The 144179-nt window shown below is 39.6% G+C and overlaps 1 protein-coding gene across 2 annotated transcripts; it reads left to right on the top strand.

Annotated features, from left to right (window-relative positions):
- Positions 1-72778: 72778 nt before the first annotated feature.
- USP25 (ubiquitin specific peptidase 25) lies at positions 72779-142072 on the top strand. Of its 2 annotated transcripts, XM_025895574.2 has the most exons (25): positions 72779-72856; positions 73925-74069; positions 82897-83020; positions 88995-89157; positions 102131-102217; positions 106822-106959; positions 107821-107897; positions 108620-108693; positions 110128-110276; positions 114391-114518; positions 115265-115360; positions 115680-115841; positions 118447-118655; positions 118858-118928; positions 122306-122534; positions 123906-124103; positions 125437-125576; positions 128400-128513; positions 130355-130450; positions 133746-133924; positions 134709-134787; positions 136578-136657; positions 139184-139307; positions 140018-140213; positions 140667-142072. In XM_025895574.2, exons 6-25 carry the CDS (start codon positions 106843-106845, stop codon positions 140837-140839), a joined length of 2691 nt encoding a protein of 896 aa, XP_025751359.1. In that variant the 5' UTR covers positions 72779-72856; positions 73925-74069; positions 82897-83020; positions 88995-89157; positions 102131-102217; positions 106822-106842; the 3' UTR covers positions 140840-142072. The 2 variants fall into 2 exon arrangements, with proteins under 2 accessions (XP_025751359.1, XP_025751360.1); XM_025895575.2 differs by lacking the exons at positions 128400-128513; positions 130355-130450.
- Positions 142073-144179: the final 2107 nt, after the last annotated feature.

The raw sequence follows: 144179 nt of genomic DNA, 5'->3' as shown, positions 1-144179 counted from the left end.
CACTTTGTCTTTTTGTCTTCACTTAACTTTACTAGCTCTGCATGCCTGTTATAGAAATCTCTAACCCCAAGTTGTTCATGGGAAGAGAAAGCAACTGCTTTAACTGAAAGTGAACTTTCTCTGATCACATACAAGGTTATCTACCTGTAAGTTAAGCCAAGAACTGCAGTTATCAATACAGTTAGTGACAACTGATTACACTGCCCATTTGGTTTGGTTGCTTTGTTACAGGAGTCAGCAAAGAGCTAAATTAATCCAGCTACCATTGCTTGTACTTTTAATCTAATGCAAAAGCTGAATTTCAGACTTTTAAAAGTGAAAGGCTAGCATCTACCTATCAGTGATACTACCTAACTGCTCATACTGGGAAACTGTGGAAATAACAGCACAAGATACATTTAATTTCTAAGGCTGAACAATCAGGGACCATTACAGGAATATGGAAGACACGAGTAAAGCAATTAAGATAAGTGAAATGTCTTTCATTACTTGTATCAAACAAGCAAACTATTCAGAAAGATGGGCCAAGTTGCTGAACTTGCTCAAAATAAATGACCGGTGCAACTTTCCACGTGTGCTGACTGTAACTCAGACACTGTGTTAGCTGGGTCGGCTCTTTGTCGGCGTCCTCCTGGGGAACACTCTCAGCTCCTGTTTAAATAAGAGCATTACTGGTTTTGAGTGAAATGAGAGATAAACTGACAGCCACAAATGAAAAGTAATTGACTAAGTAAGTTTTGTTTGTAGACAAAGTCGAGTATTTACGTGCCCCTGAGTTTGCAAACATATAAGGAAGAAGTGACTTCTTTACAGTGGGACTGCTCCAGTGTGGGCAGTTACTCATTTGCTGAAATGTTCACAAGATCAGAATACAACATCCAGAAACTCAGCTGCTACACCCAAACATTTTTCCCACAGCACCCGGTTCTTAGTCACTGCTCTCCAGGGAGAGCAGACAATGTAGAGCAGACAGCGTAGGTCAGAAGTCATTGTGGTCAGTGTGTGGCCTATTTAGTAAAAGAACTTATCTTGCTCATTTTCCATGATTCATATTTCAAGACTGCATTATTAATTTCTGTCAGACATAGGCACTAGATTTATACTAAATGAAGAGCTGCAGAAAGGCTTGTCATTTGTTCTACAGCCTAGTGTGAGAGCACCGACTTCACTTATATACAGGCTAACACTTATTTTTTGATCAATAGTGTTAAGTTTATTAATGGTTAGTATTTTCAAAAGTAACAAATTATTTGGGGTAGCTCCATCACAGAGATTCCTTCAGGCAGAGTGATATTCAAAAGCAGGTCCTCCATCCTTCTGAAAAGCCCACGGCTCCTTGAGACCTCTCAAGAGGGTCTCCTGAGACCCTGTGCCACTTTGGAGCATCTTTGCTGGTCATTTTAGTTACCCTGCAAAGAAAAGGACCTGCTTGACATGCTGCTGTTTGCTACCACCCCTATGGAGCCTGTAGTGCTGTATCCTTTTGTAGATGTGTAAATAATTATATTATTTGCTGTCATAATATTTACTTAACCAATACTAACCTACTGGTAGTGGGTAGTCTTAAGATCAATGTTCAGTGAATTCATGAGCCTGAAGGAGAAGTAAAAGGTAGCTCTGAAACCCCTGTGTAACCATTCCCAGAAGATGACTGCAGAGAGAGAGTGGCCTTTCTGCCTGCTCACCACTGTCCAGAGAACCTTCCTGACCTCCCGGGCTCCCAGTAACAACTGAGGGAAGAAGCAGTGCCAGCAGCTTACAGAAGCTTTGCAGAAAGTGATAACTTCATTAAACAGTGCAAAATTTACACCACAAAACACCCCAGGGGAGCTGTGGAAAAAATGCAGTAACGTCTTTTAGATACCTCGGTCTATTAATTCAAAAAATATACATTGGCAGGAGGAGGGGAAGTCGTTTAATAATTTTAATGGCCAACACTTAAGAAAAGATTAAAGGTCTAATATATTAAAAAGGAAACTCTGCTGATGGTAATCAGTTTTGCTGCTTTTATGCATCATTTTGTTCTGTGTTTGTGTATGAAATGAGGTGGGGAGGGGGGGTTGGGGGAAATTTGAAGATTTAGGGAGATTACTGCCTTCATGAGAGTGTTTTATTGCACTTCGGCAGTTCTGGATTTAACCAGAAAATCCAATTGTGGAAAAAGGGTGAAACAATCTGTTTTTCCTCTAATCAATCACAAGGTTGCAGGACACATTAAAATAAATTTGCGACTGCCATTTTTCTTCCTTCCCACTGCTGTCGTAGCAAATGGTGATCCAAAAGCTGACTGACACCTCACGTATCAGCTCGGATGCCTGCTGCCCTCCTCCTTTTACAATTCTTATGATTACAAACAACTTCAGAGCTGTTATGAGAACATGGAGAGTAGCCTTATGGCAGATGAGGCATTTTAATAGGGACTAACCCTGAAATATCAGCAAAATTACAATCAGTCACTTGAAGTAGTATGAATAGAGTAACAAATAATGTAAAGTATTCCTCCTCACTTTTGCCTATAGATGCCTGTTATTCCTAAGCTAGTTGTTACCTCAGATATAGCAACTAGCAACAAAAATCAAAAGCAATGTGTTCAAATCAATACAGAGTGCAGAATCATTCCCTGCCATTGCAACAAACAGCAGGAGTTTAAGCACAATACTTCCGTGCAAAGTTTCAAATCCAAGGTAAATAGAATTTTACACCTCTAAATGTTCAAATTCAGGACACCAGAAATGCACATCACTCGCAGACCACTGGCAGACTGCTCATGGTACCCATGCTAGCTGGTTTCTGTGACTGCCATGTAAATATACACCAGTGCTGAGGTACAACTCACCTTATCACCTTAAACACAGGAATCTAGCTTACATGCACCTAGGCTGTAAGAGAGTGCTACAGGAACTATGGTCAATCATTGCTGAGGAAACCTTCTTTTATGTTGAGCCTGGGTATAGAATAGACAGTTGATTTTTAGACAGTTAAATTTAGATTAATTCCATCCAACATTGACTTTTAGGAGATGCAGTTATTTAGTTACTACTGTGTCAGTGATCCAAGATGACACCTTTGCAGGTATGGAAGATTACAGACTCAGTTTTAGTTGAGTGAGCTAATTAACACCATTTTTGAACAGTAATTTATCTTATCTTCCTAATTCCTATGAATGGTTTCCCCCTGTCCACCACAGGCAAATCCCTCAACCTGTTCACAAGAGGAAGGTACTCCCACACATATTTTTTTTCTTCAACTTTTTCTTCAACTTCTTTCTCTGCTTCTGTCAAAGACTGTGCACTTGAATTGCAGCATCAGAGCCCAAATAACAACATCTGCATCTGGGCTGAACAGCTGTGACAGGAACGAAACAAAATCCCTTGGAAGATTCCAGTAACAAGGGAGCCCATCTAGGCATACAAACACTAGCCATACACAAAGGCTCCATCCTACAGCCTTTTACTGTGCAAGATGGTATTAAGATTTGTAAGGGTTGGTATCCGTGCCTGTGAGCATGGACATTAGATGGTACTGAGTAATTTGAGTAATTATTTTTTGCTGATGTTGTCCAGATAACAATTAACTGGGACAGTGGTGAGCAAAGTGAAACCACTACTAGGTATGGAAAAAAGTGCTGTGTTAGGTTCTATGGGGTGTTTGTTTTACTCCATATTTTCTGGAGGTGTTTCTCATTTCTCTTTTCTCTAGTGTCTTTTGTGAGCACAATGTGAAAGTGGTGTACAAAGGTTAAATATTAATATAGATTCTCTCATGCTTCATTGACAATGTTCAGATGTAACACTGAAAAAAAAGAGTGGTTGAAATAAATCTTTGCTTTCCAGCATGAAAATAAAATGCTGAAGTACAAGAAGATAGTTAAGCAAAATACTATGGCCTGCCACTCCTCAGAACAAAAGCAGCAACGGTCAGGAAGGTTTTGCTGAGTAACGTTGTAGTGAAACTGAAAGAGAAGCAGCAGAAAATACAGAGAGAGCTTAAAGAAGCACTGGGAACGTGGCCTTGAGAAAAGTCTTCAGACGGAATTCTGGGCTGAGAGCTGAGCAGCAAAGGGCTGAGAACATAAAGAAGCATCACCTGTTTGCATTTTCCCCTGTGGAAATGTATGACTGTGTGCATTTTTTTTTGTGCAAAATACACAAATAATAAATTATCAGTAAAGATATCAACTCTGCTGATCATCTGTATTTCTAATTAAATAAAGTCACAGCCTTGAAAATTAACGTAACTTTCAGATAGAAGGGGTAAGAGCATACTGTTAACTTCTCATAAACATAACTTTATATGGGACAAAATTTTTCTATTGTTCATTCACAACAATTTTATGTTTGTTTGTATCCTGCATAAAAATAACAAAGATATGCCAAGTTTCAATCATATGGATATGTGGTGAATATATGTCACCACATAAATATTTATCAGACATATTTTCTTCTGTGCAAGAACTGCATTTAACTTCATCAATTCAATTTCATTTAAAAAAGACTAAGCCAGCATATTGAACTGATTTCTGGCACAATGATAAGATTTTTTTTTCTTTACTGTCATTTTAATTCATTATATTACTGTGCTATTTTTAAAAGGTCCCATTTATATTGTACATTGCAGTTCCATAGATTAACAGTTGGAAACTAAAGATTAATTTACAGGAAATGCAAGGAGGGTAGCAAAGTGTAGTGATAGGAGTTATCTTGAGTTATTTCAGATAATATACCACAAGATCTTCACCATGGCATATTCTACGCAGTTCAGATTTTAAACTTTTAAAGGCAGGGGTTAACTATTTTTGTTGCTTCCGTGAAACAACTTAAGTATACCGTGTCTTATACTAAATTAGATCTTCATTTCATTTTATCTAATACATAGCATGGTAAATTCTGCCTACAATTTAAAAAGGGGAAATTAATTGCTATAAAGAACCAATAATACAGCTCAGAGCAGAACATTACAATATTTCAGTTGCAATTACAAAAGTGAAGCCAGTGCAGGTGAACAGCAGCTGAAATTTATCACCACCTGATGGCTGTTCAGTGGACCATGGGAAGGGAATTAACTTGTCTGTCCAGTCTGGAGCTGAAAACTCTCTGTGTTTTAGAAACTGCCACCAAACCTGGCACCTTCATTGGCAGAGATCAAGGGTTAGGTGGGAGTTGGAGAAACAAGTATTGCTGTGCTTTTAACTGCTGACAGACTAAGTGCAGAACTTCATTTGTCAGAGATGATGGCAAAAGCATTCAGAAGTTTTAAAAAAGCCCAGAAAAGAAAAAAAAATCCTCCAGTAGACAGTTACAGTCTTAGCACAAATTTGCCAAGTTCTTGTTTATTTGCAGTCATGGGACTGGACACTGAAAAAAAGTCTATCTACAAAAGAATTACATTCACACAAGCAGGAGTTATGGTCTTGGGGCAGAAATTAATGGGTGAGGTTCTCTGGCCTGTGTGATACAAGAGGTCAGACTAACTGATCATGATGGTCCCTCTGGCCTTTTAAATCTATGATTCTGTGATCACTAGACGGAAATCAAACTGTTTGCAAAGTCAGGCAATGTCTCTTTTCTTTTAGTCTACATAGTGACATTTGCTTTGGACACTTTATGCTGTAAAATATACAGACGTGAATATGATATTCTGCACATGTTTGGGCATTATCCATTCCCACAGAAAGCTTTTTGCATCACAGGCTGGATCACACAAGCCATTTTAGGTCCTCTTCTGCTGTCAGTATGGCAGACAGCACTTTATCACTTGAGCAATGCAAGTGCTAGAGGAAGCAAAATAGATCCGTCAGTGCTCTGTGGATTTTAGGCTTGCACTTGAGGAGTACATGAGTAAAGGCAAAGTTATTCTCTGTCCCTGTCTCTTCTTATTCTCTCCTTTCTCACTCTGATGCATAAGCAGGCTCCTTGCATCACTGAAAGAAATGATAAACAATTTCACCATCAGGACTAGGGAAGGTTGGATGGAGTTCTGAGCAACCTGGTTTGGTGGGAAGTGTCCCTGTCTATGGCTGGGGGGATTTGAACTAGAAGATCTTTAGGTCCCTTCCAACCCAAACCATTCCATGGTTCTATGACTACACATGTGTACAGAACTAAGAAGTTTCCAACCATCATCAACAAAGTTAAGTTTAGCAGCCCTCCTGACTGTTCTGCTGGTCCTGATGGAGAGGCATCAAAAACTGAGAGATTTAGTTTGGGAAGGCTAGATTTTCTTTTATAAAGGCTTTAATTTTTTCAAATAAGTAAATTCCATAAAAAAAAAAGAGAAGCCATAATACTGTCAGTTGGATAGAAGATGGCACTGCAAATACAAAGTGATAGACTGGCTATCCAAGTGAAGCATACAATTAGTTCTGAATACCTTTCTTTCAAAATTATACCGATAATTGGCAATCTTATTCACCTGAGTTTGCATTTGGCTAAATGACAGAGAATTCTATTACCTGATGCATTTTTTTTTAAAGTTCATTTGCAAATAGCAGGATTTACTATTTGCGAGAGGCCAGTTTTCTTTCTATTTAAAAAAAAGAGAAAATTATTAAAGCAGTTCTAAAGGCATGATTCCCATTCTTAGCACATGCTATTTATCACCAGATTTAGGATTGTGGAATAGGCTTAGGAGTCACTACACAAGCTATATAACAGCAATACCTCCCTGTATTTCCTTAACCACCATTTTTTTCTCTTAGTTCCTGCTTATTTCTTTTCTTCCTCCTTTTGTGCTGGCACCACTGTGCATCTGGTCACATTGTGAAGCAGCCACAAGAACAAGAACTGACTGAGCACAAAAAAACAGACCAAAATGAACAAACAATAAAACCCAAATGGTATTAAAAAAGAAAAAAAGGGGAAGGGGAAGAGTTCTTTTCAAAACTTGCTCCCCAGAACCAGGGTGCTTGTGGGACAATAGATGGAGCTACTCTGGCAGAGCAGAGGAAGGTGGCACATGGGGCAGGGTGGGCAGGACTCCTGTGATTTGCTCTGAGCATCACCTCTGCCTGGAAACAGGGTGTCTGGACTGTCTGCAGCCTTAATGAGCGGCATATGTAAGGAGATATTTCCAGCCTCTCTAGTTTTGCATGACAGGTATTCACCCTTTCCACATCTCAGTAGCTGTGCCATTTTCCATTCACCCTCGCTGTCCCGTGACAGTTTGTCACAAGTTCAGAAATTGACTGTCAAGTTATTATTTGTAATGTACTTTATTGCCACAAATGAATACTGTATTGACTTTGCTCCAAAACAGGAGGAAAGATCTGTACTCTGTGCTAGATGCTACCTGCAGTGAAGTAGAGAATAAACCCCCCAGCACAGGGAAGGACTGACTATTATCTCTCCAACCTCTGCTCAATGTCTTCTGTTAGTCTGGAAGGAAACAGGATAATGGAAAATTTTGATTTCAGCAAAATAACACCTCTAAGGAACAGTTTCTTATGTCAGAAGCTTGGTTTCTTTTTCCCCTCCGAGAACACATTGCCACATGATGACCTATGCCAGGTACTTTCTGGGAACGTGTGGGGGGGAAAGTTTTAAAGCCTATTTTAATCCTTCCCCTCGTTGACACCTCATTGTTTTAGACTTGTAATGATAAATGTGATAATGAGTAATGACATCTATTCATGGAACGTGTGAAAGCAGGTCTGAAATGTCAGGATTTAGCGTGAGGAAAATGTGTCTCCAGCAAGGTCAGCTGCATTGACTTACTTTAGCCCATCCCTCATTAAAATACAGGCTGGATTTCTCATAAGTCTGGGCAGAGCACATTCTCCGTCTCTCTGTCTCCGTCCCCCTGCGCCTGCAGTTTTTTTAGATGGTGCTCAAAGGCCAAATTATGTGAATTTTCAAACTCATTGTTCCCCATTAAAATGCTAATTCTGCCTGTGATTCCTATTGTTTAATCCCTTGAGTGCTCTAGGACACGCAAGACAGAGTACACATTCTGTGAAAGAGCTCTCACCCTGCATGTTTCTCCGTCCCACTGCCAACAGCCGGCCAGGACAAATGGTGCGGCTTGGCGAGGGGACAAGAGGCTTCAGCAAGGTGCAGCAAAAGAGCTGTACCCAGTTGTCACACCGATGCTACCTACGATGCACCTCTTCTCTGCTCTTTCACGCAGACTTAAAATGCTTATCGCCGTATTGCCTGAGTGCTTTCTAACAGCGCAGCAACCACAGCAGCCAACATCTTTCTCCTCTCCCCCCGTCCCCAGGGAGAGGGCCTGTGTAGAGAAAAACCTTTGGCAGAGGGAATTTCTATTATTTTTTTTTTTAATGAGCGCAAGATAGGAAAGGAGGATTGCTTTTAAACTGTTTATTAGTGTATATGTTATTTGAACTTTATATGGGACAGGGGGAGTGGTCAAAAAATGTACTTGGAGCAGATGATGATGAAGGGATATGATGGTTTACAGACTCAGGGGAATTTGACTCTACAGGGTGGATGTGCTCTTCTGGAAAGCTTTGCTCTGATCACCATTGTGCCAGAGACTTGAAGGTGCCAACCACAGTCCTGGTATATTGGAGTGTTGTTTAGATACCACAAAGCCAGGCCTGGGATGGCTATCAACAAGAAAGACCAGGATTCTGAATTTGACACCCACAATTTTACCAGTGGTAAGCACGAACGGCACCAAGCTGACCCTGTGTGGGTTGCTACTGTTAGATGACATAATTGTGCTTTTCCATTGTTTTTGGTTTAGCTTTTGTAGACCTTTAGGCAGGTGAGACTAGACACTGACCTTTGCTTCCAAAGGAAAATGAAGATTTGACATTTTCACCTAGAAAATGGGACCTTTCCACTTACCATAACTAGGAAAGGATCTCGTTTGACACCCTATGCATGTGCCTGGCAGAAAGAAGGGTGCCTTCATTGCAAGAACAGGAAAGAAGTCACAGATAATGAATTAAAATCTCCATGACTGAAAGATTTTCTGCAGGGCTGCATATTGTCATTTTCATTCTGATACCTATCACTGTAGAAGACATCTTTGTTCTACTTTGTAATATTTTACCAAAGTGTTGTTTACAACCACAATCTTAGGATACAAGTGAGGAAAGGGAGAGGATGTAACATTTATTAAGTCAGCTAGTGTACTGGGAAAAACATTATGGTTTTGGATTTGGCATTAAGGGATAAGCTTTATCCAACTTTATCAGTTTGCCTAAGAAAATATCTTTCTTCCAAAATACTCCCATTAAGCTCTACATTAAGCTCTACTTATATTTTTGTGACTATATCTAGTTTTTGAGGTTTCTGTTAAACCACCCTGCTCTTCTAACTCCAGTCATTTCTTTATACTTGCTGAGCCATTTCTACTCCATAATAAAGTTATCATCCATACTTGGCAGACATTGCCTGAGAAGACCCTGCAATGCTGAGTATATGCTCACTAGTTAGTTTCAAACTGTATTTCAACAATACCAAATGTCTTGTTGTGTCTTTATAGTTTGCTTTATACTAATTCATTCTGATTATTGCTGCCTTAAATTAACGCTCAGGAATTTTGGCTGTAACCATCAGTAGAGTCCACCTAAAATTATGACCAGAATTGTTTTGGTTGGTTTGGGTTTTTTTTTCTGAACTTTTCATCATGGATGGAATAGACATTACCTAAGATTACCATGACCAGGTATCAAATCTAGGTAAAGGGCAGTAGGTAAAAAAATTATTAATTAAACTGTGCCTTGAGTAGCAAGGATTGGTTCAGACACAGCCCTGTGGAGGGCCTGTATTAGCAGTACACCATGGTGCCTTCTCTCCTTGTATTAGCTGTGCCAGCCAGCAAATGGAATTTTACAGCACAGACTTCCCCCTCTCCTTTTCTTCCTCATCCAGCACCGTGCAGCAGACAAACAGGCAAACAGGCCAGATGAAAGTTCATGAGAGCCATCCCAAGTACAAATAAAAGAGTTTCCACTTCCTTGCACAGGAATGTGGCCCGTGTCATTGTCCCCGTGTCCTGGGGACATTGGTCAGGAAAAGAAATGGAGAAAGTTACATTTAGATAATACAACTACCTGTTCCTATGTAAGTAGGTAGACAACAGAATTGTAGTTCTAAGGTTTGAACCTAACTCCAAGAATCTTGCAATTGCATTGTTCTCTGGAAGTGTGCACTCTTCTATTCTGTGACTTCATTTAACTTCTCCATAGGAGCATCCCTTTCTAAGCTGTGCCTACAAACCATCTATGTCATCCAGCATCAAGTAATTAACACTCAGGTGATGAGCCTGCCTTTTTACAATGAAACATACCCTCTTTTTAAGTTAATCTAGAAGAAAGTCAAGATGCTCGATTAGTTTTATAAGGTCTACACTCTAGTTTGCTTTCTCTAGACTTAGGTCTGCCTTCTGAAAGTCTGTTTGCTTTTTATCAGCATTTTTCAATACAAAATCATGTTTAGCAGTAAATATTTTACACAATTTATTGTGCTACTGAAGGTATAAACATCTGTAAAATTGCTGTACACTAATATAAAATGTCACCCTTGAAAGAAAAAAATACACAGATTTTTTTGTTGTTGTTATTTCATATGTTCTATTTTAATAATTATCATTAATTTCTTATTCATTCCAGTTAGGGCATGGTAACAAATCTGTTAGACACAGGAAAAACATCATATTGTCACACTGTGTTTGTGAATTTAACCCATCTTCTTAGTGAGAGAGGATCTGGCTTTTAAAATAAATGTACCAGAGGTGTATGTAAGAATGTTTTATAACTTGAATTCATACAGTAGATATTGTTCAAGCAGGTCTCTATTCCATTCAGTAAATGCTTAGAGACTACTTTCACAAACCTACGGATTCACAGTATACTGTCTTCATAATTTTCAGTGTTTGCATCCTTTGTGTACCATAGTTTGTAGTGTCATAGGAAACAGCCATGTGACTATAATGCTCATGAGGAGGAATAAAAAAAAAAAAGCAGCAAACACAAGTATACTGACACATCTTTTATTGGTCTAATTCTCTCAGGCCACCTGTTCTGCAGCCGCGTAAAACCAAACAGCTGTGAACCCAGCGAACTCCAGGAAAGTGCATGAATCCAGCATTACAGACCAGGAGCCTGGATGTGACCCAACTTCAGTTTCAGAAACAAAAGGGGCAAAACCAAAACAGAGTGGTGTTTGCACGACATTTTTAGTGGCCTGAAAATCTGCCGTATCACGTTGCACCGAACCTGGCGCAACTGCAAACTGCTGCTGACAGCACGTCCTGCTCCTGCCCTTCCCTCCCCACCTGCCCCCTGCCAGCGCTGTGGTACCCTCAGCTCCCTGGCAGAGAACCCAGTGCTCTGCCTACCTGGCTGTTTGGGTGGGTTTGGCTCCGGTGAGCCAGGTGATTAATCCAGCTCACCTTGCAGCCGCACAGTCATTAGGTCTGCCGGAGGGGAAAGGCAGAGGGAGCACACAGCCAGGTACAGGCAGATTGATGGGGGACATTAGCCCTTTCATTAGCATTCCCCCATTAAATGGGACAGGTTTAACATGAAAATGGATGCTAAGAAAAAGCAACACTCCATTTGCCCAGTGTTTCAATAGTCTATATAAAGCATTAACAAATTCCCACACTCAACTAACGTCAAAATAAAACAATGTGATCACGGGTGAGAATCGTGTTTGATGAATTTTTGAGTTTTAATGTGTCAAAACCAGGACAGAATGATAGAAAAAGGTGAAGATATTTTCGGGAGTGCAACAGTATATATGAAATATTATGCATGTGTCAAAACAGAGTGATATTTTCCATGCTCTTTGGTTCAATCTCACAGCTTGGTTAATTGATTTGGATGCCGCTTTAAAAATCTTTTTTCCATTTTAAGCTAAAGACGGAACATTTGAGACTTCACAGGAGTCCCTCAGCACTGACCTCATTCACACATTTTATAAACTATCCCCTCCGATAGCGAGGACCGAAGGACATGGTCCCGTAGTCCTTAAAGGAGAGCTGAGCTTCTCATTTAAAAGAAGAGGGAGTCCTCTAGCGGAGAATTCTGAGTTCTACTCTCCATGTAGCATTTGAGGGATTTGACTTTTAACTGGTTTTATTATGCAAAAAACACCGCAGCTTTTGAGCCCGTACTGAAAGTACAGTCAACATTTTAAATCCTCCAAGTTCGTGCTCATTGTCAGCTTCTTTGACAAAGTTTATGGCTCTCTTCGCTCCCTCTCTTTCTTTTTTTTTTGTTTTGTTTTTTTGGGGTTTTTTTTTTTGGTTTTTTGTTTTGGTTTAAAGGAGATTGCAGCTATTCAGGAGTCAAAAAATATATACATACTTCACTAATCTTATTTTTCTGCTATTAAAAAAAAGTGCCATCTGATCAAGAAGGGGAAGGAAGGAAGGAATCACTTGTTTTATGTGACTCTCCCAACAACATGAACGATCAAATGGAGCGTCCGCAAATTGCTGAAACACTCTTGCAAATAACAAATGTGCTTCCAGGAACAAGTATTGGTTCACAAGTAATGTACCAGTAGCAGAAAGTTAAATTAGCAATGAATATCAATCACAATGAAGCACTCGACCAGCTCTTGATGTGACACAACTTGAAGGGACACAATGTACTTTGAAAGGGCACTGATGTAATAGGATGAGACACGGTGACCTTTGTATGGTTGCCTTATTTGCTACACAGGCAGCAATCAAGCAACTATAAACAGCTCTGAGATTTCTTTCCTGACCTCCCTTGAACATTTTTCATTTAATAACGTGTCAGTGGCTTTTACATTGTCCCTTCCTGTTTGGACTGCACAGAGATGGGGGAAAGAGAGACCAAGACAGATGGCAAAAGCCTGATCCGGTGGAGGAAGGCTTGCCCTCTGTGAAAGCCCTCTGTGAGTTACAGGGTTCAGGAGACAGAACTTGTGCTCATGTCAATAAAAGGAGCTGAAGCAGTTCAGTTCATCTACTCTCTTATTTTTCTCTGACATATATCATCTCGATCTGATATTCCTGTTACCAGTCTTCTATCTATCTTGCACCTGATAGGGAATTTCCTATGCAGGACGCAGCCTTTATTGGGCTAGATGTATTGACAACTCTTGCAACTTTATTCCAAGCCTTGCAATTTCTGGAAGTATTCACAGAGATCAGCTTCTAAAATTTCAAAAGAATGTCAGCTTTTATTTAAGGAAAAATAAGAAAGAAAAAAAATAAGGAAGGAAAAACAAGTAGTCTCCAAATCTAGAGCATAAATGCAAAAATGCAGAAAGTATTACTCCAAGTATGCTTCCTACTTTTTAAAGCCCTATGGCACTGCTTTGAGGCTTGAGTTGTGATTTCCGAATGTCTAGAGCTGGCAGTTCTGTGCCAGTGATAATTTCTCATGTGGAGACTTTATTCTCCACCACACAGCTCTGGCCACTTCTGAGTTACAGGGCACAAAGTGAATTTGGCAGACAGCAAGATCTGTCTGTGTGCGTCAATCACACTTACTAAAATGTCTCTCCTTATTCATTACATTCAAATGCTTTGTGAGTAAACTAAGAGTGAATTGCAGCGTGGAGGATGTTCTAGTGGTTGGAGGGCACAATTTTGTTTGAAAAATGGAGCAGGAACACATAATCTTCACAGCACTCTCTTCCTCCTTGCCTCAAATGCTGCAGTACTAGGAAACATAATCTTCAACAGTATTCCCACACATTTGCTTTCTAGTATTGTATCTGTGCTATCTCCCCTTCTATTTCTTTCCAGGGTAGCTATTTGTAATTGCTCATCTGTGCAGAAAAACTGAAGATACAAAGACAAAATAAGCATAAAACAGTATTTTTCTTCTAAAGATGAAGATCATTCAATAATGTCAAAAATAAAACATTATAAATACAGTCTTCACAGGATTTTCCTTCCACTGTATTCCTAATATTTTATATCTTTTTTTTTTAAAATTACATTCTAGTAGATGGCATCTCTGAGTGGATGTGCAGAGACACAGGCCTCTGCCAGTAGCCTGTGTTCAGTCTCATTTGTTGTCATGAAAATTCTCATAAGGGTTACATCCATCCAACAAAAAAATTGAAACCTACCTTAATTTACATAAGACTCCTCAAATAAATTTTAGTTGGCAACAAAGTACACCGCCATCCCCATGGTTTCTCACTTTCCACTCATGATTTTTTTGTCTCTCAAGCATTTCCAGAAATACTATCTTTACTTTGGAAGGCCTCATCTCCCCATTCAAACTAGGAATAACAGAAATTCTTCATTGCCCAATCATTAGCTTAACACACTAAGCTTATGCCCAGCTTAATACTTCATTAGGAATGGAAGGCACACCTAACCTATGTAGGCAGAGAAGAAAAAAAAGAACCTCAAATGCATCAAATAAATTCTAGAAAATGTACCTTGAATTTTCTGAAGCTTAGTGAAGAATAACTGTGCTGTGCTTCTAGAAGACTTTGAGGGCCTTTCCCATGGATCCTCTGAAGACCTGATAACTAAAAAGAAGGTAAATTAGATTACAGTGTAAAGTGAAGCCTGCATTTGGTGCTTTGGGACTCCTGGTTACCCAGTGCCAGAGGTTTCAATAAGAGTGAATTCAGCATCATCACAGAAAGCAACAGGGGCACAGCAGAGTCATTCAGAGCCAGTAAAGCTGATTTCAGGTCTCTTTTTCAGTTTCTTAGTAAGGTTTCTGCCAGGTGAAAGATAACCACTATCCCAGCTTTGACAGCTGGTGCCCCAGGAACACAGAGGTAACCAAGCCAGAAACCACTCCCTTTCACTCTGTTTTAAACCACTGGATTGCTCTCACCATTATCTCCTGGAATGATGTTTTTTCTGCAAGCACTTCTAGATTGAGCCCAGAAAGGGAAAAATCAATTTTCAATATGAAGGATAAGTGGTTGTAGGACTAATCTTCAGTGGTAGACTGCTAATGATGACACCTCTGTGCCTCTCGTCATTCCTATTGCAGTCCACTCTCTCCTCAAAAAACAGGACAGGCTCCTGTTGACATGATCATCTTCACTTCAACTTTTGCAGACCCTTTGGGTACTTGATCTAGTATGCAAGAGTAAGAAAAAGTCTTTTTTATCCCAACAGATCCATAAATTCAGAAAAAAATATGTAAAGCACACAAAACTTCACACATACTAATGTATTTCTTAAAACTATGTGGTGCTTTATATCAGCACATTTGACAAAATTATACAGTGATACAGGTTAGTTTATTAGAAATGCAGAATCCCTGAGGAACATGTATCACCTTTTTATTCAGACTGCCTCTTTGACCACCTTAAATACTGTCTTTCCTTGATGCTTGCAGCCTATAATTACATCTGTACACAAGTCATTTTTTGGTCAGTCATGTATTATTTAGTTGCTTTTAATCTTTCTTCATAAGACAGTTCTAGGTCAGTTGCTCAGAGGAAGTGCAGAAAATACTGAATGGTTTGAACTCCTGCTTCCATACTTTGTGCTGGTAGGACTTGCTTCCTGGGGTGCCCCATCCAGTCTTTCATGAGCTTCTAAAGCAGAGTTGGATTATTCCAAGCTATTATAGGTAGTATTGGGAGAAACATGGAAGATTCTCCCACATTGGGTCTTATGCTCTTGATTTGAAGCCCCTGCTGAGAAGACCTATCAAGGTTATGCTTACAGGAAATTTTCCTCTAGTTTTTTAGAGGAAGAAGTGTGAGTTTTGTGCAATGTAGACAGTCAAATCTGTTTGGGCTGAATCATCAGACCCCTGGTAATCATACTGACCAGCTTTGTGTTCACTCTTTGCTCTTGTTAGTCTGACAGTCCATAAACATTCATATTTTTTAATTATTTTGGTTTTTTTACTGAGACCAGGAAAGGAAATGCTCTTTTTTTGGTTTGTTTTTTTTTTTATTAATTAAATTGCATGCCAGTCTTCATATATTACAGGCTCCTGACATAGTAGAGTAGTATTATTAAAAAAATAATGCAGTTTGTCCGAGATGAAGTATATACAATGAGAAAAAATTTAATGCATCAGACAATTCTGACAGATTATCAGTTCATAATGTACATTAAGCGCTTGCAAAATGTAAAGAAAATGAGTGCCTTATGAACATTTTTCTGAAGATGCATCATCAATAGTCTGATTACTCAAATATTTTATAAAGAAACCATAATCATAATGTTCTACGATCATTTGCTGACAAATGAAGCAAACCCAAAGTTCAGTCTCTGGCAACAAACAAGGAAACATGTCCTGTCCCATCCATCCATCCATCCATCCATCCATTCCCTTCCTACCCCACTCAGCTGATGAAAATCAAACTCCTGCAGCAGACAAAGTGAATTTAATCACCTTCCTTTCTGTTTTCTTATTTCCCTTAGTTACAGGGATGCGGAAAACTTCTATGGTATGAGAGTGCTCTGGGTAAAATATAACTGCTGTGTATTTAAAAACACTTGAAGAAACATATAGGTAAGGAATTTGGGCTGGAAAAGTGCCACTGGAAAATGTCATCACTTTTAGAGGTTATAAAATAGAAACTACAGGAGGTGAGTTCACAAAAGAAATAATCTCAGATGATCCCTTATGCAGACAGTGTATGGGGGGACTTTTAATCAGTCCAAAGGTGGCCCAGTATTTTTATATAAACAACTTGTTTTCATTTCCAGCTGGCTGAGTGCTCCTGCTGCTGGGCACTGAAGGAAGCTCAGCAAGGGCACAGATATTGAGAACCGTGGTAAGGTAACTTCAAATGATTTAATGTCTGTACTGTAAGAGAAGTTAATTTATCATATGAGAATGAATTCAGAAAAGAACTTCTTATTTCTGCTAATAAAATATCCTCTTGCTAGAAACCTAGTTTAGGTTTTTTATGCAGGTAGCAATTTTTATTAATCTCCACCATTTGACTGACACATATTTCAATTTTCAGATGATTTTTCTACAGTGCTGGAACAGTGTATTAGCTGAAAAATACACTCTGGAATGTGAGTGTAAAGTATGCATCCATTATGCAGCAGCATCAAGGCAGAATTAGACTGCACTTTGAGACAAGATATAGTATCTGTCGCTCCTGTGAATGAGCCTTGATTAAATTAAATTCCCTACAGGGACAAAGGTTCAAAAGTTCCTGGTTTAATAAAACATACGGCAGAAAATGTGGGAAATAGTCAAGTATGTGAAGCGTTAGCACTGCAAATGGATCTGCTTCCCAAGTATGTGTATTTTCTCTGTACACAGCTATTCCTTGTCAAAATACTTTGTTCTTAAATAACTCAGTGTTTGCACTACTCACAGAATGTGTGTGAAACATCCCACAGTGGGCATAGGTACAGCTTTGTGTACACTTTGAACAAGGAAACACACTGCAAACTAGAAACTCTGGCGTCTTTTATTTAATTAAAATATATTACAAAATATAAAACCTATATATTATTCATTTTGCTATTCAGTTCAACGCGCTATAAATGTACCCTCATTTTCAGCTTTTAGAGAGCCTTTTTATTCTCTCCTAAATCATTCATAGATAACGTCTGGAAGAAAAGCTGAACTATTTGTAGCTTGGGAAGACGATGGAAGGCAATTACCAGAGTTCAGCCTACGGTTTTCACATGAGCATTTAATAGTGTTGAGCAAATATAAAACAGTCAGTCCTGGAATATATGGAAAACATGGAGGATAACCTACTGCTCAGAGACAATACTGACAATTCTCGTGCTACAACAGTTGGATGCATAAACTGATGGAGATGACAGAGGTCTGCATTTTTAGCCATCTTACCTGAAACTGCAGCCAGTTGTAGTGCATGTTGTTGCACTTTTCCTGATTTTCCCATAATAAGGATTCAAATTGTTTGGTAATGCCTTCTGGGAAAAAGTTATTTGTTTTGATAAAAGAAATAACACTGCAACCTATTCACAGTTCTCATGGACTGCTTTTTGAACTTGTTCATATACCTGAATTTTGAGTAGAGTGGTTCAAGGGAAAGAAAAAAAAAAGAGTTTATTTCTCATTCTTGCCAAGAGGCAAAAAATTCCCACCCAGAACAACAACTACCACGAAGAAAAAAAAATCCTTCCACAGGCTTGTATTGCGATATACCACCACCTGACACATCCACTGTGTGGATGATTTTATACACCTTTTTAAGCAACATTTTCACAATTCTTTTTCCTTTCAATGAGTATAAGAGTGCAACTTCAAAGGGAAGGATAAAACCAGCAGATGCAGCTTCCACGGAAGAGCATAGCTGATTGCCACATCCACTGTGCATACTTTCAGGACACTGTCAGCACTAACAGGTCTTAGTTGTCCTGGCTTCCCAGGTGCATCTCAGGTTCATGCTGTCACCTCATCTCCGATCACGTTTTCAGCCTTGGTCCCTGTCCCATTTCTGTTGCCCCTGGATAGCCTTGGCTCATGCCCTCTCCTGTGTCTGGGGCTGCTGATAGATGCTGTAACAAGCCCCTGGATCTGCTGACTGTGGCTGGTGAGGGCATTGCCTGTTCTGGAGTTACCCTTGGCCCCTGCTCACCCTCCCATGGGAGCAGCCCCACCGTCACTGTTCCCTGACAAACAGGACAAAAGTTTATTGAACTTGCAGTAAGATAAGTTTTGGATAACCATTTAGAAAACTTCCCAACTGTGACCTGCTTTTAAGGTCCTTTCCAGTCCTAATCTCCATGAACCTGTGAGATGGTTGCAACAGCCAATAATTGAAATCAAATTCATTGGTTATAAAGCTAAGGGGGTTTTTTTTGTTTTTCCTCCTGAGTGGCTCCAGGGTATATTTGCATGGTTCTTCCAAATTACAGTTGACACCTCCTTTTTAAAACTTTGTGGAATTGCTGCTCTGTGACATACCTGTAACTAATCTTACAGTAACTTTCAGGTGGATGTCAACCTTGGCACCTGTGGCAGTTCCACTAACCCAGCAGTGTCCCTTTAGCTTTCCTCACACAGAGGGACAAGTGCATCTGAAGACAATCTGCTTTTGAAACCAGTAAGTGCATCCTGAGACTCTTCTATCTGCCACTAAGGTATATTCTGACCATCTTCAGAAAAAAGCCCATATGGGATTCTTAAAATACCCATAACGTTCCAGAGTAACAGATTTTGCTATTTTGCAAAATACCACGGCAAGCTTTCCTGTACAATACATTTTGTATGAGGCATGAATAAATTCTCCTGATATTGAGATGCCCAGCTGGGGTGTCTCAGGCCAAGGCTTCTGTGACACAGCACCATGGCATCAACATGACGGCTGCCTCCGGACAAACATGTTAAATTAAAATAATCATGAGCACAAACTGGCAAATAAATGAGTTAGCTTTGTATTTGCAATGGAAATCAACCAGGGTACACGAGAGCTTTCACTTTGATGTTCTCACAGATTTGTATAATAGCTGTTTTGATGTTTGCCTGAGACGTGCCTCCAGATTCTTCCAGTCATGTATCAGGAAGGAGAATGCAAAGTGTAACAGCTGATTCTTTCTCTCTCCTCCTTCACTTGACTGTTAAGTCTTTCATCACGTATTAAACACAAGGAAAGTGACCCAAAAGATATATTACTTCAATTAAAGAAGTCATGTACAGGCAATATGATGGAATAGGAGATAAGCACTACGGGTACGGTCAGAGGAACTATTCTGGCTAGAGCCGAGCTGAATCAATATTTTATTGACACCACCCTACCACACACACCCCCTCACCTCCCCAGAGCTGCTTGTTCTCACCTTCAGCTGCTGCCTCAGCCAGAGATCCCTGCCATTGGGTTTGGGTTTCGTTTGTTTGTTTTCATTTTGAATAGGTTGGGTTATGTAGGCTCTAAATCAGTTCTGAGAAACGACCCAACTGAAAAAGTCTCTTCATAGGAAAATTATTGTTTCAAGCTGGCTCAGGCTACAGGTTAGAGATCAACCAAGCAACACTTAAATAAATAGCGCTGAGAGACCTTGTGGTGTGGGTGGAGGAAGAGGTCTGGGAGATGAAACATTGCCCTGAATCTGCTGCCTGCAGCACAGTTCATGTGACCACTGTGTGGTAAAAAGCACTAGCTAAAATACAGAAATGAGAGAGAGATTACCTTTATGGCACACTCATTAGATGTCTTGTTCTCGAATGACTGAGAGGACTCATTAAATCAGTTTTAGGGCACTGTAAAAATAAGTCAGCTTTACTGGTGGGTCAGGTCTATCAGTGTGGGGTTTTTCTGCAACCAAGAAGTTGAATCCCACTGTTGCTAAATGAAGATTTTTATGAAGTTGGTTTAGATTATGTTTATATCTCCCAGTTTAGCCTCTCCACTGTGTAGTGAAATGCTTTTATACTTGTCAAGAAAAATCCTTCTCATTTAAAAAAAAAATCTGTAAAGAACTAACCCATCTGTAATTATTAGAGTTCTATGCTCTTCATCCTATGGCCTGCTTTCCATGTTTTGTTTGATGGGGTTTTCTGTAGCATTCATAAATAATTGAAACTGTTGATGATTTTTCTTAAAGTACGACATCTATCAAAGACCTTAAGAGAATGACAAAGATAAAATAGCACAGCATAGTTTCTTATCCAGAGGAGAAATAAAAAATTCCAATTCCTGAAGATGAATGCCCACCAGGATAGATTTTTCATTATTATTACTTTCCTCTTTTGTCTGTCTTCCCTTCTGTGGTTTTTTGTTTGGTTTTTTTTGTTTCGTTTTTTTTTAAATGGTACTCAGGTTCGATCATTCCTGCTTATAAGCAAGGCAACACTTGGATCCTCCAACACATTTTGTGTTTTGGCATTTGTAGAAATATGAATTAAATTTTTCTTAGGAAGAATTTCTTCTTGAAAAGGGTTCTTAAACATTGGAACTGGTTGCCTAGTGGTAGAGTCACCATCCCTGGCAGTGTTCAAGAAATGACTGGATGTGGCACTTAGTGCCACTGTGTAGTTGACAGGGTCGAGATAGGTCAAAGGTTGGACTCAATGATCTTGGTAGTCTTTCCCAAACTAAACGATCCTGTGATTCTGTGTGGAAGGCCTTTGTGCTAATCTCCTTTTGCCACTAAATTGAAAGGAAGAAAGACCTGGTCTCCTAGCCTATTTTCCTGTCAAAGCAGAAAACTCACTCATGTAAGGTATGACTTTGGGCTGCATAAAAATGGGCCTGATTGTTTTCCCCAGGTGGACACTTTCTTCCCACTGGCCAGGTACACACAAGTCCATAGGCTCACTTTCCATTGCACAGTGTGAATACCCTGATATTGCCCACTAGCTTGGGTACGAGGGTTTTTTCAGAACAATGTATAAATATTCCTAGCCTGGCCTTTGAAGACAGTTTAGGTACTAAGCTGTGTTGCTTCTTTCCTTCACTATGATTATACTGAACTAGATCCTTTTTCATGACTAACCCCATGTCTGAAAATGAGGAGCTGACCTGTGTTAGTCCCAACGAGAGTTACTCTGGCTGGAAAGTTTCATCACACAATTCCAAGCACTGCCCACTAAGGAAAGAGGATGAGAGCTACAAGTGTCATACACTCATCAAACTCACTGTAGTCTTAGATTAGCTGTGAAAATTTAACCTGATCAGCAAAACAACATATAACTTGAGAAAATCACTGGCTTAGTTGGAAAAGGAAATGCTTATAAAATGGTCCCTTGCAAGGTGTTCATTTCAGACCTACACTTGGGTTTAACTTTCAAAAAATAGGATTGAATGGGGGTAGTCTCTGGTAGTTGCCACCACCGCAGGAGAGAAAAGGATTGAGAGGCTATTGAAGAAGGCTGGGCATGCCTGCAAGCTGTCTGTAATACTGCAAATCAGGGATAAAAACCTGAATTCAGGTAGAAAGCAGTATATGTAGGTCAATGTCAGAAAAAGGACCCAGATTTTGCATGCCAAGACTGTGGGTAAGGTGTTAGAAGAAAGGGCCCTCTTCTGGAGCTAGATAGGTCTAGCATTGTGAAAGGCAACCTCTTTTTTTTCTGGTCAGAAAGTGCTATATTGACAGACAGAATAATTGTCCCATGATCAGGCAGACAGCCTTACTCCACTGTCCTAAGAATGAGAGATTACTTAGGAGGCATGTAGGATTTTCATTTGGTTGGTTTGTTTTGTCTCCTCTGCACCAATGGCGAGATCCCTGTCGAACGCTGTGTCCAATTCTGACATGAATACCTCAGAAAAGATGCTGAAAAATCTGGAATGGCCTCAGAGGAGAGCCCTGAGAATGACGGTGCATCTGGAAATATCCAAGAAGAAAAAACTGAGCTTGCACAGAGAAAACTTTGCTCTATCTTGCATACACATAAATGAAACCAAAGGTTTGTTTTGCTTGTCCTGACAGGAAAAAAAGCAACTTACTCAAGATTTCCTATACCAAGCAAAAATTCAGTCTTTTGCAGTCCCTGATGTTACCTCAAATGGCAAATGTGGTTTTGTTAAGAAATAACTGGGGTGAGACCCAGAGGATCAAAGGCCAGGGCTACACAGTGTAAATGAGAGGCTCGGGGCACCTCATGCAGGTCACTGACCGGGTATGGGAGGACACCCCGGGCCTGACTGTGTGCTGCAGCAATGCTGAACACGGGACAACTGTTCCTACACGTGGTGTAGGGCCACACCTGGCCACCAGTGTAGTGGGTGACTGCTCCAGCCATGAGAAAAGGGTTCAGCTCTGTCTTTGTTGCCTTGTTCTTCACCCTTCCTTGCCCAGCTACTGCCAGGGCCTGTCCCCAGCTGTTGAGCCAGGAAGAAGCAGTGTCACCATGGAGGGCTGTTTGTGATGGCAGCCCCACGTCGGAGTGGCAGGGCATGTGCTGGGCCATGGCTCTCTTCTTACCTTCCCATTCAGGCTGCTGTCACCCAAAACAAGCTGATCCATGGCCGTGTTCACCCTTACGACCTGCCAGGCCGGCTGAAAATCTGCGAATCTGATCTGACTTACGAAAAAGCCCTAAATCTGCAGAAGGAAAGTATTTCCTTCACCCCTGGCACAGGTGGGTTGACTTCATGTAACTAACTACAAGCACACCTGCCTCTCGAGAGCCCCAGCGATTTCCTGAAAAACACTGCACTGGGTGACGGGAGGGTGAACGCTTCCCAAAAATCCCCAGCCTGAATTCCTCGGTGGAATCAGCAGGGACACACACACCCCCCCCCCTTCTCCGCACGTGCGAGTCCCGAACTGTGCTGTCCCGGGAGCGCAGAGGTGCCAGCGCAGCCAGACACGGAACGCAGCTGCCTCCCTGCTCCGCAGCACACGGCGTCACACGGCTGCCCTGGGTGGTCCCTTGGTGTGCCTTCCCAAGAGCGGCCCCTTCCCGCGCCCGGGGGAGGATCCACCACGAAGTGGCGGCGCGGGCCGGGGCCGCCCTTCCCCGCCCGGGGCTGGAGCTGTATGCCTATGCATGTCCGTGCCCGTCCCTATCCGTGTCCGTGCCCATCCTTATCCATGTCCGTGCCCGTCCGTATCCATGTCCGTGCCCGTCCGTATCCGTGTCCGTCCTTGGCCCGTCCGTATGTGCCATGTCCGTGCCCGTCCGTATCCATGTCGCGTGCGTGCCCTATATCCATGTCCGTGCCCCGTTACCATGTCCGTGCCCATCGCTTACGCATGTCCGTGCCCGTCGTATCCGTGTCCGTGCCGTCCGCCCGTGCCCGCCCACGGAACCGCGCGTGGGAAGGGACACCGGACACGTCGTGCCCCAGCCCCGCGGGGAGATGCTGAGCAGCTCCGTAGCCGAGCGGGGCGTGCATTTCGAACCACAGAATCACAGAACAGTTCGGGCTGGAAGAGACCTCTGGAGATCATCCTGTCGTTCCCGGGGCAGGTGACACAGGAATAGTCCAGGTGGGCTTGGAACGTCTCCAGGGAGGGAGAATTTACGACCCCCTCGGGAAGCCTGTTCCAGTGCTCTGCCACCCTCAACGTAAAGAAGTTCTTCCTCATGTTGAGGAGGAACTTCTTGTGTTTTAGTTTAAGGACATTACTCCTTGTCCTGTCACTCAGGATATTCTGTGATTCTGTGACACCACGGAGGGTGAGGCATCCCTCTGGCTGGGCACCCCTGCGGCCCTGCCTGGGAGAAGCAGAGTTACCAGGGTTAGATTGTCCATGGAGTCATTCAGGTTGGAAAAGAGCCAAGTCCAGCCTTTGGCTGAATACCACCATGCCCACTAAACCATGAAACCATTTGTATCACTGGGGAAAGGTTGGGATCACAAACACTTTCATACTCTGCAGAAAAGAGAAGTGGACTTCTGACCTGCTGGTGAAGGGATTTGGATGGAAACTTGACTGTAAGAAATAACAAGGAAAATGGACCTTCTAGCATTTCGGTAGTCAGAGATGATGGAGCACTGTTCTGGACAGATCATTATCTTTTTTTTTTTTACATATTTAAGCTATAGAAATAAAAGCCACAAAAATGCAGATGACAATTGTTGTTCCAAGTTAAGCTTTAGTCAGATGGTTACTGACCTATAATTACTTTTTTACTGACCTATAATTACTTTTTTTTAAACCATTCAAAGGATTGAAGATGTCAGATTTGTGAGGCAGTAATACTCTTACACTATGGTGCCATTAGAATACTGCCTCGGGGAGAAGCAAATGTAGAATGTAGAGAGCTAGTTTGTGTAAATTCCTCCTGCTAGTGATTTAGATGGATTAGTTCCTTTAAACAAAACTCCTCAGGCTTAAGTTTTAAATTGAGATACTGAGCAGTTCCCCTGAAGTTGTGGAAATTGAAAATTTGGTATGGAAATTTATTGAATCACGACTAGCCTATATATTCAGCCTTTTTGGAGCATTTGCTCTTTGAAATGTAAGGCGGAAAACACCTATACCTGTTTTACCTTTGGGTTTTCCCAGTGTTCCTATAAGCACAGCACGACTGGTCAGCCTGCCAAAATGCGTGAAGAAAATAGTGAAGCTGCTGCCATGAGACACAGTCCTCCTTCACTGTCACCTTAGACATCTGTTGGCTTCAGCAAAGTTCTGCTCAATACAAATGAAGGGCTGAAAGGGACAGAGATTGTAACAATTTATTTTAAATCTGTTATTGATTGCAAGAAAAGCAAAGTCTCTAAAAATAAAGTTAAGCCATGATGCTTGTCTCAAGTATTTTATTACTCAAGCTGAGATAGCAACAAAGCACTTTGAAGGTTAATTATGGACCATAAGATGGCAGCAACAGGTGAGATGCACTGATTGTGTCATCACCATAGATGCTTTACAGACTTACATTTTCTAAGATCTGTATTTAAAAGATGAAGGGAAATAATGCAAAAGCTATAAAGTGATGAGAGAGAAAGCATGAAGAAAAACTCACCTAGCGAGCAGTTAGAAGTGACCCTTGAGTTGGTGAAATACCATTCTGCTTGTGTAGCATGGGACATTTCATAATATAAAGGAATTGAGCTCTCAGAACCAGATTACAGAAAACAGATTAAACAACTAAATTAATTCACTCTTTCTGTTAAGTAGAATATACTCTGATTTGTAGTGATCATTAAAATTATCATATGATTTTGATGGCTTATATATGATTCCAGTCTTTTATTGCTGACCACAAATGTGAATCTGTAAGATAATTTTGAAGTCAGTTCCCTATGATAACAAAGATGTGGAAAAGTCTTGTCAGATGTTAGGTGGAGCCTGACTAATTAAGAAAGTGCTTTCAAGCTCTGCTAGAAGATCAGAGATTGTTCTTGATTTGCATCTTAATAAGAAATCATTGATGGTGTAAAGAGTTCCTTTGGTTGTTAAAATATGATGTGAATATTGAAACCTTTTACAGGTAAGGACATGTTAATATGAAAGTGTCTCAGAGAGGAAAAAGTCGTTACAGTTTTCTATTAGTGTTTCCAGTTCATACTGTCTCTGCAAATCAAATCAAGGGACTTCAGCATTCTTATTAAATTTACTGGTCAGGAGCTGAGGAACATTATTAAGTGCTTGCATTTACTGCTTGAAATATGGCAAGAAGCTAAGATGTGTAAGACACAAGTGAAGAGGAATTTTAAGCCTGATGCTTTCAAGTTCACCTCTTTAGAGACTATTACATGTCATTCCTAGTCCCTCTTCGTGTTCTTGTTGTCACTTGCAGAAGAGGAGACAGATACAGCACAGGCAGAGGGGAATAAATAATAAAAGGGATGAAACTCAAATGTAGGAGGAGGCAGAGTAATAATGTGATTTTATATAATGCTCTTTATCCTGAGTACTTCTTAAGGCTGAAGTTAACAGTAACTGTAAACTAGCAGCTGTTTCCTTCCCTAGCTTAGAAATCACTAAACTGTAGCACTATTAGTTGACAGTCAGGCTGTGGCATGAACCCCACAATCTGTCACTAAGGCCCCATGCATGCGTTACGTACTGCGGGTAATGTTACTAAGAGGTTACTCATACCCCTCTCTCACATGATGTAATTAATACAGAGTAAGTGACTCCAAAATTTAACAGTGGCCAGCATGTAGTAATTGTGGAATTGTCCCAGATCTCAAAGAACATATGAGTGGATGGTGTTAATAGCCTGGTTATGTAGCAACAGGGGTTTCAACACAGATTATGATGTATATAACTTTATTCCTTAAGGGGCAACTAATTTGGCAGCCTGCACCTTGTGGGGGAAGCTGGCTTCCTGGAAGGGCTGTGGGGCTGGCCAGCTCTTATTTCAGGGAGCACGAGTCCTGTTGGATGCTGCAAGTATTCATGTCTGATCTGTAGTACTCTGGAAGCATTTCCAGGCCTCCTGATTCACCAGGATATCTCCTGCTCTTGATTTTTTTAGAGTTTAGTGTTTTAGGAAAGATTTCTACCTTGTTTATACCACTACTGCATCTGTAGCCTGTAGCAAGATTTGTATCAGATGTCCCAGGCTCGCTCCTTAGAAATCTCACACATCAGAAGTTTAGGTTTCAGAGGAATGGCACTTGCAAAAATCATCCCCCAAAACATCAGTGACCTTACTTGAGTTATGTTAAATGACCTATGTTAGAGCAGAAAAACAGCCAGCAGTAGTTGTGTGCTCAGTTTTAGCTGCAGATGATAAACTGCAATTATACTGATACACAGAAGGAATCAGAGAAGACTATTCCTAGAAAGTTTTGTGTTTCTTAAAATTTTCTTTTCCGGTTATTGATGATGTCTCCTTTGGAAGGTTGTAATTTTTTATAACATAATTTGTGTTCAATAGCACTGCTTCAGTTCTCTCACTGCCAGAGATTCTTAAAGCACAGTTGTGCTTAATGCTATAGAAGCACAACTATGTGACAACTACACGTTCAGAGAAAGTTCAGATTTATTTGGGCTGGACAGCTGGAAAAAATTTTAGATACTCCCTGATTTGCAAGTGGTTTTGAGTTCTCCTAGAGGTTTTTTTTTTAGAAATTAATCTGATAATTGCACAATAAACTAAATTATTATAACACCAGGAATCAATCAGAAATAATTTTTACATATAAGGAGACTGTATATATGCAAATATCATACAAGACATTTCATAACAATCCCTTCGAAAATGTAATTTGCAACTTGAAAGACTGAATAATCTGATTTTCTTAGAAGTGCATTTCTTAGAAGTGCATTTCTTGATTTGGAGCAACTGATACCTCCTAATTTGAGGGACCTTTTCAAGTGTGGACTAATCCCCATCTCCTTTTTAAAAAGAGAGAGAGAATGTGTAGGAGTTGTCGCTGTGAAGATGCATTACCATCTCAAAAGCTACTGTTAAAAAATATTTAGAAATAATAAACTGGAGTTATCAATACTTGAACTAACTTTAATTTAGTCATTGAAGTACCAGAAGTGGAAACAGAAGAGTCTGATAGGAGTAATTGGCTCTCAGCAGGTAGGCTGGCTAGCACTCCATTCCTTGCTGCCGTGAGGGCCTTCTAATATAAACTTCTCATACTTGGCCAGCCAGCTTAAAATTACCTTGGCTATCTACAGGGCTGCACTAGCCATGTTGTCTTTGTGTGATAACTGCTGTGAGTTGCTGAACTGAAATGGTTTCTGAATCCACTTTTTTCCTTTCTCCCACATTCCAAAGTAATAGTAATACATGCCCATCCATAGAACAAGACATATTTTTCTTTTAGGAACGTAGAATTTAATTTCTGTAGTCCAAGCCTGTCTTGTATAAAAGTGCAATTCCCATAAGTAAAAGCCCCACTTTCAGCTGACTGGAAATGACATTCAGATTTCATCCTCGAGGTCACCACTTTGAGCCTCAACATTGGAGATATCTAAAAACAGCAGAAGGATTTCTTAATGTACCAGATGAAGCAGAATGAGTTCAATACGGTGCCAAGGTAGGTAACATGTTTTAAGACATTTTTTTTATGTCAAATGACCCCTAACATCATAGTTAAGTAACAGTCATTCCTCAATTACTGCCATTAAGAGTGTTTACCATACTGCAGTATGCAGTGGTTTCTATTCCATATGCTTAGACAATAGGTTCAAAGACAGACATTAACATCAAAAACGTCCAGATTTTTATTGCTGTGCTGTCTGTGCTGAATAATTCTGTAGTTTCTGGTTTACATCAATGGTATCATTAAAACTGATGACAAAGAAGGGAGAAATAATAGCAGTTTATTCAAAATTATTCTTGCAATAGCTGAAATCTGTAGATTTGTCAGATAATATGTATTTCCTTGGCTCAAGGAAAGTTAACATTTTGAGAAATGGAGGGGCAGGCTATAGATGTGGCTGAGAAGTGAGTGGACCCAGCTTTACTGTGCTATTAAGGTAGTGTGGTACCTATCCTATTCCCTCGGAGCTTGTCCCTGCTGTGTTTAAATTCTTCAAACATCATTTTCCTTTTCTTTTCTGCAGGAGTGAAATAAAAAACTGTACATATGTATATTGTATGTGTGTCTAGAACAGCTTAGTAGAAACGTTAATCAAAGAACTGAGATTTTGGTGAGAAATTTCTCCTGTCTTTTGTATGGGATGACATTTATAGGCATCCACTTTTGCAGAAAAGGCTTCCAAAGTACAAATTCAGTTCTTGAAAAAGTTTTCTCGTGTCATGATCCTTCCCCTAAGAAGGATGCCATAATATATTTGTAGCTTTCTCTGGATTCAGGAAAAAATTTACAGATACAGAATTGCAGTTATTTACAAAGACCTGAAATATTGTTGCATGGGTTTGGGAAGGGACGAGTAGATCTCAAACAGTTTTTTATATACCATCATTACTTTTAGTTTCAGCAAGGTGGAAATAAGGAGTTCTGTAAGCCTTAATCATACTTATTAATTTAATTTCTCAAAGTAATTAAATAACAAAATTGAATAACTGTTTTAGACAGTCCTGTGGATGATTGAAATGTTTGAAATGTCTTTTAAAACATAAGATTTACTGGGAAATTCGTATTGTATTCTTTCAGCATGTTTATTGAAGTGCATAGGTCTGTGTTCTGTTTGTTGAAGGTGTTAGTTTAGGTCTCTAACCTGCTCCTCAGTCTTTGATGTGGAAGGTGCTGCCTGCACTAACTATAAACCTGTGATCTATAAACCCAGTTGTGATCCTGGCGAGCAGCGTCCATCAGCACAACTCCTTGGAAATACGCTGCTAAGCCTCTTCCTAGGGCTGTGTGCCAGGTGGGCTCTAGCAGGAGCCACGCTTGATGCCCCTCCAAATACTGGAGGTGTAGACGTGTATGGGATCAGTGCTGTGTAACCAACGGTGGTGCAGAGGAGAGTCTCCCAGAGGGGCTACCTGATGTTGTTTAACAACCTGGATGATAATATCTTGCTGCTTCTGGGTCTTCTGAACTCAGAGCTGGGAATCTGGATTTTTAGGTTGTTAATAATTATGCTAATTATACAAAGAAAATACTTAATGGTTAGAATCATAGCTTTCAGAGGGTTTTGATTTTTTCTTTTTTTTTCCGTAAATTCTTAATGGCTATGGTGTTATGTTGCTGAAAAAGCTCAGAGTATTTGGGCCATAAATTACTGTCGATTCACTGCTCTAAACAGGAACCTGAACTACAGGCTTGGGGCAGAGTGAGTGAAAAGCTGTCCAGTCCTCTGCCAACACCACCAGCATCATCAAGGATCTGGGCTTGTTCTCAGAGCAGAGTTCTGGCAATGTCACCTGAGAATTTAACACGGTCTTTCAAATCCTTGCAGGGGCCTGAGTGCAATGCAAGTGTCTCCACAGGTGCCACGAGACTGGGACAGGTGCTGGGACAAGGAGTCTGCTTGGGAAAAAAAATTCCCTCTGCCACTAAATCAGAACAATCCCAGAAAGCCTAAGTGTTGCTGTTTACCTTTGGGAACTCCAAAAACTTACCAGCGTGGAAGCAGAATGCCCCACTTTAGGTGACATGCTCCAGGTTTTTCAAAGGGGAATTTTTAATCAAGGTGGAGGCATTTCTCTTTCAAACTGTACCTTGGATCTAGTTCCATTTTCAAAGGCCTCGGACTGTGCTCCACCTTAGAGATGTGTGCCTGCTGCTTGAGGTGAACCTGTGCCCCTGTGTTTTGGCAAGTCACTGATCTGCTCTCTTGATGTTTTACAGCTCCCACAGGTTATCTGGCACAGATGCAGGGAGAAATAATGGAAGCAGTACAGTCTGGAAAACTCAAAAGCGGCACGGTGCTGAACCTCAAACCCAAGGACACTTGGCTGGGAGACCATGGATCCATAACGTTTGCAGTTTCTCAGAAACAGGGCAGCACCAAGGATGCTCTTAGCAGCCAGGAGGATTCCACAGCAGACTCATATTCCTCTCACCACCTTTCCAGCCAGGAAAGCAAAACCATCGATGAGCTGCTGGTGAGGCTGCACAACATTCAGAATACAGGCTGAACCAGAGACATGGAGAGGAAACTATTTTCTAGCAGAGCAACAGGCAGTTGAGCTCAAGAACAAGCAGCCTGATGCTCAAAGCACCCTGGCTGTGGAAAACATTGACCCACACCAGCCACCACCTACCAGGTAGAACGTGCAAAAATTCCCAGTAGTGGAGGAAAAGACAACCACAGGCTGGGAGCAAGACCAGCTCGACTGAGGGTTGAACTGGCCAATATTAAGCCACTGGGAAGTAGATGGTGGGTTAAATCCCACAGACAACAACACTGCCTTCAGACATCACAGTGCAAAGGAAGCAGCAGCTCAAAGAAAGAGCTATGTTCGGATTCACCAGCTCAGGCAGAGGAACTCCAGGCACCAGGTTGGACACAATCCCCTTTTCTCTGAGGTGTTTAGCAATGTGAGGGCAGAGGACGAGCCCACACCAAGAGAAACCAAAGGGGAACGCAGTCTAATCAAAAAACCAGGAGTCTTTCTTGGACCTGTGGGTTAAGAGCTGCCCTGCTGCAAGCACCACAGGAGAGGACAGTGCTGAAGAAAAGTATTCCTCTGGGATGATACTAGAAGTGACCAGAGGAAATAGATTGTGTGCAATCGACAGAGTTTTAATGTCTGGTGATTCCTTCAAGGCACTGTAGAGTTTCTTTTGCAACCAACAAATAGGCAATTGATGCCCAGATAGACCATGTCTGTGCAGAGCACAAACCCCATGGAAGGAGTTGTTCACTCCACGTTGCTACTCTGTGCACATGAAGTCACTTCCAAAATGGGGATCCAGGAGAGCTGCACATAGAGGCACGCTCAATATTCAATCTGTGTGCTGTTTGGAGGTGTTTGAATTGGATTGTTGTGTTGTAAACTTGAAACACCATGCCAAGAGCAGGTTCTCCACAAAGGTGTATGTCAGCTGAAACACTGCTTTGTTTTTTGTATGTTTGTGAGATTCCTGTGGACCGGTACTTGGTTGTAACCGTGGTAATTTTTTATCTATTTCTATAATAAATATTTATGAAAGCAAATTTTTCTACAAGTACATTTGTATGGGGTTAGAGGATGGTAAACACGCAAATAGTGTTTTGAAGCCTTCCTCCAGAATACGGGAAATGGTTGTAGTTCTTCCCAACTCTTTGCTCTGTTTTGTTCATAAATGGAGGGCATCACCTGTGGCCTGGTTTACGGGCAACGGTCACAGCAGCAGGAAACCTTTCTATTTTCAAAAGCATGTTTATTACATGGGGATGCTGTTGCATTTTCTTCCAGGAGGACGGCATGCAAAGAGTCCTGCCTGAGCAGGGAACTGAGGTTCTGTTGCCTAATGCTTTGCATTTGCCCTGTTCTGAAAATCCAGGCATTGGGAAACGCATAAATAGCCAGGAGACTAAAAAAACCCACAAAACAAACAAACAAACAACAACAACAACAAAAAAAACAAACAAACAAAAAACCACAAAACCCCACAAACTTTTATTTGAAAAAAAAGGGAGAGTTCACTTAACAAACCTCAGTGAGATCTCTCAACTCAGTGGAGGTCACAGCCTTTTTTATTCCCTTTGCCCCGGGGTGCTGGTCCCTCCCCCACTGATTTCTCCAGTGGCTGAGATGCTCTGGGGTTACAGGCTCCCCGGCACGCCTAGTATGTGTCCCCCATTATGTGCCTGTTAAGTGGTTGTGAAGGTCACCGACGTTTTTCAATAGGGAGGCCACAGCACACTTCAAACTGGAGGACATCGCCACACGATACACTCACTGTCTGCTGCTGGTTGTCCCCCTTGTGCCTGGGCGAACTGCACCTCTCAGCGACCGACAGCTGAACAACCAGTGACTTGTGGCTTCTCACTGCCGGCTGTGACTACAACACGTACAGACTTTGCAAGAACGCCTACTTATTCCTAATAGCCCCTTCAGCGAAACGAGAGACTTTGCTATTAAAAATAAAAAAAAATAAATTTGTAAAGAGAAAACGCTTTAAAGTTGTGGCATTCAGGAGGTCGAAGGATATAGGACTGTTGAATCTGCAGAGATCTGGGACTGGTGGAGTGGATTTGTGTCTGAGGAGAGGTGGATTTGGAGCTGGGCGGGCAGATTTGGGGGTGGTGAGGGTGGATTTGGGGCTTGGGGGGGTCAGCTGGAGGTGCCTTTCTCTCACATCCATGGCCAGGCTCTCCCCGAGGCGGGAGCAGGGTGGGATCAGGGCAGGAGCGGGGCCGGGGCCGGGACTCTAAAAACGCGGCTGCTGACACAGATTTGCACAGAACGGGGTGGGTGGGAGGAAGAACCTTTTAGCCTTCCTTGTTTTGCAGAGAAAGACAAGAGAACTCTGATGGTTACAAGTCAGTCTCCTCCTGGCAGCTCCGGTGCAGCTGCAGATTGAGTTGCTGCAGATTGAGCTCTGGGGCGCAGGAGCCAGAGGCAAGAGGCTGTATGAGCTGCTGACCCTTTGCACAACAAAAGGGCACAACCAGGTAAATGGACTCTGGGAGACGCTGCAGGAGCTCAGGACTCAGCTGGAAGAGTCCAGACTTTCTTAGACTGTAAGGGCATGAAAGCCCAGGGTTTCTTTTGTTGGGGATTCCTCCTCACTTCTGGAGGCACCCACGTCGAGAAGCCTTTTTTTTGTTGTTGCCTGATTAAATTACTTGAAGGATGCAGAGGTCTGAGACTGTGCTGTGGGAAACCTGGGGTGGAGCAGGTGAGGAAACCTGGTCTGACTGTGGGAGTGTGGAGGTGCCGAGGGGCCTCGCTCCCAGCTCAGGTGGGACGAGTGTGACTGCTGGAGCGGCTCCAGGGAAGTTTCCTCAGCAGTTTGGTGGGCACTGGTGAGGCCACACCTCGAATCCCATGTCCATTTTGGGCCCCTCACTACGGTAAACACATTGAAGGCCTGGAGCATATCCAGAGAAGGACGATGAAGCTGGGGAAGGGTCTGGAGCATAAGTCCTATGAGAGAGCTGGAGACGTTCTACCTGGAGAAAAAGAGGCTCCGGGGAGAGCTCATCACTCTGTGCAACTGTCTGAAAGGAGGTCGTAGCCAGGTGGGGGTCGGGCTCTTCTCCCAAGTAAGAAGCAATAGGACAAGAGGAAATAGCCTCAAGTTGCACCAGGAGATGTTTTGTTTGGATATTAGGAAATATTTCTTCACTGATTTTAGAAGTCTTTACCATCCTTAACGATTCTATGACAGAATCTGCAGAATTTCCTAGGTTGAAGTATGGGAAACCAGAACTACAATATAAGTTTTCATCCTGAAAACTTACTGAAGGCATGTGTTTACTCCAGACATTCTAAGCACCTAGTTTCAGTGCTGAAAACTAGATGGCTAATCTTTCACATTTCCTAATAAAGAGCTCAGTGCTCTGGACTAAAATGACTAGTGCTCCTGCAGAAGTCTTGCTCTTGTCATTCTAGCAATATCTAGCTGACTAGATACCATTTATTGAGCATGAGTGAGGTACACCTTTCTTAAGAAACCTGGAAATAACTCCACAATTTAAAAAACTAAGGAGAATGTGTTTATAAAAAATGTCTGAAGTATTGTATTTGATATAATATTCTATGCTAAGCTGTATTTTTAAACAAAAAAAAAATAAATTTACAAAGGTAAACACTAACTGTCTCAATTTTAACACCATGGTTACTGAGGAACCTATCAATTGATGTTTTCAGTCTTCTCTCCCTTTCTGAGTTTGCAAATGCATTCATTTTGTAAGAGGGAGGGGACAGAGGCAATAATAAGAAAAGAGAGAAGATGTGTCTGCAATGTCTGACTGTTGGGAAACAAATATATCCCATTTATTTCTCTATATGCCATATTTCAACAAGGTGACTACCTTTTTTGCTGTGTCAGTGTTAATTAAAAAGTTGTTATATAGGCAAGGAAGGCCCAGCCTTGCCATTGCCATTCACTCCCAGGGGGTTTATACAGAGGGCAGGATTAGACATGGCTAATCTCACATCTTGTCCTGCCATGGCTTTGAATTATAAAGGCACCACCAGCTTCAGAGGACAATGTGCAGGACCAGTGAGTGCAACTGGCTGACTTTGAGGAACTTGAAGATATCAGCGTGTCCAGTTCCATTCTTCCTTGTTTCGTTTGTGTTGGCTTTCTCCACAGTCTTCTGCGATAACCTTGAATCTTGCCATAGTATTTCAGAAAGCTGTTTGATATGAAAATGGCTCATCTTCTTCTAATTACAATAGCTCCTTGTTCTGCTGCCAAGAAAATAGCATCATCAGCTACTTGGATGATACAGAATATTACAGAATAAAGACAACAACAGAAATACACTGTTATTTTTCCTTCCTTATATCCTGCCTTGTGACAGGAATCCCTCCCCCTGCTAAGTTCATTGGTTAACAATAAACAAAGGTGCTTTCAACAGCTGTCTCACTATAGCCTCTGTCCTCTGTGGAGTGTAATACACTAGAGCCATGATAGTGTTTAAAAACTGGCTTACTATGATAGTTTTGATGTTTTAGTAAACTTTATTTGACTTATAACCTCTCCTAAATAGAGATGATACCCTTTTCTTGCATCCACATAGAACAGGGCATTTGCAATCCAAATATTAAAGAATAGCATAAATAATTTGCAATCCCAATATTAAAGAATAGCAGAAATAATTTTCTTTAACTAAGTGTTTTATTAACATCAGCAGAGATAAATGTTCACTGCAAGAGACACAGTGTCACCACAAAGACTCCAGAAGTTGTAATTTAGCTTGGGGATTCTGGCTTGCTTGTGTCTTTCATTCCTATTAATAGATTTTGTTGCTCGATGTTTTTGGCAATTATGTAAAGGTATTTGTCAGAATTTCAAACACTGATTTATCAGAAACCTTTTTTTAAAAACCTTAAAAATGTCTCTACTTTGCCCAAGGGAAATGCCTTGAGGAAAGGATAAGGACTTCACTTTCTCTAGCTTTAGCTCACTAATTTTGGTCAACAAAATTAAGAATTTAATTTCCAAGGACTCCCTCTTTTGTCAGCAGAGAGAAAGAGGATCTTTCAGGGAATTCCTGACCTGAAGTCTAACTCAGATATTCTGTGCTACCCTTCAAGGGAGGCTTGTGAGAGGGAAGACGGCCTCAGGTACCCTTTGCTGTATGTGAGGGGCAGATGTGCATTGGTGGTCCCAGTTTTTCTGTGTTGGAGGCTGGTTGCCAGGTCTGGGGCTCTCCTGGCAGGCTGCCATACACAGATGCACAGGGAGGTGCCAGTTTTCACCTGCTGTTTTACCCTATCTCCTCCAGAGTTACTGCAGAAAAGATGAACATCTTGCCTGGCCAGTACCTGAACTGTGGGCCAGCCATCTCTTCTTAGCAATATCAGTACATCCTTTCTCTTCCCTTACAGTTTCTCTGTTATACCTGGCTTTTGTTTTTCAAGAATATTGTAGATGATGTGTCTGACATTTTGGGGCAAGGTCTTCTTGCTCACGCTTATGCCAGGCAAATTATATGACATTACATTCTGACTAATGCTTTGTTCCAGTTGTGGTTGTCAGCTGTGGGTGGAAAGGTTTGTATTCAGGAGGCACTGGCTGTGCCTTTGCACATGAAGAGTGGTCTCAGGAACATGCCCCAGTAGCCCTGACCCTCTGAGCTGCCACATGGTGTCCCCACAGCTGTCTCGGCCTGCCCATGAGGAGCCTGGTCAGCCTTGTCTGTGAGGCTGGAGCTGCTCAGGTGTAGGAGGTCATGGCTGCATCTTCACCCTTATCTGGGATTCAGATATTCAAAACTTCACAGTTTTGCATCTACCCAAAACTGAACTTGAGAAGGATCAACAACAGACTTAAAGATAACACATGCACTGAGTGAATTAGACAATTCTCTAGGTGGGCACTGACCTTCTGCATCTTTGTGTTGGACAGTCTGTGTTAAGCCCTGTAACTTGCTGTCCTCTTTTGCACTGAACCACTATATCCTCTTACTAGTATTAAACTTTTACTCAAACAGAGTGCTTGAAATTAATTGCCAGATTCTTTAGTATTTCATCCTTCACATCCAATAAAACTGCTCAGCTCTTCTACAGCAATTAAGACACAAAAAACTTCCCCGAATCTGAAACTTTGGTGGGTACAGAAGCCTGAAGGTTAGTGGCTTTTCTGACTGTCATGGCTGTGCTGCTGTGTTTGTTGTTAATCAGTGGGGTTTTTTTATTAATAGGTACTGTGAGGGTTTTTTTCTCATTTAGCCTGGCAGCCTAATGTTTAAAGTAGCTGAGAATCGGATTTTACTTATGGAACATTTCATTTATTGAAGGCTATTTGAAATGACTTGTTTAATGAATGTATTGCCACTTAGCCAATAACCTCATCCTCTTTCTGTGCAATTCTAGTTCTGCATAACAAAGAAAGGGCCATATGTATCCACGGGAAACCAAATCACTTAAGCAGAAAATAAAGTCTGTCAAAACACTACATAAATGCTGTATGTGCATCTTTTTTAACTGAGCCTAGTAAACTGAGAGATTTCCAGTGTATTCTGAATGTTTAATCTCTGGACCAAGTCAAAGAATGATTTGCTACTCCTTGAGGTAAAATACAACACAAAAGGTCAAAAAAAAAGTCCTTTTAAGGAACAGTGACTGTATGTATACTGTGATCATTTTAGAGCTCCTTGGTTCAAGTCATCTCATGAAATTAGCTTATCAGTTAAGAAATTTGCTTCATCAAGAACTTCAGAGATGGGTGAGGATGTGCTAAAGTACAGGCTGACATGAAAAGGATTTAAAGTTTACAGAGCTAATCAGAGGTGTGACTATCCAAGAGTGGGTCTTACAGAACATTTGGCTTAGCACATGCAAAAGACCTTCAGTATTCCCATTTTGTAATGAGGACTTTAAAAACCTCCTCTCGCAAGGAAGACAATGGGAGGGGAAGAAGCTTCTTACTTAGTGATTCCTTTCAGTGGGTCACTGCTCTGCAGTGGCTCTCTAAGCTGCTATGCATTTTAACATTTTCTCAAGCACAGCTGGGCTTTCTTTTTTCCCTGGCATTTTTCATTCAGATATAAATAGCTACTAGAGCAATATTACCAAGAATATCTTTAAAGAAATAACTACTGAAGCCATAAAAAAGTCTTGAACTAAGGCCTTCCAGAAAGACTGCTATCATTTTTATGCTTCTGTTCTGAGTTCACATGAGGCTGTCTAGGAACCGTAAATTTAGGGAAAGAAATAGAAAGGTGTATGATGAATACAGTGCTTGAGATATTTAGTGCAGCTTTTTCAGAGGTTCTTTTTGTTAATGCAGCATTAGTTCTGTCAAAATTGAAATGCTTTGAAAAATACCCTAAGTTGATGAAAATATATTCCAAGGAGAACTGATAAAGCACAAAAAAAAAAAAGTCTGGGAAAGAATGTCTTGACCACTTTTAATAATTTTTTTTAAAATGTGATTTGTTTTATATAAAATAGTTCACAGAAATTTGAACTCTGTATGAAATGTATTGCATCAACAGAACACAGAAATTTGAACTCTGTATGAAATGTATTGCATCAACAGAACAACAGAATATGTTGGGTTGAAATGGGGAAAAAATGAAATGGGGAAGAAATTTTCTGTGCAACAGAAAATCCAGTTCTTGACCAGGTCTGTTTAGTGATAATTTCTTAAATCTGCAAATACGTTTGATTCATAGAATCATGAGTCACGATTCTGTAAATACTTTTTGATTGACGGTTTTAAAGAGAGGAAAAAAAATCTTGAATGTCAACTCACAAATGCAAGTGGATTGAAATCTCCCGAGCCACCTGCTCACTTCAGTGGTGATGGCTTGAACATTGTGTGGAAACTCCATTCCACATGTTCCCCAGGAAGGTGCCTTGGTACTGAATCCAGTACAGCAGCTGAAAGCTGGCTGAAGATATTTTCCCAACCTCTAGATATTAATGGTCTCAGACTAATTATGCAAAGGATAAGGCTCTCAATTACCTGAAGTGCAGGTTGCTGTTGCGTAGGAGGAAGGAGGGGATGTTTGGAGTGATGGTGTTCGTCTTCCCAAGTCAGCCTTACATGTGATGGAACTTGGCTTTCCTGGGGATGGCTGAACACCTGCCTGCCCATGGGAAGTGGTGAATGAATACCTTGTTTTGCTCTGCTTGTGTGTGCTGCTTTTGCTTTCCTCATTAAACTGTCTTTATCTAAACCCACGGGTTTTCTCACTTTTATCCTTCTGATTCTCTCCCCCATCCCCCTGAGGGGGAGTGAACGGCTGTGCAGGACTTAGTTTCTGGATGGGGTTATAAACCATGACACCTCAGTATATTTTAAATTTGGTATTACCTTTAAAACTTAAAGATCATGTCAGATGAGCTGTTACCACATCTCATACATCACCATGATGTGCCGCGAGATAGATCTCACTGGGAGCTGGCCAGTGATGGCAGAAGAAATCTGGAAAATTGTTATTACAAAGAACATCTTCATAAGTGGAAAAAGTGTTGGCGGAGACAGGAGCTTTTAGTGTGAAGAAGCAGAGCCCATTCATTAGCTCTTCTAACTGTGGGAAATTAAAACACAAAATAAAAAGGACTATTTGTACTGTGCAACTAATCTCTGTGCAATGAGCGTTGCACCATGTTTTAACTGTAACTACCAAATGTAACAACCATCTATCTAATGGCCAGATTATTTTTTTCCTCTGTGGATTTTGACCTATTTCCTGTAGAAGCAGATTTTTTTTTTTTTGTGCATCCATGCATTTCCCATCACTTTGTAAGCTGAAGAAGAAATATAGTCTGACAAATTAATTAGCTAGAATTCTCCTATGCAGGAGACCACGTAGGAGTGTGCAGACCTTAGAGGAGTATTTGTCACCAAATGAACGTGTCTGTGCTAGTTCAAAATGCCCTTCAAGCTATGTCTGAAATATTTCTCTGTTCAAATGAGTTACTCCTCGTCGTGGGTGGAATCAAGAATCTTGTCCTTCATCTTAATTTGTATACACTAGATTCATGGCAGAGTAACTTAGTCATATAAAGGAATGAAGATAACACCTCCCCTCTACACCATGCAAAGCTGTTGTAAGCCAAGGAGTTGTGTGCTAACAGACTAGTAAAAACCAGGCCTGGGATGTCTACCAAAACAATCAGGTTGCAAACTCTGCATAGTCAAGTTAAAAATCTAATTTAGGTATTTGTATGGGTTCTTAATCATACAGGTAATGTGTACAAGTTCACATTGAAGTTGTAATTAATTACGTCTCTCAACTCATCCATCTAAATGAACAATGCTTTGCTGAATGCAGCTTTGTTTTTATAAATATCCTCCCATTATGCAGCACCTGAATATTCCTGTTTTACCTTGGCTTTTGTGCGTGGGAGAGGGGCTCTGAAAACTAAATATATCCAGTACTAATTAAACTGTGTATCTAGGAAGGACAGCAGGATAATTCTTCTTTATAGTTTTATGATGAGATTTGTCTGTACGTGAAAAAACCTCAGCCATTCAACATTTTTACTTCAATTTTAGATCTATCTTCACATCTGTGAGAGTGAGCAAAAATTGGCTCCTGTATTTTACAGCCTGGTACTTATGAAAAATGAGCTTTTGTGAAATGGTGTTTTATGAATACTCAGAAAATGGGAAGAAACAATGCACAGAGAAAAGGGGAACAAAACACATTCAGAATGATAAAGACTTACGGTTTCTAAAGAAATGGAAGAGAGAAAAATGCCTATGAAATATGAATCTGAACACAAAAGCCTTGCTGAATCCTAAGAATAACTTGCAGTGAGTCTGTTAGATCATAATTTTCCTTCTCTCTTATGTCTCTTACCCTATTAATCCCCCTACATATACCACATTTGATCGTTCTTTGTGCTTAGTTTCCTTCCTCATGCCCTATATGAACTAACAAACTTACTGTGGCTCCCCTTGAAGCCCACAAAGCTGGGATGCCCATGTTTCCTGCCATGAGCAGTTTGCAGAGAGTTTCCATCACTCTAGCTACAGCAGTGGGGCACAGCCACATGGTGCAGGTTTCACTTCTACCTTGGATTCAACAGAAGGCCACCGAACCTGGAGTTGTTGTGAACGAAATGCTCTGAACTGAACGAACTAGAATTTTCCCACTGAGTTATTCTGCCTGGAAATGGGAGAAGTCCCCAGTTTACTTCACCCATCACACAAGTACCCTCTTATTCATAACACTTGTGTTTATTCCTTGAACAAAGCAGTCTGCCCACTCTTTCCACCCAGGGACGAGGGCAGAGACAGCCTTGCAAACTGTGTTGAGGTTGTTGGAGGCAGAGCCCTTCCAGCTGTCCAGTCTGTCCTGTCCCTGCTGCAGCTGGCCTGGAGGAGTGGAGCACCTGCACGTGCCTCAGCGCCAAGTCTGCTGTCTTAGCACAAACCAGCTTTTGTCAGCGCTTTAAAGAAAATTGCTGGACTTTGCATCTGAGTCATGTACACACGGCCCCAAGCCTTTTCTGCAGGGATGTTTTTCCCTGGCAAACAAGTGGTAGCAAATTGTGGAGGGCCTAGAAACAGGAGAAGGAAATAATTCATGAGTATGCAAAGACTTCCAGACTTTTTTCCATGGTATTGCGGAAATCAATCCTTAGCCCCGTATAAGTAACTACAACAGAGGGCTATTAACAAACATTCTCAACCAAATGAAAAAAAATGTGGTATGCAGGCACCAAAGATTACAAATATATATTTTGCAAAACTGCCTGTAATTATGCAAAGTAAATTTTATGCAAAAAGCGGCGCCACCTAAATGGCAACATAACATATGCACATGTTCAAAAAAGACAGTCTTTTCAATCCAGCTATTGCCACAACCATGGAATAGCTTGAGTCTTCAATTACAAGTTAGTCTATCCTAGTAATATGAATTCTTTAATGTTGGGATCAGTTTCCTTGTTTATCACTAGTTAAGAGTTTCTGTTCTCCCATGTTGAAACAATCAAGTGACATTATAGGAGAAGGCAGAACTACCTCCATGTGTGGGAACATGACAGTAGTTCTGCTGCAGCTTTCCATGTGGCGAGGTAAGAAATCCAGTGTTAGATGTCTCAGATGTTACCAAAGCAGGTTTATAGCTAGAATTTGTTCATTTCTCACATTAAACTCAGACATGAACAGTAACTTTGGTACTAGCAACAGTCCTGGTACTAATGATTTTCTCCATATTACTCTCTTTGCTGTGTGTCCTGATAAGCAGAACTGTTCTTGTGGCATTGGGCTGCAGAGCTTTGCTGCACACCCTGAGAAAACAGGGCTGCTCCAGTTGTGGCAATTTCTATCTGCTGCCTGCTCTCGTGCCATGATGCATGGTCTTCACACAGCCTCCTGCAGAGCTGGTTACAGCACTGTGGTTGAGAGTGAAACTGCCTCTAAGAAGAGAACACAAGTTTATATAAGTTGCAAACCCAAAGGTCCCTCACTTAGTTGGTGCAATGAGCTGGCTCTGTACTGCTTGTGTTTTGAAAGGTTCCAGAAAACTCCATGAGAGGAGTTTCAGATGTGTTGGTGCTGCTGCAGTGACAGCTGTGTCAGAAACAGAAGGTGTTGCAACTTCCTAAGCAGTAATAATAGATGGGTTGATACCATCTACTTCCTTAGTTTGTCTTTTCCTGTCTTGTCATAAGGCTGTCTGTCTGGCAGGGCTAAAAAATGCAAGACACTTCAGTTTTGAAAGATTTGCAGTTGTAAGCAGCTGAGAAGGAAACGAGTACCACCTCTTGACAGAGGCAGACTACTACCCTGCAGTCTGAGTGACAAGCTGGGGGTCCATGCTCCTCTGCAGAGGCAGAGGAGTACAGAGTTTGAAAGGTAAGAGTCTCAGTTGGCCTTTAGTAGTTCTCCTGGTCATCTGTGAAAGTCTTAGGGATATGTATGTCAGCAGAGCCACATCATTCATGAACCTAAGTTTAAATCACTTCAAAAAGCACAGCAGGCTTGAAGAAGAAAATCTGAGTGGATCAGAAGAAGCAAAATTGATTCTGAGAAAATAGATGCCTTCATCTAGGGCCTTTCTGGATGAGTCCTCAAATCCATGACTGCTTGTGCCATATTTGACCCTACTGCCCATACAACCTGGTCTGTAAGTATGAACCCCAGAGCTAAAGTTTTCCTTCCACTGAATTCCTCTAGTGAAGATCCAAATCCATGTCATTGTGTGAATTATTATATACACCCTTTGAAACACAGAACCTTACACAAAATCATATGAGGAGCAGCTGAGGGAGATGGGGTTGTTTTACCTGGAGAAAAGGAGATTCAAGGGAGGCCTTATCACTCTCTACTACCTGAAAGGAGGCTGTAGCCAGGTTGGGGGTTGGCTTCCTCTCTCAGACTACCGACAGGACAAGAGGACATAGTCCCAAAAGCTGTGCCATGGGAAGTTCAGGTTAGACATCAGGAAGAATTTCTTCATGCAAAGGGTTGTCAAGCATTGGAATGGGCTGCCCAGGGAGGTGGTAGAGTCGCCATCCCTGGAAGTGTTCAAGAGATGACTGGATGTGTCAGTCAGTTCTCTGGTTTATTTGACAAGGTAGTGATCGGTCAAAGGTTGGACTCGATGATCTTGGAGGTCTTTTCCAACCTTAATGACTCTACGATTCTATGAAAGATATTTGTGTATTACTTTGATCAGTGTGTCTTTTCTGTGGTGACCAGAGTCTGCAGCAACAGAAAGCAGTCTGAATTCTTTTATCATATATCCAAAAGAAAGCAAACAAAAAACAACAAAAAAACTCCCATACCGTATAAGATGTTTTTACCTGAACTTCTCACCTTACTACAGACACACAGTTTTTGGGATGGGGAATTCTTTGTCCTTTGTCCTGTTTCTCTTGCTCTGTCACCATGTGTGTGGAACTCGTATTTCCAGTACAGCATTTTCACATCTTTTTGACAGGCCATGAAGGCGTGTGTTTGCAAAGGCTCTGAGAGCAGTGGGCACACTGTGACATGGCCACCTCCCAGGCTGCATAATGCAGTGCTTCCATGCCAGCCACCTAACCTGGTGCAGAGGGCTGCTTGCCTCATACTGTGGGGTTTTCTTCCTTGCCATTGAGTACATCCTTCTACAGCTCACCTTTTGTCACCCCTTAGCCCTGTTTAGCCTGCAGTTAACAAAAATAGAGCAAGCTCTCAGAATAAATAGCTTTGCCCCCGTTTTCTACATGGACAACTAAACTAAGTGTATGCGACTTCACCTCACTGTAATGATGTTAATAAACCTTCTCTGGCTCTGCCTTCATGCTTAGATAATCAGTCCCCATCCTGTTCATGTGATGAATTATTTTATTGTCTCAATTTTGTCCATTTTTATAGCAAATGCTTCCCTAGATTTTTGGAGCTTTTCTTGTTTCATTGATTCTCTGGAATATTATGTTGATCTTGTTCTAAATTGCAAAGGATATGCACATGTATTGTGCCTCAATGAAACACACATGATCTGCTGTTCAGAGCAGCTCTCGTAAATCAGTACTCAGTTCCTGAGGAGGCTGCTGCACCCAGGTTCCCCAAAAGCACTGCCTAATGTCACCACCTCAGTCCTGTCTCCATTTTAAGTCCCAGAGTCTCCCTCCCCAAAGTTAACCCTTGCTTTAACTGTGCAGCTCAGAGTCCCAGCTAGTGTAGAACTTCCCCCTTCCTGCATGTTAAGTTCCATGCCAACCCTAAAGAGGGTTTTCCTTGAAAACGTGTACCAAATGTGCAGTAGTGTAAGAAGCTGAATAGAGTTTTACCAGTGAACACTAAAGATCATCAATGAAAGTCCCCACCGAGAAGCAAGTGCCACTGGAGATCATTTCTCAAACAGTGTGACTAATGCAATTTATGACCCTGTCTCATCTCCTCAGGCTCCTGTTTAGCTAGTGTGTCACCCTTTAAATCTTATGTTTCACCCCAGCTGTCCATGTTTTTGCATTTAAAGGCTTTGCATGTGCTGTGACTGATACTGTAGTAGTAAAGGTCACTAAGCTGACTTTACTATTAGGTGGGTTTCATTTTTATATACCGAACGTGATGAGGAAGAGTCACAGTGAAGTCTGTTGACAAGATCAGTTTTAAATGCTGAACATATTAAATGACTCCACTTTCAGTTGGTCTTCTCAGCACAAACTGGACTGGAAGTCTCATTAGAATATATAAAGTGACAGATTTTGCAGTGCCAACTGTACTCTTGAAGCCCAATATTGTCCCTCATGTGAATACACAGAGAGAAAGTCGTATATTTATTTGGAGGTTGTCCTACAGTTGTGTCTAGAGCAGCCACTGACAACAGCCACAACCACCTCAGAACTCCTCTAAGTGGGTTAATAGCAATAAGAGGTTCTTAAAAGTGCCATTATATATTGATTAAAAACTTCCTTTTTCTTTCTTTCTCGTAGGTAACCTCCCCCGTAGTAATTATTAAAATGATAATTTTTTAATCACCCAAATGAACACTGTGCTCAGATAAAACAAGTCAAATACGGCAGGCGAAATGGTCTGCAACTGTCAGCACTCTTCTGTACCATTTAGGTGAAGCAGGCTTGTTGCTTAAAACAATGACAAGAAAACAAAACAAATACATTCTTGTTTTCTCAGATGCCTTTTTGACTTACAAAGCCGCTATTGTTGCAGTCAGTAAATGTGGTCTTACACCATGGGTCATTGAAATAACATAGAGAATGCATTCTTTTCTGCTAAAAATATATTTTAGAAAGCATTTATTTTCTACATACACTTAAAAAATACAATATGGCCTGAGCCTGACTGTGCATATATATCAGTAATGTTTTGCATCTACTTGATTTTTTACATATAATGTCTTACAGTCAGCAATAAGATACAAACCAAACTGACACCTATTCAAAAAAATGAAGGACATGTTGTCCCATAACTGGATATAAAAGAGAGAAGACCACTAAGGGAATATAAAAAAAAGTAAAGCATGCAGTTCCTTTTGAGGAAATTTCTATACCTTCTACTCAGTGGTTTTGTGTGATCCAGACTGAGAGCTATTAAGTTTAAAAAACATACTTAAATAGGCTGAGGGCATGAAAACTGTATGCTATAAAAATCGTACAAGACCCTATTAAAATACTCTCTTGGAAGAAAAAAAAAAAAAAAAGCTGTCATCAAGTCCTGCCACGGAGGCCACAGTCATTTGAGAGGGACTGCCCGATCTTCCCTTAATGTTTTAAAGGGATGAATACCAAGAAACTTGTGCTAATGCCCACCACGTTCTACAGAAACCTGCCGGTCTTCAGCTGGGTTGAGTGAAAATACAGATCTAAAAGAAAAGAAAAAAAGAAAAGCAAACTCCCACCTAAATTTTTAGACAAACAAGTTGTCATCAGTAAAGTTTCCCAGGTGCTGAGGACGCTCTTTCTGTGTGTGTGTGTGTGTGTGTGTGTGAGTGCACTTCAGCCCTGCCAGGGTTGAATGCCTGGGAACGTTCCCTAAAAGGGAAACGGTGGTATTCCCCAGTTCATCTTCCCTGAGCCCACTTGATAGCTATGCTCTGAGCATGCTGACGGGGATGAATCAACATGGCATGCAGCAGCCCTGGGTGCTTCCATTTAAAAATACAGCCCAGGAGGGAGGTGGTAATGATGTTTGTTCTCTATTTAAGCTCCTTGTATTTAGAGTACTCTCCCAGGAGATGGAAGATTTGGGTGCAGTTCCCTCCTACACTGTCAGAGGCTGGGTGTCAACATTCCCCTCATTCCAAAGGAGTGGCCAGAGAAGGAGGCTGCAGACCATGCTTCGATAAGGATATGGGGTGGTTGGACCTGAGCAAGAATCATTAAGCTTTAGTTGTGAAACATTCTGAATCCTTATCTAAAGCATCTTCCCAGCCATTCAGAAGTATCTTCCCTGTCCATAGCAGGGGTAGGATATTAGGCCTGTGCCTCTCTCAGCAATTTAGCAGGTCGTAGGTTGCTGGATGTTGCAGATCCCAGCTCGCAGCATCCCAGTCCCTTCCACACCTAGGGCTGGGAGCTTCGTTAAGTAGCTGAGGGGGTTTGATATCACCCTAAGAACTCAATACCTAAAACCTACACGAAATTATGCACTGCAGCCTCGGTCCTTTCATTTCCTATCTTTGAGTGGCAGACCATGGATGACTAGAAAGAAGGGCATAGAAAATGACATAAAAGGCATAAAAAAGCAAAAAGATGTGAATTTTGTACAAGTCCCATCAGCTTTGACTTATAGTTTTATCTGTGGATTACAGGACCCTGATGGAGAGCAACCTTGTTTGCCCACACAGACCATCAGATGGAAGGTCATTGCCTAACGAAGCAATTGTCTGTCATTATTTAATTAAGGAGGAGTCCTGCATGCACATGACTGTGCGTGTATGGGAAACTTGTCCAGGAGTTGTGGTAGGCACTATCATCATGTGGGCATTTGCTTGAACAGAAAGCAAGAAATGACTGAGAAGATGAATAGAAGACAAGAACAAGAGTTCTGCCATTTGAAAAAAAATATATGCAAAGTAAAAATGGAAAAAAATCGAATTTTCTGTAGAACTGGCTTAATTACTTTGTAATCCAAAATAACTTGTTTGAACCTTGAATACGAGTGTTGCACACTTATGATGCTAAAAGTTATGTTTGAGCTGAAATAGTTTCAAAATAAACATTAGAAGTAATCATTAGGTGAAGTCTAAACCACAGGGAATGTTAATTATTATTTTACTTAAAAGTAAATTCAGTGGAGATAGTGATTTTTGTGAAACATGCTCATTTAAGTGGGCAATGACAGAAAGAAGTATTTTGGGAAAAATTCTGTAACTTTCTACTACTTGCAAAATGTTGGGTAGCGTCTGTTGGAAGGACTAGTAGTCATTGCTGAGCTCTAAATTACTTTCAGCCACATAGGAAAAAACCTTATGGCCTCTCAGGAAAGCTGTGTGAAATAAAATGATCAATGTGCAAGTGTGGTCAAGAAAGTAAATAAGATGTGAAGATGGCTAAGGTAAAAAGGGCACTTTAACCAGGTTCTCATAAAATCCAAATTTCTGTGGAATTCAGCTGCAGTTACATGAACTCAGTAATCTAAATCTCAGAATTTTTATTTTGAACATAGCACCTGACTTTTAGAAGACATAATAATAGACATCTGCTGTCAGGAAGCAACTGGAAGGTCAGGGACCTTCAGTTTAAGATCCATAAACAAGGGAATATGAAATTGTGTTTTGTACCCCAACAAAAACTACATTCACAACATGTTAGTTTTACTTTTTGATTTTCAGAAGGCTTTCAGATGATGATACCTCTTTCCTGAGCTACAACTTCGGTTAGTTTTTGGTTTGGTTCCCTTGGGGAATAACCAGCAGGAGATTTTGCAGGTGCCAAAGCAATGTTCGAATAGTTACCAGTGACACAGAGAGTAATTGCCAAATGATGATTTAAAAGCTGTTATGCTTTACAAGCTTCTTGAGTGGCCGTGGTTTTGTGTCAGGTGGCTGAACTATTTACTGCAGAGCCAAAAGGCCCAAGTGAAAGCGCTCCAAGATGGGTTTTATAAGTGTGAATCCAGGGCAGCTCTAGAGTTAACTACAGAAACTGTGCGTTTGTAGCATTTATTGCCCCTTTTAAAGCAGAGCTTTCTCACACCCAAGATAGCAGGTTACACATTTGGGGAAAAAAAAACCCAAGAAGTCCTGACTTGTACTTCCCCAGCTGTAACAAATGCAGCCAGAGTCTAATTAAAGCCCTAAATAAATGTTGTATTTAATTAAAGACAAAACCAAGCCCATTGAAAACGGAGGGAAATAATGAGCTACTTCTTGTTATACATGATCCTTGTATACAATAAAACATGTGCTAAAGTGTTTTGTGGTTGGCTGATGTTTTGGTTGTTCTTTGAAAAAATGGGAAGACAAGAAGCCCTGCGAGCAGGCACAGGGTTTGCCTCCAAAAGGCAGGCTGCCAGTCAGGAAGGCATGATCACTCACTGATATATGAAATAGGTGAAATGAAACTTGACTGGTACCATTGCTGAGCCTGTGTCACCCTCTCTTTTGGCCAGCACAGCTGTTCCTGCAGCCAGTCAGTGAACCATTTTGGGGAACTGATCTAGCAGAACAAAACAACCAGTTTAAGGGGGAGGGGAGGCTGTGCTTGTATTTCAGGTGAATCACATCTCCAGCACTGCTGGTGACGAGAATGTGCAAACAGGGGGAGCCTTGCAGCTGAAGGTAGAGGTTGTGCAACATGTCACCAAATGTTTAACAATCAAACCCTGTAATATTGTTAAAAGGTGAGGAGCAACTAAGTGGAATTACCATAAACTTCCAGGGAAAAATATATATACACATGTCTTACACTATTTAAGATATTAGAGGCACATTAAGGTACATTGCCCAAACAACAATATAAGCAACAGGAAGGGATAAAAAAAGAGAAATAAATTTCAGCTCTTGAGACCCATAAGCAAATGTGATGATGCAGCCTCTGATCACTTTGCTTTCTGTGCACTAGTACCATCAATAAAACTAGCAGGAAAATGGTTGCAGCTCTGTAAGCATGACAGCTAAACGATCACTGCAGACTGGCAACAGGAGCTCAGAAATCTAAGACTGTGGGCTTTTGTTAAGGTAGCATATCTCAGAAACAATACAGATACTGCTCTGTAGGAGCTTAATGCAATATTACATAAGTGAAAAAAACCCAAGTTGCTTGTATGGTTCTGTCTGCGCTGTGCCAGCGCAGGTGTGACAGCTTTTGGACCTTGAGTTACTGAGTTCTCTGCTGGGTTCGCACAAAATTCACCTGGGCTCCACTCAACAGAATTTGAAAAGGAAGGGAGGGTGAAACCAAGCAATCTGCTTTTCAAATTCCTTCTGAAACAACAGTTCCTTAATTTATTATAGGCACCAAGGAATACTAATACCATCAAGTCAAGAGCTCTTTCCAGACTGTGGCCCTGACAAAACCATTAGTGTTTTCCGATGCGGTACAAATTCCAGCCTTGTGCTCAGTGTACTTCATCTAGAGCTTGTGCTGCAAACAGAACATGAAACTCTGCTCCGTCTGGTTTCCAGCAACACCATATGTATGACAGAACCCTAATTTCCATGACTGTGGTTCAGATTATGTATTTCAATAGAAAATCCCTGTCTCAGGAGTAGATTGCTCAGCCTTTTTTTTTATTTTAAAGAAAGTGAGGAAGTGGGGAGCCCTTAAAAGTGATAATTTTGTTGGAGGAGGGGAATTAAATGGAAGCTGATATTTTGTCATCCTATACTAAATTGAAGAGAATTGAACAAAATGTATAATTTCTTTCCAGCACTTTCTTTTTGGACACATTTTACCTGTCAGGGAAGCTATTAAATTAAATAGTGAAAACATTTGAAAAAATATTGCAAGACAAATGTACTTCATTTAAAAGCTGCATTGTTTATATTATTTTCAAATAATATAAATAATGAATAGCTTTGATGAAAATTATCTGCACATACCACATGTCAAAAACAGAGTGTATGAGAAAATGCATGATTATATATTGGAAGAGGACAGAGGAATTGGACCAGCACTCCTGCACAACAGTGCTACAGAGAAAACTTTTTTTAATGAAACCCCCAAACTACTATGGTTGTCTTTCTTACACATAGCCATCAGTCTGAGCAGAGAGAATTTCTGCTCTTATCTACAGAAAAGTAATTCACAAGCTATTTCTGATTTCATTGTATTATCTGCATAGTTTCTTGTCTTTTGCACAGTAAATTATTTGGGAACATTAATTTTAAAAATCGCCTCTCATATTGCAGCATAAAAGGCCAAACCATTAAAACTGATACAATCTATGAGCAACAAACCTGAGAAGAGCAAATATTGATCAAATTGCAATATCTCCTGCACAGAAGCTACAGTGAAATAAGGCAGCAGTTGTAGGTTGTCACGAGCTGTGCTCGTGTTTTACTTAAAGTCCAAGATCTTGCAGTGATGTTATTACCTGATAGTCTCAGTTTTAAAAAGATTCATATTTTACTGTGGGGAGAGGAGGGAATTGAATTATAGAGGTGTAAACGCTGAGGCTCTCTGCGACAGAGGAGCAGTAGCCACAATTCATTTTGTTGCATTAGGCTACCAGCTCGTGCTTTTTAGGTACTTTTTAGGTACTCAGAACCGTGCTGCTCTCCTCAGCTTTTCCTACAGACCAAGCTTCACTGGCCTTAGAAATGTAACTGGGACACAGGTACCATACAGTGAACAGGCACTCAAAACGTGGGGTGGGCTCCTCTGCTGCCCTTCACCTGCTTCTGGTCAAATGCATTTCAGCCGGCCCAGGACCTCGTGGGCTTTCCTCTGCTTGAGTTGATGCCCAAAGCTGAGTCCTTTCCTGCCCTTTCCTTGACCCTCCAGGGCAGGGTGACAGAGGGACAATCTTTTGCCCAATACCATTTATCTGTGGTGCCAAAATTCATTGTGGGCTGCTGCAACCTGCTACCCTACCCATACTTTAGTCAGCAATAAAACAGTTAAGGACATTCCTGTTCAATTTGAACGCTGAATACCATTCCCTCACGGCTCACCCAGTCAAACCCAGCCAAACCGCAGCAGGGAGAGGGAAAACCTGCAGCTTTTAAGCTGCAGCATTACTGTGTTCAGTTTTGGGCTCCTCAGTAAAAGACAGAAAAGGAGCTACTGGAGAGGGTCCAGTGGAGGCCACAAAGATGATGAGGGGCCTGGAACATCTCTCTTATGAGCAGAGACTGCAGGAGCTGGGCCTGTTTAGTCTCGAGAAGACTAAGAGGGGATCTCATTAATGCATATAAGTATCTCAAAGGTGGGTGCCAGGGGAGTGGTTCCAGACTCTTTTCAGCAGTGCCCAGAGACAGGATGAGGAGCAATGTCCATAAACTAAAAGACAAGAAGTTCTCATCAATGAGGATATCTAAAACACGATGAAGAGCTTCTTTACACGGAGGGTGGCAGAGCCCTGGAACTGCCCAGGGAGGGCATGGAGTCTCCCCCCCGGAGACATTCCAAAACCACCTGGATGTGTTCCTGTGTCACCTGCTCCAGGTGATCCTCCCTTTCAGAGGGGTCGGACTGCTTGATCTCCAGAGGTCCCTTCCAACCCCAACAATCCTGTGATTTCCGTGATTCATTTGGTGCTGCGGTTTGTCGTCGCTACGAGCGGCGACAGCGCTGGAACCGCTCAGAAATTCCCCGCCTATCCCACGGAAAGCCGCGGGTTCCCGCAGCCGGAACGCCGCTCGGCGCTGCCCTCGGCCCCCCCCGGAGCAGGGCAAACTTGGCCCTCTCCGGGGCCGGCCCTGCGCCGGGCGGGTGGGGCGGAGCCCGGCCGGGGGTGGAGCGGGGCGGCCCGGGCACTCCGCGGGAGCTCCCAAGATGGAGCGCGGCGGTGCGGCCGGGCGGGACGGGGCGCGGGGGCTGCGCCCGGCAGGTGCGCGGGCGGCGCCGCTGCCGGGCCGGGGGCGGCGCTCGGCGCTCCGGGAGTGACAGCGGCCGGAGCGGGCCGCGCTGCGCCCGCCGGGCGGTGACTAGGCTCCCCCTCCCGCCCCGCCTCCCGCTCCGCTCGCCCAGCCGGGCCGGCCCAGCTGCCGCCGCACGCGCCGCGCCGCCCCGCCGAGCCCGGGCGCCGCCGGGAGCGCGGGGCCATGACGTGGAGCAGAACGTGCTGCAGCCCCCGGGCGCCGCCAAGGTGGAACCCGCCGGGCCGGCGGGGCCCGCCGAGCGGCGCCGCTCCGCGCCGCGCCCGCCTGCCGGCCCGCCCCGCCCGCCGCTCCCCCCGCGCCCGGGGCGCAGCCGCCCCTGCCGAGCCGCTCCCGGCTTTCCCCGCGCGCGGCCTCTCCCGGGCCCCGCCGCTCCAGCGCGCGCGGAGCCGCGGCGGGGCGCCGCTGCCAGCGCGGCGCGGCTCGGCGCTGCCCGGGGGGACACCCCGGCGCTCCGCGGGCCGAGCGGCCTGTTGCGCTCGCAGGGAGCCGGGCGGGGCGGCAGCGCCGGGGGCGAGCGGGACGTGTCCCGGAGCACCGCGGGGTCCCGGGCGAGCTCCCCGCGGGGAGATGCTGCTCGTGCCCGGCGTGACCCTGCAGCGCCGGCATCCGCGCCCGCCAAAGGTGAACGCTATTTCCAGCCGGTGACGCTCTCCCGCTGGAGTGAAAAAGTGCCGCGTTTAGGGACCCGTGTTAACGCGCATCGCGGAACGGGGTTAAGGGAATGACGGCGCTTACGGGTCTCTTCCTGCAGACCGGGACTTGGCGGGGAATGTTTCTCTGTCACAGAAAAAAAAAAAAAAAAAGGATGCCTTCTAAAGCTCTTCGTCCCTTTAAGTGAACTGAACCGCGTTGAGAAATATCTAAAATTAAATTTCAGTGCTTGTTAAGCAATAATTTTTATGCTTTAAAGGTAACTCGCTGGTTAACACAACTCTGCAGTTCAGTGATATGACTGCTGCCCTGTTCCCTGACTTTTATTTATTTTTTTAATAATGGCATGTGCAGCTTTCATAAGAGGATAAAGGTGTTTGTGCTTTGGTGTAGTCAGTGTGGAAGTTAAATGGCTGCAGTCGTGAGAGTGGACAGTGGGAATGTGCTGATTAAGGTGTAATTGGTTAAAGTGGTACAACTCGCATTCAAGAAGCTCGTTTGGAGGGAAAGGCGTGTCTGGCAAAGACAGCTATCGTAGTTGGAGGTAGTTAGCACTGATTTTTGGCTGCTTCAGCAGGAAGGCAAGGGCTTCACGGACAGATTTTCTTTCCTCAGTCAAGTGTTTTCAGTTGAGGTGTGCTCGCCGATTAATGTAGCAGATTTACTGCTACATGTGCTTTCTATGTTTGAAAACTTACTTGCTGCTGTGCATCTGACAACTTTTGTGAACAAGTTTACCTTTTATAAAACCTGTTTCTGATGGCTTACTGAATGTCCCTCAATTATCTCATCCGATACTCAGTTACATAGTACCTCCTGCACGGTGATCAGAACTGCCTGTTTGAACCTTCTGTCAATAATCCTGAAGGAGAAATGTTAATTTTCAGCTAAATTAGAAGAAACGTGGTTTTCAGCTGAACTGCTTGTAGGTCAGTAGTTCAGGGTTACTTTAGCTTCAAATCAAGGATAAGCTTAAAGGTGGTTGAAGATGGGTTGTGGGAGGTGCTGGGTAACACATCCTGCAGTAAAAAATAAAGTTAGCAATAATTCTAAAGTTGTAGTCAGCATCTGTGGCTAGTGGTCACTTCTCTAAGTATCTAGAGCAACTGTGTAAAATAAGTTTTTTTTCATGGCAGAGATTTTCTGTTTTAACCCTGATTCCATGCTGGAGTGAGGAAAAGGTAAATCTTGAGGGTACTTTTCAAAAAAGCATTATCTGATTCCAGAGTAAGTATCTCATTGCTTATTGAGACTAACGAGTAGCTACTTGGGTTACGATTTTTTACATCGTTCAGGTTATTTGCATGTAAGAAGAAAAATTTTGAAGGTTCAGGGAGCTGACGGATGGAGGAAAAGTGGAGAAGCTACCATACCACTAACCCACCATCTTCCCTCAAAAGAGGAAGATCCCAAGCTCCACAAATAATGAGAGTTTGTTCTGGAGACCTCAAAGTTTGTCATGATTATTTTATGTTAGCGTGAAGAAACCACATACAAATAGAAATATATTGGGTTTACAAGAGATGCCTGAGTCATCAGCATACTTTATTCAGAACTGTGGTTCCCAACATTGTTCATCAGATGTTTTCTTACTGTCATACAGGAAGTGTGTGTCAAACTTCAGCAGCACTTGGACACGTAGGTTTGTATTAATAAATGCTCTAACTACAAACAGCCTGTTTCCCACTGAAGCTATCTTTAGTTTATCGTGTAGTAAAAGCAGCTGCATCGCGTCCAGAGAAGTTTTTTCTTTCATCTCTACTGGTCATCTTGACTCCTAATTAAAACTTGTAATTTATTTCCTGAAGCAAATATTTAATCATGCTATTCTCCTTGCTCACATCTCTTGCGTGCTTCTCTGACATTGTTAGGTGTCTGGAGGTTATAGATAATGGTCATATGAGGACTAAAGCATGTGAATAAAGGTAAACGGCCTGGGAGGTTAAGAGAAAGGACTTTCTTGTTTTGTCCCATCTGTATTTTTGTCCAGTCAAGTCCTTTTTTTAACAGGCAGTTTGCTGCTGAAGAACTAAGGCACGTGTGTTGCGGGACTCCCTGTACTCCAGGCAGTCCTACAGTGCTGGTGAACGCAGGCACGGATTGTCCTCCTGAAGGAAAACCTTCCCAGGCAGCCCTGGTGCTGCCAGACCCTTCACTTGGCCAGTGTCCCTTACACAGGGTTGAGCAACAGGGGCTGGGGGAAATGGTGATTTTTTTCTTTGAGTAATTGAAAGTAACCATGCAGGGAGGTCAAACATGTTTCAGTGTTGTCTCAGCTCTGATAATTATTGTGATGGCCATCTCGGAACAGCAGGTTGAAGAAGCTGGGTTTTATGGGGTGACACTTAGCTGGCCTCTCAGCAATGTGTGTTATCAAGTTCTACTGCTTCTGGAGAGGGCCCGAGTGTTGGTTGATAGATGGGTTTAAAGACTGTTTTATCTGTCCTTTGGTTTCCCACACCCACTGTTATTTCAGACCTGTGATTCAGCAGTGCATTGGCAGCGTAATCTCAGGACAGTAGAATAAAGTTAGGTGTGTCAGCTCAGCTCAATTTTTTTTACTTTTTTTTAAAGAAGCACAAACTTTTAAGGGTATTTACCACTTGAAATAATGCTTGGCTTAAAGCAAGGTCTGATACTACTTACTTCCTCTCCTGTACTCTTTTTCTGGGGTAATAAGGAGAAAATTATGCTAGCTCATGTGTGTGCTTCTGCTCTGCTTGTCCCATGGTTTTGATGTACTTATTATTGAAGGATTTAGCTGATAATATGGCACTGACTGCTTTTCTTTCCTGAAAGCAAAAGCCACTTCATGCAGGAGATGATGCAGTTATCTGTCTCCAACAATTGGAGTAGAGATGTTGATGCAGTCCTGAATGGCAGGAAGTAATTGCAAAGCATATATACCAAGTGCTTGGTACACAAGGAAGGTATCTTGGGATATATTGTGTGCTCTTTTTCTCCATCTCAGTAGGTGGCAACCTTCCAAGGATTTAAAATCCAAGCCTTTAAAATCTCTGTGTTTTAATAGTTGACTTCAGGGTCTCCTGATGGTGGGTGCTTGTTGGATCCCAGAGGCTGCAGGATGCTGCTCTCATCAGGTGGCTGGAGCTGCTCTTTCCTGTGACCAACATCTGGGTATCCTCCTGCATCTGAGAAATGTATCCTGGGTCAGGGAATGAAGATAGTTTACATATCTCTGTGTTTGGACTGTGTGTCAGATGGGTTTGAATATGGGGGGTTATACTTCTTTTGGCCAAGATGAGAAGAATAACCACACTGGTTTACTGAAAGTGTTTGCAGCAACTACTGAGTAATTAAAAAATCATTTGAATTGCTCTGGAGTTATGCTTTTAAATGTATGCATCTTGTTCTGTATTTTAAAAAATTTAATTACACCTTTGACACAGATTCCCCTTGGTATTTTCTGAAAGCTAGAGCAAGGTGCAAAGGTCAGTGATTCAAAGTGATTTTGAAAGCCCTTGTCAGACTGGTCTGCTGAATGCCTTCTGGTTTTGTGACTACTTTCATGGATTTTAGTGTGAGGTGGGTGTGTGTGTGGTAAGGTTTGGGTTTTTTTGTATCTATGTAAGCCTATTGAATTTTGAAGGGTTTTTTTTATTGGTATAATATAATATGAATCAGCATGTTTCTGAAACCTTTAATAGCAGTCTAAAACCTGTTGCATTCAGAAAACCTTTCACAGAAGTTCAGTAATGGTAGCAGGAGTTTACAACTATAGTACTATCATATAGAATTTGTCTGAAATAGTGTCTTTAAATGTATTTTGGTCCATGCCTTGAAAGAAAAATACTGTTTCAGGATATGAAAATGTAAGGGTTATGTATTTTTATGGTAACCTTTTGTAATATTATTTTAAAATATCTTCAGTAATTCCTTAAAAAACCCCAACAACAATATATTTTTAGGATAACCCTATAAAGACAACTGCTAGGAGCAGCATCTACAAAAGATGACAAAACCCATCCGCTTCTATGGAAAGGTCAAAAAAATAAATTACCATGTCTTAAAATATAAAAATATTTCTCATTTTTAAAAGTGCTTTGTAAAGATAAGTGGGAGGATAATTGAACAGTTGCTTTTCTTGCACTCTTGTGCCTGAGATGATATGTTTGGTCTGGAAGTAGCATCTCTCTAATTCTGTGAATTCAGTTGATGTTCATGGACTTTTGTAACTGAAGAGTAATAAAAAGAAGAATGAAAGATAGAAATTCTATTCCATTTCTGGCTAAATCTTTTCTTGTTCCTCAAACTTGCCCGAGTGTCGACAGCCTGATTATTCAGTCCATGAGAAGCTGATCCATAATTTCAGTGGTGTGAATTGTGAGGGATGTCCTGGATGCTGGGGACTGGTGCAGTGGCTGAGTTGTTAAACTTGACTTGGAGGCTGCCTATTCAGGCTGGGCCCAGATCTTTGCAGAACCAGCTGAGAGGTGTCTGACCCTCACACATGACCTGTGCCAGGAGTTGTTTGGGGAGCTGCATCAGTCACCCCCTTACAGCCACTGGCTGGCAGTACCAGTTATGGGGGGATTATTGAGGTGCCCAGAGGTGCTTCCAGGGTTCCTTAATGTTTTACTGCCCTTTACTTTCTGTAGTGAAGGTACTGATTTGCAGTTTCCAGCTGGTCATCTGGCAAAAGCTGAGAGTCCAACACGACATTCCTGATGTTCCTTTAAAGCATAAAAAGTAAACAAAAAGCTTGAGAGCTGTGCCTTCACTTAAGCCTTTTCATGTAGGAATAAATTCCTTTAAAGGCCTGACTTTTTGGTTTTGTTTGTTTGGGGTCTTTTTTATTATGAACTTCCTGTACTTATTGTGGAATAGAGTTCTTAAAAATCTGAGGGGTGTGTGTGTGTTACTGGGACCTGGACTGAGAGAGGAAAGTCTTTTCTACTTTCTCTGGGTAGGAAAGCCACAGATGTGGGAACAGCTTTTCTGGGAAACGAAAGTATCCTGAGTGCTTTCACTTTCTAGTTCTCTTGTGATAACCAGTGTGATTATTTTAAAGTGGGGAAAGGTTGCACTGAGTCACAATGAAGGTTTGTGCTTGTGTCTGTTGCTTTTATTTTGTGTAGTTGTTTTTTGTTTGTTTGTTTGGGTTTTTTTTAGATGGCTTTGTTAAAGTTCTCCATCAAACCCCAGTGACTAAGTTACCAGTGTGATGGTCTTTAGTCACTGGCTCAACACCTGTAATTCGAGAGAATTCAGCTTCTCACCAGAGGCAGGTGCTTGCTTCTCACCAGGACTTGTGCCTTGGGGGAGCAGTGCAGCATCCTGATGCAAATCACAGGCTACAGAACTGGGTGAGTGATGTAGGGGAGGCTGTTGTGATATTGTATTTCAAAAGGATTTTATGATTTTTAGAGTAGTGTTCAACCTTTTCTTCCTGTTAGGAAATAGAGAGGGCTTCTGTTAGCTGGTGATTATACTTTATCAGCTGGGGTGCTGTTAGAGGAGTCAGTATTTGCCAAGAGTAGAAAATACTTGACTGGAGTGAATGTGGGTTCAGTTTCAGTAGTTCAATGAAACTAATGTGACTTGTGTGTGACTTCTGCCAGAGAGCTGAATGTGTGACAGGTGGGGTGGAAATTCCTTCCATTTGCTTCGAGACTGTGATATGTCCAAAGTTCTGGTTAGTGGGTGGTCAAGCGTAATTAATAGGAAAACTGTGAATCGCAGTAGTAAGTTGCATGTAAAGCTATGTCAATTGAAAGTTTTCTATAAACTCTTTATCTTTTTTATTATTAAAAAAGGGAGAAAATACTGTGACAAAGCTGACAGGCTGTAAGGCCGAAGTCAAGATGAGGTGGTGAGATGCTTTTCCTGCAGAGCAGGATAGCAAGAGCATACCTTGCATGATGGTACAAACTCAGGCTTTCTGCCAAGTAAAATGAAGTACTTCTTCCTGTTTCCTGCATCAGGTTGGCAAATGGCATCTCTTGCTGTTTTTTGTAAACACTTGTAAGTCTTAATTTGACAACACAGTGTGTTCTGAACAGCACATCAGATTTTTCCATATTACCGTACATTAATACTGTGCTGGATATATAAGCTGTATTCTACCAGCACACCTCAGCCAAACTTGCAGGTAGAATGGAGAGCAGCTGTAGTGTATGCTGTGGTTGAGTACAGTCACAATATAAAATTTTAATTTATTACAGCATTAAAATTTGCACTCTATAATTGTATTGCAGGGTTTAAATCTCTGTCTCGATTTCTGTAGTAATTTAAAACTCACAATCAACTGAGGGCTCTACAGACCATTAGTGGGAGATTTTCATGAAACTTCTCCTTGAGTGATCCTGTCCACCTTTGTGCTCTGTTACCACTCCACTTTCCAGAAATGAATAAAGGGAATATAAGTCTGTCTCTGATGCAGAGGGTTACAGCTCCCTGCCTCAATATTTGAGGCGAGTACCCTGGTCTGTGTTCTGGAATGGCTGTGGGGGTGTGTTGCCTTCTGCTGACAACCAGGCTGTGTCTTCTGGTACAGGGGTGGTTATAACATAGAGAACTACACAGTCATTTTCCTGGTGAGTGTGGTGCAGAATCTGTGGGTTTAGGTTTTAACATGAATGAAATGTTGAGCAACATTTTGAGTCAATGTTGAGGTTCCCGTGAAATGCTACGAAGGAAGAACTGGATCTTAAAATGGTGCAAAGGACAGATTGACACAAAATGTCGTGAGCTGGATATTGTGGTGACTTCAGTCATCTGTGGCAGGCTTTGTAAGTTCTTGTCTTTGTAATGATGGGATTTTTTCCTCACTTATTTAATAACATCATTCATTCCAAGCATTTAAAAATCACAATGAAAATACTTAATCTATTTAGACTCCTGCAATTTAAGAACCCGCTGATTTTGTTTCAGTTAGGTTTCTTAGTTTTCATTCTTTTGTAAATGTCATTAGCTTTTCTATGCCATAAAAGATGAAATTCAGGAGTGTGTTGAAAGCCACCAGCGTGAGAGTTTCCCTGAAATCTGTTGTTACCTGATGATGGGACTTTAGCACTGTTGTGAGTGGTAGCACCACTGAGTGTCCACAGTTTTAATGTAGCTCTCTGAAGAAAGACTATTGGAGGTGGAAAAACACCAAACATGTGATGTGGAACAGCTTGAAGGCTGGAGTGCAAGCAGGTTAACTTTGAAAGCATCGCCTGCCACAGAGTTGTGTATGTAAAACAGCAGAAATACTGGTATGCAAATTCCAATAGATTTTGTTCTGAGATGCGCAGCTTTGACATGATGCTTTTGTTTATAGCTAGTTTATGAATTATTTTAGCTGGTGGATTCTTGCTGAAAAAAATTATACGATGAACAGCATTTCTTTTAAAATGTTTCTGGTGTCAACTAATTGGCAACAGTCAAGCTTATCAAAGTTTAGGTGCCAAGCAAATACAGATTGTACTTAAAATATTCTTGACAAAAGCTTTTTAGCCATCAGGTGTAAGCATATTTTTAAGCTTTACAATAAGCACATGTAGACAGAATAATGTATTTAATAAAAGCTTGTCAGAGAGGCTTTAGTGTTTTCAAGGCATTATCCATAGCTATTTAAATTTAATTGACCCTTTTACCGTATAGTGGTCTAGGCAGAATTTGTGGAAATGAATTCATGTGATATAATGGCATTATATCCCTCTGTGGCTTCTTTCTACTAATTGTCATATCATCATTTCATGGGTATTGTACCCCAAAATCCAAAGGGCTCCGTTGAAAACAGGATGTTCACTTGCCCTTAGAGTCTGAGCCTGAGATGTAAAACTTTTGAATTGTGAATTGTGTAGCTGTATTTCATGCTGATTATTATTTTTGGTGAACAGTAAATGCCAGGCTTGAGTTCCCATGTGGTATTATATGTGATAGCTGTGTGACTCCAAGGAAAGTCAGATACCTGTGCTGAAATGTCTATTCTTATTATCAAACCAAAACTTAGTCTTGTGAATTTCAATAAAATTTCAATTAAAACAAAAAATAATTTCAAGAAGTTGAATTTAGCTGTGTTATTACTAGGATAAGCCAGGAAAAAAAAAGTGCCACATGGAAATAACCATTGAAAAATTTACATTCAGGTGTTTACTTTGAGAGTTCTTTGAAGTAAGAAGCTGGAAAAGGCTGGGTATGCGCAGGCACATGGCATTCTTCATTTTTTGAAAAGAGGAGGAGATGGCAGGAAAAGATTCCTACTCCACTTTTGTCTTTGGTTTCATTTTATTCCTCTGAAAGTTAGTTACTTGAAAAAGAAATTTCTCCTGGGACTACAGCTGTTGGAAAAGTACTTTTTTTTTTTTTTTTTTTTAACACTTTCCAAAAGTGCATGGGTAGAAAAAAAAAAACTTTGATAAAGTGCATAGGTATAAATAGCCTGGTTAGAGGACTGAATACTGTGTATTTTATCAGATCCCAGAAGTCTTATGTTGTGATGGAGAAAGCATTCCTATATTTTTTAGATTTTAACTTTTGCTTTGTTTTTGATATAAAATCATGGGAAAACATACAAGAGAAAGCTTTTAAGCTTGTAAATATGATTTTTTTTTTAAGCTAAATAGCTTTATAGACAGCTTGTGGTTTCCCTTCTCAGTATTACCTATTTTCCCATTTGTCAACTTATTTTCTTCAAATTCTGCTGATGCCTCTTATGTAATTTCTCATCTGTTTGAGAACCATGTTCTTTTCATTTAGAGACTTTCCCGCTACTCTTTTCTTATGTTAGAAACTTCTAATTATTTGGCGCTCGTAACAGGAAGGTTTTCTTTAATTAGAACATCTAAGCTTATAACTTTTTTTTTTTTTAATGGGGTACTAGAATTAAGTCTTCTCTGTCTGTAGGCCGTTACTTGTATGGAAATTAAAAAATAACTAACTGCTTACTGGCAACTTTTAAAAGTTCCCTCTGGTCTTGCATGTGTGTTATGGGACTTGGTCTTGAAAGCCACGAAGTGTCTCTTGTGACAACTCTGGCTGGACCACAATTGTCCCCCTGCCTGAAGCTGACTGGGCAGCTTTTTTGGGTGCAGTCTGCTGGCCTACTCTGTAACCTCTGGATTTATTAATGGTAAAGACAGATTTCCCCATCATCGCCAGTTCCAGCTCTTGCTAACTTGGTGTGTTGCCTTGAAGATTTTTCTGGGACTGATTTAAGGCTGACTGGTAAAGGTGCTACCTCCTGCTAGTGCTTGTGTGGGGGGGTGTGTGCAGTGCACAGACTGTGCTGTGTTGTCAGAGGCCCGGGAAGGTGCCAAGGGCTTTGTGACCTTACTGAGTAGGAAAGGGTTGAAGATTTTTCTATCAGAGCTTATTATCTCTGTTGTTTGATGTGGAATGTGTTGGCATAATGCTTCTGCTAGAAAGGCAGCGCAGAATTAATTTTTTTTTAGGAAGGAAGCACGGAATTTAGGTTTTTTTTTTTTTTTGTTTCAGATTGTTTTCCAAAAATGTGAACTGTTTTTTTAAAAGAGTACTTCATACCCCTTTTACTCAAGTAGGCCTGTGAAATTTCAGCTAGGTATGTGGTGATGACAGAAGATCACTCTTGGTGATACTGCTACAATACCACCAAGACAGGGAAGACTGAGAGGTCTAAATGATGGCAAATAGTGGTTATAAACCAAAGTTGTCATAGGATTCTCAAGACCATGTCCGAATGTATTAGAATATAACACGTTCAGCTTTCTGTGGGAGCTGAGGCAAATGTGTGTTTCAATATAAGGTAATTCAAAGTCCATTAAAAACCCCCAAAGATTCTAAACCTTGCGGTTTTTTTTTTCTTTCTCCTTGAAAGAAGCCAGCTTAGAAAATTTCATTTGCCCTCTGTGGAGCGCTAATGCTGAATTTACTATTTCCTTAATTGCGAGGTAGTAAAATTATATGCTGATCCCTGGTACAAATCTCACCACATCTTTAAATACACTAGTCTCTGTTGTGTTTGAGGTTCATTTCAATTCTAATGCCATCTGAGTCCGTGGAGGTTGTTACCTAATGAAAGCGAGAGCTGCTCGCTGACCTTCACAGGCTGGCAGTCCGCGGTGTGGCAGTGGCCTTTCCACAGGGACGCAGCACGTGCCAGCACCTTCCTGGTGCCTGACCCAGGAAAAGCTGTCTCGCCTGAGAAGCTGGAACTGCTGTTGGAAGCCTGACACCTTGCAGGCAACCTGTTAAACACTACCCCGGATTTTAGGTGACTTAGTGTTATCTGTAGTCTTATTCTTCCGCAGGGTTGTGTCCTGCGTCCCTTCCTGCCCACCTCCCTCCCTGCTCCCCAAGATAAATGCCTGTGTCTCTTCACATGATTTCTGTTTAAATGATTAGCGGGGGGCAGGATAAGCTATCAAATAATTTTACTGAATGCTGCAAATAGCAGTGCATGACTTTTCTGATGGAATTTCATCTTGTAGTCTTGCACTGTGGATTAACAGTTGGAGCGAGGTGATCAGTTGAGTCAATTCACCTCTGAAAGACCTCACTGCAGTGGAGTGGAGGTGCTCCTCCTCTGTTCTTCCCAAGCTCCCTGTGTTGTCTCATCTAACTTCTTTTGACCCCAAGGAGTGGGCACCAGCAGGCTGTGGATGCCTGAGCTGCAGGAGAAGCCCAGGGTGCTGCTGAGGGTTTTGGGGATCCCTCTGGTCAGGCCAAGGTGCTTGAGGTGGCCTTGGGCTGTCGGGGTTGTTGCTTTCAAGAGACAGGAGGGCAGACGTGCCTGGGTATGTGCACGGTCTGTGATCACAGGGTCTGTTTCTTTAGGAAATCATGTTACTAATTTTTTTAATTGGACTAAACGGAAAAGCCTTTATTGAAAGGCTTTCTATTAAGTTGGGGATTTTTTCCTTCCTATTCAAAACAGACAGCTGAGCTCTTTGCCCAAATGTTTCCCTTCTATTGAATACAGTGGACTCTTTGTAATACAGACCTGTCTATAAAAAGTGCAATTTAACTTTTATTTAAGATTTCCCATGCTGTACTATTCTGAATTTTGTGTGGAAAAATCGATTGTGAAATCGTTCTGGTATCACTTACCTAGAGCACGTAGCGGAGTTGTTTGAGGTGAAGTGGGATCTTTGATCTCCGTGCCATTAACAGCTGCAGTAAATGAAATCCTTCTGGATGTGAGCACTTAAACCAGGGAGTGGTCCATGCAGGAGCAGGCCTGAGTGTGCTCATTCATTTGTGTGGAGTGTAACCATGAGGCACACCAGGAGCACCGGATTCCTCTCACTGTGGGAATTTTCAATTCATCTCCTAGTGGAGTAAGTTTTCTGCAATAGTGCCTGAGTAGGAAGAGACCTGTGGGAGGATTTTCTCCTGCTTGGTTTCTCTCACTGGATAGAAGTAGGATTAAAATAATGGCAGAGAAACAACTCATTCTCATAAGGCTGCTCCACAGCAGTTTAATCCAGAGGAAATAGGTGCAGCCTTTGTCTTGTTCTCTCCCTTGTCTCACTCCTGGCTCTCCCTAAGGCAACAGAAAATTAATGAATGCAGAGAGTGACTCTCTGTGGTTTATTGAGAGCCTGGGCTGGATTACTGGAGGTTCAGGCTGTGGTGCTGGCTCCAGGGGAGGAGTGGCTTGTGGCCAGGGCGGGTGGCATCTGGCAACACCAGCCTGGGCTGGCCAGCCTTGGCAGGAGCTACAGCCTGGGAAGAGCAGCTGACTCATCAGAAGCAGCTTGTGGTTTTACAGCCCCTTTAAATGTTATTGTTTGTAAGTATTGCAGATACTTGGTTCCCACTGGTCTGAGGACACTTGGAATTCCCAGAGTGGGTTTGTTTGCTCCTAGAGTTGTTGTCTTTGTTATAATGGCAGAGTGAGGAGAAGTTTGGGGCTAGCTTGGTGTTGTTTCCTTGAGAGATCTTCTGTATTGTGCAGAGCAGGGTGAGGCTATCATAATGGCTTTTTGGAGAAAAACAACCTCATAAATATGCTAAATATTTGAATTGGCTAGTGGAACTGTTCTCTTGAATTGAGAGATAGGCCTTAGCCTCACAGAGACATTATAAATGGGTGATGAAAGGACAGTGAAGAGCTTCAAAGTGAGCCAGAAGAGCTTGTGTTTGGCCTGATGGGTTAAACTGTGATTGGGATGCAAAGGAAAACATCTCAAAGCATGGAGTTAGTCTGGCTCTTATAGCAGCATGGTTTTAGACCTCAGAAAGACAAGACTGGGCACTTTTAATAGTGGCCACAGTAAAATTGTACCCTGGTCAATAGCCTTTCCTGTGAGGAGAATGCTTGTGTCTTGGTGGTGCCACCTGGGCAGACACTCTAAATTTTAAACGTTTAGGCATAGTGGTAAATGTCTATGAACAGAAGAAAAAAAAATTAAGAAGGGAAGTTTTACAACAGAAAGTGGCCAGGAGTGATTGGAAAGATGTGTATGTATCCTTCTTTAACAGGGGGCTTGGATTAGATAATCTTCAGAGCTCCCTTTCAACCCCAACCATTCTGTAATTCTGTATGTGTATATTTATATACAAAATGTACGTGTGAGCAGAGACTGGAGCACCACTGGTATCATGGTACTGCCCAGCTGTTGTCCGTGGGAAGGCTTTTGGAGGAACCCTTCTGAATGTTATATGTAGTTTTCAGATAACGTGTGCTGGTCCTTTGAAAGGCCCCTCCTGCTGCCACCAGTAAATAATCCCCCAGCAGATTTGAGTCGGAGCTGAGATATTTTTGCTAATTACTGTCACAGTTACTGAAATATGTAAGAATCAAAAGGAATTTTTGTGAAGCAAATTTTCCCATGGTGGCTCCAGTGAATACAACCCAAGTTTAACTTGCATCTAGTTAAGCGAAACTCAAGATCTCATCGGCTTTACTGTAGTTAATTAATTTTAGAGCTGCTGTCATTACTATTGGGAAGCTGAGTAGGGTGTGAGAGATGATGGTGGTTTAAAACATACAAACCTTAAAATTCTCTGTAATTTTGTATTTCTGACGCCTTTTATGTTTTCAGTAAGTACTAAGGCTACTATCCTTTCTTGATTATCATCTTGTTGCTGTCTTTTTGGAGAAGCTATCAGTCAGAGCTAGAAATGTGGAACTAAGCAATTTTTCGCTCAAGCAACACTGTTCATAAGTCAGTTCACAGACTAATTTTAATGTTTCCCTGTGAACTGACAGGTTTTCATGCTCGTTGCAAGAGTATTCCCCATGCAGGTGATGGTTTGGCTCACGTTTAACTTCTGGGTGTTATTTTGTAAATGCGTATAACTGTCTGAGGTGGATTTGCCTTATATTTAGTGTGAGAGAATACAAACCAAACTCCTCAAGCCTCTCTTTAAAATTTCATTTCAAAAAGTTTAAATATTAACTTGAATAAAAAGATAAATTTGAGCATTATATGTTGAGAGTAAATGAGAATTTTTTGGCTACTTATGAGGCTCAGAATAGTGAGTGTTTTCATGAATGCATGATCTTGTGTTGTGTAGAATCCTTAATATCAAATACTGAAATTAATTGAAAAATCACTCGTTAAAGCATTTTCAGTTGAAGTTGTACAGCTTTGTTATTTCTCATGGTAAGCATAGAGATGTGGTGAGAGTATTCTGAGTGTTTTCTTAGGATGAATATAGGTTTTGTAAAGCTATGATTAAATAGAGTCCTTCACTTAATTTTTGAGGAAGGCCTGTGTGCACCTAAGTAATACATTCAAGCCTTTTCCCTGTTAAACTTTTATTTGGGTTAGGCTGTGGTTGGCTGAAAGTTCCTGCCATGCAGTGTGTCCTTTTGCCTCCTTGAAGTAAGTTTTTGCTCTCAGTCCAGTTGCACTTTGTACAAGCTGCTGCTGTAATTGGCAGGTTTTGGCAGCCTGTGCAGAGCAGTCCCAGACTGAAAATCTGCTGTCTCTGTGCATGTCCTTTGCTCTCCACAGGTGATTTTTGTCTGAGCCAAAGCTAAGGTGCATTTTGCATTTGTGTGTGTATAAAAATATACCTTTACCTACTTTCTTAGAGGATACAATGTCATGTAAGAGGTTTCTCTTTTCAGACCTTAAAAAAAGGAAACCCAGTTAGCAGATGCTGGGCAAGGGAACCTAGTTCCGTTGTGCTTTAGGAGGTACTGGAAAAATGAACACCCTAAAGCCACTGCAGAGATTTAACTTGGTCTTTGCACTTGCAAAACACTGCTTTAAAAAATATATGTATACATATACCTACTTTTTAATGTATATATTTTATATATGTTTATTCTACACATACACAGAGAAAAATCTTGAGGACAGAGCTGGTAAGAGCAAGATATGCAACAAAGCCTTCTGGAACTGACAGAGTGTTTTCCCTGTGTTTCAAGTTAATATCTTCATGGAAGGAGTTAGTTTTTATTTGCCTATTTGGAACTTGACCAACAGCTTATTTAGAAGCTGGTTAATGTATCTGTGTTGCTGGAAGCCATAATGCTCTGCAGTGTTTGTGGACCTTTTAACTATTCCTGGGAGACATGATTAATGTGGCAGAAAATGACATTCTCAGTGGTAATTGAGGGTCTTTAGTGTGCTTGTCCTTTGTATGCTAAATATTTTTGTTTATTTGTTTGTAGCAGAAACTTAAAGCCTTTCTATAGAGGATTACATTCCTCTAAGCTTTGTGTTGTTCTCATTGCAGCAGCATCATACCAAGAGACTGGTTTATTAGCTACTTGTCTGCAAGTGGTGTCATTAGCAGGTCCTTTGCAGCTCAGGATACATTAGAATTGTCTTCAATATGAAATATTTTGTGCAATGTCACTTGAGTTTTCCTCCAACAAATAACTCTTATAAATTGGAGTTGCACCAGAAAGTAAAGCTGGGTTTGTGTGGAGAGACTGCGTAAAGATGCTCTTCACAGCACTTGCATTTTCTCAGTTCTCTCTTTTTGTCTCTAATACAAGTATTCATCCCTTGAGAATCACAGAATCATAGAATGTCCTGGGTTTGGAAGGGACCTTAAAGATATCTCATTCCAGCCCCCCTGCCATGGGCAGGGACACCTTCTGGTAGATCAGGTTGCTCCAAGTCCCATCCAACCTGGCCTTAAGCACTTCCAGGGATGGGGCAGCCACAGCTTCTCTGGGCAACCTGTGACAGGGCCTCACCACCCTCATAGTGAAAAATTTTTTCTTAACGTCTAATCTAAACCTGCCCTCTTTCAGTTTGAAGCCATTCCACCTTGTCCTGTCACTCCAGGCCCTTGTAAACAGTCTCCTTCCTTCTTTCCTGCAGTCTCCCTTCAGGTACTGGAAGGCTGCAATTAGGTCACCCCAAAGCCACCTCTTCTCCAGGCTGAACAGCCCCAGTTCTCTCAGTCTTTGCTCATAGGAGAGGAGCTCCATCCCTCTAATCAACTTGGTGGCCCCAGTACATTTTCATTATGTTCTATTGAAATGTGAACTGCATAGTGAGGCCGTAGGTCCTGTTTTCTCCTGGTAATGGTTGGGCTATCTCATTCATTATTAAACATACAACTTTTTTTGTGCTTGTAAACTGAAGAGGATTGTTTTATCTTTTAAGTTTGTAAGTGCTTGTGTTGCAAATACAAGTACTTGGATGTTGATATAAATAAAGCCAAAGCTTACATGCTCTTTTTCAGAAGCTGGAGAGATGAGAAAATAGACAGATCAAAAGGTAGCTAATTTTCCCCCAAAATTTATCTGCAGTATAATTCAGAATTAGTCAATTTATGAGATTTGCCTTGTCCAAAAAAAGCATTCGTGTAATTTAGCTTTTTGCTCTGATTTTGGGAAGTTATCTGAGTTTACAGTACTGTCGTGGAACTAATTTGGGCACAGTATCTCCCTAAGCAGATAGCAGTGTAGATCCTTTTCTGCTTCACTAACACTGGCACAGCTACTGAATATGCTATTGTGTGAGGTTATAAACCAGATAATCTTAATTGGGCATTTCCTGAGAGCAAGGGAGGGATGGCTGAAAAAGGAGAGAATTGGAAATAAGGGCATGCATTCCTAGTACACAAATCTGGCTTCCATCCAGGAAAATGGGAGAATTTCCTGTTAGTTAAAATCTTCCAAGAGCTGAAAGCCTGAAGATACATACTGCATACCTCGGGGAGCCAGAGGAAGGGGAAAGGCTGGGAATAGCTCGTGCATGAAGTCCTCAGGGAACTGACTGCTGCCGTGATGTGGTGGGACTGAGGGATGTGAGCAGCTGGATCTCAGGGCAGCCATAGCATCAGTGAACCATCTCCTTTGTCTGACCAAGGATTTGGGTTACCCTGTAGCAGCTGTACCAGCACAGTCTGGTGATGTAGATCGAGTCCTGGAGGCTTTTTAGGATTGAGTCAAATACTATTCAAGCTACATGGAGTATGTGTGTATGTGTGTGTGCATGTATATCATAGCACTGCAGATACACCTGAAGTCTTGACTCACTAAACTGGAGGATCTCTGCTGTAGGAAAAACTATGGGATCTGTCATGTACATTTAAGGGTAAGATGGCAAACAGAAGTGGCTACAGGAAAATTTGAAAGAATTGATGTAGATTTCTTAGCACTAGCAGTTGTACCTGGTTCTGTTGGAATGAACTTTTTGGATCTGCATTTGAAGAGAAAAATTGCTTATTAAACTGAATTAAAGTACAGTGAGTTATAATTCATAATTTGAACCTCTACTGATGCAAGGTCGAAAAAAATAGGGAATCGTGAAAGAGCTGCCTTAAAAAAAATACAGCAGCTTATTTGTGTTAGAACTTCTAGTTGTGATCTGAATCTTCTCTCACTGGCCTGATTTAATTAGCATACATTAGTGTAGGTACTTCAAACACTTGTAAATACTTGTCTGCTGCCTTCTTCATTTTTTATCTTTGTTTTAGTGTAGGATGAGCTATTTTGGGTATTTTTTATAAACTTTTGAGTGAATTAAGATCGTAATTGTTTAGAGTATCTAAGTAAATGGTTTTGGACATTTGAGGGTCTATATGCTTCAGTTGTGGATAATAGTAAAATAAATTTCATATATGCCACAATAAGCTGTGTTAAAGGAATATTATTCAAAACAAATAAACTTTAACCATTTTGACTTTTGTGGAGTCCAGATGCACTAAATTAAAGTCACATCAAGAATTAAGTAATATAAGCTCTCTGAATATGGGTGCAGTTGTGTTTCATAAACTTCTTAAATGAAAAGCAAAAAGAAAACTGAATCTCATCTCCTGATAGTGAATGAGGAAAGGGTTTTTGATAGTTACCTGTTCTGTCATTTGTAATGAAAAAAATAGAGCTTCATGTGTGACAACATATTGTCAATATAACAGGGAAGGAGAATAATGGCAAGTTAAACATCCAGTTGCAAGAAAGGTCTGTACGCAGTAAAGGTGATGTAGTTATGTCAAATTTGAAAGGATGAGGGGAGATGGTGAGTTTGTAGGAGAGAAGGCCACCATTCAGAAGGTGTGTGAAGGAAGTTTTAGCTGCCTTCTGCAGTTTCACAATTGTTTCTGAAGCCCTGTTAGTCTGTTAGCAGGTGTTAAGAGAACATGTTGGTTAGGTAGAAATAATTTAAATTATACTCTTTCTAGAAAGGGAAGTCTATTGTCATTCTTCAACTTCCGTGTCCTTTAAAATAAATCAATTAGAGATTAATAGCAACTCGTCCACATTTACCTGAAAAAACAATGATGTCTAAACCAGACAAATGCCTCAAAGCTGTTAATCTTCACTTGAGATACTCAGGATAACTGTTAATTTTTCTCTTAATTTTTGTCACTTTTAACTAGGGTGCTTGTGGATTCTCCATGTTATTCACTTAATTACCAGTTAGAAATTTTGGAGCTGATTGCCTTGAACTCTTGGCCTCTAAAGAAGTGTGATTGGGTGCTTAAATCATCTCTTGATAAGAAAAGAGCATCTCTGGGCCTGGTTCTGATCTGTTAAATGTGTATGTCCTTGGGAAGGGGGCCTTGAACCACAGCTTGACACTGGAATACTGAAACGTGGATATAAACTACAGATGTCTAGGTTTATAAGTCACAACTGTGCTCATAAATTAACAGCCAATATTTTGAACTGCTAAGAGATGGTTTGTTGGTAAACTGTTTCTTCTGTCTTTTCCCAGTGTCTATGAACAATGAATATCCCCCAGCCAGCCTTTCCAAGCGTTGTATATATTGCGGAAGATACAGAAATCTGTTATAACTTGTTGTTGTAATAATTTATAGTGAAACTATCTTCTGTTTTGTTAACCATCACATTGGTGGCAAATAAAAAAAAGAAATCCACTTTACTGCCATGCCCTTGAATTGCTCCTGCCAATTTTAATGCTGTTGTAATTATTTTTCCCAAATACTCAATTTTTTTTTTTCTTTGCTTCTTGCCAAACCCAGGGGCAGGAAAGCAACTTCATAGGGGAAACAAGTCATGGCTTTGTACAGTGCAGTGAAATGCACAGAGTAAACAAACGAGGGGGGTGAGGGTTGGGGATAGAGTGGGAGTTTGTTTTCCTGCATCACTTCACTTTTCTTGTGCCAACAGTAGGGGTTTTAAAAGGAAAAGAGGAAAAAAAAAGGCAAATTGGACTGTTAGCAGTGTCCCTTAGGATCATAAATGAAGGGAAGATTGTGTATGTAATTCATAAACATCCTGAACTATACGCCTTCTATTTCAACTTATTAGGGCATGAAGTAGTGCCTGCCAGGTTCATTTCACACAAGGGAATTCAGCATTCAGGCAGCTCTTAATTTCCTTCTCTATACAAAGCTGTGATAAGGAGAGAATAAGGGTATTTGAATATTTGATTCCAGATAATTCGTTTTAAAGATAAGTATTTTAGAAGTAGCCTCAAGACAATTATAGTTGTTATTTTAAATTGAATTTGGAGAGTAGCAGGAGAATGTTTATTTGTCCCGATAGGAAATACTCTTTTTGTCTTACAAACAAAACCCTGTACTTTACAAAAACCTTCTCTTTAATAGATGAAATTATTGTTTTGAGTTCAGGATGTGGTGGGCAAAGAATAAAAAAGAAAAACCACTTGCAAATACCACCAAGCTTTTCTCCTCTTCCCATCTGCCAAAGGAACAATTGAATTTTTTAGTATGGAACAATGGTCAGTCTCCTCTGTGTTTTCATGGTTTTAATGGTTAAGATGGTTATAATGTTTAACAGGAGTTCAAGGATTGTTCCAGCCTAGTCCTTGCTTTTTGCTTCTGTGATGTGATACCCAGAGCATGAGCAGAGTGAATCATCTCTTGGCTCTAAACAGGGGTGGGACCAGATTTTTATTTAAATAAGCAAAAAAAACCAAGCCTCAAAATTCTTATGGAGTGAATATTTTAAGAGAACCAGAACCTCTTATTCTTTTCCAATTCCAAATGTTACTTTGAACTCATTCATGGATGCTGACTGATGATGTAATTTGGGAGAGCTGGATTCAACTGGCCCAGGAAAGCGGTTAAGATGGATTCGTAAAGTTGTGCTTCAGCCTCGAGAAACTCTGTATGGACATTTTTGTAGTATTCCTCTTAGGAACACCTCAGTGATCAGTAAAGATTAATTTCTTGGCTCTGTGGTTGGAATGGCTGGGAGTTCTATATGTTAAGGAAATAATGGGGTTGAGAGTAAATGGGAGTTGAAGAAATTGGTTTTGGTTGGAGTTCAGTCATCTACTCTCCCTGTTGCCTTCGAAGGCCAAGCTTTGGAGTTTTATTTGTTTTGGAGGGCCAACTGTGGCTTTATATGGGCTTATTAAACCTGTGCTGCATAAGCTCACCCATCATCCGTTTTTCTGTTTAAGAAAACACCCACTGAATCTCAAAACCAACCGACCAAAACCCTTACATTTGGGAATCGAAAGTGCCCAAGTTGCAGAAACTAAGACAAGCTTGCGCAACAAAGGTTCTACCCCTTTTTAGTGCATAAACCTCATATGGAGATACTTTCAATGTTATTTTTCATGTTATTTGGCTCTTAACTTATTATGATGATCTGTTTTTGTTTTAGCACCAGCAAACCTTTTTAAATCAGCTGAGGGAGATCACTGGTATCAATGACATCCAGGTACTGCAGCAGGCACTGAAGGTAAGATGACTGTGTCTGACTTGTAGCTGAATGTATCTTAATTCTTAACTGCCTATGAAAGCCATAAATCCCACCCTTTCTTGCTCTTATCTCTTATTCCTTCATTTCCATTCCCAGCTTGAATTTATTCCGGGGAGGGAAAAATTAGCTAATAATGATGGCTTGTTCACTTTAGAAGGAACCTTGATCTCTTTTGGTACTGACATAATAATTAGTCAGGTGACCAAAGATGAAAAGATAGAAATGTTATGACTTGCCTCTAACCTTTATCTGAAGTGTTTTGAGATATTGGTGCTACTACAGCTGGTCACCTCCTGAAGAATTAAGTGTTTTCTTGTCAAAGTGTAGTTATTTTCTGTCATTCACAGGCCCAGCTCAGTATGTAGAGTGAAGAACTCTGCTTGAAATTACCACCCTTTGCTAATTTGGTGTTGTTTCACTATTTTTTCAACCATGGTTATTTCTTTTACAGCACAGAAGAGTTCTTTTGATGCAAGTAAAGAATGGCAGGTCTCTCTGTTCTGTTTTCCTATATTTATATATCTATCTAAAATTTAAAAAATGCCTGGTCTCCCTAAAGCAGAACTTTTTAGTCATTTATACGTGGTAAATGAGGATTTAGTAATTTAAATCACATATATATATAAAGAAAGAGAGAGAATTGTTGCTTCAGACTGAGTGTAAGTTGTGTGAACAACTGCTCTTCAAAAGCAGTTTAAAAAGGAAATGGTAGGTTTTCAGAAGAACTCACCTGGTTCGTGTTGGTTTGTCAATGTTCTGGTTATGTTTGTTGAGAGGTTGACCTACCTTACAAGACCTTTAATTTTTGTTCTGAAATAGGTAGAACTCTAACAAAGTAAATTTTTGTATGATGTTTTATCTTTATTTTGGTTAAAACCAGTGAAATATGCGGAATATGTCAAGTTTGGAAACTTTCTTTTCTAGTCAGTATTTTCCCTGACAGTACAGTGTGTCATTGTTTTGAAGTTTCTTATGATGTCCTTTGCTTAAAGAAAAATTTAAAAAGGTCGAGGGGACTCTCACTTCTTGCTTTCTTGATGCTTAAAGGACAGCAATGGTAATCTGGAGTTGGCTGTGGCTTTCCTCACTGCGAAGAATGCCAAAGTTCCCCAGCTAGAGGAGGCAACTTACTACCAAACAGCCCTTCCTGGAAATGACAGATACATCAGTGTGGGCAGCCAGGCAGACACCAGTAGGTATTTTTTCTTTTCATAAATCTAGTTTTAAATGCAAGGAAACTAAAACCTTGCCTGTGAAATGACTGTTAATCTGCTGATAATTCTTATTTATCGGTTTTTAGGTTATTATGTATTTCTTTCCTTATTTTATTATTTCCTTATTTTATTTTTTCCTTATTTATGGTACTGATCAGTGGGTGAATAACTGGGTTTTCCATATTTTTTTTCCTTTTTTTTCCCATATACAGAATTTATTTTGGGATCATACAGTAAATAATTTAGGGCAAAGCTGGGTACTCTTCCGTTAAAATAAAATAGTAGAAGAGTCTATCAATGTCAGTCTTAATATGCTAAAGCTTAATATGCTTAAGAGTAGCTTCTCCCTGATAGGGATGACTTTCCAAAAGGGAGAAGTGAGAGGTTAAGTGTGAATTTTGTAAATAAAGGAGTAGGTATTTTATATGTGAAATAAACATTAAATATACCTATTTTTAAACAGTTTTGTTTAGTTGATACGGGAGGCCCCATAACCTGCATTTTTTTGAGCCTTGCAGGTCCTATTTCTTTGCTTTAGTGCACAGTTATTTTTATGGGGAGAAAAATTGTTAAATGTGTTCTGCAAATAAATATGGTAAATAACATGAAAGAAAAAGCCAAAGGATGTTTTGTAGTGGGATTGATTTCTGTAAAATCTAAGTTTCCTAATACTATAGTTAAATTTCACAATTCTAAATGTGGATGTAGAATATTTTAATTCTGTACTGATCCTTTGACCATGTATTTAGTACATCTATGTAGATTTTATTAAGTACAATTATTTAGAACAGTACGATTTTTTTACATCTTTGTTTCCCTAATATTGGTCTGGCTATGGTAGCACCATCATAAAGAAGTTTAGTGAGATCTCCTTATCAATTGTACAATTGTCTTTCTGTCTCTAGAACCTTGACATTAACAGTTTTTTAACTTTTTTTTTTTTTTAATTAGAGATGAATTTATTCTCAGCATCTCAGATCTGAAAACTGCATTGTAATCCTTGGTATTACTAGCAACCCCTGAGTATGTTATAGGTAGTTGTATTATCCCTGCACTAAGTTGTGGGGGGCAGTTTGGCGTTTTTTATATGATTTTTCTTTTTCTTTTCATTTCTTTGGAAAGAAAACCCACACAAGCCCTGTGCCATATATTTAATTTTCAGTATCAGAAAATTGCCATTGAGGAAATGGAGACTATTTTCTACAAACTTACCACTGCTTCATAGTCTGTAGTACTCAAGACCTACTGTGGCAGTGGGACAGTAAGCTGGATTCTCTTGGAGTCTGTGTTTAATTAGATTTAATAGCAATCCCATTAATAGAATTGTTTAGTTTTGCTGTCACTTACTGTGCTGAGCAACCTTACTGAAGATATGAGGTGACAAGGGATATGAATCAAGCCTGCAGAGTCTACATTACCCATGACTGATGGTCAAACTGGGAAGAGTAGGTCTTGAGCTGTATATTGCAAAATGCATTTCAGGATTCTCTCTTTTCTAGAGGGCTGAAGGCAGACCCAGATTCCTTACAGTTACACACCACTACAAGTCAGTAGTCAAGAAGCTGTAACTGTTGTAGGAAAGTAGATTTTTTTTTTTCTTTTTTTTTAAACATCTTTAATGTCTGGTCAGGTCCTCACTGACAACACAGATGAGAACCCTTTGCCAGCCTTTGCCATTTTAGAGTGAAAACATATTATGAGATAAAGGCACCTTAGATGACTTTTCTTCATGTTGGAGAACTTACAGAGCAAGAAGTAAACACTTACAGCAGAACAAAAGCCTTAACCAGTGTGATCATAGAGCTCCCCCAGGCCCCTGTAGAGATCTGATGAAAGCTTCTGGAGGAAGCTTACAGTTCTTTTGTTGTAATCTCTTGGCCTGTAATTATTTGGATTATGGATTTAAAAAATGCATACACTTAAAATGAACCAGTTTCAGGGCCGTGTTAGACAGTACTGTCATGTAAGGGAGTATCTTGAAAGAGAGCAGATGACTTGTGAGAAGAGAATGGAAGGGTGGACATGGATGGAAAACACATCAACCATCAACACTCACTTCTGCAAAGAACACTTATTAGCAGTTCTCAGTGACTGTGCTGAGTTGCTGACAGTATCTTGTCTTTCAAATTTGACTCCCTTTATTATCCCACATAGGTATAATTACATGAATTAATTATAACTCAACCCTTACTGTTCCTTACTGCTTAAATACCTCTGTGCTTTTGGAACTTACGATGCCATGAGTCACTGAGCTTTGCTGTCCGGCCAAGGTAAAGCATCCAAACTGGGAATGAGTCACAGATAAATATCAGAGCTGTCTTTTATGCCAGTCACTTACAAAGCCTGTTGAATGTATTCCTCACATAAAGGTATATCAGATGTGTTCTGCAAGCTTGACTGACTGCATTTCTTTGAAATGGTTTCTTAGTTAAGGGGTAAAATAAAAATGCTTACGTATAGCTTAGCAGCCAGCAATTAGCCTGGATTGCGTGCTGGCTCTTACAAAAGTGACAGTGGTCATAAACTGTTTGAGAATTCCATCTTGTATGGTAGGAAATATAAGAAAATCTGATTTCTCTTATTAGCAAATGCAACATTTCAACAGCTGTAAAAATATTAATGAGTTTGAATAAAATCTACTCTGCCTTTAAAGCAAAGACTGACTTGCACAATCAATGTGGCTCATGGTGCTTGCCTTTCAAAATGGCATGTGCAAGCGCCTGCAAGTGCCATTATTTCACATCAAGAGTGATGCATACTTTATCTGATCCTTTGCAAAGGTGGTTTCAATATTTTGGATTTTTTTTCCCTTCCTGCAATCTGTTAGTGAGCAGAAGGTGCTTAAGCATTAGTCTCGCAATGTAGAGATGCATTCCTTTTAATCTAAGACCATTTGAAGGTTCCATTTAGTAGAGTAAATCCTAGGCATTGCAGTTAAAGCAAATCAGCAGAAGTTTAGTAGTACTTTCCAATATTTTTACTGTATTGATTTCTCTAGGAACTTTTTTTTTTGGTGTATTTCATCTATGGCTGCACAACAGAACTGTTGCATTGCTAAGCATGTGTCTGTTTTCTTCCTGTTGGAGGAACTTAGAGAACTCAGGGTTAAAGGAAGCAGCAGAACGAAGAGAAGACATGTATTTTAGAAGTTGTATTGTCTTCAAATGAAACAGCTGTCAAGACAAATTCTCTTCTTCTCTTGTTTTGAAAACTCCCAGTTATTTTTCACTAAAACTGAATTATTAGTCTTTGTAATTGCACATTCCATAGCCAAAACAAAAGATTTCAAGCCCTTTTATAAGGTCATAGTCCAATATAACTATTAAATGCCACACACAGCAATTTTGAGGATCGTAGACTTCATTGCCTCTGGCTTTTTGTATCTTCCTGTTCTTGGAGTTTAAGCCTTTGCATGGATTTCAAAAGTCATTCTGTCAGCCCTTCGCAATGAGGTAGACTTTTGACCTAACTGCACCTAAAATCTCCCAAAGTGATGTTTATATTACATTTCTTACAAGCCATTCCATTCTAGAGACTTTGAAAAGTTTATGGAGTAGTTTGTTTTGGTGCTTACTTCCTTACTTTTAGACTCCTAATGTCTTTCCTAAATCCTTCTTGCTTCAGGTTAGGTCCTTTACTCCTTGTGCTGTCCCTGGTGGAAATTACAGTACACTTCATTCCTTTTATCTCAGATGAAGTGTTGCATGCTTGAAGATAGTGTTTTTCTCAGACCTAAACTAAACAAATTCTTTCTGAGTATTTGGATGCATTTCCTATCTCTATTGTCATTTTTTTTCCTTCTCTTCTAGGCCTTCTTTGATAGTTCTGCCTTTTTTCTGAACTATGGCTCTGAAAACACTCAGCTTGGTTTTTAAGAAAAATGGGTGAATCTCTAAATATCCATGTAGTACTCTGACAAAAGTGAAACACATCATATTTTCTTCTGTGCTGTGATGTGAATTGCAGATTGAACACGAATTGGCTCTAGGTCCTAGGTCCTTCTTGGCACAAGTCCCAGTCAGTCCTCATTCTACAGCTGTACGTTCATTTTTTCTGTGATTAGAATTTGACACTGCCTTCTTCTGTCACCTTACCTAACTCAGCCATTGCTCTGTGTCTTCATGACATTTCCTTCTATTTCAGGGATTATTTTTGTCATCTCCATCCAGGTTCCTGGGAGTGTTTCTAGCTTGGTATGGCAGGGTCCCTGCTTCGAAACGTCAGGAGTCTTGTACCTTGAGGTCCTCCTTTAATCTTACAGAATCACTCGTTCCCTTGTGCAATGATTACTTATCTCTTTCCCATCCCTGTCCATGTGAGAGTCATCAGTTTAAGGTGTTATCGTTGTAGGACATTGTAAATGCAGCTGAGCAGAGGAAAGTCTAAGACAGTGGTGGCAAACATTACTGCATTAGTAAAGCTGTTTGACTTGACTGAGTAGGTGCTGCAATGCTGTGTATTCTCTCCTCATCCAGTTTTAACCAAAATGGGCATATACAGCCACCTAAATTCCTTTAAATCTTCACGTAGAAGCCCAAGACCATCTTGAGTTTAACATCTCAGAATGGATAGTAGAACTTAACTCTGCTTAACTTTGCTCCTAATAAATAAAATGGGTGTAGTCTTAACTTCCTTTTAATTCTTTTTATCTTGTTGATGTGTTGAAATTGGAATCTTGCTTGGTTTTCATACTTGACACCTATCCATTGGGCTGCCCCTTCATTTTTCTCTCCCTGTTCCAATTGTTGCATCACTGTGGATGTTTATTGCCTGTCCCTGGGTCCAGTTGCTACTTCAGATCTGTCCCTCATGCTGAGTTTCCCAGACTCCTTAAAAGGAGTCTGAAGCTCCTACTCTCTGCCTCTTCCTTATATAAATAACAAGTCAATAACACAGTAATTATTTTAATAACCTAGGCAATAACCAAATAAGAACCATTTATTTAAATGATGATAGAAACTTCCTAAGTAAACAGATTAATAAGAAGTTATTTTAGAGAAGAAGGAAGAAATATTATATAGTGAGTGCATTTATTATATATACATTTGTATATTTGTCACAAATTTCAATATACAACTTAAATTGCTTTGTAGAATTACAAACAATGTCAAACTCTCTGAATCTTACGCACCAGAAGCACACATTGTTATACAATAATGCTGTAAACCAAGAATACATTTCTTAGTAAAACAGATGATTAATTATGCATGTTAATTGTAGTTGAATAAACATGAATGCACTAAGCCAGACTGTTTTGATGAGCAGTTTCTTCGTTCATAGAGAATTTCTTCATAAGCAAACTTTTTTGTTTATTTAATAGTCATGGCCTGGTTGAGAAGGTTTGCATTTTCTAAGGCTATGTGACATATGGTGAGAAGTACCTTTATGAGGATGAGACAGGGAGAATTAAAGTGTTCTGTGGCCTAAATGAGAGGAGTATTACAAAATCAGCATGTGTAAACTAAAGCCAGGTAACTATACATTTGGACAAGTGGCATTATTCTTATATCTTTATGAAATGCATCCTTCAGCCTATCACAGAAGACTCGTGTGTCTGATAAATACTTTGGGTGAAAGTCATCTTTTTTTCTTCAAACTCATACCTGGAACACAGAAATCTGTAGGTCAGATAGGAAACTCCAGTAGCTCAGTTTCATGAATGAATTCTACTACTAATTGCTGTAAAATAAACATTCCAGTGTAAGAATTTACAAAATGTGAAGGTATTTTAAAACAAAAGCAAGAAAAAAACCCCTGCATGAATTTCATGCAGTATATGTACACTTGTATAATCCATAACCATCTGACAGGAATGGAAACTATTCAGACAAGGTAATATATATATTTATTTTTGGTTTTTTAGAAAGAGGAGTTTAGTGTCAGACTGGTGCCCTTCTGTGATGACTTCTATTGAGATCTCTTCTTTATAATCTATGATTTGGGATTCAAGTCATACATGAGCTGTTTCAGCTTAATGAGTTACTGTGTCAACTGAGATGCTGAAAAAGACCTTGAACCTACTCCAACTACAGCAAACATGAGCTAAAATACATTAGCTTAAATCTCCCAAACATTTTGTTTTTACACGTGCTATGAACTAAAAGCTTGCATGGAGTAGGTTACTATGGATTAGCTGATATTAGAAATATATTTTTCCAACATAAATTATGCTGGATAAACTTTCCGTGGCATAAATCGATTGCACCACTTGCACGTGGTGGTAATATCTGGCAGCAGGTCTTCACTGTATTGTCTTTTTTTCATGCAAATCAGGGGCAAGGTATATGTGAAAAGAACATTTCTAAGGAGAATCCTGTATTGCCTGCTCCAAAACCCTTGCATGCCAAAACAAACCGTTGTGTTCATCTGCTTTCTGAAAACAAGCGGAAGTCAAGAATTTGAGGTTTTAATATTAAAATGATATAATCACTGGTAATGTGAATGGCAATAAACTTCTGAGCACATAGAGTGGTGGTATAGATTAATAAAGATTAGGAGCTAAGGAGGTGCAAAGAAGTTGAATATTTCAATGGAAGTCTGAGTTGGAGTTGATCTGAATAGATTTTTGTATAAAAGTGGGAGGTTTTGTTAAACACATAAGTTTCAGCTAAGTTACGAGTTCTTTTCTAGAAAATACTCCCCATATAAAAGATCTTACTTCTTAATCTGTCTTTTATTGTTGTATAAAAATTTCATCACTCTCACCTGAATAGAGACTAGCTAAAGGAATATTTCTCTGTAAGGAAGTAATGGGAGTAATCCATACTTCTCCATCAGCACGCGTGGCTGCTGGGTTGAGACTTTACCCCATCTTCAGTTGTGCCTACTATTACTACTTTCAGAAAAACAGATGTCTTCAAGGGACATGAGGTGCTGTGTGTGGCTCCTTGCAAACGTGTAGAAAACACAACGCAAACACCACATTTCAGAGCATAATAGGTAGTGTACGTGGTGAGGGGATCCTCTCATTGCTGTCAACCTTTCTAGCCTTTCTCCTGCTCTCGGCTGTGGAACAGAGCCATGCTTGTATGTTACCCAGGTTGAGCTGTTATTTTAGCCCAAATTACATTGTTCTCAACATGGCAGCTCATATATTAAAACCTCTCTGGGTGAGATTTCTGGTGGTGGTTCTAATTGCTTTAGTACTTCTGAAGGAGAATTTCGGGCATCTCAGTTAAGTATCCTTTTGTTATGCTGGAAGATCTGAGCTGACTGTAGAAGACATAAGAATAAAATTAGGAAGTGCTGCTTTTATGATCATAGTGTTTTTCCATGCTAGGTTTTGAAGATGCTGGTGTTAACAGAGAAGCTTCTTTTACAACTTCTTTTTGGTTTCAGCTTCCTGCAAGGACAGGTCATCCCATTTTGAGTTCATAAACAACGGTGGCAATGATTTTTGTATATGAAGTTCAGTGTTTTGTTTTGATCCACTGGTCACAAAAAAAGAAATCCCAGGGAAATAGGGGAAGCTGCAGTCTCTACAGCAAGTCAGCCCATCCAGGAGGAAAGTCAGAAGCTAGGCTGAGAACGTCTTAGAGTACGATTGAGTTGGCCTGTGGAAAGAGAAATGCAGACAAGCCTCTCATCCCTCTTCGTGAACAACTGGTAGTTTTGAAGCTGTATCTCTTTCTCCCAGAGTCTTTCAGCTTCTAAAGGCCAAACCTCAAGCTGGAGGCAAGTCCCTTTCATAACTCTTTGGGTAAACTTTGGCCTTGGAGGAGGGAGACTGAAATCAGCCAATGCTCTGTTTGTGTGCCTGTCTAATATTGCACTTAAAAGTCTCTTTTGCACTTCCCCTCTCTTTCTGTTTGGCTGACTTGCAAAATGAGACTTTTGCCCCTTGAAATCATGATAACCAATGACCTTGGCTTTTCTGAAGGTCTTGTGCAGTTGATGGACATCGCTGTTGGCTGTGCCTGATGGGGGGATGACTTATGCTGTTGTGTGTCGTGGAATCCCACCTTACTTGGGAGTGGGGGTGCTGTGGTTGCCCTCAGGAAACAAGGAGATTTATGCAGGACATTAGTATTTAATTCCTTAGATAATAGGAACCGGAGAAGAAGGCAGAAATAAGGTGGTTTTCATCTTCATTACCCAGTCAGTAGCCCATCCAGCATTCTGCAGGTATCCAAGTTTGGATCCTCATTTTGTCTTCAGTATTTGTTTTCTTAGTTCTCGTGTTGAGATGGGAGAATTCCAGGAGACAGGAATTGGATTTAAATATGTTCAGAAAAGGAATGCACAGACAGGATAGAAAATAATTAGGTTGAATAATGCACTCTCCCACATGTTACGAAACCATGTGAAAGTATTTGGCTCACCAGGGCACAGAAATACTTGTAGAATTTGGGGCTGTGTTGGGAAAACTTTATATGTGTTCCTTCATGAGGAGGGAAAAACAACTATGCCCAGTTACAGTATTCTTTTTAAGGAAGGTTCTCTTCTTCATGTGTTCCCTGAAACAACTGATTACAGTGGCTGAAGTAATGTATTTAAGTGTATTGCTGCAAGAGGTCTTTCACAAACCATGGATTCCTAAATTTGTCCCAGAGCTTTGTGAAACTTAAAAACGTTAGGAGAAAGGGAGACTTCATATCTTAGCAAGAGCAGGCTGGTGAGGCTTTCATCTGGCTTGAAGGCAGAAGGGAGCTGTTAGCAGGGTTAGTGGTTGGAAGAGTGTAGGGCCAGGAGGGATGGACTGGAATGGTGCTCAGCAATCCATGTGGGCTCTCTCTCCTCTACAGTAAGACTTACCTTTCATTCTGTTTCACTTTTAATTTTGAGAAAGATAGTTTTGCTTTTCAGATGTGATTGATCTCACTGGAGATGATAAAGATGATCTTCAGAGGGCAATTGCCTTGAGTTTGGAGGAATCAAACAGGGCATTCAGGGAGACTGGAATAACAGATGAGGAACAAGCCATTAGCAGGTAAACAACCAACTTATATAAAGCAGAAATTAAATTAAAGAGTTGGAGATTGGCCTGTATTGCTTTTTTTAACTTTTAATTTAACAAAGAATAACTTGTTTACTTTCACTTGTGCTACTGATATGCCTGGCTTCAGGATGTTGCTTTAATGTATTGTATGTTCTACACTTGAAAATAGTCTATTATGTGTGGACTAGAATTTAATAGTATGTTTCATATGAATGTATATTTTTAAATATTGAGGAAGTGGATGGAGATAGAGAATATATGGTCATATTTAAATAGGACCTAAACCCAGAAGTTTCTCTTGTGTATCAGGTAAAAAGCAATGAAAACAAAATTTAATTAAGAAGCTAATAAATACTTTGTCCTGTTTTTTGCAGTGTTTATTTTACAATAACATTTACTTACCTCTGTGCTAAGGCTGAGGTTGAGGGAGGGGGTGTTAATACTATGACTTGAGTATACTAAGAGCAGCTGCTCTATTTTAGCTGATTAAGTATGTTATTAACCTATTTAACAAATAAGATTTATAAGTTTTGAGTGAAGTTAACTTCTTGATTTAAAGTTTTATAAACTTTCTCAATTTGGGTGTGATAAGTGAACTTTGGATCAGATTTTATAACTTTTTGTACAGTGTATATTTTTGGTAATTTTTATATAATTATGAAATATTTGGGACTTGAACTAAGCCTGGGTGTAGGGTTATGTGGGAGGGATGTTGGTTTTTTGTCTTTTTTCCATCCGTGACTGGCTTTGGGAGGGATGTTGAGTTTTTCATTTGTGGCTAGACTTGTTGTAGGGGAAGCAGGCAATGATTTGACCCTTGTTAGGAGGTAAAGTACTGTCTCCTTGTAAAAGACCAGTTTTATAAAAAAATAATTTAGATGGGGCGATTAACCACAATAATTCTTTTTCTCAGTTCACTCTATCTGAAAATTCCAACTCTGAGAATATGGATATTTTATTACTTTATTTAACATTACTTTACCCATAGTAATTTTCTTTTTCCATTTGAAAAATATACTAATTGTGAGAGTAAACATATCCTTCCTCCCCCCCTCTGTGATAAAAGCCATCTTGTTATATAAATTTAAGATAACACATTTTAGCAGGGAAAGGTAGGGTGAGAGGGATTTATATTCTCATTAATAATTGGGAGAAGCTTCGGAGGATGGGTGTTTTTTTTCTAAGACCTCAATATTTGTGTATATATGAGTGCTGTGGAAGTTCTGTCCAGCTCTGTTTCAGAGTTCAGCTTGTGCCATTTCCTTTTTGAAGGACAGAATTGTCATAATTACAGAGTTATGATTTAGGCAGACACTCAGAAAGATGGACCTATTTCTGTATATGGACAATTTTCTCCCTTTTTTCTTTCCCCAAGCTTTGACTGCTTCTGCTGTGCTCACTTCTTGGGAGCCTTGAAGATTTAGGTTTTTTTCCCCTGAAGAATTTGATTTTCACTTCTCAAACTGAAAGTGTCTTTTGTGGTTTTTGGTCCTATCTGCTTAGGCCATAACTTAGTATTATGAATACTTTCCACTTAAATTACAGTGTATATTTTTCTGACTGCAGAAAATAACAAAGTATGCCATTTTTTCTGTATGTAAAACGGCATGTAGACAATCTGTTCAGCTATATGCAGAGAAAATGTTGGTCTTTTGATGAAATAGAGTTGTGTATTTAAGGGCAAAATTGCACACAATAACATTTGCCAAATCAAGAGCTTGTTGCAGGCCATATCCCCCCCTTGGTACACTGTACCACATTTTCTATGCTTGCTGTAGTATTCTTTGGACCTGTTGCACAAATTCATTTCCCAAAGCCATACAAAAATAATCACTCAGAGACCCAGAGTATATCATGACATAAGAAAGGGATTGGGACTTTTCTTGTGAATGGAGGCAGAGAAGAGTGAGAATCTTGGCGGTTTTGGCAACCTTGAGATCAACTCAATAATATGGCAAGAAGCACCCTGACTTGATGGCAAATTATGTCAGTGTTGAACAAATACAGGAAGTTCAGAATTCTTGAATTCTTGATCTGAACTGTTCAATCAGTTTCCTTAAGGACAGAACTTCAGTCTGTTTTCATAAATAAAATTTAAAAAAATTACTTTGTAGTTAACACCCTACAGAAGAATGTTGGCATTCCAGTAGAAAGCACAGTATCTTCGCAGGACTTCTCAAAACAAAAAGTAGAACACTGTGGTTGTAAACAAGTCAAGCTGCAGCCATTTACTTTTGATTTTCTAGATTAAAAAAGAAGCAGAAATCAAATAGGAAGTCAATAATAAGCGAATTAAACTATGGAATTCTTTCATTTTTAAAAATGTAGGTTGTGTGCAAAATTAAATAGCCTTTGGTGTGGAGGATATTTTTTTTTTCCAAAGGTATTCATAGTGGTTTGTAACCTAACTTGCACAGATTTTGTTAGGGTTTTCAAGGGAGAATTAATGGAATTTCTTGACTTGTGTAATTAATGTTGTAATGCACGTAGAATTTGTGTTCCTGAATGTAATTGCTTTGTGCTACTTAATGAGGACAGATTTGATTACTATGTAGGTAGGAGAGGAGTGCAGCTGAAATGTCCAGCTGAACATTTTGTACATGGCACTTTTAAAGTCTTTTACTCTTCCCTCTTTAAATCTCCCATGGAAATGAGCATGATCAGTGTATTTCCTAATACGAAAAAGTTTCTCCTGTTTGTATTACTTTTTGTGGCTTGAAGGAGTCTGAGGCCAGCCAGATAGGGCTTCACTGGGGAAGCCAGGGAGATATGGCTGAAAGGAGAAATTAGCTGGCCTGTGTTGAGCCTGGGGTAGTACCCACATAAAAATGAGAGCCCATGCTGTCAGTGCACAAGGATGGAATGTGCACAACCCGTAGGCTTTTTTTTTTTTTATTTATTTTTAATCGCGGTCACTGAAACTGCTGAGGACTCTGCACTGTGGTTTTTGTGTATAGATCCAAGATGAGCCTAGGAGGGTTGTAGAGTCAGGGGTATTCCTGCATGTCCAGCTGTAGGACAGTCACAGTACAAAGACCTTTCCTTGTTCTTTTAGCTGAGTAACCCAACAGAGTGGGGTTTCCTGCAGCATGTTGAGTGGGATTCCTCAGAGTGGTCTGACTGAACCTTTGTGCCGTGGACTCGCTTTGCCTGAGGGTTGTTGCTTTGTCTGGTGAGCCCTGTGCAGCTCTCCAAAGCTGCTTGGCTGTGCCCAGCTTGTTACAGAGAGAAATAAAACACTGCTTTCGAGTCGAATGCCAAGCCTGGCATTAACTAAGCCCTCGCTACAGCATTTCCCTCCAAACACGATTCCAGCGCTGGGAGGTTGGGGAGCCCTGGGTCCCGTGAGGCCGGAGAGATGCCAAACCCGGCACGTCGCTTATGGCTGCGGGCTGGCAGCTGCTGCTGTCGTCCCCAAGGGTCCCAAAGTCGGGGTTCAGCTCTGTCATCAGAATTGCTAAATCCTTGTGCTAACGCTCCAGAAGGATGCTCATTTTGTTCAGAGCTGTGTGTGATTAAGATTCCTTATCCAGGTAGCCTCCCTGTTTGAATGTAATACAGTGAACATTATAGTATAAGAGATACTCACTATGGTAAATACATTGATTTATGTAACTTCTGAGCTGATCATTAGGTTCCTATTTACTATGCTCGCTACACTTTATTTCACTTTTTACTTTTTATTTCATTGCATCACAGCTTTAATGAAAATGAATTTGACACGTAGAATGTGCAGCTATTCCATGTACTCTCTGAGGATAGATAATCTTAAAAGTAAAATTAAGGAAAAAATATCAGGAAGCTTTGAGAATCAAATGCTTTATTTGATACATGGAAACAGATTTGAGGTGGAGCTAGAGATGAGGAAATCCCTTACCTGCTAAAGAACCACAAAATCAAGGAAGAAATTTTAGTAGGTAATTAAGCTGATGAATGGTAATACTCTTGGGATCAGTGAACTGTTTCAGTTTTAGAATACTTATTTTTCTGACAATCTTGAAATATCTTGAAATACTCTTGAGGTTGGGGATGGGGGGAAGAAAGTTTGTTTCCCTGAAACACAAGTAGTGTGGAGTAGGTATGGTAGTCCTGTTACATCATTCTAAATTTATTCCAGTCTGTCAATCTTCCTGTCAGTTTTAAAGTTCCCTTCAATTTATTTTAAATAAGATTTTTAGTAGTTCTACCTGCATGGGAAATTATTTTAACTATGTATGACTTTTTTTTGATTGATTACTTTGATGTCCCCATTGAGTAACTTTTACTCTCAAAGCAGATATACACTGGTCATCTAAAACTTTTAAAGAATTGTATTGGTGAGAAGAGATATAAATTTGACTGGTTTTTTTTTACATTTTGAGGTTTGCTTGTGAGATAACATTATTGTAAATGACTTTGAGAATCATCAACTATTGAGGAGTTCCATCCCTGTGCATTGTTTGAAGAGGTGTCAGAGCAGAAGGTCTTAGAGGATTATAAGCCTGTCCTTTCAGTGCTGTTAACAAAGTTATGTGTCAAAAAATAAATGTTAGAAATTGATTAATCCTTAGGAAATTACCAGTTTTAGGTTTTTCCTGAGATACATTAGTACAAAAGTGGTATTTGCACTAAACAGTCTCTCAAATTCAGAATACTTCTTTTATTCTATTTTATTTCAAAATAAGTAGCAATAAGAATTAGTATGTCCCCCAGAGCAGTTACCTGCAGTAAATTTGTATGGTGCTTTGTAGTTCTTGCTAACATACCTTTTCTTTCTTTGACAGGAACGTAGCTTGAAACAGAAATGTAGATAGGAAACTGAGAGATTACACTGTGTGTGTGTCCCTGTTTCTTTTTTTTTTTCCCCTACACTGTTCAAATATTGTCCTTAAGGAACTCCATTTACAAAGCAGACTAAACCTGCTTTTCTTTGGTGTTTACTGAGTCTAGAACTGAAGGGGTGCAATCCTTCACACTGCTCAGACTGCTTAGATGCTTGTCATGCAGCTCCTGGAATTCTGTGCCTGGCAAATGCAGCAGCTGGAGAGCAGCTCAGCCTTTTTTATGACAGTTGGACTGGATGGCTGGGGACAGTGACCACTGTGTCAGTAGTGCACATGCCAGGCAACTCTACTTATGAGTTAGAGCCACTGTTACATGACCTGAATATATCCATGTCCATCTTTCTATTTAGAATATGCCTACCACAAATTACCCTTAAGGTGTGCTTTGTCACCACGCTAAGCATATGTGCTGATCCAGAAATATTGTGTTGAGTGAAGCTTAAGAGCTTCACACCCATCAGATCTTACTGCCATGTGAAATATGGATATTCAGCATAAATCACTTAGGAACAGTTTCCTGCAAAGAGTGTGGTCATTGAAGCATACAGTTAACTTGTTGGGTGGCATTTTGAAAAATGGGGGGGAGATGTCTTTCCATGGCTCATAAAGTAATTGCTTGCTATGTAAAGTGATTAACACAGTTGCATAAGTTGCAAAAATGGAAACTAAGAAACTGCTTTCATTTTTGAAAGTTGCCTAGCCAGCTTTGGCTTCCTGTCAGTAAAAGAAAGATTGGTGACTTTGTGCTTTGCATAGTGATAAAAGCGTTTGTAGATGAAAGCACTACACTATTAGTGCTGCCTAAAATTTGTCCATCCTGTTGGAATCTGGTTCTTAAATAATTGATGACTTGCAGACATGGCACTTGTATCTTGAGCTCTCACAGGAGATTCATGAACTCACTGATACCATTTTGCAAAAGGTAATGGAATTACTGTAACATAGATAAAAGTAAAATAGCATCTTTTAAAGACATATTATTGTATATAAGTTTAAAACCAGGCTCAGCAACAATAAGTGAATGATGTTATTAACATGTCTGTGTTAGTTGTTGAAGGTATTTTAGTACATGGTAGGTTTTTTGGGGTTTGTGCTGGTTTTTGCTTTTTTCTCACATTTTTCCCTCCCTTCTGTTCCCAAAGAGTTCTAGAAGCCAGTATTGCAGAAAATAAAGCAAGTTTAAAGAGGACGCATCCAGAGGTATGGAGTGACTCTCCAAACCCTTATGATCGGAAGCGGCAAGACAACTGTCCAGTAGGATTAAAGAATGTTGGCAACACGTGCTGGTTTAGTGCTGTCATTCAGGTAAGCACCCCCCTCAAATAGCTGTGTGTACCCTTCATTGTATCTGTTGTGAGGTGAGTTAGCTTATTTTATGTGAATAACTTAAAATATCTGTTTTTCCTGGGAAGTTTAGGCCGCTGCATGAGATGTTTTTGAGCATTACTTATTTATTGCATCTCTTAACGTGTTCATCCATAAGTCTGATTGAAGTGTAGAAAGTACTGGTAGCATAACTAAGTGAAGCTTCAAAATGTTTCTCATTAAGAAGTTGTGGAAGACAAGGAGTTGAGTCTCTGAAGATCCTGGGCGTCTGCAGCTCATACTGACATCAGTGACAATTGTGGATGCCTAAAAACATGTGAAAATTGGATTACAGATGAGGATCCGACTTTTTATATTAAAAGGAGCGCATGCAAATGTCTGAAAGGGGGTGGCTGACAATGGAGGTAGGTGGAGGAAATGAGACACCCTCAATCATGGAGTGCTTACTAGAATGGCTGCAAGGGGATGGATAGCTGGGTAGGGTAAAAGAAGGAACAACTGATAAAGAAGGAAACCTGAAAAAGAGGGAAGAGAAGGTCTGATACAGCTGCAGGTGTTTGGTTTGGGTTGTTTTACCTAATACAACCAATGTGTGTGTCTGTTTTTGTGTATATGTAGCTTAATTGAAAGTTAGCTTTTTTGTTTTTTAAGATAGGGTAAATAGGGAAATAAGTACAGATGCTGCAACTTGTCTAGTGAAAGCTAATGTTCTTATATCAATAGTTCATGTACGTAAACTTTATGAATCTATCTTTTAGGAGATTTTCTTTTAGAAGTGATTGCTAAATCTATATATGTTTTGGTAAATAATCTGTAGATCTACTGAAAAGTACTCCAATGCACAGAAAACTGTATATGAATACAATAGGGGGAAATTTATTTTTAGTGTACAAGAAGTGAGTTTGGCATATTGTAACTTTTCGTAGTCTGACATTTTGAGAGGAAGCAAATAAAATATTTAATACCCATTTTTAACAAATTACTGTCAGGCTGATGCACTTTTAGATAAACTAATGCTGTTACTTTCATACTGATGGCTGTTGTACTTCAGGCTGAGTCCATTTAGATCAATGTTCTGCTTAGCAATTTCCACAAATGGATATGTACAGAGGAGCACAGTTTGCATGATACTGCTCTGCTAAAACACTCCTGAGCCTCCAACTAATTTCACCTTGGAGGAGTTTCTTAACCCTTTGCAATTTGTTTAGTAAAATCCCAGTGGGCCTCTCTTGTATGTACTTGTTTTCCTTGAACCTTGCCAACTTCTTGCACCCACAGGGTCCTTTGAGTAGGATTTCCATAGTTGTGCTCCTTATTGTATGAAGAACTGCCATGGTTTTGTTTGTTTTTTGAACCTGGTTCCCACTAACTTTGTCTGGTGGCCTCCATGTCTCCTAGTGGAGAGTTTAGAAGTTGATTGCTGTTACAGTTCTGTGGGCTGCTGTCCTGCTCTCTTTTAACACCTTTATTTCCAGGCTGGCTGCTGAATTGCAGCCTGTAGAGAATCTGTTCTAACCTCTCATCCAGTTTGTTGCTGTTCTCTGGATCTTTCCTGTTCTAGTAGCATTTTAGCTGGGGAACCAGGAAAGTTCTTAAGGTGTGAGTGGACTATGAATTTGAGGTGGTATGATGGACAGATAAAGGCTCTTCAGGAAAGACAAGTAGGGACAACAAGGAAAAGTGTTTCTTTCCTCGTGAAGGAGTAGCTCAAATGTGTGTGATACTTGTGTGGGACAAAGATGACAGTTTAATATAAGAGTTTGTGGATCAGGTTCAGAGGAGGGGCTGGTAAAGGTGCCACCTTGATTAGTCTATTACAGACTACCCTCCTCAGGATGAGGATGTGGACAAAGCCGTCTTTAGAGGCAAAGAAGTCTGGATTATTGTAGTTCCCCTGGGAAGCTTTAATAAGCATCCTGAGTCTTGCTGGGTCCACCATAACAGCACACAATTAAACCAGATTTCTGGAGAGTATCAGGGCCAACTTCTTGACATGAGCACCGATGGGCCAACTAGGGGTGATGCACAGCTGAATCTGCTGTGGGAAAAGTGGAGATGTAGTAATGTGGATACTCTTGACTGCAATGACCATGAAATAGTAGAGTTCAAGATCCTGATGGGAGCAAGGAAGGAGTAGCAGACCCTGGATTTCAGGAGAGCAGACTTTGTCTTCTTCAGGAAGTTAGTATCTGGGATTCCATAGCAGGCACCTCAGAAGGGCAGATTTGCTCAGGAAGGCTGAGAGCATCCCCTGATTGCCAGAAGGGTCCATTCTGCTCTCAGGGAGCTCATGGCCAAGCCCCAGTGCAAGCAGGCTGTGTGCTGGATCTGGAAGCAGAAATGGGCTACTGAGGAGGAGATTGGAAATGCTGTCCAGGCATGCAGGGATTGGTGTTAGGAAAGTGGAAGTTATCTTAGAGTTGATGCCTCAGAGGATGTCTAGGGTAACAAGAAAAGGTTCTTGATGGTATGCTGATCATAGAAAGCCAAGCAAGGAGAACGTGGTTCTGCTGCTGAATAGAGCAGGTGAAGTACTCAGTGCCTTGCTTGGCCTTAGTCTTCACCAGTGAAGTCTCCAAGACCATTGTGCATAGTTGGGAGAACTCTGATCAAGGGTTAAGGATTTGAGTCCAAGATTACTTGAGGAAACTTCACCCGTAATAAGTCCAGGACCCACTGAGCTACATCCAATGGTGCTGAGAGAAAGTGGGGAAAAGTCTTAGGAGAGCAACTCTCTCTCTCATGTTTGAGAGGTCATGGAGAATCAAAGAGGTTTCTGATTAACTGGAGCCAGGCTTTTTACAGCAGTGCATATTGTGTGGATGAGAGGGAACACAAGTGACTGAGATAAGAAAGATTCAACCTGGATATAAGGCATGTTTTTCCATGAGGACTGACAGGCAGTGGTGGTTGCCTAGAGAGGCTGTTGCAGGGTCTGTCAAACCTTGAAGGCTTTTAAGATGCCTGAAAAAGAGCCCTGAATAGCCTGGTCTGATCTCCCAGGTGACCTCCTGTGAGGTCAGGCAGGAGGCTTGACAAGAGGCTTCCATCATTCTCTTTTGACCTGAGTTACCTTATGATTATATAGTCATGTTTTCTGTTCCATTCTGTCTTCTTAATTATTTTATTCTGCTTTTAACTGTTATTCTGCTTCATGTGTGGAACTGATACTTTCATGGAACGATCTGCCATAAATTCCAAGTTTTGAATAATGCTAGTTAGCACATCATTTTCTGTAAATTTTAGGGTTACTTTGCACCACCTACCTCACTGTACTCTTATCAGTGTTGAATTTGGCTTTCTTGTTATATAGATACTCAGTCTTATACGACCTGTCTGTCAGTTCATCTTTGCCAACTCTTGTTTTTACAACATTGTATATTTCTGTACTGAGCAAACGTGGTCAAAACTTGCTCTCCTTTCTAGATCACTTCTGAATTTTGCTTACCAGTGCAGTCTTGGTGAATGTGCACTAACCTCCCCTCAGGCTGGAACAGATGCCCTCTTTTTCTTTTGGAAGGCATATAAGTTGGATTAGTATTATCTGTGTACTGTTTGACTTCTTTGAGGTTTTTGGTTTTGTTTGTGGTGGCTCTTTTTGTTTGGTTTGTTTGTTTTGGTTTCTTAATGGGAAGGATTTACTTACTTGCAGGTTACCTGTATTTAATGCTGTAGATAATGAAATGGAAAGACTTCTTTATTTGTTCTATGACTTCCCCTCCCACTGAGGTTTTTCTGTTCTTAGGCCTCTTTCCTTTCAGCATCTAGTAATCTAACTGGTGTTTGAATTTTCTGTTTTCCTAGAGATCTTTTTGTGTTTCCCTTGATCATCTCTCTTTCTTTCTTTATTCCGTCACATGCATAGCTCTTTTTGCAATAGCAGAAACATTGTCTTAGTGTTAATAAAAAGAAACATATTATTTCCATAAAGATCTCCATGGACCTAATACGACTTGATGTTTTACTTTCTCTGTTGTGCAGTCAGATTTTACATTCCATAGTAGTCCCAAATCTCAAGATGACTGATTTTATGTGTATGTGCGTTTCTGTGAAAGACATTTATACACAGGAAACTGCAAATGTTTAAATAAATGTTTTCATGGAAACCTGAATTTTTAAGTCATGAACCACAGAGATAAGAACAGAGGCCAGAGAATGTAAAAACCTATGCTAGACCTATGATCTCATGTTATTTATACCCAGCCTGCAACTTTATACCTTGAAAACAGATTATAAAGAGCTAGTGCTTATGGTCACGAGCCATACTGTGTGAAAGTATGTGGTGTCTGGAATTATGATGGTTTGATCCTAAAAGATAGTGAAATGTCTGGATTTACATCTATGGGATATAATTGAAGTAAACCATTGAAAGATTTATAACTTCAGTTGGTTGAAAAATTAGGTTATTAATATTGTCTATCAGCCAGGAAGATTTATGTTTCAAACAACCATCCCAGGAAATTTAATGCATGTTAATTTAGAACATTAGCTAATACCATATTTATTTATCCACAGGGCAGATTGATTACTTGGGTTTCATTGACTATGTAGGAGTACTTTCTTGCTTTCATTGGGAGTCTTTTGAAACCTGACACATCACATAGGTCAACAATATCTAAATGTTAACTACTGTCAGTCACAATGATATATTGTGTAATATAACCTAAAACTAAATTGCAAAGAAAGAAAAATCTTCCTTCTATTTAAGGGGTGCTTGTTAAGGGGAAAAAAAAGATTTTGACATTTTGACAGTTTCCTTATACAGTGAAGGTTGTTTTTTATAGTCACCAATTAACTGACTTAGTCAAATTCAGTCATAAATGGTTTGTTGCATTTGCTTTACGAGCATGAAATTCCTTAATAGACGTTTGCAGTGAGTGACAGCAAACCCTAACAAGATTCAAACATTGCTGGAAATACTGCTTTTTAACCTGTATTTATTTGTGCCATAGAGTAATTTACATATGTGGAAGTCATCCTCTTCTGCAGAGGAACCAGAGAGTCTCTCTTCAGAGAGCTCCAAAACAAAGTTTTGCTTTCGACAGTTATGTTCACTGTTACTAGAATGAACAGGAATATTTTTTCCACAGTGTAACTTCTAAAAATCTGCCCTACTCTTGAAGACTATTGGCTTGATAATAACTTGTATTTAAAATTGAGTCCCCAAGACAATATGTCAAAACAAAACTGTATTAAAGGGTGCTTGTTTCTTCCTTACCAACCAAGAAATGAATCAAGTTCCTCAATGAGTTTTCTTCCTCCTCTTGAACTTGTAATAAACCTATGTTTTTGACAGGAGTTCACCCGTGCATGCTTTTGCTATAAAAGTTAATCTAACTAAACAGTAGAAGGGCCCAAAGGACCCCTAAATCTTAAGGTTTTAGAATATTTCTAGAAGGTTGTTTGTGTGTTGTTTGTTGTTTTTTTTTTTTTTAATTTTAATTTTGATTATTGTAACTGCATATGTCTGCTCTTGAAATAGAACTTCAGATATCAAGTTCTTTAAAGAAACAAACCACAAATGTAGCTCTGTTTTTACTTTTTCTGCAGTAGATTTTAGTGGCTCCCTTGTGAAAAGGTAACTTCACGGTTTTTCTTGGCTATAAGAGTTTATAGTCTGAAAATGGCTTATAAATAATATATGTATGGAGCCTGTGAAGCAGCTCCTTTATGTCATGCTGAGCACGAGTTAAGTGTTTGCAGGACACGGGATGTAGAAGGTGGGTAAGTCACAGGACACGGATGTGCTGTTGGAATCATGTCTTAGGCTTGCTGCCTGTACAAGTTGTCTCCCAGATGTTTTGCTTTAAGACATTGCACAATACTAACTTTCTCTTTTGGAGTCCCAAACCAGGGTTTTGGTTGTGTGTGAGAAATAATGCAGGGCTTGCTCCTTGATAAAGGTGTCACGGGAAATGCCGAGTAGTTGGTTGTTTAGTGAATGTTATCCACTCAGTGTGCCAAGACAGATTTTTGATGGAAGGAAGAAAGTGTGTGGGGAATCAATGAAAATTGTACTGTTACTGTTACTCCCCCAGTCCCATGCCTAAAGCACTAAGTGCAGTATTTTCCTGGGTCTCATGACTTCCAGAGGGCCTATCTGGACTGTAACCATTCCCTTTACCAAATGAGGTATCCCAACAGGACAGCTGGGGTTTGGCATCTCCACACTCTTTTCTCTGGGATTCTGTCAGGGTCTGGTTAGTCATCCAAAAATGAGACTTTTTTTTCTTCCACAAAAGTACATAGCTTGCAGAACAAAGAATTAACAAACTAGTGTCTTACAAATCTCCATGGTTGCTCTTTGACTTTCATTTTCAGGGTCCCTATCACTGCTTCCAGCATTTTAGTCTGTTGCATTGTGTTTGGGAACAGCCTTCTTGCTTTCCTGATGTCAATATATGTGGGGTTAGGATCTCCTTCTAGTTCTGGGAAGAAGTAAGGCAGCTTGATGGGTGAGAATCAAGCAAGTATTTTCTTCCCAGCGGGTGGCTCAGCTATTGTTCTTACCATCTTTGAAGCAGCCTCCCACAAGTATCTAACTTTTACATTAGTTTATGTTTCTTATTTGTCATGATGAATGGAAAGGATTGTGATGGATGATGTGGGAATGCATTAATACCAAAAATCCTAGGATTACATAATAAAATTTGCATATATACATATATATATACACACACATACACACTGTACATGACTCCCTTGCTTCCCTGGGCATAAACAGGAAGGTTGCATATTGAAAACATCCAGTGCTCAACCTCTGGGTTTAAATGGTCATTGATGGAATATTTTCTTTCCACTGTTTTCACTGTGGAATAGCCTGGGGCAGGTGTTGGTGGGAGATACATGATATAAACTGTTCTGTAGAGTGTCATGGGCAGAGGAATAATAATGTTGGAAATCTAGTTTCTTGCTTCCTATCCCTCTGTCACTCCCTCTGTTTCCCTGTAAAGATTGACTTGTCGCTTCCAAGTTCAGTCATCCTATAATATTTACCTACAGGATATTCCTTTTACTGCTTTTTTTTCTTCTGTGGTCCTCAGTTCCCTCAGGTTGCTTGTGTGATTTTCAAACATTTACCTTATATTTAGTGATACCTAATGTTGCAGAATTTTCTGTTGTGAGGGTTTGGAAAGCTTTAGTGGATGATGGCTTTAGCTTTGGCTCATAAATAGGTGCTCATTTAAGTAAAATAAAGGATACAGGATAAGTATTTGGTTGCAGTCCCATGTGCAGTTCCTAGATGTAGAAGGGCATTGCATTATTTAGGTGTATTGTTGAAGTTTATATCACATATTTCATCTATGCAAGAAGTTAAAAATTGTAACCATGTAGGGAAATGTTGGCTGTTATTTTATGTCCTAACAGATTTGGGTTTTTTTGCTTTGACCCGTATAATAGAGGAGTGGTTGAATGGCATTTTTTAGTATGTGCCAAGACACAAGCATAAAGTGAATTCTTCTGGACACATATCATACTTAGCTGTCTTCTGAATTGCAGTAATGTTCTGAGTTAGTTGCTATAAACAAGTAAATGTTCTCTAAATGCAGGCTGGTAATACCATGGTGAGATGTTTGTTTAAAGTGTTGACTTAACCCAAGTCTGCTAGCAGTCTTAAGTTAGTTTGACTTTCTAGATCAAACAGTATGCAAGCTGTTTTCCATCTTCTTCCATGTTGCACCTCAGCCTTTTGGAAATGCAAAACACGACCGCTTAAAACTGCTTTTTATACCTTGGTTATCAACAGTTTGGAATGCTGATTGGTTGTCTGTTTATAAATAAAACTGTCCTTTTAGGGGTACTTTCCAAAGCTTTTGAGATATGGGATGGAATCTCTCTGACTTTGAAACAGCTGAATGTTTCACTGATTGCTTCCACTGTACGTGTGGGGTTGTTCTGCTGAAGTTCAGCCATGAGACTGTTGTATCTGTCTGTAGGAGTTTTTGTTTCAGAGAGGCAGAGGAAAAAAAAACCGTCTTCCTATGCTTTTGCAGTGAAGTTTGAACAGGAACCTGCTCAAATCCCAGCTTCAAAGCTGCTTTCCTCACTTCCCTTCTGTCTTCCTTATATGCAGTTTTCTAAAAAATACCAGAAAGGCTTTGGACTGTGCCAAAACCTCAGTATATGTAAAGAAGCACTATCATGAATATGTTTTGGGTTGCTTCCTAATTTTCTTAATGCCTGTCATTAGTCTCTATTCTGGAAACAGGATTTACCACTTAACAGGAATAAGACACACACAAGTGGAGTAGAAGGCAGCCCTGGTGTGAGTTGTAAGGAGAAGCAGGGCAGGCAGTGAACAGCCACTTCATGGACTTTGTTGTGAGAAAAGTAAGTTCAAGAATATAAACCAAAAGGGAAAAGGTAGATTAATAAATAGAAAAAGTGGGGAAGGCCTTAAGGGGAGAGAGAAGTGATTCTACCAAATTTGAATCATAGAATGGCCTGGGTTGGAAGGGACCTTAAAGATCGTCTAGGTTGCTCCAGCCAACCTGACCTTAAACACTTCCAGGGATGGGGCAGCCACAGCTTCTCTGGGCAACCTGTGCCAGTGCCTCACAGTAAAGAACTTTTTCCTAACTTCTAATCTAAACCCACCCTCTTTCAGTTTAAAGCCATTCCCCCTTGTCCTGTCACTGCAGGCCCTTGTAAACAGTCTCCTTCCATCTTTCCTGTAGGCTCCCTTCAGGCACTGGAAGCCCACAATTAGGTCACCCTGAAGACATCTTTTTTCCTAGGCTGAACAATTCCAGTTCTCTCAGGATGTAGGGATATAGAGTCCAAACGACTTGAAAGTTGGACAGAATGAGACTTAGTTGGCCACTTTTTTGCAATGTGGAGCTTTGGACACTAATATTCAATTTGAGGCATTTCTTTGATATAGATTATTACCATGAATAAAAAGTTAACTTCAATAATGCCCAATCTACCTCACTAAAACTAGCTCTATATACCATAAACAACTGAAATTGTTTATAAAGTGAGGTGAGAACATAAATCTCATTTGTCATGTTGGCAGAGGCAAGCTATTCCAAATAATATATTTTGACATAGAGCCCTATTTTTACTTTTTATTTTTAGGACTTAATTAAGGTTGCTCTCTGCTTGCTATACAGAACAAAGGTACTAGAATATGGTCTAGAATAAATGTCAAATTGGAAATGCCTAAAATGTCCCAGATGACTAAACAAGGCAAATGGGTGTTGTGATGTGTTAGTGCATAGGTAAGCTTTCAAATTAAACAAGATCATGTTTTAGCTAAATACCAGTACCTGAAGGAATTCATTTAGGAGCTCTGTAGGAATGCATACTTCTCTTTTTCCCTGCCAAAGCGTTGCTTTTCAAGCTCTCTTAGTAATATATATTTAGTTTTTGGTTTTCTTCTTTCTGTCCTTTCTTCCTTCTGTCCTTCCAAACTTAACCTTTGTGAATTGAATGGGAAGCTGTCTGTGTTCATGGTATTATGAACTTAAGGTTTTCATGTAAACTTGTATAAAGGTGATCCCTATTAAAAATTCTCTAGTTCTTGTGCAAAATTTTTTGCCTTTTTTTTTTTCTCGTTCCCAATGCTGGGAAGAAAAAAACCAAAATATTTTCATCAGTTTGAAACAGCTGTTTTTAGTGCCCTGTGCCTACAGGATGTGCAAGAATCCATCACAGAGCCTGTGTGAAGCTTTCTGCAGCAGCTTGGTAGGTCATCTTTTATCTAGACTCAGAAGTACTGTTCTCCTACTCTCTAAGTATTGTTGGTGTCAGTAAATTTACTAATTTAGGACTCTGCCAGTGGCTTTTAATGACCTGTGCTGCATGCTAAGCTTTTATGGATTTAATGTGCTGACTAATTTATATCCTTGCACCGTTAATGCAACATCACAGTTCTTGAATTAATCCTTCACTCAGGCATCGAAATTCTGCCAAGGTCCTTATGTTTCATAATCCTAGACTTGAAGGGGGGAAAAGGGATAAGCAGGGTGTTTTAGGTGAGACCAAGACAACTTATATTCAGAAATTGCATCTGGGCTCTATGTAGGTTAACACTACTCAGAAAAGTGAAGGGTTTAGTATCTTACAGTCTTGAAGCTACAACTCTGCCTGGTTCTCTCTGGCATGATAGAAAATACATCTACTTCATCACCTATAGCAGGGGACAGCCACAGTATGTCTGTTGTCATTCAGCATTGTTAATGTGAATGACCTAAACTGACACTGGATTTCTGTTGCTTTTATTCTCATTTTTCTTTTACTGTCTTGTTCCCCTCCCCCAAACTGACATAATAGGAGGCAGGTATTCTAAAAAAATATCTATTGATTTTCATGGTAATTTGAATTGATATCACTTACCTCAGCCTTAGCTTGGTGAAGTTTCCAGATGACAGCTTTTAAATGGGTGTAAATACACTTGGGGATGGGGGGGGGAACAAATCCACAAACCCACCTCTTACAGAGTTCTCCTTGCATGCATAAATTCTGCATGCTTTGGTAAATTGTAAACAGATCAAGGCCAGTAGATCTGAAGTATCCACCTTTTAGATCCAGCCTGTTTTCTCATGCTGTGACCCCATGACAGTGTCTGTAGCTGAAGCCAAGCAGGTGAGAGGTGAAGTGCTGCTCCATGTAAAGTGTTTGGAAGGACAAAAGATGGCTCAGCAAACTGGAAATTCTTTTGCCTTGGCTGTTTCTGAAGCACTGGGGTGGTTGGCCATGGGAGGTCTCCTTTACAGCTCTTTATCACAGGAAGAACTGTAAGTTCCTCACTGAGGTACTTTGGGCACAGAAATTGGTTGGTCTCAGGCACTTGTTTACCCTTACACTGGGGAATTATCTTTTTCTTAGTGGAAGTGTCCTGAAGTTGATTTAGCTCAGTATAGAAGAGCTATGGCACTGTCCTTAGCATTAGTACTGTTGGTAGTAGATTAACTGGGATGGTTCTGCTGCATCTCCATACAACCATGCACAGAGTGAGCTGTTCTGGAGAGAAGTTTAATAACTAAATATCTTGCATAAGAAATTTGAAGTAGAACAAAGCTGAAGAAGAAAAGAGTGTATTGGACAATCCTCTTAATTACTCTCAGTAGATTGCACAAATAGATTTGTTCAGGTTAGTAAAAAAGCACAGAGTTATGTGTTCAGTTTAGAGTTCTGGATTAAAGAAATAGAGTTTTTGGGAAAAACTTACAGATTGAATGCTGGGCAAAAATGCTAAACTCAAGTACAGTTTTCTGTACGTAATTTGTGTATTTGCGTTATGACATTGACCTGCTCAGCTGCTTGGCATTTTGATGGCACTTGGATTAGTCATGGAGAAAATTCAGCCTTTGGACATTGTATTTCAGCAGCTGGTTTATTTTGTATGTAAGACATTGCTATGTTTTGCTTGATGAAGAGCCCGCCAGTGGAATGCTGTTACATCATGAGATATAACTTCAATTAGTATCAGCTTCTAGAATGACACTTCAATTAAATATTAACATTTTCTCTGCTTTGAGTAAGTAAACAAAGGACTCTGTTTTAATCTCCCTTCTCTGCAATGATAGATAAAAGGGGAATGTGTATTTGGAACAGCAAAACGAAAAAAAAGTTTGACTACTCAATTATCTGCTTTGTTTTAGCAAGTTCAGATACTAGTTTTTGGTTGATGTTTTTCATTTTCTTTTTTTAAAATTATTTTTAAATCTAAAAAAGTTAGGAAAGATATCTCTAGGCTTTCCATTTTGCTGGGGATGCTGTGTACTGTGGGGTGTGGAAAAAGGTTAAACTCTGTACAGGCTCTTTACAAGGAACGTCAGGAACATGGGACCTTTTCAAGAACTTATTTGTTTTCCTTCCTCCATGTTCTGAAGTATTAGGATAAATGCAGAGCCTCTTTACAGTTTGAGTTTCACTTTCTTGGCACTGAGGGATTGAAATCCCATTAAACCTGTTGTGTTTAAGTGACTTAAGTCTTTACTTGTGTGTAGGACAAGTTGCAGGATCAAAATCTATTGCTGGAGTAGGCAAGCTCTGCTTTTTCAAAATAAATAGCTAATAAGCGATGGGGTGGGGAAAGAGTTAGTTATAGATTGTAAAACCAACAGGTATGAATAGGAGGGGAAATCCTTCCCATGCTGCTCTGATGAGCATGAGCATGTTTAAAATACTTCAGACCTTTTCTGCTACCCTGTCTTCATCAAAATGCTGTTCTGTCGTAATGAAGTGAATTTTAATTAAGATGCTTTCTGTCTGTACAGAAAAGCAGTCATGCAGCTACAAAAGTGGTCAGGACTCCGGTTCTCAGCCACTGCTTTGGGCTTTTATTCTTTTGCAACCCAGAGTTGTCTCGTTCTTGTACTCTCTTGGCTCCAGGCTCTGTGTTACACTGTGGAGTTCTTTGTGGGTGTGCCTGTAGACACCTGTTTTCATGTTGTAGTGTCTGTAAAATGGGAATATTATCACTTCTTTACTGCAGAGGTGTACAACCCAATTTCCTTATTCAAATGTACATCCCTCAGGTCCTGTAATACTGGGAGGAGTGGACAGAATGCAGAAAGTACAGCTAATTGCAAGTGGAATTAAGTTGCATATACAGAGGTGTATTCTCTCTGCAGTGAGGAGGTAGATGATAGAGGGCCTACAAGATCAATTTTAGATGGCTAAACAAACTTTCATTTCCATTTTAAAGCTGATAGTTATACAATTAAATTCTTGTTGTAAAAAGTAACTTGCCTGCCATTTAAAACTACTATACCGTTTATGTGATTAAGTGCAAAGAATTTTTTTTATTATGCTATTTTCTTGGCAAAAATAATTGTCTTCTGATGAAAATAAGTCTAGCAAAGTTAAGTGAAATAATCTACCTTCTGAAATGAAACTTTAGCATTGCATAAGTTTAACACTTCATTTCTTTTGCTTATTTGGAAGAACTTTGTATTGTTTGTAGAAGTGCTTAAAGGTTTTCTTAATTTTTTCTTTTCAGTCATTATTTAACCTACTGGAGTTTCGAAGACTAGTTTTGAATTTCAATCCTCCCGCAAATGCTCAAGACTTGCCCCGAAACCAAAAGGTAAAATGAGAAGCTGACTTCCTCTCGTGGCTAAGGGCATTTCTCTCTCGTACCTGAATTTTGCACTGTTCTCTAGCTCAAATTAACATGGATTTTAGAGGTGCCAGTTAGCAGTCCTCTGAGCTTCCTGTTGTGGATCTTACATAAATGATGTCAGCCTCGTGGCAGAGTGCAGGTCAGGGTGTGGGGAGAGGCAGAGTACTTCTCTTGTGAATGTAGCTTGTCTTAGCAAACACGTGATTCCAGTTCCCTCACCCTCATGATGTGAGATTAAGCTTTCTATTAGCTTGTCTCTTCTAGCCTCTTCATGAGGTAATTGTAAGCATAAATTTTCTCTCATGTATTCTGGTACTCTTGTAGGATTGAGGAGGGGAGGGCCTTGGCTCAGGTTTCTTCTGACTTCAGACTAGCAAGGGGGAATGGTCATGGACTGATCACAGATCAGTTTTTCCTCCTTCATGGACACCCTCTGAGGAGCGATACATGGGAACCGCTTGGTTTCCATGCTACAAATTGGAAAGGTAGAGATGGGAAAAGGAAGTGGCTGTAGGAAGTGTGAAGACATGTGGTACCATTATTTTTAACAGTGGCTTACAAGGCAGTGAATTTTTGCGTATCCAGAAATTAGAAACATAGAATGGTTTAGGTTAAAAGGAACCTTAAAGATGATTCAGTTACAGCACCTGTGCCATGGGCAGGAACACCATCCACTAGACCAGGTTGCTCAGAGCTGCATCCAGCCTGGGCCTGGCCTTGAACACTTCCAGGGATGGGGCATCCACAAGTTCTCTGGGCAACCTGTTCCAGTGCCTCACCACCCTCACCATAAATTAGACTATTGCCTGTTGCCTCTTTTTTTCAGATTTAAAAAAGGGAGTGTGTTGTCTGCCTGTTCTTAGTTGTTTGTCACTTCAGGCTTGACTGGAATGTTCAGTAGCAAAACTAAGAGCTGTAATTAGAGAAGCAAAGGAAAAGAGACAGTGTCCATTTTCTAAACTTCTGAGTATGTACCCTGAAAGGGAAGTTTAATGTTCAGTCAGAACTATGTAATTTTTCCCGTGTCTGGTTCCCTTCCTCCTCCCCCACATTCAAATCACTTCTTTTTGGGTAGGAGAGCATGTTTGCATTATGTCATGAGATGGTGTGAAAATACAACATGGTTTAGTGCTGGGAACACGGCACAAGGTGGGGATGGGGCAGTGTATTCTAGTAAGAAAGATAGGTCATGCTTTACCAAAGAGTTGTACTGGGTTTTTTTATTTATTTTTAGATTGACCTTCTGCATAGTATTTAATTATTCATCCTATAATTTGTTTTAGTAATGTCTTCCAGTACTCAGAGTTCTTTACCTTCAGTTTTCAGGGTGTAAAAAGCAGTTTGCATCTAAGAGATGGTATGAAATAGCTAGTAACAAGCTGTTGTCTTGAAAAACATCTTGCCCAAGCATTGACACTTGCAGCTGAATGCCTTTAGCAATTCCAAAGTGCTATTTTTTAGAAATTCTGACCTTGACAGACAGTATTAAGCCTGTGTGAAAAGGTTTGACGCCAGGAGAGGATATGGATTTGTGCAGAATCCTTGCTTTCTGCAGGCCTGCTAGTAGGAATCTCTGGCAGTAGTTTGTGTCCTCTCCTTTGTTAACTTAAATTCCAGGATGAAAAATCATATTAATTGGTGTACTCATTTGTCTTATTTACAGCTGAAAAAGGACTGGGACAATTTAGGAAAAGAGATCACTTCACTAGTTGGAACTTTGACAAATAGAGGAAATAAGCATGCATGCCCCCAAATATGGTGCTTTTATTTCTTTAGAAGTGAAGGCAAGTAGAGGCAAATTGATTTAAAGTTGTAATATGTTACCAGTTGACAAAAGGAAAAAAGAAAAAGGCCCCGAAATTTATTTCCATCTGCTTTCTTGTTTTAAAACTGTTTCAACTTTGTTTTAATTTGTATTCTAGTATTAATAACTATACATGACTGACATTCTTTAGGATCAAATTCCCATCTTAATAGAGACCAAGTTTTAATAATACCAGATTTTTAATACTTTGGTTTACATCCTGTTGTTCTTCCAGTTGGTGGGACTTATTTAACTCCGGGGTCATGACAACCTCTTGATTTAGAATTAAAGCATGTGGTTGTACTTCAGGGAATATTGCATAGAAGGGTTGTTTGTTCTTTCCCATCAATATATTGAATCCAAATGCTATGAATGATTTGGCATGTAAAGTTGTTAATCCAGAGGTCATTGGTGTAAATTTTAACTTGAAAAACAAACAAACAAACAAACAACAGCCTCACCCCGTTTGCCTCAGCTAATTGGGCTTTGTTTTTCTGGATTTGGGCATGCACTTAACATCTCCAATCTGGTTTTGTTCTTTTTATTTTGAAATTAATTTTTCTTCCTTGATACCCTTCTGTAGCACAGACATAGTTCTCTGTAGTTACTGCAGCTTCTTTGCTCTCCCAGTTCTCTTACCTCTTGCTGTCACATGAACAGACCTTTTTGCTGCACACAGTGAGACCAGCGAAATATTTGGCCTCAGTGATATCTTCAGGAAACATTTTATTATTGGAGGAAGCAGGTTATTGTGCTACAGGTTAGCACATCCTTCCGCCTGTTTTGATATTATTTTCAATATTATCACTATGTCACTGTCCTGGCAAACTGATTGGCAATAATGAATGTTTGCTATGTATTAAATATGCAAACTGCTTTAGCAGTTATTCCAACATGTATTAAGAAATTACTTGTGCAGGCAGGATAGGTGATAAAATAGAGAATGTTTTAGATTATTAACTTCCCATACAGTTTTAAGTTCAAAACTCATTTTAATCTTTTTTTCTTGGTGTTGATGTAGCTGCTGTGCTGTGATCACTTTATTAGTTCTTTTGTTTTACTGTACAGGTCCTCTGTGGAACTGTATACCTTGTCTTGGGGACTGGCTCATGTTCTTTTGAAGTTTTTAGGCTTTGTTCAGTCAGAATCTGTTTGTTGTGGTAATGCCCACATAATCTGGTCAAGGATCATGCCTAATGCATTAAATCAAGCTTTTTCAAAAAAAGCAAGGATTTTTCTAGTCTTAGAGAACTTTGATAGCCTCTATAAAGATATTTGTTCTGAGTAATTCTACTGACATGGGTAGCCAGTTGTTCAACCTAAAGCTACAAATGTGCTTAAAACTCAGCAAGATTAATAGTGGAAGTTTGGCTAATGCAACAATACTGCCTATATACTTCATATTTAAAAAAAAAAAAAAGTAAGATTTAGAATATTCTGTGCTTAATAATTTATATCATGCATATGAATTATCAATGGCATTTAAGCATTGGGATAAAATATATCTGTATCTAAAATTTGAAATTCTGTTTATTTTAATAGATCACTTTATAAAACAGTAAGAAAAATACCACTTTTGTAATTTGTTTCCCTGTTTTGTTGTTATAGAGTTCTTTAAATATCTAAATGGGAGACTGATTTTGTTCTTAAATTAGGATGATTTAATGCTGAATTACTAGGGTGGCACTTGAAGTCTTCAACCTTTTCTGTGAGGAGTGTTTATAACTGGCAGGTGTTTTGCAAGGTGGACTAGAAAAGCAAGTTAAACTCAGAGATTTATGTGACTAGAAGTATTTTTTAGGTATTATGCAGAACATATATTCTAATTCACTGCACAGTTTTTAAAGCTGAAGTAAAACATACTCAACATACAAAAAGCTTTGTCCATACTAGATTGACATAGGAGTGGCTAAACAAGTCTGCTGTTTGAGCGTGTGAAATAGTTTGTCATCAAGTAATTCTAGTTTGACCAGCATCTGACATCTGTGCTGCCTTTGAATGATACTTTGTTCTAAATACAAGTGGGTATTACATGGAGTTTAATTTCATAAGTATTTGTCAACCATCTACTCAGGAGTATGAGTGATATCCAATCTCCACTTGTAGTTTAATCTGTGGTATGAAGGATTTGTGTTTTTCTTTGCTTTTCATTATACAGGCAGAAGGCATTTCTTCTCTTCTGGAAATCAGAAAAAGAATGCCATAATCCCATGAACTGTACTTTAAATAATGGGTACAAAGGAAAGCAGGCCATTTCTCTTACTTTGTCAAGAGAAATAATATTTGTGTACACTTTATAAATTTAGTTTTCAGTAAAAAATAAGCTTAAGAAAGTGCTGAATAGTGTGTAGGCTCACAAGAAATTCTGCTAGAGGTATAGAGGAATACTAATTTCAATAAAACCAAGGTATATTGTTGCAGTGTATTACTTAAGGCTTTGTAAGTCTTAAGAGGAACATTTCTGTCTTAAATGCAATGTGACTTGTCCAGTTGTCAATGTAACCTCACTTCAAGACAAACAACATCATCTAGATGTAATTGCAGGGAGCTTTTAGTTTCTGAAATGTAATTTTCTTCCCAGAGAACTACATTATTTTGTAAAACTGACAAGTAAAAGGCATGCAACACTACCTTGTAGTACTGTAAGTAAGCTTATGTATTATTATGATGATTGGCAAGTTATACACTTAGTTTATTGGGTAGCACTTCTGTAAAGTAGATTTTTGTTATCACTTTGTTAATATTTTTAATTCTTCCAATACAGGAACATAGGAATCTGCCTTTCATGCGTGAATTAAGGTACCTATTTGCACTTCTAGTTGGTTCGAAGAGAAAATATGTTGACCCATCAAGAGCAGTTGAAATCCTTAAGGATGCTTTTAAATCAAATGATTCCCAACAGGTAATTTTCAATCAAGCTTGTGCATGTTTTCTTTTGGTCATCTGGGGTCATCTGGCAATAGGAAGTACTTAGAGTGGACAACAAAAATTCAAAATGTCCACAGAAAAACTTCTAGCTATTAGAGTCTTTGAACTTTTCCTCTGATATTATGTGATTTCTAGTCAACTTTATTAGGAAAATTAAAAAAATATTTCAGACAGCATTCCTTTTATTCAGTGCACTTTCTTCCTATTGTTTCAGAAATTAACTAATAGATCCACATTCTTGTTTTTAGGGTTTAGTTCTAAGTCTGAGGCTTTTGAAAGAGTGTTATCTGATGTAACAGTACATCCAGGGCTGGTACAGTCCTATTATCCTGTTTGTGTAGATACTGGTTTGGAGGATCCAAATGTTCATATTCAGGACTCTTACCTAAATCATAGCATATTCTGCTTTTTTGAGAAACACTTCATTTCTTCAGATGCTTTGTTTTCCCCCTCGAGGTTATGTGGCTGAGGTGTTTAATTACAACAGCACGCTGAATTTAGTGCTCGATGAAAGTAATATTAGTCACCACTTGTTAGATACCAAAGGGTTTGAACAATGGGATTCATGAGATGCCTTTGGACTAGCATGGTATGAAAGCTGAGCCCAAGTAATAAGGATCACAGGACAGTGTCACAGCTGAGGAACACCAGAGCCACTCATAAAACAAAAACCAATCATGGAATAGTCTTAGCCGCAATGTGATTTTGGAACACTTGTGGAGGGGAATACTGCTGTACTGATCCTGTAAGGTGACCTTTCATTGTGTTCTGTTACATATAGTCTATGATTCTATGATATGTGAACATACACTGATCATTTTGTATGTTTTAACAGCAAGACGTCAGTGAATTCACACACAAATTATTAGATTGGCTAGAAGATGCCTTCCAAATTAAAGCTGAAGAAGAGAGGTAAGATTTTTTTTTTTCCTAGCTCTGCATGGTGAACATTTGGATGAGAGAAAATCAAACCAAACAACCAAAAATCCACTTCTCTGTATGGCTGAAAAAGACCTAACTCTGTAGCTCATTTTGGTTCAAGTGTGGTTTTTTCCATACATGGCAATACCCTGGATTTTGCCATCAACTCTCTGTTCACCCCCTTATTTTGTGTTAGAAATCTAGCTCAATGAAGTCCGAAGTGTATAAAGAATAGAGATGTGGTTTTTGTACTTAATCAGTTAGACTCTTTTCATTGGAATGAAGTTTTGCTTTTCGATCCTGCAGTTTGAAATACTTCAAAACCTTGCTCCTTTTTCTCATATCAGAAGTAAATATTCATTGTTTGTATAAGTAAACATCTGTAAACCGTCTTTTGAATACATAATTTTTTCTAGAGCATTGCAGGAAATAGTTTTTACAAGGGTTTTGTACAATTAACCACTCATTAATTGAATCTGGTTTACATAGGCACTTCTGAAACTTAATTTTCAGAATATACTTATCACTGCAAGTATCCAAATCATTGTTATTGTCAATAGAGAAAAGTACAAATATAAATTAACAGTAACTGAGTAAAATAGGCGACATAATTTCCATAATGAATTCAGAATAATCTGTTCATAATTTTATAAAAGTTTGTAGGTTTGTATTTCCTTTTTTTTTTTTTCGCTAACACACTTCCTGTTTTTTAGGGATGGAGAGAAACCAAAGAACCCGATGGTGGAGTTGTTTTATGGACGATTTCTAGCAGTAGGTGTACTTGAAGGTATGCATCTGGATTTCCTTGGACATCTGTGGTTGTGTCTGTCCAGTGCCTGTCCACGTACACGGGTGAACGGTGCAGTTGTAGGACTTAGGTACTTCTGCAGAATCACACTTGGAGAATAAAAGCTCAGTCTGTGATAAATGGTTTGTCCTGGAAATATGAGGGTGAATGTAAATGCAGTGAGCTGCAGGGATCCAGAAAGACTGTTTTGATAACCTTGAGGAGCTGATTGTATGTTCTCAGTGCAGCAGAAGTTTGGGTGAGATGCTGAGGGAATATCCTTTGAAGAAATTATTGGGGCACTTTTACCACTTACTAATTGTATATAGAAGGCAAGTTACTGTATTTCATCAAACTAGTCTCTCACTCTCTCTCTTATTCATTTAGTACCATTAAAAATGTCATTTTCTTGCATTTTATTCTGCATGTATGAAAAACTCACCCTCCTAAAAGTTACAGTTTGCTGAAAACAAGTCAGCGGAAACCTTCTCAAAGGCAGTGTTGGGAGGAGTGCTAAGGAGGAATAAACTGTACAACAAACTTCCCTTTATCTTATCTGTATGTAATTAGTAGAACTGTGGAATTGCAGTGTTCTCTATTTCCAGGAGGCTATGAAAGCATTTTTGAGTAACTTTAATATTGATGAATCTGCCCTCCATCCTAAATGAATGACTTGCATTTGAAAGAAGGAGCTATAGTCTTTAAAGTGGCTTCCAGGTTGTTCCTGGAACAATCTGTTGACAGATTTCAAAACCATTCCACAGATTTCTTGCTCCTAGCTACCATTCTTGCTCCTTTACATTTAACTACTTTCCTCCTTTATATTCTCATCTTAACTGAGGAGATATGTAAAAATCAAACCAATGGAAAGAAACTAGCAGGCCTAAGAAGATTTGTTACTGACTTTAGCATGAAATAAATTGAAATTCTAGTTTGAAATCACTTGCCCCCTATATTTCTCCTCATGTTTGAGCTTACCTCATTATACACTGTTACAACTTGTTTTCAGGACAGAAATTGTAAGTGTTCTCTTTTGTGGTTTATTTTTGCAAAATGTGCTTATACAAAGGGCTCTTTGATATCAACAATTCTGCTGACTTTGCTGATACAACGTACAGTTGTATTATTAAACTGCTATTTGCAGGAGGAGGATTTTGATTTATATGTGTAAAACTTCTCATACATCTGTAGAGCCAAGGCATTTTCAGTTTTACCAGTAGATGCCAAAGCATATTAAAAAGTGGTCTGGAGAAGAAAATACATAGATTTTCAATATTATGTTTGAGCCACTTGTAACTTTGTACATATAATTGAACTGCTCAGTAAGAAAATGTATTTTTCAGTAGACTAGATCAGCTGATCTAGGATTGTTAGTTTTTTAAAAAGGCAAATGTTTGTTTCTAAAACATTAACTGTTTCATTTTTCATGTGAAGGTAAAAAATTTGAAAACACAGAAATGTTTGGCCAGTATCCACTACAGGTTAATGGCTTTAAAGATCTGCATGAGTGCCTCGAAGCTGCAATGATTGAAGGGGAAATTGAATCCCTTCATTCAGAAAACTCTGCCAAGTCTGGTCAGGAGGTGAGTTAAGTGCTCCTGTGGGCTTCTCTAGGGATTTGTTGTAGTGCTTTTTATTTTTCATTCGGGTTCATGGTTGGTTTTTATCTGACCTGCTGCTGTGCAGGTCCTGATGTCTGGCATAATATTAATTTAGGGGTTTTGTATCTCTTTGGAGTATCCAGAATATAATGGTTTTGCATGTTTCTTAAGATAGGAAGTTCATGCTTATTAAAAGCTGGCACAATTAAGCGCTTACAGTGGTGATTTGACACAGGCTGGTTCCCACCTGTTGCTGATATTTGATCTCCATGAGAGGTCATGGCTTAGGTGTCCTGTGGTACCTGAGCACTGCTCTGGCTGACTTGCTGCTCTGGGCCATGTTGTGAACAGCAGCTGTGAGCTGTGCCCTTGCCATTGCTGCACAGCATTCCTGTTGTTCCTCTGTGCCTCTGTCATGTAATTGCTCAGCACCTTAGCCTCCTTCCCCTCTCCTCTTTCTACTGCCATGTCCATGTGTCCTCTTCTTTGATACCTACAGGGGGCAATTCTCCGCTTTGCTTGCAGTGTTGGACAGACAATACTTGACATTACTTGCTCTGTGGGCTGCTGTTCCTCCTGTTCCAGAAGAGCTCATTAGAGCAGGAGGCTGCCAAATGCCAGAACGTGCTGGAAGCGTGGGTGAAGGGATTCAGACGGAGTCCCACTAAGCAGTGGGGTATGCAGTGTATGATATTGAGATGAGTTGATGAATGAGATTTCTTGTGCAGAAATCACAGGTTAGGAAAAGAGGTGGTTTGTGGTTGTAGAACCAGGAGGGTGTGCTCTGAAACATCCCCTCTTACTGGCATTCATATGTGTGCCTGGCACTTTTCTCTGACAGAGCTCTCTCTAATAACCTGTGGGTTATTGATATGGAAAAATGGAATCCCTGTTGCCTTTGAGGGCTGAACTTCCTCTTTACACATCTGTTCATGTTTTACCACAGTTATTTTAAAGATGTGAAGTCTTAGGAGGTTTCTTCTACTTAAGTAAAAAGGTGTAATTTCTTCCTTGATGTCAGTCTTTGGAAGTAATGTAACTTAGCTTCATTTAATCATATCAACATACACACAGGGTTTAATTATGAAGCCTAGTGACACACACTGAAATCATCCTCCAGTCTGAAGTTCTAGTTCCAACTTTGTGTTTTGCAACAAATGTTTTAGAGCATCCCTTTTACTATGATCATGCTTCCTGCAACATAACTGGAAGAAAACAAAATCTCATAAATTCCTTGGTACAATACAAAGTTTGGTTTCTTCATTCTAGGTGAAATCTTGTATGTATCTACTACAAGAACAGGATTGCTTGTCTTCTGGACTGAAACTGTCTTGCAGTTAAAACCTGTGTGTTCTCATGCATAAAAAAATGTTAGTTCTGTTATAAATGCTTGACTAGAAATGTGAGATTTGAGTTTCTGTGGTTTTTGGTGGTTCTTTTGCTTGTTTTGTTTTTGAGGGTTTTTTTAACCTGTAATGTTGAGAAATTGTAGAGAACAGAAGGATAGTTGTGTACAGGTCTAGGCTGTTAAGCTTTGAGTTTTATGAAATTGTCAGGGTTTTAATCAGCTTGGCTTCTTAGCATGTGGAAATTGAAGTGCAAATTGTATGGCAGATTGACCATGGTGAAAAACCAAGAAACATTACTGCATTATGAGGGCTAAGTAAATTGATTAAGTTTCCCTGAAGTAATTTATAGTGATGTTGCTGCTTTTAGTAGTTACGTTTAAATATGATGCCTCAAAGATCACAGAACCAACTAGGCTGGAAAAGACCTCTGAGATTGAGTCCAAACTATGACTGAACACCACCCTGTCAACTAAACCATGGCACTAAGTGCCACATCCAGTCTTTCCTTAGACACCTCCAGGGATGGTGACTCTACCACTTCCCTAGGCAGTCCATTCATTGGAATCACTCTTTCTGTGAAGAACTTTTTCCTGATGTCCAACCTAATCCTTCCCTGGTGCAATTTAAGACTCTGTCCTCTTGTCCTGGTGCTGGTTTCCTGGGAGAAGAGACCAACTCCCACCTGGCTACAACCTCCTTTCAGGGAGTTGTAGAGAGTGATGAGGTCTCCCTGAGCCTCCTCTTCTCCAGGCTGAACAACCCCAGCTCCCTCAGCCTCTCCTCATAGGATTTGTGCTCCAGTCCCTTCACCAGCCTTGTTGCTCTTCTCTGGACCTGCTCCAGCACCTCAATATCTTTCCTAAGTTGAGGAGCCCAGAACTGGACACAATACTCAAGGTGCAGCCTAACCAGTGCCAAGTATAGGGGCTGAATCACTTCCCTAGTCCTGCATTGTTACAGTGCACTGGAAGGTTTGGAAGTACTAAACGAAGCTCAGTTTTTTGTAGTTTTAACAGAGTCTGTCTCAGCTGAACAAAGACTTAAAATGGCATTCCTCTGAGCTGGTATCAAAGTCTAAAGAGAATATTATTGTGATAGTCACATTTTAAATGATCAGTCTGTTTTTTTTCTTATTCCCACTGTTGCCTCTAGTGGGGTATTTAGCTGCTCATTCACTATTATTATCATTATTATTTTTACTCTTATTATCACAATGCCTAAAAACCTCAGCTATGGAGTGGGGTTGTCAGCAGGCAAGCTAATATATGAACAACAACAAAAAAATCCCTGTCCTGAGGAACTTAAATCCTCTTTCAAGAGAAGATGGAGGTCAATGCACATACTTGGAAGTTAGAAGTGTGAGGAAAATGAGAGAATGTCAGCATCATTGTTGATGAAATTAAGCACATCGGCAACTTAGTCATCATTAAGTGGTTTGGGGACCTTGCAATGAAAGGGTTTTAGGGGGAAGGGTTGTGCTGTGTCTTTGCTGACTTAAGCATTGAAATTTACTGCTGTATGAAGTTGTTGCAAGAGAGAAGTCATGATTGTCTGTTAAAACTGAGAAAGTGGTTATTGGAGCCTGATATAGGCAAGAAAATGGAAGGCAGCTCACTTTGTGTGTAAACAGGCAATGAACTTGGAAAGTTCAGCAACATCCTGGGAATCTGTTAGTGTGACAAGGTTACCTGCATTAAGGCCAGACAAGGGGAGAAGAGAGGAAACCTTGCACTCAGATGTGGAGTGATGAGAACCTGGACACAAATTTTATCCATGAGCACAGGAGGAAAAGGCTGTCTGCGAGGTATTGTTTGAAAAGACTATTCAAGACGTTTGGCTGGATAAGAGAACTTGAAGTGAGCCCTGAGTCAAATGCCACATCTGGGCTATGGCACTGATGTCAGAAATATGTGGCAATAGCGTCTGCAGCTGTCAGGGAAGCTCGAGTTGATGGTTAGATATCCAAAACTTATTAAATGGATAGACCATAGTTGTTATGTTTTATAATGGAGAGGAAAAAAAAAAAGCTAAACTGGAGCTGGATTTGTGTTGTAGTTGAAAAACAATGTATGTAAAGAAAGAAATGAGGACTAGAGATAGACCTCTACTGAGTACTGAAAGAAAACTGGGATAAGGTGATGATAACAGTGATTAGCAGTGATTAGAGACACGAGCAGAAATTTTAGGCTGTTAGCATAGAGGAGATTTCAAGAAAAAAATATCAGTTTTATGCTACTGAGAGCTCTTGTCTGGCACAGCCCAGAGCACTTGATGATCCTGCTTCAGAGGAGAAACTTTGAGTGATATCAGGTGAATGAAAGGGTCAGGAACATGAGCCTGAGGGGACTAGCAGGAAGAGCACTTGATACAGTGTAAACAACCCTTTCAATGTTATGGGAGAGTTAAAAGAGAACAGGACAGTTGGCAAGGCAGGTAGGTTTGAGCGTGGGCTGATTTTGGTACAAGCGAGGCAAATGTGACATGAAGAATCCTTCCTGCCTCCTCTGCTTTAACACAGACAGCAATGGATGAGTTGAAAAGCTGTGATGTAGCATGGGCAACAAATGCTCTGTGTTTACAGTGAAGAGGAAAGATGGGAGCTTTGCAAAGCTTATGCCAACCCACCTTCTAAAGCCAATTTCTCCCACAGCTGTCGGTCTGCAGGTATTGTACAATTATTACTAAATTAAATGACTGCTATTGGAAGGTGCATTCATCATGGGGTTTTCTGTTTTTCTTTTGTCTAGCACTGGTTCACGGAGCTTCCTCCTGTCTTAACTTTTGAGCTATCAAGATTTGAGTTTAATCAGGCTTTGGGGAGACCAGAGAAGATACACAACAAATTAGAATTTCCTCCAATTTTGTATCTAGACAGGTACAGTATAATATTATCAACAAAATCCCAGTATGAATATAAATTAAATCTCATGAGTTTGTTAAAGTTGATGATGTATCTTATGCTCACTTAAATCACAGTAAATTTCTGTTCTAGCTATACAAGTTAGAGTTTTCATGGGTTTCATCTGTTTCAGAAAGTACTCATAGATAACAATTTAAGATATACTGCTGTTTTCTGTGAAAAACCTTCTTCCACTTCCATTTATTGCTAGGTAGCTGTGTACACAGGCAAAACACTCTGAAAAATGACACTATTTATGGGTCCATTTGGTAAAGAGGATGACACGTCAGCTATTTCATGGTGTTCCAGATAGTCTGCATGGTTTGAAGAGTATCCTGGGCATCAGTACAATGCTGTTGATGTGTGGAGGTGAAATACCAGGATGGCTTTCAGTTAGCTGCTGAATGCTATTTAGGAACCTAAATAATGAAACAGGAGTATTGGTATGTGGTTGCTACATAAACCACGTCAGAATCTAATAGCAACTTTCTAATACATGTTTGTCCTGCATGGTGTGAACAGAGCTTTCAACACCTGGGAGAAAAGCAGCTTCTGAAAGTTGTGGAAGGGAAGGTTTAATGGTTTATTTTTGTCTCAGTTCTGTTTTAGTGCTGAATATATTAGCATTAAGCATTAGTGATTATGGCTGGTGGGTACAGACCTCAGTTCCAGTGTTGGGTTACTATGGGCTGACACTTCTTTCTGTATTTCATGTTTTACAGGTATATGCACAAAAACAGAGAAATAACAAGAATTAAACGAGATGAAATCAAGAGACTCAAAGAGTACCTCACAGTTTTACAACAGAGATTAGAACGGTACTATAGATAACTGTGTAAATGCAAATACTATTATAGGCTACATAGAATAACTCTAAACAACTACAGACTTTGTGTAGTTATTTACTCTAGATTTCCCTTCTGTATCTCTTTTCTTTTACTCTTTTCCTCGTAAATTGTGTATAAGCATTGTAATTCTGATGCATGAAACATGCTAGGAAAGGCTCGCTTTATTTAATTGCAGTCAACCAGAAAAAAAAAATCTTTTTTTTTTTTCCTTTTTTCTTTCTTTTTTTTTCTTCTTTTTTTTTTTGGTGTATATGTGAGTCATGGCATTAATACGTTTTATGGTTAACAGATATTTAAGCTATGGTTCTGGTCCTAAACGATTCCCCTTGGTAGATGTCCTGCAGTACGCCTTGGAGTTCGCCTCCAGCAAGCCGGTGTGCACGTCTCCCGTCGATGACCTGGGTGCAAGTGCCCCTGCGAGCGGCACGGTGCCAGCCCAGACCTCACCCAGGTAAGGGTTTGCTCTGCCACTGCAAACCGGCCTCGGAGAGAGAGGCACGAAGTTTAGTTGCCTCGTTCACCAGGTGAATAAAACTAGGCGACTCCTAAGGGGTACAGCGTAAAAATCTCTGCTCTTTTCCCAGAAGTGCTTTTCAGCACAGCAGATTTAAATGGATAAACCTAAATGTTAATAATGTGAGCGGTTGTCTCACACGCTTATAAAAATGTCTCTGGGTGGAGAATTTCCATTTTCAAACCAAGCCCAATTCCACCTACAATTCCGAATAGACACAATGTCTGGGGAGGCCACTGCTTCCTAAGAGTATTGTTTAAGAATTGGGCAGTGTATATGTGCTGCTGGTGTACAATTTATCTGTTAATTTCTGCCTGGGAGTTAAGCTCCTTTTCTGCTTTGCAATTTACACTTCTCACCAAGTTTGTCAGCAACCTAACAGTCTGACTTTTTTTTAATACAGAGTAACTAAAGTATCAAGGAGAGAAAGGTTCAGTAATGTTGGTTTTCTCATTATTTAAGCTAGGAACTCAGTATTGGGGATCGGGTGCACCCTCAGTTTGCAGATGACACCAGTTTGGATGGGAGCATTGAATCTGCTGGAGCGCAGGAAGGTTCTGCAGAGGGATCAGGCTGGATCCATGGGCTGAGGACAATATGAGGTTCAGCAAGGCCAAGTGCCGGGTTCTGCACTTGGGTCACAGCAGCCCCCTGCAGTGCTACAGGCTGAGGGAAGTGTGGCTGGAAAGCTGCTGGGCAGAAAAAGCCATGGGGGTGCTGATCAGAGGCAGCTGAACAGGATCCAGTGTGTGCCCAGGTGGGCAAGAAGGCCAAAGGCATTCTGGCCTGTATAGAAATAGTGTGGCCAGCAGGACCATCCCCCTGTACTGGGCACTGGTGAGGCTGCACCTTAAATCCTGTGTTCAGTTTTGGGCCCCTCACTGCAAGTAAGACATTGAGGTGCTGGAGCGAGTCCAGAGAAGGGCAGCAGAGCTGGGGAAGGGTCTGGAGCACAAGTCTCATGAGGACCTGCTGAGGGAGGTGGGGGTGTTTAGCCTGGACAAAAGGAGGCTTGGGGGGACCTGATTGCTCTCTACAACCACCTGAAAGGAGGTTGTAGCCAGATGGGGGTCAGGCTCTTCTCCCATGTGACAAGCAATAGGACAGAAGGAAATGGCCTCAAGTTGTACCAAGGGAGATTTAGGTTGAATATTAGGAAAAAATTTCTTCATGGAAAGGGTTGTCAAGCACTGAAACAGGCTGCCCAGGGAAGTGGTGGAATCACCATCTCTGGAGGTATTTAAAAAGCATGTTTATGTGGCACTGAGCGACATGGTTTAGTGGTGGAGGTGGCAGGTGCTGGGTTAATGGTTGGATTTGATGGTCTTAGTGGTCTTTTCCAAACTAGATGATTCTATGATAGAGTATAACTTTGGTTAGGTGGACACTAACAGTTTATAACATAGCTTTTTATATTACATTTGGAAAGTAGGGTTTTGGGTTCTAGTTAACTGTGTAGTACAAGGAAATTAAGTACATGTATCTAAAAAGACTTCAAAAAGATTTCAAATGTCCTACTGTAGAAATGATGATGGCTGATAAGAGAAGACAAACTTCTAAAAGCTACCATTGCTTGCATGAAATACAATATCAAAAGTAATGTACTTTGTTCCAACTCTTATGTAGGAAGTTTGTTCTGTAAAAATGTCAGTCTTGTGACTTTTTTTGTCAATCTGTAGAAACACCACAGCATGTTATATGGAATGACATTTTCAGCTCTTAATGTTCTCAGAACTTTGTAAACTACTGAAGAATCCAGGTTCCTCAGGCTTATCATGGTGCTGTACACAAAATAAAAATTCAGTAGCTTGCAAGAAAGATCTTCAGATTCCTGTTATGCAGTGTAATTATATATAGGTGGTCTCATTGATGAGAAGAGAAAGATCTGTAACAGGTTTTAATTTTTATTATTCTGCTGCTCTTGTAGATTTCTCCTTAGATGGCTGCTCTGCAGTTTGAGTTGTTTGGAACAAATTTAGATGGGTTGGTACTAAATTCCCAGTGTACCGTAAATATCAGAGGTCCCTTCATTGTTGTCATTCAGTTAACATGAGTTGTAGGTAGGTGATCAGAAAAAGAATGTCTGCTAGGCATAGGACACACGAAGAAGTTATTCAACAGAGAACTTGTGTTTGTTGCATTTTATGGTCAGTGGGCCATAAGACAAGCTGCTGTGATTTTTCTCTCTGCCATTTGGCAGTAAATGTTTCAAACCACAGTGATTACGTGTATGGTGTGATTTGAAAGTGTTTTAGTAGCATTTCAAATGAAGCAAACTATGGCTTGACCGATCTAAATCTCATTCCTTTATGTTTGGTAATGGCAGTTGTTGTTTTGCTAACATGTAGTGCACCACAGAGTTTTCAGAATTTACACACTAATTCCATATTGATATTGCAGGTACCTTTCCTGGATTGCATTGTAGGAAAACGTTTCCTTTAAAATTTCTGTTTTCAGAGGCAAAGCTTATTTTTGTGCTGTGGCTTTTCGTTTGTGCACATGATGATTCAATTTTTTTATTTCATGTTTTGAATGAATGCAGCACAATAGAGCAGCAGGGGCCTTCCTCTTCAGATGTTCCAAGCACATCTCCTGTACAAAGATCAGTAATACATAAACCATTCACGCAATCACGAATTCCTCCTGATCTGCCAATGCATCCAGCACCGAGGCACATCACCGAGGAGGAGCTGTCTGTCCTGGAAGGCTGTTTGCATCGCTGGAGGACTGAAGTAGAGAATGACACTAGAGGTAATGCCACTAGCTGGGCAATGCACTTGCTGTTGGAAAACAAACATTTGTGCAAGAGGGGGAAATTTTTAATCCAAGAATGTTTACTGTTTGGCATGTGGGTAGATCAATAGCACCACATTGAAACATATCCGTGTTTGGCTTTTAGTGACATAAAATAAAGATGTAGCCTTATGGAAGAGATGTTCTTTTTCTCTTTCAGATTTACAAGAAAGTATATCTAGAATACACCGGACAATTGAATTGATGTACTCTGACAAAACAATGGTCCAAGTAAGTACAATTTCTGCATGAGATAACTGAAAATAGATCCTTTTTGTCACTTTTTGAAAGTTCTTAGATGCTTGAAAATAGAGCTAGTATACCATGATTACACAGGGCTTCAAGATTTTGCAAACACTTTAGTTGTGCACAGTCAGATGAAAGACAGCATTACAATATTTTACAGGTGACATGCTTAAGTTTAAGCAACTTCATGATGAAAAGCCAAAATAAGTTCCATCTCTGATCCATTTTTTTTTACTTGAATGCAGATTCACGCAATGTTTTTTTTGCCCTGATTTGACCATATTGCTAGGTAATCTTGTGGCATTAAGGTGGCAAAGCATAAGATACAAGAAACTATTCTTTATGTACTTTGCTGCTTAGTGAGTGTGTTTGTTGTGTATTGCAACTTTCATGACAATATTTGGGAATTCAGGCCCCTGATTGTGATTTGTAGTTATTAATGCACATCAGTGCTTTTGTTGTCATTTTGCTATCGTTGGATTTTTAAAACACTGTTTAGATTTAGTATCAGTCACAACCTTGATTATTAGTCTAAGCTGCCCTTTAGGAAATTCTCATGTTGTGTAATCTGAACAGCATTTTTCGAATGCTTTACTATGGAGTTGTGGCTCCTCTGCCATTTCTTATGTTCACATACTCATGTTCTCTCACTCTGACAGGTTTTAAGGTTAAGGATTACTTCCTCTGTTACTTTCTGTTAGTAAAAAGAACTATTTTCGTTCCAAGTAAGATCTGTTCAGCTTACAGTTTTCCTTGAGGTATGTTTTCATTTTGTACATGGCTTGTAATATTTCCTGGCAGCTGAGCTCTGATGTTAAGGATTTCGGGCAGACTTGCCCAGATGACTTTCTTTAAGCTTGCTACTTGCAGGCACTTTTCTTTTTTTTTCCTTAATACTTGTATTATAACAAGAAGGTTACGTGTCATCCGACAATAAATTTAAGTAATTTGGTAACACTGTATCCAAATAGTCCACCTGTGTTGGCTTAGGTATTATAGGAGGAAATACCTCTGGATGGCAAAGGTAGTAGTCAGCTATCATTACAAAAGAAAAAGGACCCATCTGAAATCACAGGCTGGAAGCAAAGGTTGTTGCCCTTATGCAGCTCAGCTGGTTTTGTCCATGTGGGTGCTTTGGCACAATAGTAGGAAGGAGGCAGGTGCACACAATCCTCTTTTCCTTGCCTGTCTCTACCTCTGGGTGATTTGATAGCTGGGTATTGCTCTGTTCTCTGGGGTAGGTTTCACAGTATTGATGTTTTCCTCTGCATGATACAGTTGCAGGACTGAAAGCTTTTCACTTGTAAGTCATGTTCTAGGCACATAAAAGTAGACAAATTTTCAAGACAAATATATTATATTTGCAGGATACTTCCTAGTGCTTGTATGAACTATTTGAGAAACTCTTCTTCTCCTCCTTGTGACCTCTTTTGAGTCTAAGGAAAACTACAGTCATCTTAAAACCTTTGTCAAGTTTTCATATGAAATACGTTCCTGAAATTTTTATTTTGTCTTGTTCTCCTGAATCAGTGGTTCATCAGCTGCTTATTTAATTATTTCTCCCCTTCCATGAATTTGCTGTGGGGAAATGACACAACAGTTTTTCCTGTGGGAGTTTATCTTGGATACAGCAGCTTTGACATATCTATTCTGTAGTGAGAGGTGGGTTGGTGAAGCTCCATTCCTGTTTCATGAGTACTAAGTGTAAGCTAAGAAGCTTAATGCTCTGTACTATTAATTACTGTTGATACAATGGCTTATCACAAGAGACCTCTGTCAGCACTGAACTCACCTGTACACTGGTCACAGACCTTCGTGGGCAACCTTCCTGGAAGCTCAGTGTGGGCAGCTGGTTCTCCAGAGCTGGAGGAAATGTTAGGGGCCCTCAAACTGACCCAGTTAGCGTGGTTTTAAGTAAAATGTTTTAAATTCACCTGGGATTTTTAGTCCCTGATTTCAGGGTGAGGAATTTTATTTTGTTGAAGTCTATAGAGAACTTAACTTTTTTTTAAAATCAGGATCTGCATATATTTTTGTGCATATACATGGGCTTGCAATCATTTTAAGAAGGCTTTCACACTGGTTTAATAACAGATGTTAAAATCCCCAGAGCATTTAGATTTAAGGACTTGCCAGGATTTCTTCTGTGTGTACTTCTTGTGTTTGGGAGATTTAGAGTGCAGTTTGGTCTCTGGAATGACAGGCTGTTTGATTCCAGCTGTTGTGCAGTCAGTCAGCTTTACAGTTCAAGGGTGTTTGCAAAACCTCCAGCCCTTGTATATAGCATGGAACAGAACGATCAGGTTAAAAGTGACTTCAAGGAGTTTCTCAAGGCGTAGTTACGTGTGTATTTATGGTTACTGATTATTGAGGTGCTCAAATGATATTTGCAACAAATACTTAGTACACCTTGTGTTAAATAGACTGTTTATCCTCAGTCCAGACTGCAACACCAGTAAATGGTAGTTTGGGCTTTTCTTCTCAGCTGAGCTGTTGTCATTCAGGCACACTGTGCAGTTTTCCCTTGTGTGTTGCATGTGCTGTTTCAGCAGGTTAAAATGAGTCAATCACTAAGATGCTTTTAAAGGACTTGTAAGTAAGGAAGCACTCATTCATTCTACATTTCTCTATCTCCTTCAGTTTCCCAACTACTTAGATAGAACTACTTAGATAGAAAAAACGTAACCTGGAATACTTTTTACATCGTTCCTAGAAACTGGTATCTTCCTTCTTTGCTGCAGGAGGAGGAGAGGACATCTTCAGGTGTTCCATGCTTTTACATGGCAGTGCCTTTACTGATACATTTACAATACCAGAAGACAGTTGTATTCCTATTTTACTGTAGTAATTTTACCTTTAGGTAACAGAAGTATTCAACTCTCAGATATTCCTTTAATAAATTCTCTTAATGGCACATAGAAAGAACAGAGTTAATTACTTTGAATTTGCATGTGCCTTTCCAGACTTTTTGACAGGTTTACCAGGTCAGAGCTGGAGCAAATCACAGACAGTCAAGGCTGACATATTTGAGGGGTTTTTGTACAAGGAAGGCAGGAATATTATGGAATTAAGAAAAGAGGGTGTCTGGCAGTAGAGACAGCCGAGTAGACATTTATGCTACTCACTAATGTTTTTAAGATCTCCTGTAACTAGTAGTGGTAAGTAACATAATTCAAAGTCCTTATGCTTAGTGGTTTGCTAGTTTTACTTGTTTGTGTTTCCTCTGTGGTGTTTTGATTCTGTTTAACTTTATTTTTGTTATTTTTATTTAATGTAGCTATTATTGCTGGCATACGTTAGGAACTAACTGCTGGCAAAGAGAGTTTGACATTTGGGGTTTTTTTCTGTTTTCTTTTTTTAAGGTTCCTTATAGGTTGCATGCTGTGCTAGTTCATGAGGGTCAAGCGAATGCAGGACACTACTGGGCGTATATTTATGACCACCACCAGAACAGATGGATGAAATACAATGACATTTCTGTGACAAAGTCAACTTGGGAAGAGTTGGAACGGGACTCCTTTGGTGGTTACAGGAATGCCAGTGCATATTGTTTAATGTATATCAATGATAAGGAACAATACTTGATACAAGGTAATGTTATCAATATGGGTTCTGCATGGTGTAGAATAGCTAAATACATTGATAAAGTGAGCTTCTCTCATGTGGATTTCCAGATTTTTGAAATGTTTTTAATAATTATTGAAATTTTTATTTCTGCTCATAACTGTTAGATTATTTTTGTAGGTAGAACAATTGCTCTTCAACTTTTAGATTAATAAAGATAATGCCAGTGTTTCAGCATTATTAAGAGATTAAAATAAACTATATGTTTGCTAATTTGCAAACATTTTAGCCAAGTGAGTGCATGCTCAGAATTCTTAAGGGGTTATCTCATTAGAACAGAAACATGGAAATAGACAAATGAGCATTTTACATTAAAATCCTCATGTAGCTGCCTTTTTTTTTTTTTTGCCTAAGCTTCAGAGCTCTGATGCACTCTGCTGGAGCATGGAAACTTGAAAGCTTATGCAGTACATTGAAATGTAAATAACTTAGCCCCTACCAACCACACATTAAACCTGAGCAATACATGGATTGGGAAATTTTTTTTCAGGACATGTAGTAATATGCAAATATAAGGCCTTGTATGGAAGTGTTTGAAGAGGGGACAAAGATCCCTTTAGCATGAATTTTATAATAATGGTAGCCAGGGAGCTGACTGTGAAAATGTCCACAGATGCAATAATAAGTTGGGGAAAATTTTCATGCTCCTGTCTCTTCATAGGGCAGAAGGCTTGAGTGCTCATTTGTGCAGTTTTTAAAGGAGAACTGATATTAACCATGACATTCCTAGACTGCCAGATTGGTAGTGGACTTGCAGCCATGGGGTCTGTGGGCCCTGTAGGCTGCTCTGCCACTCTGGTTAAGTCTGAGGGCTGCTCACTGTGGGACAGCTGATTGATCTCCTGGGGTCTGGGATACCCCTGCAGACACCATTCTCCAAACAAAAGGGAAGGTTACTCAGTGTAGCTAGTGTTCCTATCAGCTGACTTTCCAAATCCCTGTAGGCCCACTCTCCTTCCCCTTTTCCCTTGGGAAGTTTAGTTGTGTCCATCTCTGTGTGGCTGTAATGCAATCGAGTGATGGTGGGGGTTTTGTGACTTTTTTTTCCTGAATGTTCACAATCACAGGTGCTCATGGCCCAAAAGGCTTATCTTTCAAGGTGTCAGTGATCTGATAGTGCCCAAGAATGTAAAATCCAAAGATCACAGGAGCAGTAGCCATATGTCTCAGTAGCAGAGGAGTGCCCAACAGATAGTAAAACCAATTAGAAGTAATATAGTTTGGGGGTTTTGGTGTTATACTGTAAATTTTCAGTAATTCACTTGAGGAAATCTGTTGAACATACTTTGTTTTCCCTATTCTTTCTTTTTCTGAAACTTATATTTCATGTTACTGCAGAGGAGTTTAACAAAGAAACGGGGCAAATGCTTGTTGGAATGGACACGCTACCTTCTGATCTAAGGGATTATGTCAAGGAAGACAATAAACGTTTTGAAAAAGAACTTGAAGAGTGGGATGCAGAACTTGCTCAGAAAGCACAGCAGGAGAAGTTGTTATCTCAGATACCCAGGGCACCAGCACCCTCACCTGCTCCAGGTTAGCTCCTTCTACCTGTTTGTAAAAGGACGAGGACCAAAAGTCACTGGCTTTTGTATATATTGTTTTACAGCTTAACAACAGAAAAGAAGTTAATTTTGAATTAATCATGAATTACAGCTGTTCACTTGGCCAGAGTAACTGTACTTGAAGCTCAATCTGGGGGTTTTTTGCATTTCATTTTTTGTTTAAAGAAAAAAAAAATTGTTGGTTTATTGCCTTTTCCCTCACAGTTATCTCTAGCTTTATTTTTTTTAATATAAACTCTGGCCTTTTAAGACAAGTAATTATTAATTATTAACAGGTCTCACCAGTCTCTTTTGAGAATTTGTTAGTTTGTTAGTGATGTATATTCTATTCAGCATGATTGAGTACAAGACTTATGTTCTCATTTTAAATTAAGACAGAATTTAGATGCAAAGAGAAGAGTAATTTACTTGGTGTGGTGCATTGAGTAGATTTAGCAATAGCAGGGCCCAATTAAGATTTTACTGTGTAAAAACAAGAGCGTTAAAATTATGGAAAAGACTCTGACCAGCAACAGTGAGTCCAATGATTTGTAGTGAGGCTGCTGTCCAGATGTTTTCATTGCTTCATTGGAGTTGTTAAGACTGAGCATGTATTTCTCATAACTATCTGTGGCTGCAAACTGAATGTAGAAAGTGCAGTGATTTAATGACATGGCTTGTTTTGCGAACTCTGCGGAGAGTTACTTCATCTTCTGTATGTTTTGAGTTCACAAACACTTAGAGACTGGTTTTTGTTCTTTTGTTAGTAATGGAAAGTACAAAATGGATGTTTTATTTGCCTGCCAAAATTTGGTTTCATCATGTAAGGAATATAAGACAATATTTGTGCTAATCAATTTATTGCCCCCAAGTGGAAGAGATTTTGAGATATCCCTTAAGGCAGATGAACATATTGTGTTTATTATTTTACAAAGTAAAAATACATCTGGCACTCAAATGGCTGTAGGTCATTCCATATATTGAGTCTGTATCCCACAGAAAGTTCAAGTAGAATCTCCTCTTTGTTCTTGGTCATCCCTGATGATCGTTTGATGAACACCCCTCACTCAAGAGTCTTAATGGGTTTATAGACAGGATGGGTCTATTGTTACTAATATAAAATCAGGGATCCATTTATAGGGAAGTGTTCAAAACTACATGAGACACAGACTGCTGTAAAGTTGAATTTGTGAATTGTGTGACCTACCCTGCATTTTCTGTGTGGTTACCTTATCTGTGAGACAGTGATCTAAATAAAAACTAATCAATTCAAAATTCATGCTGATGTTAACACACAAAATTGTTATCTTATTTCTGTCACTAAGTTCAAGCAGGAGAACCAGAATATTTAGAGCAGCCATCAAGAACTGATATTTCAAAGCACTTAAAAGAAGATTCTGTACAAGCAATCAATAAAGCTTTAGCTGAACAAGAAGATAGAGGTCCAGAAGCTATAATGGATACGGTGAGGATATTTTGAAGCTTGAAATACTTCTTTTGCTTTTATTTTGCAAATGGAAATGATAAAAGCTGATTAAAGGGCATGTATCTGGAAACTTTGAACTGAAATTGGTCTTTCTTCAGGGATTGTCCAAACTGAAGTCCATTCAGAAGGTCTGTACAACAGTAATGAATGTGGGACAAAAAAGAAATACTAAATACAAGTTCTCTATGGGATTAAAGAGCTTGTCAAGAGTACAGCCTATTGTTCAAATGAAAATCAGATGTTTGTGCCCATAGTCTTCTAAAAATATTAGATGGCTCCATGTATTTTTGAGGAGAAAATATTGACAGTCTGTGTAAAAGACTTGAAAAATACTGCTTTAGACATTGAGGTTTTTGTCTGTGAAATATAAGATTATAATTGAGTTCCCTTGAAAGACCTGTGGCAGTTAATGCACCTTTCAAAAATAAGGGGTTTTTCAATAATATCCTGTAGCTTTATGCAGATTCACAACTTGATGAAAATTACTTCTTGTGATTCATAGGATGCATATATTAACTTTAAATGGTGATAAGAGTTAGTGTTGGGTGATTCTGTTTTCACTTCATACAAAAAATACTAAGAGGAATGGGACATTATTTTATGGGTTATTAATGAAACTAGTATTTAAGTTTTTTCTTCCAGCAATTATTTTTTTTGCTTCTCTATAAGCAGATGGCCACAAAACCAAGGGTCATTAAAACAATACATGCATCTGTCTTGAAACTGTATCCATAAGGATAAGACATAAGAAGTGTACAGTATAGTTTCCTTAGGCACCCCTAGTGACCACTAGAGATATGAACAGTTTAGATCTCTTCAGAATTTGAAGCAGATGGTTCAGGTATGAACCCTCATTAAACAGCAGCAGATCTAGCCATAGATATCTTTGGGGCCAGCAGGAAGTCCTCTTAAAGCCTTTGAAAATTGTTGACAACTTGTTGACCTGCTGTGTTTTCCACTGCTCTCTCCCGTGGTGTCAGGAAAGCAGGGAAACACACTTTCTCTGGTAAACTGAAATCAGAGTTAACAGAGAAACTGATCTAACCCTTGATGAAAAGATGCTCTGCCACTAATGCTTTAGGCTACTGTATCTCTGCTTTTTTTTTATTTTTTTTGAGTTCTCAGAACCCAGAACAGCTTGGTGGGAGCCTGTTTAATATGATTTACTTCCAGCTGAAGGGGTAGCTATGCAGTTACCAAGCCCATAATAAAATGTCTTTCATAATGCTGTCCTTTTCTAGGGTTTGTGGGCATCCATCCCAGTGGGATGTGAAAGAATCTTACAGACTTATTCCATGGATCAAGTCTTTTAGTTCAGGATAATGACACCTTGCACAGTGGTCAGCCTTAGGGCTTCACAAAGCTGTGGTTGAGGAACCACATGGGAACACCACGATAGGCTTGATGAGGCAGATGCAGGTTGTATTACTCCAGTCTTTTCCCTGCAGCAAGAGAGATGGCTCTTGAAAAATATAAAAGAAAAAAAGCCAAACCATGCAAACTCTTTTATTTAGAAACGACTGTACTTCAACTGTTATAATCTAAAGCAAATTTGTAGCTAATCTGAAGATGCTGCGTTAATGTTTAAAAGCTGCTCTCTGTATACCCAAATTTCACTTAGTGGAATTGTGCTTTCTTCTCAGTGTATCAGCGTGCTTTCTAATTATTCTGCTTCTACATACATTCAGACATGCAGCCATATATTCCATTGTTCCTCTTTGTTTCTCCATTTTTAAAAGAAGGAAAGCCAACATCAGAATATGTAACCTACAAGATTGTAGGTTAGTCATCACATGTTCATTTTGTCTATTTTCTGCCCTTCTGCCCTTTTTTCTGCCCTCTGATTGCACAGTTTTCCTTTGTATTTATATAGTGTTGGGTTTAAATAGATAACTGTGTATATTTCTGGAATCTTTGTTAAAAAATGAGGCTATTGTTATAGTTGCAGAAGTAACATGGCACTCTGTGACTGCTTAGATGAGAGTCAAGATTTAAGTTCTGCAAATGTTGTAAACTGCCTGTTATTGAGTGATAGACCATAGGAGCTGAGATTGTGTCCATTGTTGTTTAAAACTCATTTTAACATAACAAGAATTTCAGTGACTAGCAAAATCTTCCTCTGATTTAGTTTTTGATTACTCTTCCAAAAAATAAACCTTTTGAATGTAATGTACCTTTAAATATTTTTTAAAATATCTTGATTGTTAGAAGTTGGTTGGTTGGTCTTTTCCCAGAGCATCAGGAAATGTTAGCCTTTGGCTTGTTTCCGTCCTTTAGTATGAATTCAAGAGGTATTTCAGATATGAAGTATCTGGCCTGGCCCTGTTCAAGACCAGGTTGGATGGGGCTCTGAGCAACCTGATTTAGTGGGTGACGTCCTTGAAATTAGATGATCTTTAAGGTCCCTTCCAACCCAAACCATTCTGTGATTCTGTGATACATTCAGTAATTTTGGGGTGAAATGTATAAGAAGTGGTGGTTCATAGACTCATCCTTTGCCAACTGCCTTAGATCTGTAACAGGTGTTAGAGTTGCAATACTGGTATCCTAACCTGTAAAGATATAATTAGTGATTAAAGAATGAATGAAATATTTTTAATAATTATGGCTTAACTTTAAAATGTACTGCTTAAAAATATCACTTATATTCTCAGTTTCTTAATTTTTTCAGAATTTCAGCAGTGCACATCACTGTAGTAGATCAGCCTGTCAGTTTGCGTCTCTCCGTAATTTTCTGTATTTTCTGATTATTACTATGTGTTTGGGGGAAAAAAAAATACTGATAATGGTTTTCTTCTGCAGAGCTCTGATAATGCCCCAGCTCCACCAGCTCCTAACCAGCGAGTTGTAGAGGTGGCGATTCCTGATGTAGGGACTTTTGTGATTGAGTCAGAGGAGGGGGGTTATGACGATGAGGTACATTTGATTGTGTGCACCGCTCCTCCTCGGTGCTTTCCTGTGCTGCCTGATGAGAAGTTTTGGCATGTTTGCACATAGTGACACTTAACAGATTTCTGCAAAACTAAACGCTCAGCGATTTGTAATCTTAACAACACATTAATTTGTGATGAAATATGAAAGGAAAGCACTACCTACTCTAATTGGGCACGCTTTGCATGGTACCGTTTACACTGGAGGTGTATTTGTCTTTTCAGCTGTGGAAGTTGAATGTTTGTGTTAGGCCAGGTAGCCTTCAAAATGCTGGTGATAGACTGCACACCGCTCCATTATTTAAAAAGTGACAGGACAGTGAGTGATGTTCTTAATGTTTGTGCTTCTGTGTCAGTCCAATAAAGCCAATGTTCAAGTCTGATCTCTTATTTGCCAAGGTTAAGCTTTTCAGGCTTTGGGGATTAAATTAGCCGTGGAAATAACCTGAAACTGATGTGGCTGGTGGAGCTGACTCTTGCAAAGCTTAAAAAAAAATAAAAAAAATTCCTTTTTTTACAGGTCAGGCCCAGGGTGGTGCATGTACCTGGTACTACTTGAGGAATAAACGAGAGACCAGTTGTTGTCCTGAGAGACGTTATTTTTTGCTGCCCTATTTTAGCAGTAAAAAGTAACATTAAAACTGCCCTACCTTGACACTGCCTACTCTGTGAATATTTCGGTTGGGGTTAGTGTTGGGGCAGCCCATATTCTCAGGTGTCTGAGTATGTGTTCTTGAGGGGCTCTGGGGAGCTTTAGCTTCCCTAGGCAAATGGATATTTCAGGTCATTCTGCCCTGGAATTGTGATCAATTGTAACTGGGATTGTGGGGTGGGATGTAAAACGATTTAATTGACATCATCACACTGAGTTTAGCTTCTCACAGATGTGTAGTCTCCACTTTAAAGACATGAGGATTTGACCTTATACAGTGACCTGCTTTTTTGTTTGTTTTTTTTCCTTCTTTTTTTTTCACTGTTGTCCCCATGCCATTGTCTTTCTAAAGGAAAACTTTCTTGCCTATTTCCCTGTTCATTTTGTGTGTTCACTTTTTTTTTTTTAATGTTCTTATGTGTGGGAAACTCTTGCAGGGAGTTTCAGGTTCTTCATCTTTTCTTGCTGTGGCAGTTGCTGTACCAGCTATACCAAGGAGAGAGCGAGATTTTTTCTTTGCTCACAGTTAACAAAGGAGAAAGGCTTTTCAGAATAACCTAAATGTCTCAAATTGTATGTAACTGATGTGAATAGCTGTGAGATACGTGTCTTACGTTTGGCTTTGTGTTCGTTAATTGTTTTGGGTTTGATGTTCAAGAATTTGTCTGCAAATGCTTCAGGAAGCAATTGCACTTGTAGCAATGAATGAGTCTCTGATTGTGATGTTGAAATATGCATAAAATACAGGAACTGTGGTTTACTGTGGTTTTAGTGTAGTGTGACTGGATGATTTTTCTACCTGAAACTTTTTTTTTTTTTTTAAATCCTTTGGCCATGGGTAGCACTCATTCAGTGTGCAGTTTCTGCTGGATACTAATGCTGAACGATGCATGTTCCTTTCCTGGGAAGTTTGGACCATGTAACTTTTTTGACACAGTTTTCTTCAATTTTTTTTTTCTTTAATAAGATTCCTTTGATGTTGTTACAGTAAAACTATATACACATGGCGTGACTTGATTTGCAGAATATGCACACCTGATCTGTATTGAAGTGTGGCATTTCAGTGTATGCATGCATTAAGTTGCTTTTTATCTTGCATGAGACAAAAAGCATATTGAATTTGGTCATTAAAATATTAATCATTCAAAACTTTTACCTTAAATCCCTTGTGGCAGGTCATGCTGACCCCGAACATGCAAGGTATTATCATGGCTATAGGTAAAGCCAGGAATGTTTATGACAGGTGTGGGCCAGAAGCAGGGTTCTTTAAGGTACAACTAACATTTTCAACTTTTTCTCCTCTGACTTTTCTTGTTAGATATGCTATTCCCTCTACCCTTTGAAGTATATTAAGTCTTTTCTAGCATCTATACGTATTTGTCTATATCAGTCATCCATTTAGATATTTCTCCCTTGAAAAATAGACAAATATTTGCCCTGTTTATTTCAGTAGCTTATATACCTTTCTGCATTTTAGCTTTCTAATAATAGTAGTGAAGAAAATAATAGTAACATGAAACCTAGATATGTAATCAATAAGAATATATTCCCCTCCCCTCCTTTATTAACTTGACTTTTGGGACATCAGTTTTTTTACCCAGGGAAATTAGTGTTTAATCATTTGTTGTTTATTTTAAAAAGATGTTCTTGTTTATTGCTCCTTAAAAGATTTTAAAAAAATCTAAATTACTTTCTTTTGTGTAACTGCATGGATGTCAGTACTATTTATTATAAAATTTTTTATTACTGGGAATTAGACACTAAGCTTGTTGTGGTTATTGCTCTTCACAATGATGCCAGATTTAAAAATGTGTTAGTTTTCTTAAATACACAAACTTCTGAGCGCTTTTAGCTCATAGTCTTTTCAGGGTATTAGAAAGGGAATTACTTTGACATGATGTAAAATCCTCTCAAATGTGATCTGGAGAGGAGGAAGAAGTTTCTTGCCTGTTACTGAGTAGCAGCCTGTTTTCTTCTTAACTGTTATGATGTAGCTCCACTAGAAGAAACTGTCAAACCCCCAAACCCCCCAATAAACAACAGCCAAACAAACAAAAAAACCCTACCAACGCCACCAAAAGGTTCTCCAACCCCTTGGTAAGGGAATTGAAATCTCATGGGTTGGTTTGTTTGTCTGTTTGTGTGGGGGGTTGTAATGGATACTTAAAGAGGGGTTATGACCATAACATATGTTTGCAGGGTTGTCTCTGTTAACTGTGCCTGCCCTCAGGGAATGGAGAGACACCTGCTATAGCCTCTGTTCAGTGAAATGGGGTTAGTATGGGATTCAGTGCTGGTTGTTTTTTATTTTTCAAACTTACTACTGAATGAAAATATATAAGTATTTTTTTTATTTTTTTAAGCTCAAAAAACCACCCTCATTTGATCAAACCACTCCTTACCAGAAAGTTTTTGATTATACCTAATTATTTTTTTAATATGGAGGGTGTTTTGATAGTTTTAAAACAGAAATGTTGTTCAAAATAAAATTATATTTAGTGCTTCAGAGTTATCAAGACAATACTCAGTTGCAATGTTTTTCAGTCTTTACCTTTAAATGCTTAAAAACTTCTGCTTCACAGGGACAGAATTTGTCTTTGAGGTAAAAAATGTTTTGACACTAAATTGCTGGAAAGTAGAAAACTTTCCTTACTCATTTTCTATGGAATCATGTGTCCAATGGCTCAGAAGAGGTGGAACGTGATTAATTTCCAAGGAATGAATTAGCACGAACATATGCAGATGAACTGGTCCTACTTAGTAACAAAATTCAGGTTTTGAGATTTACCGGATGAAACCTCACATTTCTCCATAAGCTTATTGTAAAAGCTTCTATGTCTTTTAATGCTGTTATACTCTCTGTTTCTTTGTGATTGTTTTTTATGAAAGCAGTGATTTCAGAAAATTCTGGGACTTTTCTATATCTTTGTTTTAGTGTAACTCAGGTGAAACCCCTTTGATGTGGGTCAACTGCCAAGGTAGATCTCAGGCTTAAGACATGACTAAGATTCAGATATTTCTTGATCAATGACCTCTTCCAGTCATCCTCCTTTAAAGTTTATCGACAGCCCTTGCAGAATGTTTGCCGTGATACTTTTTTCTACCGTCCCTTTTTCCCGTATTTTGTGTAAAGAAAGTGTTACTTTTTCATCGTACATAGGGTTTCTGAACCTGTATTATACCATATTATTTAAAATATGAATATAAAAATAGAGGCTTTGCATTGCATTTTTTCCTACTTCTCAGTAATTATATGAAAAATTAAAATGTCTTAATAGCAATTTCAGTTTGCTTCTGGCCTACCTCAATAAACAGAGTTTAACTGTTATCCTTGCTGGCTTTCCAATAGTAGAACTTCTGATGTAAGATAACAGAAACTCTATCTGTGGCTTTTGGCATTTATAATGTTCTCCCAAACTTCCTTTTTAATGGTAATGCATATGAGTATTTAAAGATATTGATGCTGAACAATCTCTTAAGTTTTAAAGTTCTCCACATGCTCTGTGTTTAAGTCTGTATGATTATTATCCTACCCACTTGTTTAGTCCTGAAACAAGATATGTCCTAGTAGAGGATGGGAGCCCAAATTTCTGACAGTTACCTGCTACTGCCAGGTATTTCAACATAAAGGAGTTTGAAATATTGAACAGGGTTGGTTTTTTTTTCTGACTGCTTTGGAGCTTTATTTTGTGCAAATGTTGTATTGAAACTTTGCTGATGTGTTAGCAAACAATCTCATCACCTCCCTGTTTTGAGAGATAAATTATGGAATGTGTTAACATTTGTCACCATTTTTCTAATTATTTTTCTTCTGTTTTTGTTCCTGCTGTATAGTTTCAGTTAATGAGATCTAATGAACAGAACAGATTATATTCATTAAAATCTAATGTGGTGGCACATCTGGAAATGTAAAAACTTCTGATGACCTCTAAAGTTGACCTAAAATATTCAGTGAGGTCTCCATCCTGCCCTATAGGAGGCTAATAATACTGTTCATATTGAGTTATTATTTTCTTTATAAATCCTATAATTTGATCTTTGTTGAGAGACATTCTCATTCTCACTTAGTGTTTCCAAAATCATACATGTTCATTAAACTTCCCATAGAATTTATTTTATTCATGCATTTGCATTTTAACCATACATTAGAGGTACCTTTTGCACATTATGAGTCTTCAGGAAATTTCTTTAAGTAAAGTGTTGGAAATCTTATATGAACTTTGGATTGTAAATACTTAAATCTCTAAGGATTGGATAAGTCATCTCTCAGGGAAACATAGCACAGGATTGGAACTGCTTTTGAAGTAAAGGTTTACCTGGGATTTTGACAGGCATAATTTGGAAGAAAAAAGAGCAACTTGACAATTTGTCTGGGTTTTTTTGTTTCTTTGTTTGTTTGCTTTTTTAAAAACACAGTTTGGACTTCTTAGGAGGGTGAACTATTGAACTGTTAAAAAAAATATTTTATAGGCAAAATGCCATGGGATGTGAATTGTCTTGTTAGTGTTTGTGACACTGGAGTTTAAAGCCAGAAGGAATAATGTCTATTTTTTTCAAATTATGTAGGCAATTAAATTGGAATACACACGTTTGCTAAAATTAGCCCAGGAAGATCCACCACCTGAATGTGATTATCGTCTGCGTCATGCAATTGTTTACTTCATCCAAAACCAGGCACCAAAGAAGATAATTGAGAGAACATTACTGGAACAGTTTGGAGATCACAATCTGAGCTTTGATGAAAGGTAATAAGATCTGCATGTCTCATTTCCTGTGCTCACGAATGTGCTCTGGTGGGTGGAGACGCCCCTTCATGTTCAGCTCGTGCTTGTATTAGAGGGAAGGCTGGTGGCTTTAGTTGGCTCTACCTCCTAGTGAATAGCTTGCAAGTTTACTTGGTAAAACATATCATCTTCTATAAAAATCTCTATAAAAAGAGTAAGCGAGAAGTTGAGTTTCTATTCATATAAAATAAGGAGAAATACTCAGTGTTGTTCATAATTTTGCACATAGATCTCTGTACCTTCTTTCACTGTGCATTTCCTCACTGCCCTGAAAGCCAGCAGTCGACAGCAAAGCCTTACAAGCTAAGTGAGCAACTGACTTGAAAGCAAGACAATGTCTCTGTTTCATTCAAAATTCTGACTACCTAATTACAGAAATAGACAAATTACAAGTTATAAAACATTAGTCTAATTTCCCTGTAGTGAATAATCTTCTAAACTTCTGCAAAGTAAATGTTGAGCTGTTTCAAGCCATCTGAACTTTTAAAAGAAAGACTGAGCAATGTGGCAATTTAGCAAAATAAAACAAGAAGTAATTCTTTAAATAGCACAGGCTTCCATCACACCTACTTCAAAAGTGTACTCTCTCCTGCTGATTATACCATGCATAATAAAAATGAGTAGCATTTTCATACTGGTTTGCATAAGGCTGTAGCTCATACTGTTTGAAGCTGCTGTCTGGTATGGATAATACCCTCTGTGAATTTCCAGTATTATTTCATGATTTCTTGTTGCTTTTTGTAAGGTGCCGTAACATAATGAAGGTTGCTCAAGCCAAACTTGAAATGATAAAGCCAGATGAAGTAAACATGGAAGAATACGAGGTCAGTATTTCTTATGCTTTAAATTAAGTTTTAAGGTGAAATAGTTACCAGTAAGCTGAATTTTGTCTTCACAAATTTCCGCTTATCTTGCACCGAGAAGTTAAAAGTGGTTATTGAAAGATCGTTTGTTTCTCCAGAGGCTGTTGTTGGTCTAAAGCTGGTTTTTCCACATCTGTGATTCCAGCGTTTGAGTCATAAATAAATGTCAGGTTGGAGTCTGTCCTTAGTTCGTTAACGTGTCTTGACGTCAGTAACAATATTTTGTAGTTTATCACTATATGAGCCAACTGGCTTCTCTAGGCAGACAGAGCTGGCAGTGAAGGAGTGAGAGTGGTCTCAGCCCAGCCTTACTCATCCTGAGAACTGGGTAGCAGGCACAACCACATTTGTGCTTTTCCTCCAGGTGTCTCTGTGGCCATTCCCATTTTCTTGTGAGCAGCAGATTCTTCTGTGTGCTGAGACCATACATAACCAGCTTTTGCACTTAATATTTCCTCCTGTGTAAAACTTGGACAGAAAGTAAGGGCGAATCTTAGACATTAAATAATCGTGATTATATTTGCAAAAATAATTCATCTCACAATTAAAGCTAAGCCTGTAGCTGGTTTTACAGCAACAGCTTCAACTCTATGTAATTATATTCATTAAGACCTCTTAACAGTGCACCACTTACACCTCATTGTTGTGCTGTTAGGTCCAAAGAACTTGTTTAGGAGGATTATGGGAGTAATCATTCCCTCACAAACCAAATGAAAAATATTTGTCACTTCTCATTAATCTGTCCAGGACCTACAATAGATATTACAGTGTGCCCTCTGTAGCCTGTGATGGGAAAGGGCCCTTAGAGTGGCACTTCTGTTTCATATTTTTGGCTGTTCAGGGATCAACATTTTACCATTTTCAGAATAACATTGCACAGAGAGAATAAACAATTCTAGACTTAGCCATAAGAGTGGGGAGTTAGGGGTGTCTTCTGTTCCCCTGCAGATGTGCTCCTTTTCTAGCTCCTGAGGCAGATGGTGGTTTCTCCATAGATTGTGTCAGTATTAGTCCTGTATATTGACTTGGCATTTTATGGACCCTTTCTCAAACTCCTTCTGTTGAATCTGTAAGAAGCTGTGTCCTATGGTGTGCTGTCCCCTATTTTATCTTTAATGCACAATTGAAAGTTGGCATCTAACCTACTGTAGTAAAAGTGCCTTTGTCACTTAGAGCATTTACCTGTAAAGTGGACCAGGAGTCACTTTCTATAAATGGTGAGACAGTAAGATAAATGTTCTGCTCCAGTACCAACATCTCCACAGTCTGAGTTGCATTTGGGTTTTTTGGCACTTCCCATGTAAAGTGTTCAGGCTTTTTTTATGTCATTCTTTTATTGAAATTTAAGCTTAATATTTAGCGCATGAAAAAACTTTCTAACGCTTCCTGAGTAAATAACTAAATGTAGTGTAGGGAAGAAAAGAAAGGGATCTTATAAAATTCTAACTGTGGTTCTCCAAAGATGCTTTGTGTTCCTTTCAGATAGTAATGCATTCTGTAAGAATAATCTCATCTAGAAATGTTTCAGATATTTAAGAATTTTCTTTTTATTGAGAGAGGGTGTATTCAGGTGGACTTTTCACATATGCAAGCCTACTAAGAGTCCTTAGCACTTACTGTGAGTATTCAACACTAAAAGTGGAAGGAGGGGTGTATGTAAAAATAAAAAAAAAAAAAAAAAAGAAGGAAAAAAGAAAAAATTACATTTCATATGTGTGGATAAAATTCTGTTTACCCTTTCTTATATGCAGAGATGGCATCAAGACTACAGACATTTCAGGGAAACAACCATGTTTCTCATGGTGGGATTGGAGTTTTTCCAAAAAAAGAGGTAAGTGTTTGCATGGAGCTCAAATGTAGTAGAGTGATATAAAGGCAAAATGTAACATGGATAAGTAAAGCTACTTTTTAAATTCAGAAATGTTTAATGTATTATTAATTTCAGTTAAACATTTGTTCAGTCTGTTAATGTCTTCAGTCTTGCATCTGCCTCAGAGCTTCCCACATCTTCTTATTCTTAATCTCCATTTCCAATCTCTTCCCAAGCCATGGGTACTTTTCAGAGCACCCTTCATGTGCTCCCTTACTGTTCCTTCTCTCCTAATCTTAAGTGGTCTGAGTATCCCTCATCTATAAAAATCTTCTTTCTCTGGCACCACACATGCACGTACATTTATCTGCTTTCATCAGCAATCACATTTAGTCAAGTCCTGTCTTACCTGCCTTTTTACTGGGTCTTCCCACTGAAACAAAGTTTTGCCTTCTGAGCCAAAACTCCACCTGTGATGGGCTCTAAAGGTCTTGAAAGCAGAACATATTTGAGAAAAACTATCATGCATAGCTGTCCTAGTTGTAGCTGATTGTCCTTAGCTCCATGGTGATTCATTCTCTTCTCTTTTTGAATCAAGTCAGGAATTGTGACTGTATAAAATTGGTGACATTTATGTACTTAATGCACTAGAGCTAAAATTTATTCTGATCATGCAACAAGGATGGTGATTAGAGTATAAATGCCTCAAAATGAGAATTAATCAATTCTCATGAGAGAATCCCTCAATGAGAATGGAGAATAAATGTCTCAAACCAGAATTGTTGAAAAGTACCTCATCCTCCCATGCCCAGCCAAAGGAATGAAGTGGTTAGTTGCAGAATATCCAGTGGATGACATCTGTGGTATGAAAATTGAGCATTCACATGAGATAGGAATTTTTGATTTTGGAAACAATTCTGTAGTCAATCACTGATTTTTCATGTATAAAACAGTAGGTAGGGTAATTTATAGTGGGAATCAAATTTAATTCTTTGTCTCTTAGTTGTGTAGTAAATTGCTTCATATTTCTCTTTCTTGTCTTGTATCTTCCCAAAAAAGAAAGGCTTCTAACAAACCAGAAAAACTGATGGGAAAAGGCAACTGCCTTGCCTTTGTGACAAGATATGTGTTTGTATAGTGGCAAACACAATGAGCCCATAGTCCTGATTTGTCTTCTGCTTCTTAGCATATAATAAATAGTACATTAATTAATAATCTAAATTGCAATATGCTACCTTGGCAGTCTTAAACAGTTTTTATGCAAAGGTTAGTCAGAAGATTGCCTGGCTTACTTGAAAAATAAACACTCTGGGGATGTTACTTCATCCCCTAACAAGGCAAAAAAAGTCACGGGCATTGGTGTGGCTTACAGGAACCCTCCTTGTTACCCCTGTACTTCATGCATGCTCTGAGCTTGTAATCAGGAATGGAAGATCTTCAAGTTCCTTGGCACTGGGACTCCAACTGTAAAATACCAGTGTTTTCACTTATTCTCCTCTTGTCATAATATGTTGTGATCATGCTGTAAGGGAGGGAGCAAAGCACAGGTTTGTGCTCTGAGCTGAACAACAGTTTTCAGGAGTTTGGTGTAGTTTCAGTACTTTCAGCCTTTTTTAGTAGTTTCGTGGTTTGGTTTTGGTAATTTCAACTTTAACCGTAACCTTGTGTTCTCTCTAGGAGTTAAGTGCACAATGTACTTTTCCTTACCTGCCTTAGGAAATTTCTCTTCCTACATTTTTTTAAAATTTGAATAAAAATGAGATACCAAAGTGCTTGTTTTTATGGTAGCTGCCTAAGCTGCTTTCATTGCCTGTCATAACTGGGTTTTTTTAAGTCAGAGAATTAACCATTTCAGGTTTCTGCTGGAAATGGTGTGCAGCAGTGTGAAGGGAGATTGTTAATCTGTACATGAAGGGGTCTCTGTCAATTACTAACTGTTAGGTTTTTGAGTCCTCTCTTACTCCTGCTCTACCAATCAGGCTTGCATTTATCTGCTGCATTTAGATTAAAGACAGAACTATCAACAATCTAAAACAGCACTTCTGCTTTTGAAGTGCTTTTGTGGCTTCTTCCATGACATTAGATTTCAGGAATTTGGAAAAACTTAAAGTTAGTGAAGATTAAAAATTCACAGTTTATGTTTTGGAAGTAAAGTGACAGCTTTGATTCTTATTTGCTGAGGTGCAGAATGCTATTAAGAGATTTATGGCAACAGAACCTCAAACCTAATGTGACATAAACGCACAGTAAGTTTTCAGGTCTACTCAAGGCCCATCCAAAGGTGGTTTTGAAGTGAGTGAAATGATACCTCTTGGTTTCAGTGAGCTTTGGATTACATTTCATGTGCAATGATCTAACCTGATAATAAAATAATTTGGGTTTATGTGTGTAAACAACAAAACTGTGTGGTAGAAAAAAACGTTGTGAAGAGATTGGTGGGTAGGGGCGCACTAGACATAAAGCAAGTGGAGTTACCTATCCTTCACTTTAGCTTGAAGCAGGTGGTACCTGGATGTTGTATCTAATGCTTTTGTTTCTTCACTTCAGCTATATGGAAGCCTTGCTCTACCTTATCTATGCTTACCAGAATAACAAAGAACTCCTGTCCAAAGGCCCGTACAGAGGGCATGATGAAGAGCTGATATCTCACTACAGACGAGAATGTTTGCTAGTAAGTGAAGGGTCAAGTACTATGTTTCAAAAAGTTGAGTTTGCTGCATAGCTTGAATAAAATTAATTAGTAGAAAAGCGTTGCTATCATGTACAACAAAAGCAAAACCTCCCTCCATTAACAGTTTAATACTTAGACTCCTGTACGGGGGGGAAAAAGAAAAAGTAAAATGGAAAACATTACTTCCCTTTTTTTTATTCAGATAGTCAGTCATTTTTTGATTGATTTGATTGGTTACATTTATGACTGTAAATAGTGTGCTCACTGCCACTGTGTCTGGGCTAGGTAGGAGCAATAATTGACAGCACTGGGGAGCAGACTCACCCTGTTGCCATAGTTTTACGAGGAACCAAATATTGGAAAAGGCATCAGTGATGATGCCTTGTTTGAAGCAAGGGATTTTTATCTTGTTATGTCACCTTTAACAACAGTGAGAAAATAAAAGCAGGTGATAGAACCTCAGTCTTGAAAAGAACAGTTGCAAAGTTGGAGTTGGCAGGTATGAAATGAAGTGGCTTCAGGAACAGCACAAGATCAAGTGGATTATTAGAGTTTATATATCATTGCTGTAAATGTTAAAACACAGCTGTGGTTAATATGAATTACCAGGTAATTTTGTAGGAACAAAACAAACTGATAAGACTGATGCATGGCAGAATGTGAAATGCTGTATACTTAAAGGCTTTCCTTTTTTGTGGTGGTTTATGAAGAAACTAAACGAACATGCTGCAGCACTGTTTGAATCAGGAGATGATCAGGAAGTGAATAATGGCCTGATCATCATGAATGAGCTTATTGTCCCCTGTTTGCCATTACTACTGGTGGATGAAATGGAAGAGAAAGATATTGTTGCTGTGGAAGATATGAGAAACCGTTGGTGTTCCTATCTCGGACAAGAAATGGAACGTAAGTCATTTATATTCATTAAGGTTAAAGGCCCTTGTGCACCTTTTTTGTAAATATGATGTTTCTGATGACTGGAATTGAACCTATATCTTTTGTGCCTTCATAATGTTTTTTGAGCTATCCTGACTTTTGAATAATCCTGTACACATTTCAATAAAAAGTTTTTCCATGTGTTGCACTGGGGTATCAGGCCTTAAGGCAAACGTGCTTTTTGAATGGAAAAACATTTGTGGTGTTAGACCATCTGAAGGGGCATTTATATCAACATCTTTACTATACTAGGAATTGGTATGTCCTAGTTATTGCTGGTAGATCTGTAGAAAGTGGATTATTCCAAGTGAAACTCCTCTTCTTCCCACCCACCATTAAAAAAAAGTCAACATTGGGCAGAAAAGGGAGAATTCTACATGCAGACTTAAGTGCTTACATTTGTTTTTCTCACTTGATTTGCAGCCAACTTGCAAGAAAAGCTGACAGATTTCCTGCCAAAACTGCTAGATTGTTCTACAGAGATTAAAGGTTTCAATGACCCGCCAAAGTTACCCTCCTACTCCACACATGAACTGTGTGAAAGATACGCCCGAATCATGTTGTCACTCAGTCGAACTCCAGCCGATGGGAGATAAATTCTGCGACCTTCCTAAGCACATTGTATAAACTTTTTTAGTTCTTAAACCTTGCCTTCCTGTCACAGGGTTTGCTTGTTGCTGCTATAGTTTTTAACTTTTTTATTTTAATAACTGCAAAAGAGAAATGACTGTCCAAACTTTAGCCAGACTGCAAACGATTAAAGCTGAGAATCGCATGGCACTCAGTCGTTTCAACCAGAATTGATGCAACATGCAAGTCTGATCACTATGGCAAAACTGCTTTTTTGCCATTTATCTGTTACAGTATTACTTTGCTTTTATCTTAAGATCCTTTACTTTATCAACAGCTGTCTGGATCATTTTGTGACTGCAACTACTTTAAGTGTCCAGTGCTGTGTAAATACATGGTACTTGGTAGCTTGTAAATGAAATGAAAGAATAAAGTTTTATTTATGGCTACTTCTGTGTTTGCAAGCAGATACCTTGTATATTATTGTAAAATACGGATATTTTTAGAAGAAATACGGTATATTGATGGGTTACTCAATTTTATAGACAAGGTTCTTCAGGATTTATGGCCAGTTTAGATATACAGGTAGTCGGAGATTACTGTATGTGAATATATTGAAAAACTGTCACAGTATTATACACTATGTTTTTTTGTATATTCTTCACTGATCTGTATGATACTGCACCTGAACACTTTTCTCTGTGTGAATGGCCATGCCAAGTCTTTTCTAATAGTAGGGACTGGCTTCTGAAGCAAAACAATAATGGCACCTTCCTTCTATTCTCAGAAAAAAAAATTAGAGTACAAAAATTAAAAGTATTTTCAGTAGAAATATATTACACCCTCTGAGCAAAATTTCTAGAAATTGATTAAAGTTGAGAATATAAAGGTTTTAAAAAATGGAATTTATTAAGCTTAAAGATTAATCAATTTTTAATTGGTATTTTAGTCATGTAAATGACCAAAAAGAAAACCTTAACGTTAATTCCTTACTTGAAATGGGTTGCTATTGTTGCAACAAAATATCTCAGAAATCTTTTATCTGTCCTAATTGAATTTCTATTGGAAGTGAAAAAAAAAATCTATTGGGCTTCTTTTGTAGAAATTAAATGCTGTCTGGTTTTAATGAAGAAACTTAATTATTTTGTGGAAAAAGAGATTTAATGCGTCTGAGGTAATCCTGTTACCTGACACTATTTTGATTCCTACTCTTTATAGAGAACGTTTTGTGTTAGATCAGTAAAATATGTGAATATTTATTTGTATGTTTTTATTGGAGCGACACATCTTTTCCTTACAGGCTTTCAAGTGGTGTTTATTTGAATATCTACTAATAAAAGGCCACAGAGGAAGGGAAGGACCGCCTAGAAATGCAGTGGGCATAGATGAATGCACCTCATGTGCAAGAAATGGCAGAGTTCACCCTTAGCACATATCAGTCTTAGAAGTAGTTCACTCTGGATTATAATATACAGTGACTAGAGTGTGGCCTTCAATTCAAAATATGTTTAGGGATGTTCTCTTTCCGTTTTCAGTACTGCAGTGCTTCATGCTTTTTCAAACTGTCCATTTATTTTATCAAATTCTTTTTTTCAAAGAATATTGAACTTTTAAAAGTGAAATACTGCTCAGGAGCCTTTTTTTTAGGTCTGAAACTATTGATGTGCAAAATATCACTCTTCAAGGAAAGGTATGCTTATTATGAAATGGGAGAGAGGATAAATTTTAAAAGGTCTTACGTTTTGCACCTGTTCCACTTTGATCTGAAACTCAAGAATATGCCTCCTTAGCACTGTATATTCTTAAGCAAGGTCTTGAACAGATCAGAATTCTTACTTGCCTTTTTCAGTAAGAGTAAAAAGAATTAAATGTAAAAGAGCAACTCTGTTTTGTTATTGCTAAAAGGTTTTGAGTTTGAGTGTTTGTGGAAGCTTTTAAGGAAAGCTCCCCTCTAACCCTGCAGGAACCAGTTACCCATATCTGTGTAATCCTTTGTGACAAACACGGGGGAAAAGTCACTCTTGCTAAGATAGAGTAATAAATTATTTCATTTGAGAAGAATATCTAAGAGATTTAAATCAAAAGGAAGAAAGGAAGGATGAGATTGTTCTTTTTCTTTGTTTTTTTGTTTTCAGTTTCTTCCAGTATGAAAATAATCCATTGTAGAACATAGTACTGAAGATAAATAGGTATTCCTTTGCAAAGACTTGAGTTTTTGAGTTGAATTGAGGTCTAGTCAAGCAGAAATAAACATATATGCATTTTACTATTTTACTATATTTTAAATATCTGATTTTAAACCTTCAGCTAAATCATTAGTTTATTATTTTGTCTTAAAATTCTTGTTTTTCACTGCAATAATATAGTTGATAGCTTGGATTCACATTGCCTAACACAAAACCTATAGAAGTAACTGTGAGGTAGTAAAGCATAAAGTCCATTTGCTACCTAATAATCTGACTGGGTTATGTAAGTAGATATGTCTCTTCAGTATGGAGATTGAGATTTTTATATTTTTTTTCACTTTACAGAACACAAAAAGGGAATTTAACCAAAACTCATTAATAAATCACCTGCACCATCAAGTAAAGGGTGGATTTTTTTTCTTTTTTCTGGATGTTGCTTCATACTGTGGAGGACCCTTAAGGCACTGCCCTTTTTCAGTTAATTGCCTTTTCCCCACACACACAGGTCTTCTTTTTAGCTAGACTATCCTGTTGCTGCACTTCACCTGATATTTGGTAGTATCAAGAATCCTGTTGACTAGCTCAAGCTGCCATAGCAGATCTGTTACTTTCAGCCTAGCAGAAGACCATGAGCAGCAGCAGAATTAACCTGAACAAATGAAGAGGATCGATGGAGTCAGTTTGTACTTCTTAGATGTGGTGGTATTTGAGATCACACCAGACACAAAGACTTGATCTTTGTTATCAAGTTGCTTTGTGGACAGTCTGTGTTTTAGCTGCAGGGAACAGGTTTGCTCCAGAAAACCTGAAGTATGAGCAGAGTCAAAAGCATGTGCTTCATGTTCCAGCATTAAAATACCAAAATTTGATAATGTCTGCGTTAAGTATCTTTCAGATTATTTCTAGGCTGCTCCAGCGTGCCTGTGAAGATTGCAGCTCCAGAAAGGAACTCGATGTCAACAATAGCACACAGAAAATGGTCTGATACTGTCCAACAAACATAGAGGTCCCTAAAGGGAGAGACAATGGTGGTTGTTTATATTCTTCATTTTGTGTTGTTTCCTTTTCTCAAACTCCAGAATCCAAATGTCTGTGGGAGGCCTTATATAAGCACAAGGTAAAGAATGTCGATGAGAAAATGTACCACTAAGTATATAATAAGTCACCTCATCTATGCATT

The sequence above is a fragment of the Manacus vitellinus genome, unplaced genomic scaffold, assembly GCF_001715985.3.
Source record: "Manacus vitellinus isolate BGI_N305 unplaced genomic scaffold, ASM171598v3 scaffold_34_pilon, whole genome shotgun sequence".
NCBI lineage: Eukaryota > Metazoa > Chordata > Aves > Passeriformes > Pipridae > Manacus > Manacus vitellinus.
This window is presented reverse-complemented; position numbering and strand designations above follow the sequence as displayed.

Excerpts from the sequence above, each read along its gene's own strand:
- USP25 (XM_025895574.2), top strand. The coding sequence starts at position 106,843 with ATGCGTGAATTAAGGTACCTATTTGCACTTCTAGTTGGTTCGAAGAGA. Across the intron at positions 122,535-123,905 it reads GGAACAATACTTGATACAAG|AGGAGTTTAACAAAGAAACG; the intron begins GTAATGTTATCA and ends ATGTTACTGCAG. Across the intron at positions 139,308-140,017 it reads ACAGACGAGAATGTTTGCTA|AAACTAAACGAACATGCTGC; the intron begins GTAAGTGAAGGG and ends TGGTTTATGAAG.